Genomic DNA, 144,179 nt, shown 5'->3' with positions numbered 1-144,179 from the left:
TTCACCTCTGAGGTATGTATGAATGAAAGAATTAATGGATAAAGGCCCTTAGAGGACTATTTTTAAAGAAAATTCAGAAAGAAAGGTAATAATTTTGGTGTAGAAGTATCTCACAATTTTGCTATTTTTAATTTCCAATTTTCTTAAGTAGGACTTGATTCTAATCTTTGTAAAATCTACAGAGTATACTAAAAAATACATTCTTTAATTTGGAAAAGGAATTATATATTTTCAAGTAATTCAAAGAAACTACTAATATTATAACAAAAGAGATATAATCTTTAGGTTTATGAGATTTCTGTTCCTGTACTTCCCAAGAACAATTTCTTTATACTAAACTTTTAGGAAAATTTTGTATATGAGTATTAATGTTGATTATAGAAAGTAGGAAAATTTATGAAGAAAGATAAAAATAGTGACCATAAACAAATGTGAAAAACAACCATTTATCACTTTAAACACACATAAGTCACTGTCACTTTTATTAAGAATCATTTTTTTTCATAAATCTTGCTTGGATACTTCAACAGTTGATTTCAATTATTATTCTTTCTAAATTTATATTATCTGTTTTTTAATACTTCTTGGAATAGGCATACTGTAAGTATTGAAAATAAGCCCTGATATGTAGTTCTTATCAATTTTCTTGATGACCACTGTCCACACTGTCCACTCTGGGACTGAGTCATCTGGTAAAAATCAATATATAAGTCAATATATAAATTTGGAATTTACACCGATTTTTATTTTTTATTTTTATTTATTATTATTACTACTATTATTTTGAGACAACGTCTTGCTCTGTTACCCAGGCTGGAGTGCAGTGGTGCAATCTTGGCTCACTGTAAGCTCCGGGTTCACGCCATTCTTCTGCCCCAGCCTCCTGAGTAGCTGGGATTACAGGGGCCCACCACCATGCCCGGCTAATTTTTTTGTATTTTTAGTGGAGATGGAGTTTCACCGTGTTAGCCAGATGGTCTCGATCTCTGACCTTGTGATCCACCAGCCTCGGCCTCCCAGAGTGCTGGGATTACAGGCGTGAGCTACCGAGACTGGCCGCCTATTTTCATTATGTAAATACTCTCATTTCTGAGTGTAAGCTTCCAACAGTTCTTGTATATTTAGCAATCTAACCCTAGGTATGATATGAATGACCTCCAGCTCACCACTGTTTGAATGATGTTTAAAGTGAAGGTACAGAAGCTATTTAAAAGGTCACAGAAGTAATCTAGGCAAGAGATAAAGAGACTAAATTAAGGTACTGGAAATAGGAAAGACTATTTCCGAGTAGAAGAGATGGAAGGGAGCTCCTGAGGGAAAGAATCCTTCCATATGTCTTTATATCCCTCATATGGATGTTGGACTCCTGTGTTCTGATGACTTGTTCTGTCAAGCAGAGGGTAAATTGCCCTAAACATAGTGGATTTTTAAAAAGCAATCATCCAAATAAAAGACATCCTGGAAGAGGAAATGAAGGATTGAGTTGCGGCTCTTTATCACATGGTAGAACAATTCACTAGTCTCTTAGTGCTGGACTCAGAAGATTCTATGACATGAATGAGGGCATATTCTCTAAGTTGATGGCCTTGGAAAAGCAAAACAAAACACATTCATAGGTACAATCATGTGCCACTTCACAATAGGGTATTATCTGAGAAATATGTTGTTAGGTGCTTTTGTCATTATATGAAAATCCTAGAGTACACTTACACAAACCTATATGGTATAGCCTACTACACACCTAGCCTATATGGTGTAGCCTATTGCTTCTAAGCTACAAACCTGTACATCATGTTACTGTACTGAATAGTGTAGGCAGTTGTAACACAATGATAAGTGTGTATCTAAGCTGTCTAAACATAGAAGAGATACAGAAAAAATACAGTATAAAGGATAAAAAAGGATACACATATATAGGGCACTTACCATAAATGGAGCTTGCAGGACCAAAAGTTGCTCTGGGTGAGTCAGTGAGTGAGTGGTGAGCAAATGTGAAGGCCTAGGACATAACTGTACACTGCTGTAGACTTTATAAGCACTGTGCACTTAGGCTACACTAAATTTATAGAAAAACCTTTTTCTTTCTTCAGTAATAAATTAACCTTAGCATACTGTCATTTTTTTACTTTATAAACTTAAATTTTTTGACCTTTTGACTTTTTGTAGTAACACTTAGCTTAAAACACACATTGTGCAGCCGTAAAAAAATACTTTCTTTTTTTACATCCTCATTCTACAAGGTTTTTCTATTTTTTTTTTAACTTTTTAAACTGTCTATTTATTGTGCACATTAGCCCAGGCCTACAGAGGGTCAGGATCATCAAGACATCCAAGACATCAGCAGATCACAGAAATTTTTCAGCTCCACTACAATCATATGGGCCTATAATTGTATATGCAGTCCCTTGTTGACTGAAATGTCATTATGAGGCACATGATTGTATTTTTTTGATTTACATACTAAATATATGAGTTCATGTGTCAGTGCACTAATATATCATGTCTATTGTAGAGCACACAAAATTATTTTCAAAGGAAGATGTAGAAATAGGTATGAAGAAGTTCTGATACTTTTTTCCCACCCGGCAGATCACTGTTTTTTATCACTTGAGTGTTATGCACTGCTCTTTAAAGATTCCTGCTCTCAGGAGCACCCTAAGGGTAGAATAGGAACTGGCAGTCTCCCATGGCCAGGACACTGCCTTCTGGAGGCACTTATGGAGATGGACTGGAGTCTGGGGTCTTGGAAAGTAGACATATCTGATGGGCCAGTTTTACATTAAATTCTGTAGTCTCATTGCATCTGATACCCTCAAGTTTTTTATTAAATACTACAGCCTGGTTTTTAGCGTTGTTCCATAGTAGGAAAAGTTTGAGCATAGGAAAAGTTCTGTGCCCAAAATTGCATCCAAGAATTCAAAGGGCAAACAGAAGCAGAGGCTATTTTTCATATACTTATCCGTTCATTTGACATACATTTACTGAGCACTTAATGTGCCAAGACCTGTTCTGAGAGTTGAAAAGTAGCCTGGAGTAAAGCATACAAAAATGGCTGCCTTCTCAGAGCTTATATTATTGTGGCAGGACCAGCATTCCAGGAAACGGGAGCAACAAGGTCAGGGTCCCTGAGACAGGAACATGCCTAGTGTGCTGGGAAATAAAGAAATCACTGTGATTGAAGCTATTTGAGCTTGGGTAAGAAGAACTTGAGGTCAGAAAAGTAAAAGTGGAGGCAGGGCATATGGGATTGGGGTCACAGATTGCATAGGGCCATGTGGATCAGTATAAGAAATTTAGCTCTTACTGTTAGGAATTTGAGAAACGATTGGAGAGTTTTTTGCAAATAATTAACTTCATCTGACAGTATGTTAACTGGATAATTCAGGTGGCTAGGTTGAGAATAGACCAGGGCAAGGGAAGTGTACGAAGGCAGAAGCATGAAGATCAGTCAGGATTCTAGTGTAAAATATTAAAGCAAGGTAATGCAAATGGGAGAGATGATATTAGTCTGGGATACATTGACAGGAGTGGTCAAATTCTGTTTATATTTTGGAAATAGTGCAGTTAGGGTTTGCTAACTGATTAGATGTGGCCTTCGAGAAAGAGAAAAGTCAAGGATGGCATCAAAGCTTTTGCCTTGATCAACTGGAAGAATAGGATTACTCGATCTCAAGTAGGAAAGACAGTAAGAGTGGAATGTCAGGAGACCAGTTTAGACCTGTTGCGAGTGAGATGTTTTTTGAGTCTACAATAGAAACAACCAAATTCAGGTATTGAATAGGCAAGTGGATATACCAGTTGGGAGTTCAGGAGAGGGACCAGACTGGAACTCTCAATTTGAGTGTCAGTACCATATAGATGCCATTTGAAGCCATAAGACTGTGATAACCCAGAAGGGAATATGGATAAAATTAAAAAAAAAAATTCTGAATGTATTTTGTAGCTACAGTTGACAGGATTTGCTGGCTGTCTAAATGTAGGTATAAAAGATAAAATTTGAGAATGTCTCCAAGGATTTGTAAAGAATAAAAAAAAGCTGTTGGTGGATTGATTCTGGGGCTCTCCAATAATTGAAGATAAAGAGGAACCAACAAATTGGATTGAGAAAAAATATTTAAAGAGGTAGGAATCAAACCAGGCAAGTGTGATATCTTGGAAGCCAAAAAAAAAAAAAAAAAAAAAAAAGTGTTTCAAGGAGTTAGCAATGGTCAGCTGTGTCAAATGCTGCTGTATTTACATGAAAACTCAGAAATGACCATTAGCTTTCATGTGATAGACATCATAGTCAATCTGGCTTAAAAGTAGTGTCAATTGGAGTGATGGGAGCAAAAAGATGATGATGGGAACTGCTTTAAGTGAGAACAGAAGGAGAAAAATTGTAGCAGAGATTATAACATTTTAGACAATCCTACTGAGGAATTTTGCCACAAAAGAGAGCAATTGTGGTGATGATTTCAGGGGTAGATGTGGTCAATCTTCCTGTTTGTTTTTTTTTAGGATGAGACAAATACTAGCATGTGTTTAAGCTAATAAGAATTGGTTAACAGAGAGGGAAACTTTAAAAATACATATTGAAAGCAGGGAAGAAGGGTTTAGTGCATAATGTTTTTGGATAGGCTAGAGAGGATGGGGTCTAGAACATGCAAGAATGGTGCTGACCTTTGCTAAGAACATAAACATATCATCTATATGAACAAGAGAGAGGTAAAGGGTTTTTTGTTTGTTTTGTTTTGTTTTGTTTTTGCAGGTAAGTGGGTAGATATCTTGGGAGCAGGTACAGTTTCTCTTTTGACTGGATCTTTTTCTCAATGGATCAGGAAAAAGGGCCATGAACCAAGGAGGTGTGAAGAGAGAGGAAGAATAACATACAATTTGAGGTGGATTTTCCTGAACTGGAAATGAAAGATGATGGCAGGACTGTTTTTTCCTTCGGTCACATTTCAGTGGCTTAGGGCAGACCAAACAGTTTAGATTTAATGAGGGTTTTGGTTTAGGCACAGATAGGTAAGAAAGGGAATGGGGGAAAACTTATTGAAGGTATCTGCATGGGAGTGATTATGATGATTGACTGTGGAATTTAGTTAAGTAGTGAAGTGAGGACACAGGGTGTGGTGGTCCAGGCCAGCGAAAGGATATGAGACTCATGGACTGTAGGCGCAGTGAGTTAGATTTTCAAAGGACTTTTGGAGTTTTATGACCAGACAAAATGAGCTGGAATATGAGAAGTGGTGTTAAAAAGTGTGTATGAAATTGAGGTTATTGAGGAATTGCAGTTATTATGAAGACAATTTGTAGCATGTGGCCAGGGAGGTGAGAGGCTGGGAGTAGGTTGGAGGGAAGATCACTGGAAGAGATCCATCCCCATCCCCATCCTCATTCCCATCCTCATCCCCATCCCCATCCCCATCCTCATCCCCATCACAAGGAAGGTAAATATTAGTTTGCAAGAGTTCAAGCCCTTAGATCTACTTTTGAAGGAGAAGAGGCTATTTGTAAGAAAGTTGGTAAGTTTCTATTCCAAGATAGGAAGACTGCAGGTGTGGCTGTCAGGCCCAAGTCCTAGGTGAGAAAGCAGGTCTGCGAGCCCCTGGGACCGGACCATAACGACCTTAACAGCCATAACGACCATAACTGCCATAACGGCCGGCTGCGCAAGGCCCTTCCAGCATTTCCACTTTCGTCAGGTACTGGAGAGAGCCGCTGGCTGGGTGCTAGGGCAGAGTGGCAGGGCGGACGGGTAGGAGGCCAAGGAACATCCTGGTCTGACGGAAAGACTGCAGCCTGCACCGCCATGAATAAGCTTTTCAGCTTCTGGAAGAGGAAGAATGAGACCCGCAGCCGTACCTCCTCAGACCCGTCCATAGGCCAGGGCTACAACCTTCGAGAAAAGGATTTAAAGAAACTTCACAGAGCTGCTTCAGTCGGGGATTTGAAGAAGCTGAAGGAATATCTTCAGCTCAAGAAATACGATGTAAACATGCAGGACAAAAAATACAGGTGACCAGACTGAAGAGCCAGCGGGGGAGGACGGGTTGGAGCCTGGGCCCTTCAACCAGAAATAAGACAAGTAGGGGCTGTTTGACCCTGATTGTCACTCAGGGTTTCCCAAAGAAGAAAGATTGTCTGGTGATTATTGGCAGAGGGTCCCACTCCAACTTTCGGCTATTTATTTATTTTTAAATGTTGTGCCGGGTGCGGTCGCTCATGCCTGTAATCCCAGCACTTTGGGAGGCCGAGGCGGGAGGGTCACCAGAGGTGAGGAGTTCGAGACCAGCCTGGCCAACATGGCGAAAACCCGTCTCTAACCAAAAATACAAAAAATAGTGGGGCATGGTGGCGGGTGCCTGTAATCCCAGCTACTCCGGGAGGCTGAGGTAGGAGAATCACTTGAACCCGAAAGGTGGAGGTTGCAGTGAGCCGAGATCGGACCACTGCATCATTCCAACCTGAGTGACACAGCAAGGCTTGTCTCAAAAAAAAAAAAAAAAAAAGAATGCTTACTTGAATATTTTCTGCCCTTCCTGAATCCATCCCCTCCTCTCACCGGCTTGGTTTCCACTGGCAGTCCATCTTTTCCCCACCTTGTTGTTTTGCTTCTTGGTAATTGATTGTCCCCAGGCACTAAGATGCACAATTTTGCTAATTGGAGAATAGTAAAACAGTAGAGACGACCCCCTAGAACATTGGTTAGTCAGATTTTAACACTTGGAAACATCAAAACAAGTAACTTTTTAATTTTTTGAAAAAGAAGCTTGCTGAGTTTATTGATGCTTAGCAAACTTATTTGGACAGAGGATGATTTTTTTCTCCATTGCTACCCATTACTCATCACCAATTTTCTTAAATCTGATTTCATTTTCTCACCAAATATGTGCTGCAAATATGTGTAACAACTGTATAAACGTGTCAGATTCTGGGATAATATGATAAGCCGTACTATTCATTAACCACACTCATTACCATTGAACTTGTCAAATCACAAAGGTCCCTTGCAGCCCCCTGGGGCCTTGATGCAACACAATCAGCTATATGAACTCTGTTAAACCACTGTCCTTACTTTAGTTGCAATTTAAAAGAGACTTTGAGAGTCTCCAAACTCAGAATTGCTGTTGAGCTGGGGTTGACAAAGAGAGGGACTCCACAGATAGCTTCACACCCAAGTTAGCTTTATAACAACTACAGTTTTAGACTCTATCTTGGCATACTTGAGAGCACAATGGCTGCTTCCAAACAGGCATTTGAACTCGCTGTTTAATCAAATTCTCCTTAAATCTAAAGTGAGTTTCTGATAGAGAGCATATACACTTAACCCTTGAACCACATTGGGATTGGGGTGGGGAGCCAACTCCCTGTGAAGTAAAAATTTGCTAATAACTTTTGACTCCCCCAGAACTTAGCTATAAATAGCCTACTGTGGATTGGAAGTGTTACCAACAGCATGAACAGTTGATTAACATATATTTTGTATGTAATATGTATTACCCATTGTATTCTTACAATAAAAGCAAAAGAAAAGAAAAAGTTATTAGGAAAATTATAAGGAAGAGAAAATATATTTACTATTAAGTTGAAGTGGATCATCATAAAGTTGTTCATCCTGTTTTCTTCACATTAAGTAGATGGAGGGGGAGGAAGAGGAGGGGTTGATCATAGTATCTCTGGTATTTTATGGTAGTTAATGATAAAATAGACTGGTATCTACATATATTTTATGCATTCATGGCATATGTAACCTTTTCTTAATTTTTTAGTATTTTTAGGCTACTTGTTTCATCTGGAAGTTTTTTCAAATTGTTGCAAATTTCCAAAATTTTTCTAATATAGCTACTGAAAAAAATCTGTGTATAAGTGAAATTACACAGTTAAAACACCTGCTGTTCAAGGGTCAACTGTAGTTGCACCTTGTGTTTTATCTATTCAGCCACTCTTTGATTACAGAGCTTAATCTATTTACATTTCATGTATTTATAGATAGGGAAAGTTTTACTATTGCTATTTTGTTAGCTTTCATGTTACTCTTATAGTTCCTTTGTCTTTTTCTTTCTTCCTGTCTTCCTTTGTATTTTCTTGATTTTGTGCTTTGATATTGATGTGCTTTGGTTCCTTTCTCTCTCTTTTTTTGTGTAACTTCTACAGATTTTTTGTGGTTACTTTGGGACTTACATAAAATAGCTCATAGTAGTTTAAGTTGCTAACAATTGAAGTCCAATAGCATGTAAAAATTCTAAATTTTATCTCTTCCACAAACTTTGTTGTCATAATTAACATGTATTCATATAGTTTATGAGGAAGCTGGGGTGCTGGCAAGCCACCCCCTTTGCTCCCTTGGGTAAAGCTGGGAGCTAGTGAGTCTCTTTCTGATCATATGGCACTGTGTTGGAGGCAGGATCTTCAGCAAGAGGGTGTTCTGAATCTGTCTATAAGTTCTACTACCTCTGGTTTTGTATTCTCCCAGGGTGCAGGAGACTTTCAATTAGTTTCTGATTTTTCACAAAGGGAGTTTGTCCTTATGCTGTTGCTGAATTGGTGTGTTTGTTGTGGGGAAGGGTACTTCAGGGTTTCCTACTCTGTCATATTGCTGACATCCCTCTGGTTAATCTTTTTAATGTGGATCACTTATGAAAAATTTCCTCAATTACCTAATATCTTCAAACCCATTAACAACCACTTGATGCAAAAATTAATACATATTAAGAAAAAAAGTTATGTGTTTGGCATTAGTAACAGTAAATATGTACTCTCTGTGGCTGCCTTAAAATATTTTTGGGAGTTTCAAGTCAAAGGGTATGAAAAGCATCATTTTTCATCACAATAGGCTAAGTGAAAACTATATGGTTAGAAAAAATATTTGTATTTAGCTTACTGGTAGTATTATGTCTTTTTTTTTGTGTGTGTGACAAAAACAGTGTTGTCCAATCTTCTAGATGGCTTTTATCTTACACCACTCCACTGAATGACTTTATAAGGTAATCGATAACTTCAACATGACTTCATTCAGGGGTCACTTTTCAGTCTTACCTTGCTGGCATGTCAGCAAAGTATTTTATTTGCCATATCAGCGGTATTTGAATTAATGTCTTTCAGAACACTGGGGCCATCTGGCATTTCTCCTAATTCTGTGGACACTTCTTTTGAGACTCCTTTGCTGGTTTCTCTTCATCTTCCTGACTTGTAAACACTTAAGGAGTTCCACCAGAAATTATTTCTCTCTGTATTTTGATCTTCACTCTCCTGGTGAAGAGAGATTAGCTTTAAGTATATATATTCCAGTGCCTTCCAACTTTTAATCTCCAGCCAACAAGACCTCTTGCCTGCCTATATTTATACTTGGATATCTAATATTCACTGGTGTGCTAATAAATGTTTAATAACAGGCCCTTAATGGGTAGGGGAGGGAAAGAGGGAAAACCCTGATTCATAGGGTTTGTAAATAGTGGCCAATTTTAAGCTACCAGTGTGATATCAACTGGCTTGCAAAATTCCTGAAAATTTAACAGTTAGCTTGCAAGAACCACGAGCTCCATCCCATCACTACTTAGCTTTCTCAAACTGAGGTCTCAAACATTCCCAAACTAAGATCCTGTTATTTCATTTCTGACCTGCCTTTTCTTTTTCTATAAATGCCAAATGTTATCTTTCAATTGCTTTAGGCTGAAATTCTAGAATATTTTTGATTCCTCTAATTCCTTCACATCCTTCATTTGATTAAACAGGAAATCTTGTTGGCTCCTTCTTCAAAATATATCTAACATCCAAGCATTTCTTACCACCTTTATAAGTACTACCATAGTCAAAGCCACCATTATGTCTTAACTAGAATTACTACAGTGCCCACTTAACTACACTTTTCCCTTTTCAGCTTATTCTCAGTACAACAGTCACAATGATCCTGTGTAATGTATGTCAAATGATATTACTCCTTGTTTTCATAACTTAGAATGACTTCCCATCTTATTAGGGGTAAAAGCCAGATCCATCCAGTGTCTCATACAACCCTATATGATCTTCATCCTCACCCTGTTACTTCTCTGATCTTACCTCCTGCAACTCTTCCTTTCATTCATTTACCTCCAGCTACACTGGTCTTCTTACTGTTCCACAGAAATGCAAGACATGCATTTAGGGTTTTTGAACTTGCTGGTCCCTTTGCCTTGGGTGCTTTTCCCTCAGATAGTCGTATGACTTGCTCTTTCACTTCCTTTAGGTGTTATTCAATTGGTACCTTACTAGTGAGGCCTTCCCTGGCTACTCTTTACCTACAATTGTACCCTTTCTCCTCACTGACATTTCCTATCCTTCTTCCCTGCTTTTCTCTTTAGAACTTAATATTGTCTGATATACTTTTCATCTTTTCAATTGTTTGTTGTTTACCTCTTCTACTAACATGTATGATTTATAAAAGCAAGTATTTGCACATACTTTGTTTGCTGATATATCCTCATCAGCTAGAACCCTGCCTAGCTGTAGTAAGTGCTCAATATTTTTAAAATACGTGAATGAAAGGATGAATACATACATGCACATATAAATAGGATAACTTAAAGATACTATTCAGCAATAAATGCAATGAATTATGGATATATGCAAAAAATATGGGTGAATCTTGAAAGTGTCATGCTGACTGAAAGAAACCAGACACAAATGACTCTATTTACATGAAATTCTAGAAAAGGTAAAGCATTGTAGCATACAGGAAACAATGAAAAAAAGAAAACTACAGTCCAATATTCCTGATGAACATAGACACAAAAATACTAGCAAACCAAATCCAGCAGTACATCAAAAAGATAATTCAACACAATCAAGTGGGTTTTACTCCAGGTATACAAGGATGGTTCAACATATGCAAATCAATAAATGTGATTCACCACATAAACAATTAAAAGCAAAAACCAGATGATCATCTCAATAGTTGCAGGAAAAGCATTGATAAAATCCAACATCCCTTCATGATAAAAACCCTCAACAAACTAGGCATCGAAGAAATATACCTCAAAATAATAAGGACCATCTATGACAAACACACAGCCAACATCATACTGAATGTGGAAAAGTTGAAAGCATTCCTCCTAAGAACTGGAATAAGGCAAAGATGTCTGCTCTCACCACTCCTATCCAACGTAGTACTGGAAGTCCTAGCCAGAAAAATCAGGCAAAAGAAAGAAAAGGCATCCAAAATTGTCAAAGAGGATATGAAATTATCTCTATCACATGGACACAAATGTGGAAATAATGGACACTAGGGTCTCCAAATGGGGGAATGTTAGGATGGTCATGAGAGTTGAAAAACTACCTATAAGATACTATGTTCACTATTTGGGTAATGAGTTCAGCAGAAGCGCAGCATTATGCAAGATACCCATGTAACAAACCTACATATGTACACCCCGAATCTAAAAAAAAAGGATAGTGACATAATGCAAATTAATAGTTACCAGTGGTTTTAGATATAGGGGCAGGTGAAAGAATTGACTGCAGAGAATTGACTGTAAATTGACTAGTCAAAATTCATAAAATTGTATACTTTAATTTTATTATAAATTACACCTCAATAAAGCTGAATGAAAAAATCTCAAACTGTATATTTCTGTTTGAACATTTGGGTGTGTGTGTGTAAAGAGAGAGATACCGAAAATGAGAAAGATAAAATCTTAAAGAACATATACTTAAATTGCTATTTCTGAAAGAGATGAAATGTGGGGAGAGGAAAGTAGATAGAGTGAGATGGTCATTGGGAACTATTCGTTTTGTTTGAATTTTTAATGAGGTAAATTACAATGTTTTATCAAATGTTTCACAGACTCATTTTGGAAGCATTGTGCTTAAGGTCTCTGAAACATACGTGCATATTAATGGCCTAATGAAGTAGTATTTTTATATATGTTTTCTAGTAAAAATAATGATACTGAAAACTGGAATTTCTGGTTAAAAAAAAAAAAAAAAGGGACAGGGGAAATAGCATAAGCAGATCGTTCAGGAAGCCATAGTGGCCTAGTAGGAAAAACATTGTTCTGAGAGTCAAGATCTGAGTTTGAGGCCTTCTCTACATCTGTATAATGCAGAGATACCTTCAGTCTCATCTTTCAAACTAGAGCTACTACTCGATTAGTGTTTTTTAAACAAAGATCTTCAAAGCTCTGTTACAGGCATCTTATTAAATCAGAATAGCTCCCTGTTAATGTGCTCTGCATAGTTAGCTTCTATTTTTGTTTTTATTTCAAGAGCACTGTGCCTAATAAGTTTGAAAATGAATTGGAGATGTTTAATATCTCTCCTGCTATAAAATCACTTTTATGGTTTTTAATAAAAAAGCCCTTCAGATCACCTTCATAAATTGGTGAGTGGAGGCCCAATTCTAAATTAATACCTTCAACCTTACTACTCAAACCTAGATTACATCGAAAGTGCCCAGTCTAGAGTTGAAAATAAATGACCTAGGGTGAGTTAGCTTCCTTGGTTACTTCTCCTTCACTCACCCTGAACTCTTAAGTTATCAAGAGTCCAAGAATATTACTTAAAAAGGACATTCTCATGATGAGACTCAATTGAAGGCTACAGCTATGCTCTGACCCTGTACTCTGTCTAGCAGATAACACTTTTCACTTCAGCTTTCAAAGTAATCATTCAGCCTTGACACTCATCTGAGTCATGCCTTTTGCTGAAGTTCAATTTGAGATTTCTGGTATCTGATCATTCATCACCTGTCCACAGTCTATGCTGACAATTTTTCCATTGATATAAAAGAGAGTGGGAGTCTGGGAGAAAACAGAACTTGAATGAAACAAAATGACACCAGTTAGCCTGAAAACCTAGTAACCAATACTAAGCTTCACAGGAATTTAGATTTCTGGTTAGATTAAGTACCATGAGTTAAAAAGTAACAATATAAACTAAACTCTTAAATTTGGAGTATAATGTATTGATGAAAGTTAAGGATTTTTGACAAATGGAATAATATTGATTTAAAAATGTTTCTCCAAGATATCTGTAAATATACTTTTTGCATTCAACTATTTCAAAAAATAGAATGGCCTTTGTTTTTGACATTAAGTGGAAAAGCATTCCTATTGGCCTTGAGGCATTTACATTATATGTGTAAACATATAGAGAAGTGGCCATGACAATTTTTTTTTTTTTTGCTGCTTGCTCCAATTGTGAGCTCTAAAATTTTACACTTAAATCTAAAATTTAAAATAAAATCAATGTAAATGTTAAATCTGTATGTTTAAAAATTTTTTTTTTAAACTAAGATAACTGCTTTAAAAGGATGTCAAATATTCTAAGTAAAAATCTTCTTTACAAGACTGACAGTTTGAGCGAATATTGTCAACTTTTTAGTATTTTGTGCATGCTCAAGCTAGATTAGTTCTTGTTTTCAGATTTTGTATAAATGACCCCAGGCTGCATTGTTCAATACCTCCTTTGAAGGTGGAATCTTTCAAGGCTATTTTATTTTATTGAATTTATGGCTGATTTCCTAAGTTCTTGGAGTTTAATATGGGCCATGAAATTTTTTTGTAGATTTGTTACTGAAGGTTTTAGATTCAGTTGGTAGAAGAGTGAGGTATACAGCAGGATGCAGCAGCTATTTTTGGAGGACCTATTGGGAATCCATTTACTTTCTCTTAGTAAGAACAGTCTCTCTCTCTCTCTCTCTCTCTCTTTCTCTCTCTCTCTCTGTGTGTGTATGTAATTTTATGTATTTATTTTAAATTAGGTAAAAAATAAAACTGGAGTTGGAGGGAGAGGCAGATCTAACAATTGGGTGGAAACCACCAAAGTTCCTTGGAACTAAATTCTCAAGATAGGTGTAATGGCAGATGAAGGGGACACATCAAAATGTTTGCCAGGATTTGCTATCTACTGCAAAGACTTATCTTTGGTGGGCTTAAAGCTATTTAGCCCTGTGTTGTGTTGGGATTGAGGGCTCTGAAAACTCCTATTACATAAGGAATTTCATCCTTAAACCAAATTGTAAATGTGAGCAGAAAGGTTAATCAATGCTTCATTGTATCAGGATTACTGAGAAATTAGTCATCAGAAATGCTTGGTAAGGATGGAATCACAGTAAAGTAAGGTGGATAGTTTTGAGGGAAACATAATTTAGACCATGGTGTTTGATGAATCACTTTTGTCCTACAACAAAGTTCTTCTTTGTTTGTTCCTTAAATTCAGATTATCTTTTCCATGAAGTATGTTAATTATGGATAACTTCTGGTTTTATTCTGTTATGTTAGCTGACTGTCCTCTTCCTGACTGTGCTCTCTCTTTAGCTAAATAACAATATAATTGGTTAAAATTTGGCTTTTTATATTGTAGTTATATTACAGTCCTGCCTTCCAGAGATTACATTCAGGTAAACTTAATTAGATTTTTAGCTTTCTCCAATTTTTTTGAACTGTTTTTATATTTTCTTGGTTTACTGCCAGAGATGGTGAGTTATTGTGAATAGGTTTTGTTAGTTTATCTTTTTGAAAATTGCCTTATTTTTAAGTAGTTATCTTATTTTTGAGGTTCATCTTTTTGCTACTCCTGTGTGTCAATAGTGGGTCTATTTAGGTACCCATAGAGTACTTCTGAGGAGCTAGAGTGAAACAAGGAAAATATATTTAAGCTTCTTGTTTTAAATGGATTATTTATATGTGGCCTTGGTATTATAAAATTATCTAAAAACAAGGCTATAATGATATCACCTTAGAAGACGATAAATGTTTATTGAGGGCCAGTCCAGGCTAAAAATTGCAAAATTTAAATGGCTCTAATTAGTCTTCTGTCAAAGTTCATGAATGTGTGTCTGGTTTCTGGCAGGCTACCTAGAATACGGTTCTTTAGAAGTGGAAATTAGTGTAATAACTTAAAATAGGGTTAAGATCTACAACTTAGAGAGTCCTTAGGCATTCACCTTTTACTTCTCAGATACAAATGCCAACTTTAATCACTGAGTAAATAAAGAAAAACACACAATTAGAGATAGCATGTCATTGATTAATACACTTTCCTCCTGTTACCTATTAGATGCATCTCAGGTTTTAAATATAATTTCTAAATTTTATTGTGATACCTAACTTTATTATCTTTTCCAAGCCCAGACATCATTTTGGTACTTTTTAAAAAATCTATTTTTCATCTAATTAGTTACATTTTCCTTGAAGTGAAATCAGTTAAATATTTAATCTTCAACACACTTGCATAGCCCTGAAAGTTCAATAAAAGGTAATTGTAATTAATGTACATTTGTTTAAATAGAAATATGTGCATGCAGCAAGTAGTTTACCAATGTACAATCTGGCTTGTTTTTGAGTAAAATAAGTAACTTCTCAAACGGAGACTTATCTCTAACTTTGTGTTTTGTTTTATTGACATAGAACACCTTTGCACCTGGCCTGTGCGAATGGACATAGAGATGTTGTACTTTTCCTAATTGAGCAACAATGCAAAATAAATATCCGGGATAGTGAAAACAAATCCCCATTGATTAAGGTATGCCATAATTTTTCTTTTTCAATTGGAATGTGTTTGAGTTCTCCTAGTTAACTTTTGTTGATTTTTCATGTTTTAAAACATAGTATCAAACATTAATTTATCATATCCCAAATAGTAAATTTGTTACTCATCTACTCTTGTTGCATTAACAGGCGGTACAGTGTCAAAATGAGGATTGTGCTACTATTCTTCTAAACTGTGGTGCAGACCCAAATCTGAGGGATATTCGTTATAATACTGCTCTTCACTATGCTGTTTGTGGTCAGAGTTTCTCATTAGTTGAACAACTGCTTGATTACGAAGCTGATCTTGAAGCGAAAAATAAGGTAGTTTTCTATTAAAGAAAAAAATTCTATATTTTAGAAAGCAACTGAAGAGTATATTTCAGATAATTCATCTATGTTGAAATATATGTTGTATAAAGAATGAATTTTCCAAACTGAAATTGGGGAGAATGAGAAGAGATTATCAAAAACTGATAAAATTTTTCTTCTCTTAAAGTCTTTTTTTATTTTATTGCAGATTGTAATCCTGACCTCCAAAGAAACACTATATTTAACAATTATAATTGTTTAACAGGCCATAACAAATGAGGAATATTTAATTCTCTTATAACTGGGTATTGATAAAAACATAAAACCCACCTTTTTTCTATTTTATTGATATACTCATGAATAATAATAATAGGGTTGAAATAGCAAATCACATAATATTAAAATTAATCTAACTCTTCCATTAAGGCATTATGAATAACCGATGAATTTTTTTAAAAAGCATATTGATACTTTACTGATATTTTGTCTACATGACATCCAAAATAAGTGCCAGCCTTGGAGGTTTAAATGAAACCCAGTGGAAATCTGAATATGACAATATTATGAAGTGTGAATTGATGGTATGCAATACTTACATTAAATGCTAGGTGCTCATCACTTACTTATTCTAGGCTGCTCTTACCTACAATTTGAAATAAGCCTAAAATAGCAACTTTAATTTTTTGTCTGGCTCAACCCTGATTTGTTTTATTGGTCTTTGAAATCACATTTTTTTATGTACTAAAATCTTTTAAGGGTTACAGTGTATATTCAGAAGTTTTTATACACACGTATTTTAAGTTGAACTTAAATCTAAAGAGCATGAAAATTTGCTACAATATTTTAATCATTTTGAAATAATTTTTTCAGGATGGTTATACTCCACTGTTGGTTGCCGTTATTAACAATAATCCAAAAATGGTAAAATTTCTTCTGGAGAAAGGGGCTGATGTGAATGCTTCAGATAATTATCAAAGGTATAATTAATAAATAAGATAGCACATAACTAGAGCTATGTAATAGCATTGTGTGTGTGTGTGTGTATGTGTGTGTGTGTGTATGTCCACAAAACACAGGTATATGATAATGAGAAAATATAGAACCATAAGACCCATAGGATGTATGCTCACATGCTTTTGGACAGATTATCTGAACTTTCAGGATTTGTTTTTCCCATTGTAAAATCAAACAGTTGGACCAACTACTAATTGGTTATTATTGTTGTTATTTATTTATCATTTATTATTAGAATTTAACATTAGACTCTTACATAGATGACCAACTGTTGTAGTTAAATGGGATCAGGGGACCCAAAGTCCTAAGACACATTCCTTCATGGAATTTTGAGACATGTTTTTGAAAACACTACGCTTCCAGGAAGAAGAGATTGAAAATGACTGAGCTAGCTGCTTCCTAGGTACTGTTCATGTTTAGACTCCATGATATGATCTGTGACTGGCACACTTTTTTGAGCAGATCTGCTGTACTTTTTACATTCTTGCCTTGACTCTTTCTGATAGAGGTCCTACATTTGAGTAGTAAATTGAGAAGACTGACTTTTTTAAATGAGGCATGTTTAAGATCTTTAAATGGGCATTCGTTTCTATTTCTTGCTCCAGAACAGCCCTTATTCTTGCTGTCAGTGATGAACCAACACGTTTAGTAAAGCTTCTTCTTCAGCAAGGTGTGGAATTATCTTGCCAAGATATTTGTGGATTCACAGCTGAGGAATATGCTTATTTCAATGGTTTTACTATGTAAGTGATACTGCATGTCTTTTAACAACTGTGTGGGGTTTGATTATAAGGATTAAAGCCTAAACCCCAAAGTACAAGCCTGGAATAGGCTCAAAAGTAGGGGTAACCACATACAAATCTGTGCAGGGATTCTTGATTTTCTCTGTTTGTGAGTTCAATCAATATAAGGGCTACAGATGGGCTGAATATGCAAATAAACTACCAGAGGCACGAGCAGTGGAAGTTTGCCAGGACAGGGATTTAGACACTTGTAACATAGCCATTAAAAAACAAAAGGTGATAGAGTTGGACAAAAGATGATTCATTCACAAAAAGCCTTTCATTGCCTTAGATATTAATGTATGGATTTTATTCATGTTTTGAATATTATTGTTAACATTTCATTAGCCAACTTTAGTTTGATAAGTGTTCAGAATTCTAAAGTACACTCTATTTACACCCAAAAGAAAAACTATTTTCATGTATGAATACGAAGTTCAGATTTTTAATAGTTAATGAGAAAATTAGATATGATGTAGAGAAATTTAATTTATAGCTAATGAATTTAACTTATAGATAATTTATAGCTAACTTAATTTATAGCTTAATGAAGTTAAATAGCATACAAGGTATTTTCTCTATAATTTTATTTTAAGAGCAATTTAAAATTATAAGTAGGTATTTTTTTCAGTTTTTATTCTTCTTCTTTCACTGCTTTATTCACATTTTAGGAATACTTGTTAATCATTAATTCCATATGAAAAGCATAGGTGGGAAGGAAGAAAAATAATCACATATAGATAAAGATGTTTAGTCTTAATTTAACTTTAGACACAAAAGAATTTTTATTCTATTAAATGTATGAACCATGATTGAATAAATATAGTATTTTCATCTTTGTAATATGGAACATGTGTACTTTGTTTTACTTTGGTTTAAGCAGATCATATGCATAAAAACTTAAATGAAATAAACACGTAAATTATTGGTGAATATCCAAACTACAAAAGGATTCTTCACTCTATAAAAGGGATCCCTAATGTTTCTTTTATGTACAAATTTTTTTCCATCACTTAAAAAGCTTAGGTATATGAAACTGCAAGACACATGTATCTGTTTAGTAATGTATCTATTGGTCAAAAACAGGACTTGTATATTAAAATTTATTTACATCTATGTAAGCAAGTCTTATGAAGGCATTATTGGATAGTTTGATGAGAAGGAAATCTTACAATCTTCCTTTATCTACCCCAAATGGTTTTAGAACAGAAAATTCTTTTTGTAGATTTCTCCATCATTAATTTAAAAATAAAAACATATTGACCATGAAGTTTTTGTCCTCTTAATCGATTTACTTTTTCAATGTTGAAAATTCTAAGAGAATCACATATTTTTTTCTTTTTTTTCAAAGAGGTGAAAGGGAAGAGCAGCAACTTCCTAATAATTAAGCAATTACCTCTAGGATGTGGAAATGATCAGCATTTAATAAAAATTGCAAGTGACTCTTCAAAACTACAGTCTAATTCCCCTTGTTCTTTTGCAGTATTTGCCTCTCTTTTGCAGTGGGAACTAAGCTTTCTCTAATTGTGACTTTTGTTGCTCAAGTAGCTGTTGCCTATCTAACGTACTCAAGCATGTGCTGCTTCGTAGCATCATTTGTTGACTCTCTATGTAGAATCTACATAGATTCTATGGCTTAGTAAAGTGGAAGCATAGATAATATTCCTTATATAGTTTTAAAAAATTAGTGAAACACTTTCAAATGAAGGAATTATATTTAAGTATTTTTTTATGGTTAGCCATAACCCATGCATTTCTTCATTTCTCACATTAAAATTCAGAAGCCATATGGCTTTTTTCTGTCATGGAGAAAAAGTATATTCATCACTGGATGTGTTTCAGTCCCTGACTGAGTTAATTGTCTTCACTTTGTTAATTTACTATTAAACCTGAGTGCTGTGAGCTGAATTTCCCCCTAAAATTCACACATGAAAGCCCATGGCCTAGTACCTGTGAACGTGACCATTTTTGGAGATAGAGCCTTTAAAGGGGTGATTAAGTTAAAGTGAGGACATTAGGGTGGGTCCTAATTTAATATCTAACCTGGGTCCTTATGAAAACGGGAGGTTAGAACATGCAGAGAGACACTGGGGTGCTTGTGCTCAGAGGGATGATGTATATGAAAAAGCCAGTCATCTAAAGGGCAGTCTCCTCAAGCAGGGGTCCCTAACCCCTGGGCCATGGACCAGACCTGTTAGGAACCGGGTAGCACAACAGGAGGTGAGCCGCAGGCCAGGAAGCAATGCCACCTGAGCTCTGCCTCCCATCAGATCAGCAGAGGCATTGGGTTCTTATAGGAGCGCGAACCCTCTTGTGAACCGCTTTGCATGGCATCTAGTTTGTGATCTCCTTATGAGAATCTAACTAATGCTTGATGATCTCAGGTGGAACAGTTTCATCCTGAAACACCCCTGTCCCTCAACTTCTGTGAAAAAATTGTCTTCCCCAACGCTGTTCCCTGGTGCCCTGGGATCACTAATCTAAAGAACAGTTATCTAAAAGGCAAATAAATGCCTGGGACAGATTTTCCCTTAAGGACCTCAGAGAAAGCCTACCCCACTGGCACCTCAATAAATGTGCAGCCAATAGAACCATGAGAAAATTAGTTTCTGTTTAACCCACCCCATTTGTGGTGTTTTGTTATGGCACCCCTAGCAAATGAATACACCAAGTATAAATTAAAGCCATTTTTACTACCTTGATAGTGGCTTTTAAAAAAATCGTATTTGTGATAGCAGGAAGAAAAGAGGTGCCAGAGAATGGGAGTACATGAAATAAAAGTGGTGTCTGTTGACAGAGTTGGCTCAAGAGGAAGCTTGTCCTCAAGTGTGTTACATTCTTGGGACGGCATTGGCTGGTGTCTAAGGTTTTGATTTGATACTTATATGTTAGGAATTAAATTTCTATGCATGTTGGCATTCACACATAATTTCCTTTATGGATAGATATCCACAATTCACTGCAAGTCATGGAAAGAAGAAACATGTTAAATAGACGCCTTATTCTTGGCACTACATGTGACTAAAGGAAGGTAAGAAGATTGCTAACTGGATTAGGGTTTTTTTCCTTGCTTTTCATTTGTTAATTTTTTAGGAAAGGAAACAACTTTCTTAAGTAACATTTAATTTTAAAATGAAATTTTGTATTATTTTGAAATGTCAAATATTTTTAAGAACTATTCTAAATAATATTTGTGTTTAAAATATTCCGACATTGTGTTGGCTGAAAATGTAAAGATGTAATGTAAAAATATGCTTAACGATTAAGATCATTTTTTAACCCATTGTCTCATGTCTAGCTATAAAAAACAAAATTTTTGCACATATATAGACATTTTAATAGATGAAAAGCTATCATTAAAATTTTAATTTTATTGTAAAAATACATTAAATAAGCAGTGTTGATAGTAGTTGATATAAGATATACCAAATAATTATATAAAATTTAAAACAAAACAATATTTGTAAAGAATTTACTATGCATCAACTAAAATAAAATTTTGTTATTCATTTTCAAGAATGTATACAGTTATTTAGGTCTGTAAAAAATAGTTTTTATTGACAAGTATGTTTTACACTGACTTGTTTTATTGGATGAGAGAAACTTTTAGAACTCTCCTCTGTATTCACTAGCAGACTCCTGCACTACAATTCACCCCCAGTGTAAAATGGAAGAAAATAAAAAGGACATAGAAGGAGTGTGTAGGCAATAGGAGATCATATAAATTCACAATTATTCAAGCCCTCTCCATCCTCCATCCCCACAAATCTATAGTGATAATGCTTATAACAATGTTTGGTCCTATCAATTCCAGGTGAATAAACTTAAGGGAGAATTTCTCTGAATTATCTTTTTGTTTGTTTGTTTTGTTTTGTTTTGTTTTTGAGATGGAGTCTCACTCTGTCACCCAGGCCAGAGTGCAGTGATGCAATCTCAACTCACTGCAATTTCTGCCTCCCGGGTTCAAGCAATTTTCCTGCCTCAGCCTCCCAAGTAGTTGGGATTACAGGCATCTACCACCATGCCCAACTAATTTTTGTATTTTTAGTAGAGATGGGGTTTCACCATGTTTGCCAGGCTGGTCTCGAACTCCTGACCTCAGATGATCTGCCAACCTCGGTCTCCCAAAGTGCTGGAATTACAAGCGTGAGCCACTGTGCCTGGCCCTCTGAATTACTCTTAATGTACACTCTTATTTCCTCTTCTCCTGCATCTCTCTCTCTCTTTTAAATGTCTCTGCAGCTCTAAGAAGTGAAGAATTTCTGTGATTTACACTTCGTTTCTTAAGGGAACTAAAGCAGTAGAAACTACAGAAAAATCATTGCTGCATTTTGAGTGCCTCTTGAGGGTAGACATTTAAAACCAGGCTCAATCATTTTATTTTGGCAAGCTTTGTTTACAGTTCATAGTGAAATGTTAATCTTAATGTTTTAAAGCATAGATTTGTGTCAAGAAAATTACCAAAAGATGTTGCAAAAATGGTGAATGTAAAAAGTTATATTTATGTCAAATTCAAAAGGGACAACTTAATCATTTAAAAAATTACTATTAGATATAGAAATTCTAAATTATAATTGTGTCATAGCTGAGGCATATAATTTAAGAAGTACATGTAGAAATGGAAATATGTAGACATAAGTAAAGACATTATAAATATCATTTGTTTCCTAGATATGGAACCCATTTCTACAATTTCTTTGCTGCTTCCTTGAATTGGAAAAATATATTTTGAAAGAACCATTAAGTGAACTATTTTAACATTTTTGCTGACTACCCAGTTGAAGAAAAGTTTGTTAAATGGATGGGATTTTTTTTTTTTTTTCACATTAGAAGACATGAAGAAATTTTAAAAGATAAACATCTATATTGTGAACCATCAGCCAAAAAGATATAATTTGTGTTCAACATATAGGCAGAAAAAAATTTGTGTCAAAATATTGAATGGAATAATAATGAGTAAACTGTATTAGGCATGCATTAAAATATTTAAATAAAATAAAAATACATTTCAGCTACAAAATGAAGGAAAACATTATAAATAATCCCGTATAAATCAAAATTATCTTTTATTTACAAGTATTTTCACTGGTAAAGCCTTTTTGATTTTTTAGAAACACTGCAGTACTATAATATATATTCAGAAAACTTGGGTATTACAGAAAAGAAAAAAAGAAAATGCATCACTCAAAGTCTCATTACGCAAACAAAACACTTGTTAAATTTTTGGCATATTTTGTAGTATTTTAAAATTTGCTTAGATTTTTTTTTTTTCCTCAAAGAGAATTTCCAATTTTACATTTTTCTTCTTGAAAAAACAATACATTGTTCAGTTTTCACTGTGCTCTTTGCTATAGCTTGAACACATCAAGTGTGGTCTGGCTTCAGAACAGTTCCCAATAAGACCCTTTTTCCTTTAGCTATTGCCTAGGACAACTCCTCATGGGACCTCAGTCGCTGCTCTGTCATTCTGTCACTTACAATGCACCACTCTCTACTCTTCTTGTATCTTGGAATTAAAGCTCCATGAGGGCTTGAACTTTTTGTTCCCTACTACTTGTAAAACCCCTGGTATATAGTAGATATTCAATTTGCTAAATAATAAGTGATACTTGTCGGGCCCTGTTCCAGTAACCTTATGTATCTTACCTCATGATCTTTGCATAGTCTTGTTGAGGTAGGAAGTATTTATATCCTCATTTTAAGATGAGAACATTGAGGTGCAACATGGTTCAATGACTTGCTTGAGGTTACTGAGCTAGAACACTGGGAGCTGGTGTATAAACCCATGCTCTCTGGATTTGAATCTAGCCAGTCCCATGCTAGAATTCATACCGTAAACCAATATGCCATGTCACTTCTCTCATGAATGAATGTATGTCATCCTTGTAGGCTCTATTTTTAATGGCTCAGAAGGAAGATTTTCTTTTAATTTGAAACTTGTTTAAATCACTCTTTTATTTAAGTATGTTTGTTTCACTTTCTTCTAGTGCTAGGTGATGTTGAAGAGCTAAAATGGAGGGGAAAAAACCCCAGACAATCCTGACTTCAAGTCAAAGAACATTTAATTTCTGCTATGGTTGCAATCAGTGATTCTTAACTGGGAGCAATTTTGACCCCAGGGGATATTTGGCAATGTCTGCTGAGATTTTTGGTTGTCAAGACTGAAAATCAATACTGCTAAATATCCTATCATGCATGGGACAGTCCCCACAACAAATAATTGTCTGGCCCCAAATGTCAACAGTTTCAAGGCTGAGAACTCTGACCTAGATTCTATATTATATGCTGGGGACCAAAGATGAAAAAGATGTTTTTATATACTCTGTCTTAAATGAACTCACAAATGTTTAGTTTCCCCCCGCCCAGTCTTTTTAGTAGGTAAGTAAATGAGAGTTAGAACAGGTGTAATGTACCTTCGTCATTAGCAGAAAAGGAGGGAGTGGTAACTAACTAGCGTAGGGAGGGTCAGGGGTGATTTCAGCTAAAAAGGAACTTTTTGGCTGGGATCATAGAATAAGTAGGGTTTCTCTAGGTCTCCAAAACTTACTCAACCATAATAAAAAGTTCGTAATAGAGGCAGAAGCAAAACACCCAAGAATCAGAGGAGAGAAGAAGTCACCACAAGGTTAACATTGGCGGGGTAGATGAGATTTTAACCAGGTTCTGAAGGGTAGGTGGAATTTTGACATAGTACATCTAATAAAAAATTAGGCTTGGCACGTTGGCTCACACCTGTAATCCTAACACTTTACGTGGCTGTGGTGGGAGGATCATTTAAGCCCAGAAGTTTGAGACCAGCTTGGGCAACATAATGACATCCCATCTCTACAAAAAATGTAAAAACTCGTCAAGCATGGTGGCACATGCTGGTAGTCTCACCTACTCAGGAGACTCCTGCTGAAGTGGGAGGATTGCTTGAGCCTAGGAGGTCGAGGCCTCAGTGAGCTGTGATTTTGCCACTATACTCCAGCTTGACCTTGTCACAAAAAGAAAAAAAAGTAGATTAGGTGGAATGAAGAACTTTGTGTATCTTATAATCGAATTTGTGTTGACTACTCTTTGGGGAAAATGTGTACTCTAAAATGGTATGTTGTAGTGCAGATGCAGTGCACAGATATTTGATCTGATTTTGCCAGCTCTGCTTCTCCATTACTGTTACCTCTCTAGGAACATTTTTGTGAATTCTCTCAAGTATTTCAATTCTTAGAATATTGTCAAATTATGAATTACTTTTTAGTGTGTCTGGTAATATCTAAAACAGAGAACATTTACTTTTCCTTTAAGAAGTTTAACAACAGAAAACTATTTAATACATACCCAACTTTAGGTAAACATGTACACTTCCTCTAAGCAACCATATAAGTAGACTACTTTTCTCACTCATGTGGACAGCTGGGAGGAATACATTTCTTCCATGAATGATCTCTTCCCCTAACCAACTTAGAGTTACGGCATAAAGTGGTGCAGATTTAGAGCACCCTTGTGGAGGGAGTGATACTGACTAAACCATGTGCTTTGACACAAGCCTCTGTCAAAGAAAGGTCACATTTTTTTAAGTTTTCAAAGGTAAGTGGAAGTGACAGGTTGCCTTTTTTTTTTTTTTTTTCCTATCAAAGCCCATCACCCTCTTGCACTTTTGCCATCCTCTCCAAGGAGAGCATGTTTAGATAGCAGCTACTTCTCCAGCCTTGGTCTCCCAATGAGACACAGATGGGTCATGTCTGAATTAAGCCCAGCTGATAAGAGGAACCCTGCCGGACTCAGCAGAACCACAGCCAATACTCAAAAGTAAGAAATAACGTTTGGAGTTTAAACCACTGATACTGTGAGATTGTTTATTGTCCCCAGCGAAAAGAAGACTGATAACAGAAATCATGGAGTCAGCTTGTCAGATCAACAGTGTGCATCTCGACCCATGTTCATTCTCTAGAAATCAAGCCTCTCCCCACAAAAGATTCTTTTACCAGCTGCAAGGAAAACTATTTCATGTGCTACATAGGTGATGCTTTCATTCTGCAGTCTTTACTGAGATTTATCATACTTTTACATAATCACTTTTTGCCTTAAAAGAAATACCTGACATTTCTTTCCTAAGGAGTTCTATGAGTTTGCTATTGTTGCTTTAACAAACTACCACAAATGCAGTGATTTGAAACAACGCAAAATGATTATCTTACAGTTTTGGAGGTCAGAAGTAAAAAGTGGATCTAGCGGGGTAACCACAAGATGTTGGCAGGATGAGCTCCTTTCTGGAGGCTCTGGGGGAGAGTTTGTTTCCTTGCCTTTTCTAGCATCTAGATGCTGCCCACAATTCTTAGCTCCTGATCCCCAGCAATTATATCACTCTGACCTCTGCTTCTGTCCTCAAATCTGCTTCTCTGACTTTCCTGCCTCCTCCTTTCACTTATAAAGATGCTTGTGATTACATTCAGTCCACTTGGAAAATCCATGATAGCCTGCCTCCCATCTTGAAACTCTTAATCTAATCACATCTTTACATCTTTTTTGCCTTTTAAAATAACACATCCCCAGGTTTTGGGTGTTAGAATATGGATATCTTTGACAGGCCATTATTCTGCTACCCACAGGTGCAGTGGAGTGGATTGGAGATTACTTACTGATTTTATTTTAAATTTTGAAACAATCTCAAATTTAGAGAAAAATTGTCTTCTCGGTACAATTTTTTTCTGAACCATTGTGTGAGTAGCTGACCTTATGTTGTATCACCCCTAAGCCTTTTGTGTGTATTTTCCTCAAATAAGAGCATTCTTCTGCATAATCACAATATAACTATCTAAATTGGGGAATGATTAATATTGATACAGTACTAACATATACTTCTCAGATTTCATTCATATTTTCCCAAATGATCCAATAATGTTCTTTATAGCAAAATAATCAAATATTGCCTCTATCTTATCTCTTGATTCTCCTTCACTTTCCAATAAATCTTTGGTCTTTCATTCATTTTTATGGCCTTGACACTTTAGGAATTATAAGCCAGTTGTTTGATAGGATGTTCTGATTTTGAGTTTGGTAATTCTTTATGATTGGGTCCATGTTATGGGTGTTTGGTAAAATTATCCCAGAAGCGTTGTTGCATCCTCTCTTGTGCCACACCATTTCAATTTGCAGTTTACTTTGATCACTGGATTAAGGTGGTATTGTCAGCCAGCCTTCTGCAATGTAAAGCTGCTCTTTTTTTTTTTTTTTTTCTATTTGTAATAATGTGTATCTTGTGGGGAGGTATTTTGAAACAATGTAAAGATCCTGATCCTCATTACACTTTCCATTTGTTTACATGAATTTGAATTCATAGTTTCCTATTTCAATGGATTGTGTAACTTACTTGATGCTCAAATTTTCTCAGAGTTGCATGTCTAATTTTTTTTTTTTTTTTTTTTTTTTTTTTTTGGTGAAAGACTGGACATTCTAGAGAATATATTTAGCAATTCTGGTTTCTGTTTTATTTTTCTGAGGGATTTTTTTTAAGCCTAGTATACATTAGTTATTTTTCCTGATCCTCTCCCTCCAATTATCCGCCATCTGATAGGACCCAGTGCGTGTTGTTCCCCTCTATGTGTCCATGTGTTCTCATAATTTAGCTCTTGCTTATGACTGAGGGCATGCAGTATTTGGTTTTCTGTTCCTGGGTTAGTTTGCTAAAGATTATGGCCTCCAGCTCCATCCATGTCCCTGCAAAGGACATGATCTTATTCTTTTTTATGGCTACATAGTATTCCATGGTGTGTGTGTGTGTGTGTATATATATATATATATCACATTTTCTTTATCCAGTCTATCATTGATGGGCATTTGGATTGATTCCATGTCTTTGCTATTGTGAATAGCACTGCAATGCACATATGCATGCATGTGTCTTTATAGTAGAATGATTTATATTCCTTTATGTATATACCCAGCAGTGGGATTGTGGGGTTGAATAGTATTTCTGTCTTTAGGTCTTTGAGGAGTCACCACACTGTCTCCCACAGTCATTGAACTAATTTATACTCTTAACAGCAGTGTGAAAGCATTCCTTTTTCTCCACAACCTTGTCAGCATCTGTTATTTTTTGACTTTTTAATAATAGTCATTCTGACTGGTGTGAGATGGTATCTCACTGTGGTTTTGATTGAGCTTTTTTCATGTGATTGTTGGCTGCATGTATGTCTTCTTTTGAGAAGTGTCTATTCATGTCCTTTGCCTACTTTTTAATGTGTTTTTTTCCTCTCGTAAAGTTGTTTAAATTCTTCATAAATGCTAGATATTAGATTTTTGTCAGATGCATGGTTTGCAAAAATTTTCTCCCATTCTGTAAATCGTCTGTTTACTCTGTTGATAGTTTTTTTTTTTTTTTTGGGGGGGGGGGGCGTGTGCTGTGCAGAAGTCTTTAATTAGATCCCATTTATCAGTTTTTGCTTTTGTTGCAATTACTTCTGGCATCTTCATCATGAAATTTTTTGTCCATGCATATGTCCTAAATGGTATTGCCTAGGTTTTCTTCTAGGGTTTTTATAGTTTTGGGTTTTGCATTTAAGTCTTTAATCCATCTTGAGTTGATTTTTGTATATGATGTAAGGAAGGGGTCCAGTTTCAATTTTCTGCATATAGCTAGCCAGTTATCCTAGCACCATTCATTAAATAGGGAATCTTTTCCTCATTGCTTTTTGTCAGGTTTGTCAAAGATTAGATAGTTGTAGGCATGTGGTATTATTTCTGGGTTTTATTTCTGGTATTATTATTATTTCTGGTATTATTCTGTGGTATTATTTCCGTATTCAATGGAACTATTCTGTTCCATTGTTCAATGTGTCTGTTTTTGTACCAGTACCATGCTGTTTCAGTTATTAGTATAGTTTAAAGTTGGATAGTATGATGCCTCCAGCTTCATTCTTTTTGCCTACGATTGCTGTGGCTATTTGGGCTCTTTTTGATTCCATATAAATTTTAAAATAGTTTTTTCCAATTCTGTGAAGAATGCCAATGGTAGTTTAATGAGAATAGCATTGAATCTATAAATTACTTTGGGCAGTATGACCATGTTCATGATATTGATTCTTCCTATCCATGAGCATGGAATGTGTTTTCCATTTGTTTGTGTCATCCCTGATTTCTCTGAGCAGTGATTTGTAGTTCTCTTTGTAGAGGTCGTTCACTTCCGTTGTTAGCTATATTCCCAGGTATTTTATTTTCTTGGGGGCAATTGTGAATGGGAGTTCATTCACGATTTGGCTCTCAGATTGTTGAATTGTTTAAATGTTAGACCATGCCAATGTATTTTTAATGTGGACTTAAGTAAAACTGACACTAAAAAAGAGACTGTGTCTTCTAAAATGCCTAAAATTCTAAAATGTTGTTGAGAAGAGACTTAGGGGCTCAAAAATCTGGCTGAGATTTTACTCTCCCATCCTCACATATGTGAAATATTTTGAAACATAGACATTTTACAGAATGAAAACAAAACAATGTTCACTCTAACTTGGTACCTTAATCAGCGGTATTATAGGGCTATGCTGCTATAAAAATAAACAGATTAAATGGAAACCAGTGGATCCATATGATGATATATAAAATGCACAATAATCCTTTTTGTGAGGAGACTATAACCATTTCTAACAAAAAACAGCTGTCGGTTCTATTCGTTTGAAAGTTACATATGCATCATTCATTGTAGCAGACAGTATGTGGGAGAAGTGGACACAGAGGTCAGAGGATCTCTTATATCCTGAGTCAAATATTTTCCCCACATTAGTGTATCTAATCAGTAAGCACATCAACTCTTGCTGAAAAACATGCCTAAGAAGGAAGCAACACTGCGTGCCTCAGAACTCACTATATTTTTGAACATGATAACTTTTAACATTTTGATATAACATTTCAAAAATAATTCTAAGGACATTTTTGTGGAAGCATCCAGTTTTGGAAAGATAAACCCTTTTGTATTGGACAACTCAAGACTACTGTAAATCAGCAACTGTACTATTAAAAGTATATCACTGTTAGTGGACCTGGCCGTTCCACATCTTGGCATATATTCTAAGAAAATGACTAGAAAATAAGGCAAATATTTATATACACTGATGTACATCACAGATTTATTTAAATATTAGCAAAAGTTTGGAAGTCATTTTTGTTCAATCATAGAGATGCCTTGGACTTCTAAGGTGAGATGATCTTCTCCTAATGCTAAATATGAAAAATAAGTTTCTTGCCCTCCTGCTTACTGGCCAGTAGCCTATCTTGATGATTCTGCTGATTCTTTGCTGTTCTTTACTGTATTTGTTTTGCCATTTTCTTTTGATGCATTAGAAAATATAAACTCTGGATCAATTTATATACTTACGAAGGGAATAAATTGACTTACCCATCAACCTTGGCTGTGCCTCTCTTCTCATCTGGCAGCACTGGGTATTAGCAATCTTCAGAGTCTACCCGTTGGATACTAGTAGTAGGGGAATATCTTCATATTTATTAGCCATTTGATTTCCTTTTGGGATAATAGTATAAAACGCCTGACCTATCCTTTCCTGTTTTTTTCTTAATTACCTTCATTAATACTTAAAATATGAAGACTACAAATACACATTCATATGCATTTATTGCATATGACATACTTTGTAGTTGATTTAACTTTGGTTCAACAGATTTTTTCAGTGATTTCTTACAGCAATCAGCTCCACCCCCAATGATATATTTATTCTTCACTGAACTACTACATATTTGAATAGGTCCTCTTCATATGATTAATATTTCTCTTCTAGACATAGTTATTATTAATAAGTGATTACAGTCTTTTACAATCTAGACTGTTTTACTCACAGAGTTGCTTATGGCACATGCTTATCTTATTTATACCTATTTCACTGAAAAATAACTGTGCACCTTGTATTTAATCCCTATAGTTAAGAAAGATTTCCTTTATATAACTTTTCATTTCTTGTCTTTTTTCTCTTTTTGGCCATGTTTTTGATTTCATAAGCAATGATAAGGTAATAGGAATATCAAAGGATTTTATTCTGAATAAGATTAAGATTCCAGGTGCTTTTAGAATATTTTATTTGGCATTTGCTTCATTTGTTAAAAACCCTGCCTTTTCTTTATAACAGAATCTATAATTCTATAAAGTATTTGTTCTATTGTGTATTTCCCTGTGTAACTATTTGCCATCTAGTGGACAATCTAAATGCTGCTCAGTTTTGCAAAATAAAGTTTCCAATTTGATCTTTTCACAATGTCTTGTAGGGAGAAAACCTTTTTTCCACGTTTTCAAGTTTTAAGCTATTTTAGTACACAGAGATTTATAAATCAGTTCTGATTTGTATATAAAAGAATTGTTATTTTGAAGGAATTTGTATCCTCTCCCATATCTACTACATTTCTTAGCACCTAGTAGGCACCTATTGAAATTAAATATTTTATTGAATAGAATATTTGTTGAATGAATGAATAAAATGTTTAGTGAACTATACATGTCTTTCAGTGGTTGCAGCATTTACAATTTTTATACTTCATTATTTCTATTTAGTAGAGTTAGCAAAAAGAATGGCTAGAAGTCAGAGGACTTGTTCATATATTACCAAAGAATGTCTATGTTACATGACCAATTTATGCATCTAGACTACATGTGAATGAATGTTGACTGATTTGCTACTTTCGCATTTTTTCATAGTCAGGGTTTTCATAATTCATGGGCCTAGTGAGTGAAGCTATGCTGCTTTTACTAGGAACTATTTCCTTTGGGATTTCGCTGGCGTATTCAACTAGCAGGGAACTTCAAGTGGAAGTTCAAGGCAGTGGACACCTGATTGCCTTGAACAATTAAGGCAATTGAAGGTGCTGGAGAGTAAGGTTAATCAATGCATGTTTTAGAAGTCTGTATTCACAAAGGAAAGTCAAGTGTTCCATTCAACAAATACTGAGTTTCTGTTACATGTCGGTCATGTATTATGCATGACAGTACTAAGATAAACATCTTATGGTCTATAAGATTTTTTAGCTAATTGGAGAGATAACACATTGAAAATCTCTTAACTTCTTCTTTGAGAACTTATGCTTTAGCTTTTTTGGTTCCCCAAGCCTTGTGTGATAGGCAGAATTGTAAAATGTGCCCCTGTGACCTATGCCCTTATATATTCTTCTTTTGAGTGTGTTTGGAAAGTGTGAATATGATCAAGTGTCACTCCTGTAATTATGTTACCTTAAATGGCAAAAGGGAGATTAACCTGTTTGGGCCTGACCTAATCACATAGGCCCTTTAAATCTAGGTCCAGAGTTCAGACACGGAAGTCAGAGATGCAAGTGTAAGAAAGGTCTGAGGTGAGGGAAACTCTCCTGCTGTCTTTGAGTATGAAGGGGGCCATGTGGCAAGATCTGAGAGTAGTTTCTAGGAACTGAGAGCATCCCATGAGCCGTAGCTAGCAAGAAAATGGGGACCTCAACCCTGCAGATACAAATTATTGATTTTTTTCTGTACCTATATGAGCTTGGAAGAGAACTCTGAGGAATAGCTGAGAAAGCAGCTTGTGGACACCTTGATTTGAGAACCTGCGCAGACAGCCCACCACCCTGTGCCAGGACTCTGACATATAAAACTTTGAGTTTATCAATGCTTTATAGCTTTCAGTAAGCCTTTCACCTCCCTAGCTAAGTTTATTCTTTTGGGTGTTATTATAAATTGAATTAGGCCGGGCGCGGTGGCTCAAGCCTGTAATCCCAGCACTTTGGGAGGCCGAGACGGGTGGATCACAAGGTCAGGAGATCGAGACCATCCTGGCTAATCTGGTGAAACCCCGTCTCTACTAAAAAATACAAAAAAACTAGCCGGGCGAGGTGGCGGGCGCCTGTAGTCCCAGCTACTCGGGAGGCTGAGGCAGGAGAATGGCGTGAACCCGGGAGGCGGAGCTTGCAGTGAGCTGAGATCCGGCCACTGCACTCCAGCCTGGGCGACAGAGTGAGACTCCGTCTCAAAAAAAAAAAAAAAAAAAAAAAAAAATATATATATATATATATAAATTGAATTGTTTTCCTAATTTATTTTTCAGGTAGCTGGTTGTTGGTATATAGAAGTGTAGTTGCTTGTTTTATATTGATTTCATATCCCGCAACTTCATGGAATTTGTTTATTAATTCAGAGTTTCTTTGCAGTCTTTAGAGCTTTCTATTTAAAAGATTATGTCATCTGCAAACAGACAATTTTACTTTCTCCTTTCTGATTTGGATGCCTCTTCTTTCTTATTGTATAATTTCTCTGTCAAGGACTTGAGTACTTGATTGAATAGAAGTGCTGAAAGTGGGAATCCTTTCCTTGATCCTGATCTTACAGGAATAGCTTTCAGTTTTTCACCAGTGAGAATGATGTGAGCTACAGGCTTTTCAAATACAGCCTTTATTATATTTAGGTAATTTCCTTATATTTCTAGTTAGTTGAGAGTTTTCATCATGAAATGGTGTTGAATTTCATCAAAAGCTTTTTTCTGTATATATTATGAGGGTCATGGGAGTTTTGCCCTTAGTTCTGTTAATGGGCATGGTCATACTGATTGATTTTTGGATATGGAACCACGCTTGCATCCTAGAGATAAATCCCGCTTGATATGATATACGATCTTTTAATGTGCTGCTGAATTAAGTTTACTAGTATTTTGTAGAGAATTTTTGCATCTTTGTTAATCGGGCTTGTTGACCTGTAGTTTTTTTTCTTGTGTTGTTTGTCTTTGATATCAGGGAATGCTGGCTTAATGAGTTTGCAAGTGCTCCTTTTTCTTCATTTTGGGGAAGAATTTGAGAAAAGTTGACATTAACTCTTGTTTAAATGTTTGGTAGAATTCACTAGGGAAGCCATCTGGCTCTGGGCTTTTCTTTGTTGAGATGCTTTTGATTACTGATCCAATCTACACATTAAAATAGGTCTGCCTTTATCTTTGAAATAACCTCAATTGTCAACAAGAAGTGTATCTGGAGAGTTTGTATTCCTTTTTTGTTTGTTTAATGTTGATTATGTCCCTGATAATTCAGGCATAAATAAAAACGTAAAGTAAAAAATTATATGTATAAAAATCTATGTAGTCGATGTAACTAAAATATTTGAGGAATTAATGCTGGATTTTGAGAAGAATGTATACATAATGGAGATTCTAGAGAAAATGCAACTGAGCCACCCACAACAAGTGTAAATTTTCTTCTTAGAAGCACATGAAATTAAAAGACTACAGTGATTACCTATTGTTTACAAGTATGATACTGTAAGTATTCTTTCCTGCTTTCTAGAGATTGACCATTCAGAGACAATAAGGAAGGGGAACATGTGTTTTATGAATCATTCTTGTTTATTTTTATGTTTCTTAAAAGTAAGAAGCTTCTCCTTTCTATTTAAGTAAGATAAATTTAAGATGTGATAGAATGTCATGATGGATTTCTGATTTCTGCTTCAGGTTTAGATATATGTACCCAACCCTTCTTTTAGTCACATACACACACACTTGCTAGAAGGATCATCCCACTTCATTCAAAAGACTTGGCTGTACACTGAAGGCCTTCATAGCCAAGTGAACCACACCTACTCTGGGACTCAAAACTATTGGGATTGTTGAAGAATCCAAATGCCAGCAGAAGCCTTGAAGCCTTAAGGGAAATGTTGATCTTCTGATGCCCTGGAATATTTCTATTATTATAATTAAATAAAGTATGATCTTAAGGAAGACAAAGTATAAGAATAGGAACTTGGAAGGTGGGAGTTCAGGAGGCCACTGGAATTTTATCAGTTAATTGCTCCAATATATAATGGGATATCAAGATTTCCTAAGAAAAAAAGCTTGTGTAATACACTAGAAAAGGAAAATAGCAACACTTTCCTTTGGCCTCTCTCTTAATAGTGATTCTATCTATACATTAAAGGGCCTGAATTGTTATGGTAATAGAAGGCATAGAATTATAAGGAAATTGCAGCTGGTATATAGTATGTATACACAATTACTTTTCAAATTTTGTGAATATTTCCTCATTTGAGTCAGGCATAGAAACTCCCTAAAGTGCTGATAGATACTATAAGATTAAAAAAAAATACATTGTGATATTCTATTAACTAAATCTGTCTCAGTCTTGTTTACATTGTTCCCAAATCTCAGACGCTACAAGTGAAAGAGCCTTTTAACAGTAAATCTGTCAATGATTACATATAAAAACATACCAAACCTCACAAAATTGACCAATCTATATTAAATACCTGTGAGAAGATAAAAGGCATGATTGTCATGCTATGAATTCTACAGACAGTTAACAATCTTTGAAAAACTGTGAATGCAACAATAAATTATCTGGTACCTTATCGGTCCCATAAGGTAAAAGCTGCTATAGGAAGTTATATTATGAACATGCAATTCTCTATCAGTATTCAGTTAATAGTGTGTTAGTGTCCAAATAGTTCATAGAAAAAGATACATGCTTTATGTCAGATTTTCCAGTTTTACAACTTGTGGTGGGAGTGGTGTCTAGCATCACCAAATTGTTACACCTCGGTACGATGGAAGTAAAAACTTTGTGTTGTGTAATGAAAATGAGTGCTTGCCTAGAGGGTCAGGAAACATTTCCAACTTAGTTCCATCACAGAGAAATATGAATGGGAATAAATCTTCCAATCTTTTGGGCCTAGGTTTATTCATTCATTAAGAATAATAGAACTTAGTTCGACTAAAACCAGCATGAAAGTAAATAAAAAAAGAATAATAGAACTTAGGACTTAAAATATTTAAGGTATCACCTCTAAATTTTTTTGACTGTAAATAAAACATGTGAGTTTTTCAATGATTACCTTATGGATAAGGTAGATGTAGATGTTGGAACATACTCTCCATCACTGGAGGGAGTGATCCTAGGGAAACTACAGCAAAATTACAAAGTGGATATTTTCTCTTTGCTTTCATTTCCTATTCTTCCTAAATGCTTGAGGTCTTTGTGATGTCATTTGCCTAGTGTGTCAAATTATGCTACAGTGCTCTAGGATTTAAGCATTTCCTAACTTCTATTAATTAAATTGTTTTTCCTCTTCACTAGAGCCCTGTTTTTGTTTAGGTGAAATTGACTGGTAGTGACTTACAGTCAATATATTTATCCTACTAATATTTTTAGTAACTAATATAAATTACTTACTTCAGAGGGCTGTAAAGAATGATATTCCATAGTGATTAAGATAAAGTTTTGTAGACAGATACCATCTATTCAAATGTAGCTACATTTAGGTATATATCTACTCTGTCTTCCCAGGTTCCATGACAGAGTCTAGGGTTATAGTATTATTTAGAGTTGTTTCTAACCAGGCTGGTAGAAAGAAGTTAGTATAGAATCCCTGGTTAACTTTTGCTGTCTTCCTATAGAAAGACATAAACATAGCTGACAAATATGTGTGATAGTGTGAATAGGTGATGGTGGGGATAGAGGAGAATGGAAGAGAGAAAAATAATGAAGGTATTTTGTTTTAAAAGGCTACCAGTGATTATGGCGTGACAGATTTTCCCTGTTTTGCTACCCTGCCCCTGGATTTTGAGAATTGTTAACTCAGAGTTTACTTGAGAAAGGAGTATGCATTTTATCTAATTTAGACAAGAGAGGAAGAGAACAAATGAAAAAAGAAAAATAAAAACAGGTTCTTATAGAAGTAAAAAGTATATTACTGTATTCTTGTATAAAATTCTTGCTTTGATATTGGACTGGAAAGATTAAATAACTATGTTGACCTTTTAAATATTTATTAGGCTAAAATATACTTAACTTTTACTTTAGTATCTTTATGGGTGTTTCTAATGCCATGGATTATTGAAACCCACACATAATTACAAAATTTTATTTTAAATGATATTCTTGACAGCTATCCTTTTTATTCATTTCCTATATTATCTGAAAAGTATTCAATTTAATTGGTTGGAGGTTTATATTATCTACCTATTGGCACAGGATCAAAAACTAGGCAAATGTAGGTTGCAGGTGTGACAATTGATGACCTAGACTTGAAAATTTGAGTTTTCATCCACATACAAGTCTAACCGTAGTAGACTGAAGTATGTTTCAGAAATATCTTGCCATGTCCTTGATGTGAAGCTTGGTATGATCACTTGCTCTGACCAGGATTTTGGCAGTGTAGACAACATAGAGCAGAGCTTCAGTCAACCAGTAGTGGACGTCTAGCATGGACATAAATAAATCGTTGTTGTTTTAAGCCACTGAAGTTTATTTAGCCATAGCAAAATACAGTCTATCTTGACATATACACTATCCTGAGCTTTGTATGTGTAATATCAAAAGTATGTATCAGAAGAATAAATGTATTTGTTCTTCCTTAATTTTAGAGGTATGGTCAGTGAGAAAATAAAGCTTAATATCACCAAAGGAATCTGTTTCTATCACTTCGAAGCAACTTGTTTGACATTTAAAGAAATATTTTAAAAAACAGGCAGGAAGTACAATGATTCTTTATGTTCTCACATAGAGTGGCTAATTAGAAATATTAAAAATACTGGCATATTTTCTTTAGAGAAGTAAAACAAATGCATCACCTTTGAGAATATCATATTTATGTACATTTTCTATGGTAAATTAATTACTTCAAATGTATTTGTGTATCAGAAATGACAGGAATATCAAAACTATTTATGAGTAGCTGTAATTAAGAACACTTGACTTTTGTGAAAATTTAGAGATCGAAAATATTTTTTCAAGTTGGTTTATATGTGTAGCAGAAGGCAGCCTAAGAAAAAAGAAAGTTAACTTAAAGAGTAACCAAGGAAGAAATTACAACAGAGTTCTTTTTAGAAACTATGCAATCCAGAAGACAATAGAGGGCATCATCTTAATAATACAGATTAAAAGAAAAAAAGTAAACCCTAGAATTATATACCCAGTGAAAATATCTCTAAAAAAGGAAGGTGAAAGTCTTTTTTACACAGCAAAAAGCAGAAGTAATTCCTTTCCAGCAGACATGAAATGTCAAAAGAAGTTCTTTGGACAGAGGAGTATGGAAAGAGATGGAAAGTTAGATAAGAACAAAGAAAGGATTGTAGAGGCCAGGTGCAGTGGCTCATGTCTGTAATCCCGGCACTTTGGGAGGTGGAGGCAGGTGAATCACCTGAGATCGGGAGTTCGAGAGCAGCCTGACCAACATGGAGAAACCTCGTCTCTACTATAAATACAAAATTAGCCGGGCGATGTAGTCCATGCCTGTAATCCCAGCTACTTGGGAGGCTGAGGCAGAAGAATCGCTTGTACACAGATTGGGAGGTTGCGGTGAGCCAAGATCGTGCCATTGCACTCCAGCCTGGGCAACAAGAGTGAAACTCTTTCTAAAAAGAAAAAAAAAAAAAAAAAAAAAAAAGAAAAGATTGTAGAAATGGGAAATATGAGAGTAAATAAGTTTACCTTTTAAAAATTTATAACATAGGTAAATATAGAGATGTAACGTATAAAAATAAAGGACAATGCAGGAAAGAAAATATATGGAAGTATATTGTTTGAAGATTCTTATGCTACATGTGAAGAAACATATAAACTAAATGGACTTCTACATACTAAAGAAATGTAGATAAATATTTTTCACAAAGACAACTCCAGATTCAGATGGCTTCATTTAGTCAACATGGTAATATAATTTCTAGACAGCATAATAAAGGCATGAAAAGAAAATAAAAGGCATAAAGATTGTGAAGAAAAAATAAAATTGTTCTGATTTGTAGATGACATAATTGGCTACATATAAAATTCAAAGGAACTTAAACCAACAAACAAAAACCAACTACTAGAAGTAATGAGTTCGTCAAAGTCACAAGATAAACATACAAAATTAATTATATTTCTGTATACTAGCAATGAACATGTGGGCATCAAAACTAAAAATACTTTTTCATAAAGGAAACACTTCTATGACATACTTGTAAATGAAAACATTACAGGATTTCTATGCTGAAAACTACAAAATGCTGATGAAAGAAATACAAGATCTCAATAAATGGAGAGACTTAATACGTTTGTAGATTGGAAGACTCAGCATGGTGAAGATGACAATTCTTTTCAAGTAGATATGTAGGTTTAATGCAATCTCATCAATATCCCAGCAAGATATTTTGTAGGTACAGATAAGATTATTCTAAAATTTGTATGGAAAGGCAAAAAGAACTAGAATAGCTAAAACAATTTTGAAAAAAGAATAAAGTGGAAGGAATCATTCTACCTGATTCAAAGACATTATATGGCTATAGTAAGAAAGTCTGTGTGGTAGTATTCTTGGAGGGATAGACACATAAATTAATGAAACAGAAGAGAAAACCCAGAAATAGACCTACGCAAATATGCTTGAATTTTGATGAAGATAGAAAAGCAATTCAACAGAGGATAGACGACAAACAGAGCTGGAGCTATCATACATCCATAGGCCAAAAAATGAACTTTGACCTAAGTCTCACTTTGTATGCAAATAAACTAGAAATGGATCATGGAATTAAATATAAAGCATAAAAGTATAAAACTTTTAGAAAAAAATCAGAGAGAAAATCTTTAGGCTTGGGCTAAACAAAGAGCTCTTAAACCTGACACCAGAGACATAGTCCAGTAAAGAAAAATTCAGTGAGTTACATTGCATTGAAATTGGAAATTTTTGCTATGTGAAAGACCTAGTTGTAGAGAATAAAAATTCAAGCTACAATCTATTATAGGAGAAAATATTTGCAAATTACATATCTGATAAAAGACTAGTATATGAATTATATTGAGAATACTCAAAAGTTATTAGTAAAAAACAATCAATTAGAAAAAGGACAAAATCAATGAAAAGACACTTCACCAAGGACGATATATAGATGGTAAATAAGCAAATGAAAAGATGTTCCACATCATTAGCCATTAGGGAAATGGAAATTAAACTGTAACGAGATACCACTATATACTTGTCACAATGGCTAAAATAAAAAACAGTGTCAATGTGAAATGCTGGTGAAGATGCAGGGAAACTCTACCACTCATTCATTGTTGCTAGAAATGTAAAGTGGTACAGAAACTCTGAAAAATAATTTAGCAGTTGATTAAAATACCAAACATGCAACTATTATACAACCCAGTACTTGCACTCCTGGGCATTTATACCAAATAAAAACTTATGTTTACACAAAAACCTGTACACCAATGTTCATAGCAGCTTTATTTGTAATATCCACAATCTGCAAACAACCTAAATGTCCTTAAAGGGGAGGAGCAGTATTGTATGATATGGATGTGCCACAGTTTGTTTAACTGTGATCCTTTCCTAAGTTTGTTTAACTGTGGTACATTCATATCATACAATACTACTCCACCCCTTTATGGAAATCTAGGTTGTCAGATGACCTAGATGGATGTGGTACATCAATATCATACAATACTACTTAGCAATAAAGCGGAACAAACTATTGGTACATACCATGACCTGTGTAAATTGCCAGAGACTTACGCTTAATGAAAAGAGCAAGGCCCAAAGGTTCTTATGTTGTATGATTCCATTTATAGAACATTCTTGAAATGACAAAATTATAGAAATGGAGAACAGATTAGTGGTTGCAAAGGGTTAAGGAAGTAGTGCAGGGCAGGAAGGAGGTAGGGATGGCTATAAAAAGGCAACATATGGGATCCTTGTGATGACAAAAATGTTCTATATCTTGACTATGTCAATGACGATATTTTAGTCATTTTGCATGGGTGAAACCAGGATAAAGAGTAAATGGGATTTCTCTATTTTTTTGTAACTGAATATGAATTAACAATAATTTAATATAAAAAATTTTAATTAAAAATTATATATATATGAAAAAAGTTACTAGGCTAAAACATGCTCCTCTGAAGATATGGGTACTTAAGGATAGTTTACTTCTTCCAACCTAAGATAAATTTAGGGACACTTTACTTTACATATTTATGGCCTTGAAAACTAACTCTTCTATATTTTTGGAGAGCCCAGACTGTTTTGTGGGTACAATATTCATATTTTTCCAGAGACATGTAAGTTAGCAAAAATAGAACTCAAAAAAAGATGTATTTATTTTTCCAAACAATAGGTGGCATCTGAGTTTCACAAATTGATAATTCATGCTTGTATCAGAAAATGCAGTTTTATTTTTCAAATTAATTTAAAATTTAGTTTACATAGTACTCATTATGGTTTATATTTATAAGTATTGATTAATTAAAAAATACTTTTTTTTCTAAAATTAACACTAGGAATTTTGCTAGCTTTGAGGGAAAATATGAAAATAAGCCATAGATTTCATAATGTAATATTTTTTGAATATGTTGTAATTTATACATTGTATAACAATACACTTTTACTCTCAAATCTGTACTGGAAATTTTAACTAAAATTTAGTGAATTCTAATGCATGTCGAATGTTAATTTTTCTAATTTTCTTTCACATTATTCAACTGTGTAGAAAAATCTAAGTATGCAGCATATGAATGATATATAACTTCATTTTCTAACAAAACTTACATTATTTGGAAATACCAACCTTCTTGACTCTCAATTTTGACTACTGTTTTATACCTCAGGCACCAAATGTTTTCTTGCTTCCCTCCCTTTCACAGTTTGGAACTTATTCTTGGGGACTGTTCTAAGCCTGAGGAACCAACAACCCAAGGTGATGTGTCTGGAATCGGTGAATTCTTGGTTTTGCTGACTTCAAGAATGAAGCCATGGACCCACGGTGAGTGTTACCGTATTACAGTTCTTAAAGGTGGCATGTCTGGAGTTGTTCGTTCTTCCCAGTGGGTTCATGGTCTCGCTGGCTTCAGGAGTGAAGCTGCAGACATTTGTGGTGAGTGTTCCAACTCATAAAGGTGGAACAGACCTGAAGAGTGAGGAGCAGCAAGATTTATTGTAAAGGGCGAAAGAACAAAGCGTCTACAGTATGGAAAGGGACCCAGACGTGTTGCCACTGCTGGTCAGGGCAGATTGCTTTTTATTCCCTTATCTGACCCCACCCACATCCTGCTGATTGGTCCATTTTATAAAGAGCTGATTGGTCCATTTTGACAGAGTGCTGTTTGGTGTGTTTACAATCCTTTAGCTAGACACAGAGTGCTAGAAAAGTTCTCCAACTCCCCACTAGATTAGCTACATACAGAGTAGATTAGCTAGATACAGGGCACTGATTGGTGCATTTACAAACCTTGAGCTAGACACAGGGTGACTAAAGCTTGACATAAAGGTTCTCCAAGTCCCCACTAGACTCAGGAGCCCAGCTGGCTTCACCTAGTGGATCCTGCGCCAGGGCTGCGGGCAGAGCTGCCTGCCAGTCAAGCACAGTGCCTGCACTTCTCAGCCCTTGGGTGGTCCATGCAACCAGGCGCCACAGAGCAGAGGGGGCCATCCGTCAGGGAGGCTCGGAGGCCACCTGGGTGTGGGTGAGGTGCTCGTGCATGGTTGGCTGCAGGTCCCGAGCCCTGCCCCCGTGGGGAGGCAGCTGGGGCCCCGTGAGAATTCGAGCACAGTGCCTGCAAGTCAGTACTGCTGGGGGACTGGGCTCACCCTCCGCAGCTGCTGGCCCAGGCGCTAAGCCCCTCACTGCCCGGGGCCAGTGGCACAGGCCAGCCAGCTGCTCCCAGTGCGGGGCCGCCCAGCCCACGCCCACCCAGAACTCGTGCTGGCCAGCGAGTGCCGCGGGCAGCCCCAGTTCCCGCCTGCGCCTCTCCCTCCACACCTTCCCGCAAGCCGAGGGAGCTGGCTGCGGCCTTGGCCAGCCCAGAGAGGGGCTCCCACAGTGCAGCGGTGGACTGAAGGGCTCCTGAAGCACGGCCAGAGTGGGTACCGAGGCCAAGGAGGCACCGAGAGTGAGGGAGGGCTGCGAGGGCTACTAGCACACTGTCACCTCTCAGTGAGACTAATCATTTCCTGTTGTTTTCAGGTATTCAGTACCTCTATACCAGTTTTAAAAAAAGAAAAGTGTGGAGGCTTTTGTGTTATTTCTCCTAGCTGTAAGACTCTAAACTCTGAGATGCATTCAAAGCTGTTGAGTTTATTCTTTCCTAAGAACCACTAGATTATACTGGCTCTGAATACCTTTATATTTTGTTCTCATCCTTTTATGGTGGCTGCCAGCACACAACCCTACGGCGAAAACCATCTGCCAGCTTTGCCATAACTACCTGGGTGTGGCTCTCAGGCTTCAGCTCCCTAGCTCAATAGGATAAAAGCCTGAACTCTGAAAAAATGAGTGATAGAAACAATGCCAGGTTTTCACTTTAAAAAATGGATTTGGGTTCATCCCCTGCCATTTTTGAACTCAGAAACTATGGTTAAGTTTTCGAACCTATCTGAGGCTCACTTTTATCGATGACATAATCTGTTGTGAGAATTAATTTAGGTTAAATATTACATTTGTAAGCCATTCTGCAATGGGGCCTTATTTATTTTTTGTTGTTCATTTGAAAATAAAAATTTTAAAGTGAAATCAATATGTAAATTCAAGCTATTGTTAATAGAGTAATAAATATAAATTTTGAGTAATACCTAGCTGGCATAGCTGGCAGTTGTAAGCTACAGGAAACTTTTAAAAACAGAATTTTTTTTTTTTACTTCGAAAATTAGTGTTCAGCATAGACAGAGTAGAAATTTCCTTCCTTCCTTCCTCCCTCCCTCCCTCCCTCCCTCCTTCCCTCCCTCTCTCTCTCCCTCCCTCCTTCTCCTCTTCCTCCCCTCCCCTTCCCTCTCTCCCTCCCTCCCTCCCTCTCTCTCTTTCTCTCTCTCTCTCTTTCTTTCTTTCTTTCTTTCTTTCTTTCTTTCTTTCTTTCTTTCTCTCTCTCTCTCTCTCTCTCTCTCTCTCTTTCTTTCTTTCTTTCTTTCTTTCTTTTCTCTTTCTCAGAGTCTCACTCTGTTGCTCTGGTTGGAGTGCAGTGGCACGTGGTTAGGTTGGAGTGCAGTGGCACAGTCTTGGCTCACTGCAACCTCTGCATCCCGGGTTCAAGTGATTCTCCTGCCTCAGCCACCTGAGTAGATGGGATTACAGGCGTGTGCCACCACTCCCAGCTAACTTTTGTATTTTTAGTAGAGATGGTGTTTCGCCATGTTGATCAGGCTGGTCTTAAACTCCTGACCTCAGGTGATCCGCCTGCCTTGGTCTCCCCAAAGTGCTGAGATTACAGATGTGAGCCACCGTGCCTGGCTGAAGTGTTCTTTATTGTAAAGGTATTACCTGTTTGACCAAAATATTAACTATAAAATCTTCAAAGTGGGAGTTTGGAAAACCAGAAGCAGTCATGAAGAAGGTTTATTTTCACTAGACAGAAAGTAAAGACAGACTTCAGGAGAGATGAGCAATGTTGGAAGGGTTTTGGTACTCTGTGAAGTGTGTGTGTGTATGTGTGTGCGTGCGTGTGTGTGTTGTGTTGTTGCTATTAATACTAAGTCAAGAATGTGAATGTGTGGTTGAAAACCTAAACTAAACATCGTCTTACAGCAATGTTCTATCATATCATAGTCATATACTGTCAAATATTTAATAACTTTATGAGAGTATATCTCATCTCTGTAAGGACAGCTTTTTGAATGGTAATGCTTTATATTTTCATGTCCCTAAGAGTGTCTAGTACTGATAATCAGATTAATATGTAATCTGACTACATAGTAGATGCCCAATGAATAATGACTTCAGTTAGCCTTTCCAGCTCTAAAAATAAAATCTTAAACTTTACATCTAGATTACAAAATGGTTGTTTTTTTTTTTTTTTTTTTTTTTTTGAGATGGAGTCTCGCTCTGTCACCCAGGCTGGAGTGCACTAGCGCTAACTCAGCTCACTGCAAGCTCCGCCTCCTGGGTTCACGCCATTCTCCTACTTCAGCTTCCCGAGTAGCTGAGACTACAGGTGCCTGCCACTACACCTGGCTAACTTTTTGTATTTTTAGTAGAGACAGGGTTTCACCGTGTTGGTCAGGATGGTCTCGACTCCTGACCTCATGATCCACCCGCCTCTGCCTCCCAAAGTGTTGGGATTACAAACGTGAACCACTGCACCCAACCATAGAATGGTTTTTATTAACTCTGCAGTACACATCAATGCATATATTTTATTTTAGCTTTTCCTATTAGCCTCTTAAAGGATTTACTGTAGTCAAATCCTTTTAATAAAGAGTTACTTATTTTACATAAATGTAGTGCATTGTAATAGAGAATAGGGAGGACACTAGCTATATTTCCACTTGATGACTGGTATCTTTTAAATATATTTGTGTATGCCAAGTCTAGGTAGTGAGGAAAATGTTTTGTGTAAGATTTGCATCTAATTAACACATAAGGGAAAAAATTCCTATATTAATGGAAGTAACATCATAATTTATTCAAACAGTCTTTCAGAATTTACTATGAATTTGACTTATGTAGGGAATATGGGTAAATGTTAGGTGCCTTAATCATGCCTCAACAACTTTTTTTCCTTTTACCTCTAAGTTCATACTGCCAATGAATTATCAAAGCATTTACAAGTGATTTGATAATATATCCAGATTTTGTTTATGTAAGTAAGCTATACTAAATTATTTTAAATTTGAATTCCATACAAAAGGTGTTCAGCAACTCTTCTGGTGCACTAAAATTTTAACTAAACTCTTCACCGGGAAGAACATGGTTGGAAATTACATAGTACATAAGTTCCTTGTACTGTGGTATTTTTCTTAGTTGATTTACTTTTGCAATCATTATATTTATTATTAACTAGCCAAATCAAATTAAACCTGCTGTATTTAGAGGAAGCATGGTCTTTGTGTTCTGTGCTGAAACATTTTATCCAAAAACTGACCATCAGCAAATTTCATCAATATTGAGTTCCACTGTCCAGTGTGAAGCAGAACCTTCCCCCACTGCACATACACTCATGGGTAGAGGACTGAAAGAGGAGGGCAATAACATGGTCTGTTGCTTTTTATTTATGAAAACATGGTTCTCATTTTGTCTGCTCTGGATAGGAATAAAGTAGCACATTGCAAACACTTTTACTGTTCACTTATCTGTGGAAAATGGTTTCCATGAACAAATTTAAATAAGGGAGAAATATGCTTAGATTTTTTTTTTTGTATAGAACAAATGCTGCCCTCATATAATATTTCTTTTTGCTTGGCACCACTGCTGAGATCAGCATAACTTGTCAGTGCTGTAAACTGTCTAATAAATTTCCAGTCCTAATATATATTAAAAATAACACAGTGGTCTGACAGACACATCATCAGTAGAAATGATTGTTCATGCGGAATGATCTAGTGCTGAGATTAGTTTAATTTTATTGGTGTTAGTGAATGTTTTATATTGTAGAAAGTCATAAGAGATCTTGTTATTCATGTCCCCTATTAATCTTGATAATATGGAAGCTAATCCTTTTAACTACTGAATTGTAGCTACTGTAATATATTTGGTGATGGCTGGCGGTGAGTTGCCTCCCTGACTGGTCCTCTTCTTATAGGTGCTGTTTGTGGAGAATTTCACCTACTATTGCAGCTTGAAGAAACTAAGTTATTACATGAATAGAGTGGTTAAAACACATGTAAATATGTGTAACATATAGAATATTCATTATAACAATCAGAGTCCCAGAAAGAAACTATAAAACTTAGATAACATGAGACATTAAGGAAGACATAATTTAGAGAGTTACGTCAGATTAAGGAAACCAGCAAGGAGGTTGAATAATTTAGAGACTAGCAATATTGAGATGCCATTAGTAGTCCAGTGACAGCTGGAGTCCTTGGACAAGGGGTGCAGGACAGGAACTGCTGTAACCAAGGGATAAAAGCACTGTCAGAAAACACATCTTAGATAGAGAGTGAGGAATACACAGACATCGTTCTCCCCTTACCCTCTGATCACTGCCACCTCCTACTGGCTGAATACAAATGGGAGCCAGTTGGCAAGATGCAGTCTGTAGGGTTCACAATCTTGAAGAATAGAGAGAGGGTACAGAGAAAGGCTAAAAATGAATCTGGGGCATGGTAAGTGGACAATATGTGAATAACCAGCAAACTCTAACAACAATAAACTTTATTAAGATAGCCTCTGTGATGGTTATTTCTACTATGAATTTTTCTACTTTAGGCACCAGTTAGAGCCTTATTTGTAAGGCATGGACATTTAACAATACTTGGAGAGGTTCTTTAAAGCAGAACTTACAGTGATGTGGTTCAGTGGCTTCTGGTGTGAAAATTCATAGTGGGGACTAGATGCTTCTAGTTGGGCTTGAGTGATGCCTCAAACTCAAATATCCATTTGCATTTCCTTGTGTACACGGAGGTCATGAAGCCCAGGAAAATGTCTTTGACCTCTGTTCCCCAACAGAGTTCAATATAATGATTAAAGAGACTGCTCCAACAAATGGTAGTTTGCAAAGATAAAGGGAAAATGGAGTCTGTCAATCCAGCAGCGGAGCCTGAGTTAGCAGAGAAGCACAGGTTACAACTATATGACTGATTCTCAGCAATTCTACTGCTTCTCATCCTATTGCCTGGGAAATTTTTGCTGAGACAGTGTTGTAGTGTTGTTGGTGGTGTTGGAACCAGAGGAAGCAGTCTGCCACACAGATGACTTTCTGTCTTCCTTATGAGGAAGGTATACTAACATCTTCTGTGTACATGACTCAGCGCCCTGTTGTGTCAGCCTGAGAAGCCTAAAAAGTAAAGTGAAGCGGGGAAGGTTTATTGCTGTCTCTGTCACCACAGTTTTAATGTGTAGGTTGTTATGTATATTACCACTCTTATCAATTGTTTTATTGTTGATATTTAATGTATTAAAGGGGCTTTGTAATTTGACTCATTTTCTGCCTCTAGGACAGAGTTTCTCAACTGCAACATTATTGGCACTTCAGGATGGATAATTCTTTGTTTTGGGAAACTATCCTGTGCATTGTAGGATGCCTAGCAACATTCTTATTCTCTACCCACTATATGCCATGAGCATCTTTCCCCTAGTCATGCCAACCAAAAATGTCTCTGGATTGTGCCAAATGTTTGCTTGGGGCACAACATCACCTCTGGTTGAGAACCACCTTTCTGGAAGAACTTAATATGATAACTCATAGTAAAATTTCTTTTTTGATACATTCTTAATATGTGCAACACATATTAAAAGTTTCATATTCTCAATTTTCTTTTTCTTGTTCGTGTGAGGAGCCATTCAGCATTATAAAAATGTATTGGTGATGTTTTGTATTACAGCAATTTCTCTTAGCTCTGCAGATACAAATGTTGGGAGAGGCTATCTTAAGAGGGCAAGCTTCACATTAAGCAAAAATGCTAAAAATGTAGCTTACTTGTAGATATATTCTATTTGAATATGTTCATATATGAATGTTCTATTACATGTGAGAACAGAAATTCAAATGAATTAGAGGAGCTTAGCTTAAAGAATGAGGCTGGAGAAATGGAAAAGTTGCCTTAGTTTTTCAGCACACATACACACAAAATATAATATTGTAGTAAAATTTAAAATGTCAGCATTTTGAAGTAGTTTGTTTTAGATACAGGGAAATGAGATTTTCTCAAAAGGTAATATTTTAAAAGATGTGTCCAAACAGAAATTTCCTGTGTTTAAAGATAATAAACTTTATATCCAACACATTTAATTTGCTAATAAAAACTATTCATTCTTAAGAAATTTCTAAAAGGCATACAATAAAAGAGTACTTCGCTATTTCCCAAAAGGCTTAATTCCAAAAACAAGCAAACTCAAATTTAAACCTTTTTTACAACTGTGTTAAGTACATCAATTACATTACTTTTTGCTATAAAACCTCTTCTGATAGAAAGCAGCAAAAATTACGTCCGTATTCTGCATGCCAAATCTTCACAGTGTTTCCCAGCTGCGTTGGTGTTCCAAGCCAGGCTCTTTCTCTTTAGAGTCAGTGTAATGAGCTATAATTGATGGTAGCCATGATGATGATGAAGCCTGAAGTGAGTATTTCTCATGTAAGCTCATTCAAAGGAGTTTTGAGCAATCATTTCTGTGTCAGAGACAAGTTTTTATAGTGAATGAAAAAAAACTATATATATAGAGATATCTATATATCTATATCTATATATCTATATATCTATATCTATATCTATATCTATATCTATATCTATATCTATATCTATACATATCTTTCATTTTGGACCTGATAGCATTTTTTTTTTCCTTTTACCAGCCAATAAATCTTAGAGTTTTTTTTTCTTGTTGTGGGGATTTTAAAAGTGGATTCATTTTCCAGAGCTTAAGCTTCCTCCATTCTATCAATGATGTTTTCCTCAAAGTGACTTTGATAGCTTAAGTAGCCTTGAGAAGAAAGTTTATAGATCAAGTATAAGATTAATAGGTATACTTACTTCATTCTTTTAGGGCAGCTGCAATTTCACTGTAGATTTTTAAAGCAGTATGCAGCATTTCATATCATTAGGAAGTGGAATGGGTATATAACATTAAACTCAATGTCCTGGTAAGTAGTGCTTATATTTGAATACTTAAAGCATGCATATCATTAACTAGAGTTTAATATTTATGTTAAGGTAATATTTATATACAATGAAATGCGCAAATCTTAAGAAAACAAATGTAGATACCCTATATAAAAAATGTAAGAAATTCACTTAGGACTCACTAACGTATCCAAACATGAAATCCTGGAGTTGAAAGAGATTATTAGAAGTCCACAAGGTCAAATATTCTAACTCACGACAAAAATATTTCCCATGGGCCTGGCGTTCCCTGGAATGGCTTTTTATAAGAAACACTTAGGAATGATGGGGAATCTGTATTTATCAAAGGGCTAGTATTCTCTCCTAGGTAAGTATCTTTACAACTCTGTTGCTCAAGTGTTAATATCTTAATTTTATAGAATAAAAAACCATAGCTGAGGAAGGCAAAGTAACTTGCATATAAAATTATAGATGGAAGGTAGTTGAGTTGGCATTTAAACCTAATTTCTTCTAAATTTATGACCAAATCCCCATCACCTTTAAAATGTCACACTGAAACATTGTAAAATCACATAAAAATCACATTTTCTGTGTGTCTTTATCTCATTATTTTTGAAAAAAATTTTCAAACATTAAGAAAATTGGAAAGAATATATGTATACCCTCTACCTAGGCATTTCTATTCTATATATTTCATTATCACATAGTTACCCATCTATCCAGCCCTGTATCCACCCATCAGTCCTTTCTATTAATGCATTTCAAAGTAAGTTACAAACATCAGTATTTCCTCTCAAATACTTTCTTTCAAATATTTAAGAGCACATGTTAACTAGACTTTCATATTTACATTTATATATTTTAAGGTGAGTTTATGTAAAATGAAATGTCCAAATCTTAAGTATACTATGAGATGAGTACTCACAAATGCATGACAAACTATGTAACTCAAAACCCTGTCAAGATACAGAACATTGCTTAGAAGGATTATTTCATTTGCTTTCCCATTCAATCCTCCTCCTCCACCAAAATTCTTTTTTTTTTTTTTTTTTTTTTTTTTCTGGCTGGAGTAGTTTTGCCTTTTCTAGGATTTTATATAAATTGAATCGTGGTATTTACTCTTTTGGGTAAAGCTACTTTCACGCAACATAATGCTTTGAGATTCATCAATGTTGTTGTATATGTTAATACTTATTTTCTTTGTCTTGTTGAATAGTATTTCACTATAGAATCTACCACATTTTATCTATTCTCCTATTAAGACCTGAGAAGTTTCTAGTTTTCAGGTGTAGTGAATAAACTGCTATGAACATGTCTGTTCAAGCCTGTTTTGTTTTTTAAATAAGAAACTGTGTGTTTTTACCTTTTTATACTCCTGCCAACCATATATGAAAATTTCAATTGCTCCACATCCTCACCATCAGTTAGTATTGTCTATATTTTTAATTTTAGCCATTCTTGTGTTTTTTTCGTGTAGAGGTTTGTTCTTGTAGAGGCTTCCAATGGGGGTTCTACTTGTATTTCCCTGATAACTAATGGTAGTGATCACTTTTTCATGTGCGTTTTGGCCATTTATATGTTTTCTTTTGTGAGCTATTTATATATTTTATCTTTTTATGTATTTACTTTCATTATTGTGTTATGAGAATTCTTTATGCGTCCTATATATTAACACTTTGTCATATTTTCATTTTGCAAATAAATTCTTCTAATCTGGATTTTAACTATTTATTTATTTATTTATTCATTTATTTATTTACTTTGCTTCAACTTTTATTTTAAGTTCCAGGGTACAGGCCCTGGATGTGCTGGTTTGTTACCTAGGTAAACATGTGCCATGATGATTTGCTGCACAGATCAACCCATCACCTAGGTATTAAGCCCAGCCTCCATTAGATATTTTTCCTGATGTTCTCCCTTCCCCTGTAGCCCCCAACAGGCCCCAGTGTGTGTTGTTTCCTACCATGTGTCCATGTATTCTCATTGTTCAGCTCCCACTTATGAGAACATTCAGTGTTTGGTTTTCCATTCCTGTGCTGGTTTGCTGAGGATAATGACCTCCAGCTCCACCCATGTCCCTGCAAAGGACATTATCTCATTCCTTTTTATGAATGCATAGTATTGATGGTGTTTACATACCACATTTTCTTTATCTGGTCTATCACTAATGGGCATTTGGGTTGATTTCATGTCTTTGCTATTGTGAAGAGTGCTGCAATGAACATACACATACATGTATCTTTATAATAGAATGATTTATGTTGCTTTGGGTATATACCCAGTAATGGGATTGCTGGGTCAAATATATTTCTGCTTCTAGATCTTTGATGAATCGCCACTCCGTCTTCCACAATGGTTGAACTAATTTATATCCCCACCAACAGTGCAAAAGTGTACATTTTTCTCCACGACCTTGCCAGTATTTGTTGTTTCTTGATTTTTTACTAATCACCATTCTGACTGGTATGAGATGGTATCTCATTGTGGTTTTGATTTACATTTCTCTGATTATCAGTGATGTTGAGCTTTTTTCCATATGATTTTTGGCCATGTGAATGTCTTCTCTTGAGAAGTGTCTGTTCATGTCCTTTGCCCACTTTTTAATGCTTTTTTTTTCTTGTAAATTTATTTAAATTCATTGTAGACTCTGGATATTAGACTTTTTTCAGATGGGTAGATTGCAAAAGTTTTCTTCCATTTTGCAAGTTGTCTGTTCACTCTGATGATAACTTCTTTTGAGATGCAGAAACTCTTTAGTTTAATTAGATACCATTTGTCAATTTTAGCTTTTGTTGCAATTGTTTTTGGTGTTTTTGTCATGAAATCTTTGCCTGTGCCTATGTCCTGAATGGTATTGCCTACGTTTTCTTCCAGGGTTTTTATAATTTTGGGTTTTACATTTAAGTCTTTAATCCATTTTGAGTTAATTTTTGTATAAAGTGTAAGGAAGGGGTCCAGTTTCAGTTTTCTGCATATGGCTAGCCAGTTTTCCCAACACAATTTATTAAATAGGAAATCCTTTTCCCATTGCTTGTTTTTGTCAGGTTTGTCGAAGATCACATGGTTGTAGCTGTGTGCTCTTATTTTTGGGTTCTCTATTCTGTTCCATTGGTCAATGTGTTTTTGTACTGATACCATGCTGGTTTGGTTACTGTAGCTTTGAAGTATAATGTAAAGTCAGGTAGTGTGATGCCTGCAGCTTTGTTCTTTTTATTATTATTATTATTATTATACTTTATGTTCTAGGGTACATTTGTACAATGTGCAGGTTTGTTACATATGTATACATGTGCCATGTTGGTGCACTGCACCCATTAACTCGTCATTTACATTAGGTATATCTCTTAATGCTGTCCCTTCCCCTCCCCGACCCCACAACAGGCCCGGGTGTGTGATGTTCCCCTTCCTGTGTCCAAGTGTTCTCATTGTTCAATACTCACCTATGAGTGAGAACATGCAGCATCTGGTTTTCTGTTCTTGAGAAAGTTTGCTGAGAATGATGGTTTCCAGCTGAATCCATGTCCCTACAAAGTACATGAACTCATCCTTTTTTATGGCTGCATAGTATTCTATGGTGTATATGTGCCACATTTTCTTAATCCAGTCTGTCATTGATTGACATTTGGGTTGGTTCCAAGTCTTTGCTATTGTGAATAGTGCTACAATAAACATACGTGTGCATGTGTCTTTATAGCAGCATGATTTATAATCCTTTGGGTATATACCCAGTAATGGGATGGCTGGGTTAAATGATATTTCTAGTTCTAGATCCTTGACAAATTGCCACACTGTCTTCCGCAATGGTTGAACTAGTTTACAGTCCCACCAGGAAGATTGAGTGTTTTACTGAGGAACACTCAGTAAAAGTGTTCCTATTTCTCCACATCCTCTCCAGCACCTGTTGTTTCCTGACTTTTTAATGATCGCCATTCTAACTGGTGTGAGATGGTATCTCATTGTGGTTTTGATTTGCATTTCTCTGATGGCGAGTGATGATGAGCATTTTTTCATGTGTCTGTTGGCTGCATAAATGTCTTCTTTTGAGAAGAGTCTGTTCATATCCTTTGCACACTTTTTGATGGAGTTGTTTTTTCTTGTAAATTTGTTTGAGTTTTTTGTAGGTTCTGGATATTAGCCCTTTGTCAGATGGTAGATTGCAAAAGTTTTCTCCCATTCTGTAGGTTGCCTGTTCACTCTGATGGTAGTTTCTTTTGCTATGCAGAGCTCTTTAGTTTAATTAGATCCCATTTGTCAATTTTGGCTTTTGTTGTCTATGCTTTTGGTGTTTTAGACATGAAGTCCTTGCCCATGCCTATGTCCTGAATGGTATTGCCTAGGTTTTCTCTGGGATTTTAATGGTTTTAGGTCTAACATTTAAATCTCTAATCCATCTTGAATTAATTTTTGTGTAAGGTGTAAGGAAGGGATCCAGTTTCAGCTTTCTTCTTATGGCTAGCCAGTTTTCCCAGCACCATTTATTAAATAGGGAATCCTTTCCCCATTTCTTGTTTTTGTCAGGTTTGTTAAAGAGTAGATGGTTGTAGATGTGTGGTATTATTTCTGAGGGCTCTGTTCTGTTCCATTGGTCTATATCTCTGTTTTGGTACCAGTACCATGCTGTTTTGGTTACTGTACCCTTGTAGTATAGTTTGAAGTCAGATAGCGTGATGCCTCCAGCTTTGTTCTTTTGGCTTAGGACTGTCTTGGCAATGCAGGGTCTTTTTTGGTTCCATATGAACTTTAGAGTAGTTTTTTCCAATTCTGTGAAGAAAGTCATTGGTAGCTTAATGGGGATGGCATTGAATCTATAAATTACCTTGGGCAGTATGGCCATTTTCACAATATTGATTCTTCCTATCCATGAGCTTGGAATGTTCTTCCATTTGTTTATGTCCTCTTTTATTTCACTGAGCAGTGTTTTGTAGTTCTCCTTGAAGAGGTCCTTCACCTCCCTTGTAAGTTGGATTCCTAGGTATTTTATTCTCTTTGAAGCAATTGTGAATGGGAGTTTACTCATGATTTGGCTCTCTGTTTGTCTGTTATTGGTGTATAAGAATGCTAGTGATTTTTGCACATTGATTTTGTATCCTGAGACTTTGGTGAAGTTGCTTATCAGCTTAAGGAGATTTTGGCCTGAGACAATGGGGTTTTCTAAATATCCAATCATGTTATCTGCAAACAGGGACAATTTGACTTCCTCCTTTCCTAATTGAATACCCTTTATTTCTTTCTCTTGCCTGATTGCTCTGGCAGAAAGCACCCATCTTCTGTGTCGCTCACACTGTGAGTTGGAGGCTGGAGCTGTTCCTATTCCAGCTTTGTTCTTTTTGCTTAGGATTCTCTTGGCTATATGAACCCTTCGTTGGTTCTATATACATTTTTAAATACTTTTTTTTTTTCTAATTCAGAAGAATGTCAATGGTAGTTTAATGGTAATAGCATTGAATGTGTAAATTACTTTGGGTTGTATGGCCATTTTCATGATATTGATTCTTCCTGTCCATGAGCATGGAATGTTTTTCTATTTGGTTGTATCTTCTTTGAATTTTTTGAGCAGTGGTTTCTAGTTCTTCTTGAAATGGTCTGTCACTTTTTTGTTAGCTCTATTACTAGGTATTTTATTATCAGTTGTGAATGGGAGTTCGTTCATGATATGTCTCTCTGCTTATCTGTTGCTAGTGTATAGGAATACTAGCAATTTTTGTACTTTGATCTTGTATCCTAAAACTTTGCTGAAGCTGCTTATCAGCTTAAGTAGCTTTTGGGCTGAGGCATAGTAGCCTTGAATAATCTTTTATATTTCTGTGGTGTCAGTTGTAATATCTCCCATTTCATTTGTAATTGAGCTTATTTAGATTTTCTCTCTTCTTTTCTTGGTTAATCATGCCATTGGTCTATTGATTTTTGTTTCATTTGTCTTTTGTATTTTCTTTTTGGTTTCAGTTTTATTTAGTTCTGCTCCGATATTGGTTATTTCCTTTCTTCTGCTAGGTTTCAATTTGGTTTGTTCTTGTTTCTCTAGTTCCTTGAGTTACGACATTATATTGTCTATTTGTGCTCTCTCAGACTTTTTGATATGGGTATTTGTGGCTATGAACTTTCCTCTTAGCACCGCCTTTGCTGTATCACAGAGGTTTAGATAGGTTGTTCACTATTGTTCAGTTCAAAGAATTTTTTAATTTCCATCTTGATTTCATTGTTAACCAAATGATCATTCAGAAGCAGGTTATTTAATTTCCATATATTTGCATGATTTTGAAGATTCCTTTTGGAATTGATTTCCAGTTTTATTTCAATGTGGTCTGAGAGAGTACTTGATATAATTTCAGTTTTCTTAAATGTATTGAGACTTGTTTTGTGGCCTATCATATGGTCTATCTTGGAGAATATTCCATGTGCTAATGAATAGAATATATATTCTGCAGTTGTGGGGTAGAATGTTCTGTAAACATCTGTTAAGTTCATTTGTTCCAGGATATAGTTTAAATCCATTGTTTCTTTGTTGAATTTCTGTCTTGATGACCTGCCTACTGCTGTCAGTGGACTATCGAAGTCTCCCACTGGTACTCTGTTGGTATGTCATTTCTTAGGTTTGGTAGTAATTTTTTATAAATTTGGGAGCTCCAGTGTTAGGTGCATATATACTAAAAATTAGAATACCTTCCTATGGACAGGCCCTTTTTCATTGTATAATGTCCCTCTTTGTCTTTGCTGTTGCTTTAAAATTTGTTTTGTCTGATACAAGAATAGCCGTTCCTCCTGTCCTTTGGTGTCCATTTGCATGGAATGTCTTTTTCTGCCCCTGTGCCTGAAATTTATGTGAGTCCTTATGTGTTAGGTGAGTCTCTTGAAGGCAGTAGATAGTTTTTTTGGTGAATTCTTATCCATTCTGCAATTCTATCTTTTAAGTGCAGCATTTAGGTCATTTACATTCAATGTTAGTATTGAAATGTGAGGTACTACTTCATTCATGGTGATTATTTTTTGCCTGTGTATCTTTTTTTTTTTAAATTGTATTTTTGTTTTATAGGTCCTGTGAGATTTGTGCTTTAAACAGGTTCTGTTCTGATGTGTTTCCAGGATTTGTTTCAAGATTTAGAGCTCCTTTTAGCAGTTCTTGTAGTGGAGGCTTAGTAGTGTCGAATTCTGTCAACATTTGTTTGTCTGAAATAAACTGTATCTTTCCTTCATATATTATGTTTAGTTTCACAGGATACAATATTTATGATTTTTTGATTTTCAGATTTCTGCTGAGAAATCTGCTGCTAACCTGATAGGTTTTACTTTGTAGGTTTTTTACTGGTGCTTTTGTCTCACAGCTCTTAAGATTCTTTTCTTTGTCTTAACTTTAGATAACCTGATGATAATGTGCCTAGGCAATGATCTTTTTGCAATGAGTTTCCCAGGTGTTCTTTGTGTTTCTTATATTTGGATTCTAGGTCTCTAGCAGGGTTGGGGAAGTTTTCCTCGATTATTCTCCCAAATACATTTTCCAAACTTAGATTTCTCTTCTTCCTCAGGAATGCCAATTATTCTTAGGTTTGGTCATTTAATGTAATCCCAGACTTCTTGGAAGCTTTGTTCATATTTTCTTATTCTTTTTTCTTTGTCTTTGTTGGATTGGGTTAATTTGAAGACCTAGTCTTCGAGCTCTGAATTTTTTTTTTTTTTTTTTTTTGAGACAGAGTCTGGCTCTGTCACCCAGGCTGGAGTGCAGTGGCCGGATCTCAGCTCACTGCAAGCTCCGCCTCCCAGGTTCATGCCATTCTCCTGCCTCAGCCTCCCGAATAGCTGGGACTACAGACGCCCGCCACCTCGCCCGGCTAGTTTTTTGTATTTTTTAGTAGAGACAGGGTTTCACCGTGTTAGCCAGGATGGTCTCGATCTCCTGACCTCGTGATCCGCCCGTCTCAGCCTCCCAAAGTGCTGGGATTACAGGCTTGAGCCACCGCACCCAGCCGAATTTCTTTCTTCTACTTGTTCAATTCTATTGCTGAGACTTTCCAGAGTATTTTGCATTTCTATAAGTGTGTCCAGTGTTTCCTCAAGTTTTGATTGTTTTTTATTTATCTTATCTATTTCATTGAATATTTCTCCCTTCGCTTCTGGTATCTTTTTGAATTTCCTTGCATTGACTTTGGCTTTCTCTGGTGCCTTACTGATTAGCTTAATATTTAACTTCCTGAATTCTTTTTCAGGCAAATTAGAGATTTCTTCTTGGTTTAGATCAATTGCTGGTGAGCTAGTGTGATTTTATGGGGGTGCTAAAGAGCCTTGTTTTGTCATATTACCAGAGTTGGTTTCCTGGTTCTTTCTCATTTGGGTAGGCTCTGTCAGAGGGAAAGTCTAGGAGTGAAGGCTGTTGTTCAGATTCTTTTGTCCCATGGGGTGTTCCCTTGATATAGTACTTTCCCCTTTTTCCTAACGGACGTGGCTTCCTGAGAGCTGAGCTGTAGTGACTGTTGTCTCTCTTCTGGATCTAGCTACTCAGCAAGTCTACCAGGCTATGGGCTAGTACTGGGGGTTGTCTGCACAGAGTCCTATGATGTGAACCATCTATGAGTCTCTCAGCCATGGATACCACACAGTATTTGGGGTGTGTCCTGGGTCCTGCAGGAGCAGTCTGCTTCCATCAGAGTGTTTGTGGGTCCTCTCAGGTTTCCTGATTTATTCCTGCAGTTGTTCTGGAGCTAAAATTCACTATGCAAGCCTCCACATACTGCTCTGTATGTCCAAGTTGTAGCTGCAACCTAGTCCTCCCCCTTAAATTTTTTTACAGCCTTTGATTTATAGTCTATTTTATTTGATTAGGTATAGCTATTCTTTTTTTTTTTTTTTTCTCGTTTCCAGTTGCATGGAATGTCTTTTTTCATCCCTGAACTTTTAATCTATGTGTCTTTACAGGTGAAGTGAGTTTCCTGAAGGCAGCATATAGTTGGGTTTATTTATTCATTCAGCTACTCTGTGCCTTTTAATTGGAGAATTGAGACCGGTTACATTTAGTGTTATTATTAAGAAATAACTTATTATTTTCATTTTGTGGTTTGTTTTCTCATTGTTTTGAAGTAATTATCTCTGGTAGTATTTTGTTTTTTATTTGTTGGTTTTTATTTTTTGGGAATCTGCTATAGGTTTTTGTACTTTGGTTACCATGAGGGTTGCAAAATACATATCATAGATGTAACAATTTTACAGAGGGGATGACTTATCTTAGATCACAAATAAAAGAATAGAAATAAATATAAGAAAAACACACAAAAAATTCTACACTTTAACTCTACTCCCCAACATTTTGACTTTTAGTTGTCTCAATTTAATATTTTTATATTACCTATTTCTTAATGAGTTGCTGTGGCTATAATAGTTTTTGATAGATTTGTCTTTGGTACTTCATATTAGAGTTATGCATGTATTGCAAACCACAAACTTATTAATAGGTCATTCTGGATTTGTCCATATACTTAATTTTGCTAGTGGATTTTTTACCTTGAAATGTTTTCTTTGGCACTTTTATGTTATTATTATTATTATTTTTTAGATTGAAGAGCTCCCTTTAGTATTTTTTGCAAGATGGATCTGGTGTTGGTGAATTTTCTCAGCTTTTATTTGTCTGAGGAAGACTTTATCTTTCATTCGAATTTGAATGACATTTTCTCTAAATACACTATTCTTGGGTTACAGTTTTGTTCTTTGAGCACTTTGAAAATGTTGTATCACTCCCTCCCGGCCTGTATGATTTCTGTTGAGAAGTGTGTTGTCAGTTGAATTTGAACTCTTTTGTAAATTATTTGCTTATCTCTCATTGCTATTAGTATCTTCTCTTTGTCCTTGACCTTTGAGAGTTTGATTATTATATTCCTTGGGGTAGTTTTATTTGGGTTAAATCTGTTTGGTTTCCTCAGACTTTCCTGTACTTGGATATTTATATATTTCTCAACTTTTGGAAACCATGTTTTAAAAGATTCAGTTATTTCTTTTAATAAGATTTCCATCTCTTGCTTTTGCTTTGTCCCCCTTGAACACCAGTAATTCAAGAGTGAACCCTGCTGGCTAGCTGCATGCAATGCTCTATAATCCTCAATTCTCTCTCTCAACTCTTACCTCTATGAAGTGTGGTAATAGAGATTCCTTGTCTATGTTTAATAAAATTTCTTTATAATTTCTAAGATTTTGATTCATCTCTATCCTGATTATACCCTTGCATTTTTCTAAATTTCACAAGGTTTTCTTTATGTAAACAAGTTTTGGTCAGGCATGGCAGCTCATACCTGTAATCCCAGCACTTTGGGAGGCTGAGGCATGTGGATTGCTTGAGCTCAGGAATTCAAAATCAGGCAGGCAACATGGAGAAACCTCATCTCTACAAAAAATACAAAAATTAGCTAGATATAGTGGCATGTGCCTGTAATCCCAGCTACTCTGGAGACAGAGGTGGGAGGAATGCTTGAGCCCAGGAGGTTGAGACTGCAGTGAGACATGATGATTGCACCACTGCACTCCAGCCTGGATGACAGAGTGAGACCTGTTCTCCCAGCCCCCACAAAAAATACAACCATATTATTTTGTTGAATGTTTCTGATTTTAGAAAGCCCTTTTTTGGGGAGTGAGTACTAGGAAATGTTACAGTATTTACTGCTCTATTCTACCTTATATTCCTGGTAGTCTGGTCTGGGAAAAAAGCCCCCTACTTCCTATTCTCAAGACCTTCAAAAATATTGATTAAGAGCATGTTATTTGGAGTGGAGCACAATTTATACTATTCCTTGCAATTTAATTTATCAATTGAAGTTTACACATGTGGATACTTTTCTATTTATTTTTAGGTTAGAAATATCAATGTTTCCTTCAAACTTCCTTATAGAAATAATGAACTTCATCATTAAGAGATTAATTACTTCAGTATGGGAATATAATTTTATAACCAGAATATATTAAACGTGTTTGTACCTAAAAGGGCATTAGTAATCTTTTCATCAGTGAGACAACCAGAGTTGTAACTTAACAAGCATTTCTTTGGCACATGAGATCAATTTAAACAGCCTTGATCTCTTTAGTACAAGTTGTCTGTACCAGTAGAAATGAAAAAAAGCATAATAATTATTTTGCTTATAATCTTCTATTGATTACAGCCTATTTTTCTTAATTTAAAATGTGTTAATAACTCACAGAAATATATGGTGAAATATTTCTCATTTAGAAGGTGTCTGAAACTATTTCTGTACATATTGACTGTCCATTAGAATGTAGCTTCTGTCTAATCTTTTCTCACCTTGGAGGGCTAAGAGTGACTGCCTCATATTTTGTCATGTTAAGTACTGTCCAGTTAAATCATGCTTCTTCTTCCCAAATTACCAAGCTATGTGTTAGCATCCCTAAGATATGATAACCATTCTTCAGTATTGCACACAAGAAATAAATATACGGTATTCCATCATTAGATTATTGGGTTCATATTGCTAAGGGTAAATAATTATCACTTATCCTCTGTGCTACTTTTCAATTAACACCCTCTTCCCTTTTCTGATAAAAAGTTTGGCCATATGGAACTTTACTTCCTGATTCAAAAGAAGGACAGCTAGGAAGAGCCCTTATTTATTCTCCGAATTAGTTGATAATTTAGTGGAGAGAAATAACATAAATAAAAATCATTGAATTTGGGAATATGCACAAGGGGAATAACAATGAAGTCAGATGAAACAAGCTGAATAAGAGAAGTTAGTATAAGATACAAAGCCATGAATCTGTTGATGGTAGGCCAAAGACTTAAAAAAAGAATGATTTATGTGGATACCATCCTAAGTTGGTCAAATAGTAATATTGTTTCTAATGTGAATTTTATGTAATCATAATTATGAGCATTTGTTTTCAATTGGAATGACTTTTGGTAATTAAGCATAATTGCAATTGCAAGGATATTTTATTTAATTAAAAATGCACAAATTGTTTAGTTCAGGGGTCTCCAACCCCCAGGCCCAGACTTTTACTGGTCTGTGGCCTGTTAGGAACCTGGCCACACAGCAGGAGGTGTGACAGGCAAGACAGCGTTAAGGCCTGAGCTCTGCCTCCTGTCAGAGCAGCAGCGACATTAGATTCTCATAGGAGCACGAACCCTATTGTGAACTGTGCATGCATGTGAGGGATCTAGGTGAGAGCTCCTTATAAGAATCTAATGATCTGAGGTGAATAGTTTCATCCATTTCCCCCGCAACTCCCACCTCCTCTGTGGAAAAATTGCCTTCCCCAGAACCTGGTACCAAAAAGGTTGGGTACTGCTGGTTTAGCTGGTAACAGAGCATTGCATCCTCTCTTGGTATTTCCTACCATGCAGACACAATGAAGATTGCCTAATGCCTGTGAGTAAAATCAAAGTTAATTTCCTTTTAACTTTTATTGTTTGATTCTTTTAAAAAATGTATATACAGTAATATTCACTGCTTTTGGCATAGAGTTCTTCAAGTTTTAATGTATGTATAGATTTTTGTTACCATTATCTCACCTGGATACAGAACAACTGCAACATGCCAAAGAACTCCCTCATATTGACGCTTTTAACCAGACCCTCTCCCCTACTCTGAACTACTACTGGCAAAGACTGATTTATTCTCTGTTCCAATCTTTTTGTTTGCTTGTTTGTATTCTTCTAGAATATCATATTATGGAATCATATGGTATGTAACCTTTTGAAATTTATTTCTTTTATGCAGGAAAACGCCTTTGAGGTTCAGGCTATGTTCTAGAATTCATTCATTTTTATTGTTGAGTAGAATCCCTTTGCATAGGTGTACCCATTTACTCATTAACCCACTAAAGCATATTTGGGGTATTTCCAGTTGGGGGCAATTATAAATACTGCTGATTTAAACATTCATCTATATGTAGAAATTAAAAACATTTGTTCTGGAAAGAACAGTTAAAAGAATGCAAGGATAAGTTGCAGACTAGGAAAAATACTTGCAAATTACCATGTATCCAGAATATAGAAAGTTGATTCTTGAATTGTAGTAGAAAATGTTTGCCTGAAATAGGAAAGAGAATGTTAGGGAAACCGAATGGTAATTTTCTGAAGCCAGACAGGATTACATTTTGTTTTGAAATGAAACAATAATTAAAACACTATAACATGGCTAGAACAATAATGCAAAATAATATGGAAGCTGAAAAGATGCCTAAATATGGGCCAGCTAGATTATATTCATGAAAAAATAGGAGTAAGATATTTGATGTAACATTTTAACAGGGGAGGAAAGAGGTCATTACCTTTATAAGGCTACTGCACACATTTCAAATACAAGAGCATCTGAGCATGAGCCCTGGCATTTGGAGAGCTTTAGATGTGGAAAACCAGGTCACAGAAGTGATCAACCAAAATGCCATTATTTATGAAATATATGGAAAAGAGGGAGACATGATTTCCTGGTTGTCTTAAGGCTGAACATATTAATAGAGACCAGAGAAGGGAATGGGAATTTGAAAAAAAAATTAAATCATAAATCACTTTGAACTCATATGGGTAGTTGATGTTAAAGGATTTGGGAAACAAGTATAAAATAATCTGTAGAGACGGCAGTGAATGAGAAGACATTTATGAAAGTGGTGGAAAAAAGGACAACTAGGTGGTAAAAAAGAAAAATGCACAAGTGGCAGATTGTGGCTGTGAGTGTTTCGAGAGATGGCAATACCATTTCTGAGTGCTGTCCCAAGGACAAAGATATATACCATACTTAAAGGATAGCAGCAACTGCACAGATAGAAATAAAGAAACTACATGGCTTTCAGAAGGAACTGTCTTTGAGAAATTTAATGCTGGTTATCACATTTATTTTCCAGATGTTTTCTGAAATTAAACTGTGTTCAGCCCCTGCAGTTTTTACTCTGATATTCTTTTGGAAACCACAATGTGAAGCAGACACTTCTAAAGACAAGAGCATTCCTCCTTGTGGAATTGTGTTATAATTAGTGATATCAAATAATTGGGCATGAAAAACAATATATTATAAAATAAAAAATAATGAGAGATGATAGACAATGAAATGTAATAAACAACTATCGTATTCTATTATGTGACTTAGTGCTTTGTAAACTCCAGAGATCATTTCAACAGTAAAATATGTCCTATATGCTAGGACTCAAAGGAAACATCTGCAATATTCTGTTGCAGATAATCTGAAGTTACAGGTCACTTAACTTAAAAAATATGAGTAAGAGGCTAATTTTTATCTTCTTACCTGTATGTCCATATCCCTATAATTTTATATACATATGTATATATACACATATATATTTAAAACAGCAAGTAAAAAAGAAAAAGACCTTGAGTTAAAAGCTGTTTGGATAAAAAGGAGACTGATGGAAAAAAACATTTGTAGTTTGGAAAACTTCAGGTAGACTTGTGTTCGAATCTATACTTTATCACTTGGGCAAGTAACATTACCTGACAGAGACTATTTTTCATCTGTAAAATCGGGGTAAAAATATCTATTTCCTAACTTGTTTGGGGAAATTCAATAAAATATAGTGTACAGATTTTAGCAGAATGCTTTACACTCAGAAGTTTCTTGGAAAATTGCAGACGATATTCTCCCTCTTTGATTTGTGCAGTATCACTTTTGCTAAACAATTGAATCCCCACTTCTTGATCTTACAAACTAAATGTTCTAACATTATACTTTAATTCATTGAACCTTATTGTAATTGATATCTCATAGTTTTGAACTTAAATTGGAGTCTTTGGTAGATGTGTTTCCTCAAACTAGTCATCTTCCACAAATTATGCGACACTCTTTTGCAGGGGAAATACCCACTAAAGACCTCCCACCCCCACCCCACTGTAAAGAGACACAAAAGATTTGGAACCAGCAAAGGGCTTTAGTGTCCAGCAAACATGTTATGGTCACTCATACCTCTGAGGCTTTAGTGTTTGTGTTGAGTTCACTGGGAAAGCCTCCCCTTTCTTCTTTTATGGAGTGCCTCACAAAAATTTAGAGGCACTTCATCACAGGGTCCTGCAAGTACAGGGTCACATTTCTTTTTTGTTCTTCAGATTCAACAGTCTTTATCAATCTGTTTTCAGGGCTCACTAATTCTTGCCTCTGTTATCAATATTCTGCTCTTAATTCCATCCAGTGAATTGCTTATTTCATATGTGTGTTATCAATTCTAAAAGATCCATTTGGTTCTTTCTTACATTTTCTGTTTTTCTCCTGACGTTTTCTACCTTTTTAAAAATTATGATTCTAGTTTCCTTTAGGACACTAAGCATACTTGTAATAACTGCTTTAAAATCCTTGTCTGCTAATATCAACATGGTTTATCCTGAATACTGTCTGTTGATTAGGGCTGGAACTTGCATGAGGCAAACAAGACACCTGGAACACAAATTTTAAGGATATCCTTACTCAGGTGCTGACCCACACTTGCAGGACCCTGTAAGTAAGTGCCTCTAAATTTTGTGTTCTAGCTTGCTCAACCCTAATCCAGGCACCTGCTGTAAAGAGTCTCATTTTCTTATTTCTCCATATATTGAGAAATTTTGGCATATATTCAAGGTATTTTGAATGTGGTATCACAGATTCTCTAGTTTTACTACGTTCTTCTAAAGGCTGTTATTTTTTTCAAAGCGAGCAATTTACTTGGATGTACTCAAACTGTAAACTTTGTATTTTTGGCATCAGTTCAAAGTTCAAATCTCAGGTTAGTTCTCTTTATCTGGCCTGCTCTGAGTTTGTCCTACTCATGTATGGTTAAGATTCAGCAAGAGATTTCAGTAGTGAAACACTTTACTCCGACTTTCAGCTCACTCTCTTGCTTTCTCTTTTCTTGGGTTATCACTCACTTTATACCAGCTTTTTTGCTTTGTTTTCTTTTTCTCCAAACTCTGTCTTCTGGCTCTTTGGGTCAAAAAGAATATGCATTCATGGCCAGCTGCCAATGGTTGCTTATCTTTAGTCTAACAGTTACAGCAATAGAAAATTCACCCTGTGAACTTCCTTCTTCTATGTGCTGACTCTCTGTGAATATTCGCTGTGCAGTGCCTTCAAGTAGTCCCCTCTCTGATGTTTATAGCTATCTGCAGGAAGGCTGATCAAACAGAAGCTTATTAAGAAACAGAAATGCTACACCAGCGGTTCCTGAAAGGGATATTTTCTCTAAATTGATGAAGGAAACAAGTAGAAGATTTGACAAAATTAGTATCTTCCCTTTATCTCATTGCTTTAGAGTTCATAACACTTCATTACTTGAGATATGCCACAACTTGGCAAGAAGAGCAAAGGTAGGTAGGAAAGGAGTGTAGTTAAGGTTGGAGAAGGTTTTTAATCTTATATTATAGCTTCCTGTAGAATAGTCAGGAATCTGAATCATTGCATTCAAGCATGAATTGCAATCTGTGTTCAGGATTGGCTGGTAGTCTCATAGTGGGACTGATTCAAGGCTGTATGGTGGTAAGAAGCATCTTAGGAAAAGATAGTGGCTATAGTTGCTATATGATGATGTTTCAAGCCTGGAATTTACCTGAGTTATAATAAGATTATAGCTAGCAGAGGCTGGGCGTGGTGGCTCACAGCTGTAATCCCAGTACTTTGGGAGACTGAGGTGGGCAGATCACGAGATCAGGAGATCGAGACCTTCCTGGCTAATACAGTGAAACCCCGTCTCTACTAAAAATACAAAAATATCAGCCAGGCGTGGTGGTGGGCGCCTGTAGTCCCAGATATTTGGGAGGCTGAGGCAGGAGAATGGCATGAACCTGGGAGGCGGAGCTTGCAGTGAGTGGAGATTGCACCACTGCACTCCAGCCTGGGCGACACAGTGAGACTCCGTCTCAAAAAAAAAAAAAAAAAAAAAAAAAAACCCAAAAAAGGTTAGAGCTAGCAGAGGTTTAAATCGAAGCCTGTGGAGCTGACAGGAAGGAGTTAAGTATTAGTCAAATGGACTGGGGTTCAGACAGTCCACCAGAGTTTGTTGTTTGCTTTGTTTTACAGGGGAAATTGGAGTATAGTCAAATTTGTTAAGGCAAAATTATCATAAGAAAAACGGTGAAAAAAATCACACTGGTATTAAGGAGAAAACTAAGGCTGCTGAGATACATACCATATATTGGATAATTTTTATATAGTAACTTATTTTAACTTTTTGAATAAAATTGTTTGGGGGTTGTCCCTAAGCACACCAGTCTTGGAGCAAGAAAATAAGTTTTAAATTTCATCAAGAAAATGAATCTTTCTTAGATTTTGCTGCACCTTGTGAAGGAGCATCAGTTTAAGGCCCTGGGTAGACCTAAATTTATTGATTGTTGGTCTTAAATCCCCACAGCTGGATGGAGCTTGAATGGCAGATTGCACATTTCCTAAGCTCAGTGTTCCTAGTTGTGTCATAGATTCACTATGTGTGCATTTTTCACCTGGGCCTGCCTCTTCGTTGCCCTGTGGAGCTGGTGGGAGCACAGCAAGCAGCATGAGCAAATATAAAGCATGAGCAAATATAAAGCTCATGCTGCTTGCTGTGCCGTAAGTAATAAACTATTTACATCCACTTGGATTCATGGCTGTTTGGGGGCATTCTGTGGGACTGATGTTGGCAAGCCTGCCACAGGAACAGAGATAGGCAAGTCTCCTAACATGATCCTAGTTGGGCAGAACTATTCTTCAACCATAGATGAGAGGGGCTGGTGCTGAGATTCAGGGCTCTTTTGAGATCTGCTGTGGGTCTAAGTTTGTATACTTGGTGTATACAATTTTTATGTATCGATTGAAAAAAAGAATCCTTTTGGAGTGGTTATCTGCTTACTGGCCAAATTTATGGAAGTATTGCAAGCCAGCCTAGCAGAAGTCCTTGTGCTGCTGCTTAGGAATTGCTTGACTGCTTGACAGGCCAAAGGAAAACTGCAAAATATCACTGTTATGCCCTGTTCTGTCTCCTCTAAGTCTATTGTTGTATTAAGAGTTCTTTGACAAATCATGGGAAATTGCATAGTGTAAATGTTCCAAGAAGTGCTCAAATATAAAGAAATTGTTAATTGTCACTTGTTGTCCTATTTAGACAACTAGGTTGATTAATTATTCCTAAGTTTGGCATACTTATAAATGAATATTTTTCTGTTCTTGGTCATCTCCTACCTCATTGCCAAAGAAAATTGGTTTTTGTTATTTAAAGCATATTCTTAAAGTAGATATAGATTTCCCAGATCTGAGCTTCACATATTTAGAGAGGAAAATATATTGTCATACATTTGACAACTTTTCTAATTTCATATGATTTGTTATGATGTCCTACATTTTATTTGATGAGGGAACATGGAAGTAATGAAACTGCCATATTGACATATCCCCAAAGAAGACTATTTAGGAAACTGAAAAAAATTCTCATGTTTCTAGAAATCATGCTCTCTGGTTGAAATAACTCAATTTCTGATGAAGGATTTAAAATGAGTTGGATTTGTCTTTGAAGGGTTAGAAAAGATATGGAGCACACTTATTGATTTTCCTAACAGAGCTTTAATAGGGACAGAAAATAGTTTCAAATTAATTCCCTTGCTAAAGATTTTAATGCAGATAAAATATAGTATGAAAATTACTATGTAGACAGAAATAACAAAATTAGTATTCAAATTCAAACAAAGGTTCATGTAAAGTAAATCATACCAAGTAATTCAGTTTCTTTGAATGTAAGAGAACAATGATGGCTTGCTTTATTGTGAGTATTTTGCCAGTGTTCAATGGAAAAAGCTATATAGATTCGATATGGTTTGGCTGTGTCCCCACCCAAATCTCATCTTGAACTGTAGCTCCCATAATTCCCACATGTTATAGGAGGTACCTGGTGGGAGGTAATTGAAAGACAGAGGCAGATCTTTCCCATGCTGTTCTTGTGATAGTGAATATGTCTCTTGAGAGTTGATGGTTTTGTAAGGGGGTTTTCCCCTGGACATGCTGTCTTCCCTGCTGCCATGTAAGACATGACTTTGCTCCTCATTTGCCTTCCACCATGTTTGTGAGGCCTCCCAAGCCATATGGAACTGTGAGTCAATTAAACCTTTTTCCTTCAATAAATTACCCAGTCTTAGGTATGTCTTTATTAGCAGCGTGAGAACAGACTAAAACAGTGTTAAAATTTAAAATAAAAAATAGCACATGAGGTAGATACAGACAACTAATAATGGAATATAATTATATGTGCATTGGATAAGAAGGAAGACTACATAGAGATTCATTATAAAATAATATACATTAGAAAAAATAGAAATAAGGAAAATCATTATTCATGGTGAATAGCTGCCAAAATAACATGAACGTAAAGAGTATCTGTCAAAGTCAAGTGTTACCAGCTTGTAGAGCCTTCTCTATATTATTTGATAGGTAAGTGATGTAACTCTACCAATTGAAGTAAATATAAGTTGTACTAAATTTCTTTAGGGAAGAGAGTGAGCAATTATCTTCATATTTGAAGAAAAACTTCAGTTCAAGTGGATTAATGGTAATTTTGTTTATCTCTGCATGTTTAATATACTGGAGAGTTCATGAGGCAGCTAGGTAGCTGAAAAGACTAGGATAATAACACAACAAAGTCTGTATTGGATACATACCTCACACGTATTTCTATTCTACATTACCTTAGCATTTTAGCCTCTTGATCCTTCTTGTCAGTATAAAAAAAGTGTTTCTTTTTGAAAACTTTAGCTGCTGTCTTTTTAATTTGAACCCAAGTAAGCATTCGACTCACTGTATGCCTATTTGGAGATCTCAAAGTCTTCAGTAGCTTTATTACTTATTCCTCAGGAACAAGGCAGTTTATATTATTAATGAGAACATTTTCCCTTCTACAGCCAATATGTTTATTTTATAAATACATGCATGCCCTAAAATATTTCGGAGTAAATATTCAATTATTTAAATTTTACGCATGAAGGTCTTTAATGCCCTTCTTAGCCCCATTAAGCAGGCTACTCTTAAAGGCCATGATTTCTCTGAGGATTGACACAACCAGACTTAAGAATTGCCCAATCTAGGTTTTTCCATGGAAAATAGGCTTTCTTAACAATGTTATAGAGATTCTAAAGTAAATATTTTTATATATTTAATAATAACGACCTCATGGCTACATTCCTTATAAATAGTGACCAACATGTTGTAACAGAAGCTTTCTTAATTTAGTAAATAAATTAGAGTCATCCAAATCTTTCTCCACCAATTTTCCTAGGGGCATAATTTCAGGAACCCTTATTTCTCTTTAAAAAAGATAAAGCAGACATCTCTTATATCAAGAACATATTATATCTGTATTTAAAATGTATAGGCTGGACACAGTGGTACACACCTGTAATCTCTGCATTTTGGGAGTCCGTAGCAGGAGGATTACTTCAAACCAAGAGTTCAAGACTAGCCTGGGAAACATGTAGAGACCTTGTGTTTACAAAAATAAAAATAAAAATTAGCTGGTGTGGTGGCATATGCCTGTAGTCCCAGCTACTCAAGATATGGAGGTGGGAGGATTGCTTGAGCTCAGAAGTTTGTGGTTACAGTGAGCTATTATCATGCCACTGCATTCCAGCCTGGGTGACTGAGTGAGACCCTGTTTCTAAATATAAATAAATAAGTAAATAAAATACATAGCCAATTCATCACCAAAAATTTGATTCATGCCATCATATATCCATCAAGAAATAATTCTGATTAAATTTAGAAGCAAAAAAGAATGAGGCAGAAGGGAGGAAGCAAGAACTTAAAAAATATTTTTTCAACTAAATTTCATGGTATTACAGTAGGAAGAGAGAGTTGGAGGTAGACATTCAGTTTCCACACCATTCTAGGACCCTTCGCAGGAGGTATTCTGTGCCCAATGGAAACAGGGTATTGGCAGGCTAGACAACCTGAGATTGGTTAGAAACAAGAAACGGGTGGGGCTGTCAATTGTCAGTGAAAGGATCTTGGTGTTGGCTCTGCACTTCAGCCAATGGAAGTTCCCCACCAGAGAAGCCAGCCAATAGCATTGTTCGCAGGAAGCACAATCAACAGGTCTTCCAGGCTTGAGTTCCCCATCAGCTTCTTCACCCAGCCTCAGTGCCCTCCTTGAGCCTTCCCCAGACCAGGAAGCAGAAACATGTCAGTGATTATCCACAGAAGAAGCATCTGGCTCTCCCCAGGCTTAGCAGCCAAACAGTGAGCTAGCCACATCACAGTGTACTCCTTAAACCTTCCCCAGGTCAGAAGTCAAGGGCAGGCTGATGATTATCTACAGAGGGGGCATCTGGCCCCATCTAAGCCTTGCAGCTGAGCAGTGACTCAGGCAAGCTCCAGTGCTCTCCTTAAGCCCTCCCTAGGCTGGGAGACAAGAGTAGGTCAGCAAATATCTGTGAAAGGAGACATTTGATTTTGCCCAATTCAAGTGGCCAAGCAGTGACCCCACTCAGCCTCAGTACTCTGCTTGTCCTCACTAGGCTGGGAGGCAAGCCCATTTTCATAAATAACTGTGGAACATAGCCTCTGGCCCTGCTCACCCTGAATGATTGAGCCACGACTCCAGAGGCCTCACCCAGCCTCTGAGCCCATCAAATGGCTCTGCCTGACTATAGAATCTAGCCAGGGAAGACATTCTGCATACTACATCATCAGAGGCAATTGGAGAACCTATCCAGCCCCTTTGCCTGACTCCAGAGTCTAGTCAGTGGTCTCACTGGACTTCAGGGCACAACCAACAGTTCCACTTGATCCCAGAGCATAAGTAGCAGCCCAGCACAACCAGAGAGCCTGACAGTAAGGTCTGCCTAGCCAAGGTTACTACCAGCTGGCATACCCAGAATCCCAGGCTAGACTAGATAGTGAAGGTTTATCACTGCCATGGAAGCTACCTGCAAAGGCCAAAATGTGTGAGTGTTTCCTCAAATGCACAGGCAACAACACAGAGACAAAAAGATTATTTAGAAATGCAGAAAAAATGACAAAACCCAAAGCAACTAATTAAGTTCCAATAATGGACCCTGAAGAAAAGACCTATTCAATAACTGACAAGAATTTAGAATAATCCTCTAAAAGAAATTTAGGAGAGAAAAAGAAAATATGAATAGAAAATTAAATAGAATTTGGAGAACAATTCCTAAACAATATGAGAAATTTGACAAGTAGATAGAAAGAATTTTAAAAAATAGAAATCCTAGAGATAAAGAATACAACACCAGACTAAAAGTCTCAACAGAGATCTTCAATAGCATATTTGAATAAGCAGAAGAAATAATCAGTGAATTCATGGATAGGACATTTGAAATTATCCATTCAGAGAAAAAGAAGAAAAAAGAATGAGAGAGTAAAGAAAGCCTACAGGAATTATGGGATACCATAAAGAGACCTCCTTTCATAAAATAAGAGTTCTGAAAGAGAAGAGAGAGAGAGAAAAACACCTAGAAAACATAATTAAGGAAATAATGGTTGAAAACTTCCTAAATTTTGGGAAAGATGACAATATCCAGAAATAGGAAGTGCAGAGATTTCCAGCTGACTGCATTCAAAGAGGAGTGCACATCATAATCATATTAACAAAAATCAAAGGAAAAGAAAAAAATACTGAAAGCAGCAAGAGATAAGAAGCATTACATTCAAGGGGATCCCATTATGGCTACCAGCAGATTTCTCAGCAGGACCTACAAAGCAAGAGAGAGTGAGATAATATATTTAAAATGTAGAAGTAAGTATGCCAGCCAAGCAAAAATACTTTCCCCAGCCAAGATGTTCTTTAGAAATGAGGGAGAAATAATCATTTTCTTAGACAAACAAAAGCTATGAGAGTTCATCCTCACTAGGCTTGCTGTACAGGTATTGCTAAACAGAGTTCTGTAAGCATAAACAAGAGGCTCCTAATTAATAACATAAAACGTATGAAAGTAAAAGCATCAATAGTATAATAATATGTAGTAATATTTACAATACTCTAGTACCATAAAGGTAGTGTGTACAGCATTTTTATCTAAACTATGAGGGTTAAAGGACAAAATAATTGTATCTGTAATTAATTGCTTAGGGATACAAATTACAAAAAAAGGTAAAAAGGTAAGGGGATGGAATGAAAGTGTAGTGTTTCTGTTTGTGAGTAAAGTTAAGTTATTATTAGCTTAAAATAGCCTGTTTTTAATCATAAAATATTTATGTAAGCCTCATGGTAATCACAAAGCAAAAACTTATAGTAGTTGCACAAAATATAAAAAAACCCCACAGGATTCAAAGCATACCACAACAGAAAGCCGTTAAACCACAAAGGAAAACCACAAAGGAAGACAGAAGAGAAGAAGAAAGAAACCAAGACTCTACAAAACAACCAGAACACCAATTACTAAATGGCAGTTGCAGGTCCTTACTTATTAACACTTTCATTAAATGTTCATGGATAAATTCTCCAATCAAACAACAGAGTGGCTTAATGAATAAAAATGCACTATCCAACCATGTGCTGCCTACAGGAGACTCATCTTATCAGCAGGGACACACATAGACTGGAAGTGAAGGGACAGAAAAAGGAATTTCACACAAATGGAAACTAAAAGAGAGTAGGGGTAGCCATACCTATGTCAGACAAAATTGACTTAAATAATATAAAAAAAGGCAAAGTAGGTTATTATATAATGATAAATTGATCAATTTATTAAGGGGATATAGTAATTGTATATGCTAATCAAACATAATTGTATATGTTAATCATATACAATTACTATAAAAAAAACTACTTATAAAAACCATCAGGTCTTGTGAGAACTCACTACCACAAGAATAGCATGTTCATTATCAATCAACATTAGAACACCTAAATACATATAGCAGTTATTAAGTAATTTAAAGGGTGAGTAAAGTGCAATACAGTAACAGTAAGGGACCTCACTACCCCATTTTCAACTATGGACAATTCATTTAGAGAGAAAATCCATAAGACAACATTGAAATTGAATTAAACTTTAAATCAAATGTATCTAACAGACATATACAAAACATTCCATTGATCAGCCACAAATGGTATATTCCTCTCAAGTGTACATAGAACATTCTGCAAGATAGAGCATATTTTAGGCCACAAAAAGTCTTAAAAAATTTATGAAGATTGGAATCATATCACATATCTTTTCTTATCACAGTGGCCTCAAATTAGAAATCAGTAACCAGAGAAATCTTTGAACATTTTGAAATATATGAAAATAAAACAACATGTTCTTGAACAACCAACGGATGAGAGAAGAAATAAAAAGGGAAATTTAAAAAATTACCTTGAGATGAATGGAAATGAAAATCCAGCATAACAAAACCTAAGAGATGGAGCAAAAGCAGTCTAAAGAGAAAAATTTGGACTTTGGCTTATATCAAAAAAGCTCATCTCAAAAATGTCTACATCAAAAAAGAAGAGATATTTCTAATATAGAATCTAATATTATACCTCAAGGAACTAAAAAAAGAACAAACTAAGCCTATAGTTATTAGAGGAAAGGAAATAACAAAGATTACAGCATAAATAACTAAAATTGATATGGTTTGCCTGTGTCTCCACCTGAATCTCATCTTGAATTGCAATCCCCATAATCCCCACATGTTGTGGGAGGGACCCATTGAGAGGTAATTGAATCATGGGGGCAGTTTCCCCCATGCTGTTCTTGTGATAGTGAGTGAGTTCTCACAAGATCTGATGGTTTTATAAGTGTCTGGCATTTTCCCTGCTTGTACTCATTCTCTCTTCTGTTGCCTTGTGAAGAGGTGCATTCTGCCATGATTATAAGTTTCCTGAGGCCTCACCAGCCGTGTGAAACTGTGAGTCAGTTAAACCTCTTTTGCTTATACATTACCCTGTCTTGGGTATTTCTTCATAGCAGTGTGAGTACAGACTAATACAGTAAATTGGTATTGAGGGAGTGGGGAACTGCTATGAAGATACCTGAAAATGACTGGGAATGGCAGCTTATGCCTGTAATCCCAGCACTTCAGGAGGCCGAGGTGGGAAGATCACAAGGTCAGGAATTTGAGACCAGCCTGGCTAACATGGTGAAATACCATCTCTACCGAAAATACAAAAAACTTAGCTGAGCGCAGTGGCATGAGCCTGTAATCCCAGCTACTCAGGAGGCTGAGGAAGGGGAATCACTGGACCTGGGAGGCAGAGGTTGCAACGATCCAAGATCCAGCCACTGCACCCCAACCTGGGTGAAAAAGCAAGACTCTGTCTTGAAAAAAAAAAAAAAAGATACCCAAAAATGTGGAGGCAACTTTGGAACTGGGTAAGAGGCAGAGGTTGGAACTTCTTGGAGACTTGGAGGGCTCAGAAGACAGGAAGATGTGGGAAAGTTTGGAACTTCCTAGAGACTTGTTGAATGGCTTTGACTAAAATGCTAATAGAGATATGGATAATGAAGTCCAGGTTGAAGTGGTCTCAGACTGAGATGAGAAACTTGTTGGGAACTGGAGTAAAGGTTACTCCTGCTATGCTTTAACAAAGAGACTGGTGGCATTTTTGCCCCTGCACTAGAGATCTGTGGAACATTGAACTTGACAGAGATGACTTGGAGTACCTGGCAGAAGAAATTTCTAAGCAGCAAAGCATTCAAGAGAAAGCAGAGCATAATAGAGTGGAAAATTTGCAGCCTGACGATGAGATAGAAAAGAAAAACCCATTTTCTGGGGAAAAATTCAAGCCTGCTGCAGAAATTTGCATAAGTAATGGGGATCCAAATGTTAATTACCAAGAAAATAGGGAAAAAGTCTCCAGGGCATGTCAGAGACTTCATGGAAGCCCCTCCTATCACAGGCCTGGAGGCCTAGGAGAGGAAAAATGGTTCAGTGGGCCAGGCCCAGGGTCCCCCTGCTCTGTGTAGCCTCGGGACATGGTGCCCTGCTTTCCTAGCTGCTTCAGCTCTAACAGTAGCTAAAAGGGTCCAAGGTACAGCTCAAGCTGTTGCTTCAGAGGGTGCAAGCCCTAAGCCTTGGCAGATTCCATGTATTGTTGTTCCTGTGTTGCTCAGAAGACAAGAATTGAGATTTGGGAGCCTCTGCCTAAATTTCAGAGGATGTATGGTTATATGTGGATATCCAGGCAGAATTCTGCTATGGGGTGGAGCCCTCAGGGAAAACCTCTGTAGTGCAGTTAGGAAGGGAACTGTTGGGTTGGAGCCCCCACACAGACTTCCCCACTGGAATACTGCCTAGCGGAGCTATGAGAAGAGGGCCACTTGTCCTCCAGACCCCAGAATAGTATATCCACCAACAGCTTGTACCATGCATCTGGAAAAGCTGCAGACACTCAACACTAGCTCGTGAAAGCAGCTGGGATGGGGCCTTTTCCCTGAAAAGTGACAGGGGTGGAGCTGCCCAAGACTGTAGGAGCCTACCTCTTGCATCAGCATCACCTGGATGTGAGACATGGTGTCAAAGGAGATCATTTCAGAGCTTTAAGATTTAACTGTCCTGCTGGATTTCAGACTTGTATGGGGCCTGTAGCCCCTTTGTTTTGGCCAATTTCTCCCGTTTGGTATGAGTGTTATTTACCCAATGCCTGCACTCCCATTGTATCTAGGAAGTAACTAACTTGCTTTTGATTTTACAGGATCATAGGCATAAGGGATTTGCCTTATCTCAGATGAGATTTTGGATTTGGACTTTTGGGTTGTTGCTGGAATGAGTTAAGACTTTAGGGGACTGTTGGGAAGACTGGATTGTGTTTTGAAATGTGAGAACATGAGATTTGGGAGGAACTGGGACAAAATGTTATTGTTTGGCTGTGTCCCCACCCAAATCTCATCTTGAATTATAATCGCCATAATCCCCATGTTGGAGGGACTCAGTGAGAGGTAACTGAATCATGGGGGTGGTTCCCCCATGCTGTTCTCATGATAGTGAGTGAGTTCTCATGAGCTGTGATTTTATAAGCATCTCACATTTCCCATGCTTGCACTCATTCCCTCTCCTGCTGCCCTGTGAAGAGATGCTTTCTGCCATGATTGTAAGTTTCCTGAGGCCTCTCCAGCCATGTGGAACTGTGAGTCAATTAAACGTCTTTTCTTTATAAATTACCCAATCTTGGGTATTTCTTTATTTTATATAACAGCATGAGACTGTACTAATATATAAATAAAAACTACAGAAAGAATTAAAAAAAAGTAAGATTTGATTTTTTAAAAGATAACATTGTCAAACCTTTAGCTAGACTAAGAAAACAATGACTCACAAATGAAATGAAAAAGAAGTGAGAAAAAGAGACATGAAAATGTTACAACAGAAATACAAGTGGTCATAAAAGAATATTTTGAACAACTAAATGCCCCCAAATTTGATAACCCAGAGGAAATGGCTAAATTTCTGGACACATACAACCTACCAAGACTGAATCATGAAGGCGTGGAAAATCTGAACAGATCAATAATAAGTGAGGAGATTAAATCAATAATCAAACATTTCCTAACAAAGAAAAGCCCTGGACCTAAAGTCCTCACTGCTAAATTCTACCAACATTAAAAAAACTAACACCAATCCTTCCCAAACTCTTTCAAAAAAGTAAAGTTGAAGGAATACTTCAAAGCTCATTTTGTAAGGCCAGTATTGGTCTGATACCAAAACCAGACCATGACACTACAAGAAAAGAAAATTATAGGCCAATATACCTGATGAATCTGGGTGCAAAAATATACAACAAAATGAATAATTGAGTAGTTGCTTGTCAAGAGTACAATTTTTTTTTAGGCAGGGGTATTAAGCTTTGAGATCTACTGGAGAGCAAGATGACTGTAGTGAATAATCATATATTGTGTATTTCAAAATGGCTGAGTAAATTTCAAATATCTCACCACAAACTATGATAAGTGAGGTGAAGGTTTTATTAATTAGCTTGATTTAGTCATGTTGCATTGCATACATATGTCAAAACATAACATTGTATACCTTAAATGTACACAGTTATGATCAACCAAATAATATTAATAAAAATAATATACTCAATAGAGATTTTATCACTATCTGTTACTGTATTGGCTTTTACTTCCCTGGATAATAACTTTTCTAGGATGAACACATACAGCGTGTTTGGAATTCTGAGGATTTACAAAGTCAATAGCCTGATTCACAAAAAGTATATCTCTAGGTAGAAAATTCACACATTATGAGTGCCTCCTTGTTTTTATGTGATTTGTCTAATTTTATCATCACAATAGCTCTAAAATGGTTATTGTTTTCATACCCAAAAGAGAACAAAACATAGAGAAGTGAAGGTACTTTTAGCAAGCTAGTGGCAGAGACTGGATTCAAGGTCATACATTCTGATTTTAAATACAGTGCTCTTTTTATGATTTCAAAGTATTCCAAAATAAATTGGGGGAAATAAATTGCTGTGGTTGTTGCAAGCTACTCATCTTCAGAGGAACAGTGATTAAATACTTCTGGAACAAGAGTGTGTCTTCTTTAATTTTCTTTGAGAGAATAAAACTATACGGAAAAATTTTCTTCCACAGCCAAATGAATATTTTATATGAGAAATTGTTTTCAGGTTGTGCACTGTGAATCAAGGACAAATAGGGCCAAATGAGGCTCCTGAGAACAAAATGAAAGAGAATGCAGTAAAATATGACAAGGTAAAATGCCAGACCTTCAGATGACCGTGGACTGTGTCATCAGCCAGGAAGGTGAGAGGTTGAGCTATTCTAGCTAATTGTATTATAAAGTAAGCATCTTTTCCTAACCACAACGGTCACCCTGACATACCCGACTAGAGTGCCGCATCTTGGGGGATACTTGCTATGTGGAAATGACAGATTTGCACTTTTTTTCCTCTATAAGTTTGCAGCAGAATCAGATCCAGATATCTCAGTGAATTCAGAGGGAATATGGTTTTCTATCAAGTGAATTTTGTGACATAATCCCACAACATATCTCAGAAATGAATAAAAATCACTGTAGATGCACCTACATGTCTCTGAGCTTATGAAAAAATAGGACTTTTGGGGCCTTTGGGTGGTGTAAAAATTACACATATGAAGTTCCTTGAGTTCTCTAGTTCAGGGACCTTCCTCTTACTTGCCCAGTCAACAGGGGCAGTCTGTGTCAGGCAGGATCTCACTCGAACCCTCTCTGCTTACATAGGTTTATGGCTCTAAGGGATCTGTCAATTCCCTTCTGGAAAGTGACTGAAAAGCTGTTGAAAGCTGTATCACTTTCAATCTTTTCAATGGCTTTTAGGTCAATGCTAATAAATTTTGAATCTATAGTTCGTAATTTTTAGTTCAACCACATAATTATTCTTATTTTGTTTATCATGTTAAAGCCTTAGCATAAAATGCTACTCTCATCATTCTAGACCCTTAAGAAAAATCACCAGTCAGCTTTAATTAATTATATTTCTTTTTAAAATATTATAAGAAGAATCTTGTTTTTGGGAAGTACTAAACAAGCCCCAAATCTTTTCTTCGATATTTTAAAGACGTATGCAGGAGGGTAAAATGCAAGCAATGGAGTTATATGTTTAAACCTATTTCTTGGCTGGGCACGGTCGCTCATGCCTGTAAACCTGTTGCTTTGAGCCCAGGAGTTAGAGACCAACATGGCAAGAACTTATCTCTACAAAGTGAAACGAGCAAACAAAAAATTAAATTGAATGTTTTGGCACTTGCCTGTGGTCCCAGCTACTTGGGAGGCTGAGGTGGGAAAAACCACTGAGTCCAGAAGGTCAACATTGCAGTGAACTGTGTTGTGCCACTGCCCTACAGCCTGGGTGATAACAGTGAGACACTTTCTTAAAAAAATCAATAAGTACATAAAAAGTAAACTTATTTCTTACTCTAATTCTGTACTACTCTATGGATAATTTTATTTGTTACAAATTATGCTATAGGTAGAGATCAGGGAAAACATACAGGAAGCATGGTGAAGTGAAAAATGTAGCACAGTAGATTTAGATAATTCTAGACGCATTTCTTTTTCTTCTTGACTATGTAACATTGAATAAGCCCTTTAATCTGTGTCTCTTCTGTAAATGAGGATAATATTGTTTGCCTCCAACACATTATTGACTGGTTCAGTTATATTTCCCATGTTTTCAAAAACAATATGTTGGGGACGTTTTGCACTCATATAACTCCTTGTGTTGATCATTGCCAGGTAATTGGATGATTTATATTATTAGTGAGAGGTATTTTAGTTAGAGTTGAAAATATGCTCAATATGTCAGGGTATTTTTTTGTGATCCTCCACAATAAAAGTTGACTAGCCTTGGTGAAGACTGGAACAGAGCTTTTCAACCTCATCCTGGAAGGAACTCTCCAGGGTATTGTGTTCCATGCGGAAAAACTCACCTCGGGAGGTTCTTTAGTCCAATTGAAGAGTGCATATGGCTAGGCAGTGAGTGTGTTTTTAGGCTACTGTCTGGGGATAGCCAAGACAGAATTGAAGATATTTTACTTGGAGAATGAATGAATTAGGGACTTGCTATCTGTGATTATTTGCAAGAAGGTAATGTGTGGCAAGGTTTGGACTAGTTTTGTGAAGCTCTGGAGGACAGGAGTAGGATGGATATCATAAAATAATTTCTAACAGTTATACCTGATTTCAAAATGGATTGAGGTTATAAATATCTCAACAGTATATGTGTTTAGTCAGATTCTAGACAGACACTTTGGAGAGTTTTAATAACGAATTAACTTAGGCTGGGCATAGTGGCTCGCGCTTGAAATTCCAGCAATTTGGGAGGCTGAGGCAGGCAGATCAGGGCCAGCCTAGGCAACATGGAAAACCCTGTCTCTACAAAAAATACAAAAATTAGCAGGGCGTGGTGGCACATGTCTGTAGTCCCAGCTACTTAGGAGGCTGAGGTGGGAGGATTGATTGAGCCCAGGCAGTCTAGGCTGCATTGAGCTGTGATCATACCATTGCACTCCAGCCGGGTTGACAATAAGACCCTGTCTCAAAACCAAAACCAAAACCAAAACAAAAGAATTGGCTTAAATTATATCTTAACAGCCAAGGTCATTTTACATAAATATTTTATAAATTTATCATCTTCATTACCATTTTTATTGGTAGATTAATAAATCATTGCAATAAAATATTTTAAATTTTTGTCTATTTCTTTATAAGTATATTTAGAGAAAACATCAGCTGCAAATCAACTACATTCATATCACTATATTGTTCTAATTCATCACATTTCTTCAGGCCCATATTCTTGAGATAAGTATGACTTACTGATAAGTGAACTTACATTTTTTACTTTACTTTTCCATGGTTTCTGTGAGTTAGAAGAACATTATTTCATCTTTGATATTATCTTATTTTGAAATCATTTGAAGAATAAGGAATTGGAGGTATCTTAAATGTTTTCCAGGCTGATAATTTATGATGTTCTTATTCCCCCTTCTAACATTTTTGACTAGTGGCTATTACCACTTCCAAAGGTAGGAACTCCCTAGTTCTTAAGATATCTCTGGCATCTTTAAATAGGTCTTAGTTTTAAAATACCCTTTCTTTATGTTGTTCTGAATTCTTTCTTCCCATCACTTGTGTCATTTCTGCCCACTGGCACCACCAGTATGAAGCTAACCCTTTCTCCCATAAATGAATCTTCGTACATTTAAAGATGGTCACCCTGCTGCCTCACTTGGAGTCATGTTCTTTTGGGATTCCTGCTGCAAAATGTGTGTCATTGTCACTTTGGCAACTTTCCTCTGAGTGATCTGGCTTTATACATCCACTCCAAGGTATTCTATTTAGAACTGATCATAAACTGAATATAGCTGTGGTCTGGCTATAGAGAGCAGAACAGCACTGTCTCCTCCCTTGTTCTGTTGTTTGTATTTCTATTAATGCAGCCTAAACTATTAATGGCTTTTTGTAGTAGCTGGAACTTGTACCTGACTCCTTCATTCAAGCAATATTTATTGAATGCCTGCTATGTATTAGAGTCTCTTCTATGCAAATTAAATCATGAGCCAAAGAAAAGTACTTACATATTAGGGAACTGTATATAATGAAAACCCTTTACTCTTTTCATAAGGTCTGTTGTTAAATCATAGTCTCCAACTTGAAATAATGCATTAATATGTATTCAAGTGTAGGATTTTACATTTTTCTAATTAAATTTTATCTTGAAAATATATGGCATATTATTTTAACATTCAGAGATTTTATGGAATCATGATCCCATTCTCTAATGCATTTACAGTGACTTGGCTATGTGAACAAAAGTAATAAAGTTTATAATGTTATTCTAAGTAGGGATTAAAACATTAAATGGGGAAAGACTGAAGACTGAGGCTATGTGACATGTGACTAGAAAACTCCGGAATGACACATAGCACATTGTTCAGTACCTTTGGGTATGAATACTTAACTGTATATTTGTCCACTTGATTGTTCCTGCGTATTACTTATATCTCAGCCTTTTTTTGTATGTGTGATAATGCCAGAAAAGGCTTTGTCAAATGCCTCGCTGAGACTTGTTTGCCAAATTTTGAGATAACTTCGTGTGAAGCATGATCAATCTTCTGTGCTTTTTGCAGCTCAGAGTTTGTGGATAAAAAGAAAAAAGGAGAGGAAATGGCCTTGTTTCTTGTCTTTAGAGCTGAACATAAGCAGATCTGACTATAATGGTTGACTTCTCCACAGAACAAGGCCAGACATCCCTATTGTTCAAGGTACTAACAGGCTCAGTTTTAATGCAGCTACAGCTGGTATCTAATATCAAATTTGGTGGGTGGACCACAGTGAATGAGCTGAAAGTCAAGCAGTGGTCAGTTCTTGGGAACCAGGGGAATGGGCAGTGGGCTCTCTGATTCTCTTATGGCTCTCTAACCTGGGAGGAGGGATAGTGTCAATGAAGAATATAAGTTGGGCTTGTGTTCTCTAGGTTGATATTTAAGTCAGGAATATGGTCTTATAGGGGAGCCACAGAAGGTAACTACTCAAAACTAAGGAGTTATGCCACCTGGAGAAGCATAATATTATAGTGTTGCCCAAATCAGGGAGAAAATGAGGAATTTAAATTGGAGGGTTTCTCTTCAGTGAGGTCAAGAGGGTTGATATAAGGAGACTCAGGACATAATGTGACTTGGATCTTTGAATCCAAAGCTTCAAGGTGTAGGGCTAAGGATTCCAGTTTGATTCAACAATCCTTAAGGCCAAGAAAAACGAACAATGACAAGCATCCTAGGTCCAGTGGGGAAGACTTGAATGTAAACATAATTTTATAATATGATATAAATGCTATAAATAATATGTAGAGAACACCTTATGCTATTTATATAAGATTAGGAATCAAGAGGAGAGATGACACTGATGTCAAAAGGTGATGATTGGATAATAGCTTTTTGGTAGATGGAGACAGGGAAAAAATTTGGAGGAAGCAAGATGGATCATTTTGGCTGAACAGAAAAATTTATTTAGCATCAACCATATGCAAGGCACTATACTGGGTCATGGAGAAACAATAATGAATGAGACTATGTCCCTTTTCTTAGAGAGCTTATTATCAAGCGAAACAGGAATCTTGGTATGTTACAGCCAGGATGAATGATGCGTGGGAAAAATGTGGAGTCAGGCTATGCAGGAAAATAGTGTGCACTTCTGAAAAGTCTGGGTTTTCAACTGTAGATAATAGAGAGCCATCAGAGGATTTTAAGTAGGAATGCAATGGGGGCAAAGTTTGTATTGTAAAACAAACAAACAAACAAAAAACTGCTGACAGCGTGGAAGAAAAAGTGGAGGACAAAGAGACTTGAAGCATTTTAAAATTTATGTCCTAAATATTTTTATTCTCAACAACTTGAGATTTACAAGTGATCTGGGAGAAAGAGTAGACGTACAAATGAGCTAGTCTTGGATTTATTTGTAAGGTTCATAAACATGATTCATAGGAAATAAAAACTCAAACTTACTAGCTTAAAAAAAAAAATCTTCTCTCACACAGTTTCTGAGGGGCAGGAACCTGGGAGGGGTTTAGTTGTTGTGATCTGGCTCAGGATCTTTCATGAGGTTTCAGGCAAAATGTTGGCCAGGCCTTCAGTCAGCTGAATGCTTGTCTGGGACTTGAGAATCTGGTTGGAGGCCTCAGTTCTTCATTGGTAGAGAAAGAATGAATTAGTTGGCTTGGGCTATGACAACAAGGTACCATAGACTGACTGGTTTACGAAACAGAAATGTATTTCCTGACAGTTTTGGAGTCTCAGATTGAGGTGCCAGTCCATTAGATTCCCGGTGAGGCCTCTTCCTGGTTTGTAGACCTGCTTGCTATGTCCTCATGGCCTTTCTTGGTTTGTGAGTGTGAGGGGACATAGCAAGCAAGCTCTCTGATGTCTCTTCTTTTAAGGTCACTAATCCTGTTGGATCAGAGCACTAAGCATATGACTTCATTTAACTTTAATTACTTCCTTAAGAGGCCCCATTTCCAAATACAGGCACATTAGTGGTTAGGACTTGAACATATGCATTTGGGGGAGACACAAACATTCAGTCCATAACTGAAAGGGGAGAGAGAAAGAGAGAAAGGGAGAGACAGAACAGAACCACACTGTCTTAAATAAGTGTAAACAAATAAGCATGGCTTTATTCTGATAACACATGATTTAAACAAAAATCAACAGCCAGCTGAATTCTGCCTGTGGAGTGTAGTTTATCAAACTCGTCGGCATGTATCCCAGTTTTTTGGCTTGCTAGTCTAGTGCTCTATCAAAGAGTGAATTAAAGTAAAATCTACACAATTTATTCTAAGTGACTACAGGCTGGGGCTTGATGATTTTGTATTCCTTTTGAAAACGTTTACACACCCTGCTTTCAATGATCTAGGCTAGCATTTTGCATGTCATCGATTTTGAGCTCATGGCTCTGCAGAATCCATCTTTGACTCTGGACAACTGAAAGAACATTTTCCCAGATTTACTCTTTGGGTATTTGTATGTTTTTAAGACTTGGTGTCAACAATATGACATTTCGATGATAAATTCTTTTAGCACTCTGAATTATGGTGTACCTCTCCCTGGGAATTTGAAATCATTTAGATGAGCTGGATTCTCTCTTCTAGTCACCTTGCTCATCATAGACCTCAAGCCTTTCTTTTCGATATTCTACTCGTCTCTCTTTCAAGTTGCATGCAAAGATGGGGTAGAAAACCCATGTTTTCTTTTTCTCATGCATTAGTATATCCTGTAGCACAAACAGAGCCCAGGCCACACATCTTCCACCAGTTACTATCCTTTCCTCTGCCCTTTAGCATAGTCCAACTTGTTTTGAGAGGCATTTTTATACCCTGGCTGCACTTCGCCATCTTCTTCTCAAGCCTGGGGAGGGAAATAGAAATACAAATTCAGGAAGCCCGGAGAACAAATAGTTTGACTCCGAACAAAGAGTCAAAGAGAACAAAGAGATTCATAATGTTACACATTATAATTAAACTGTCAAAAGTTAAAGACTAACAGACATACATAGAGCACTCCATCCAGCAGCAACACAACACACATTCTTCTCAAGCACAGTGTTCTCCACTATAGCTCATATGTTAGACCAAAAAACAAATCTTAACAAATTTAAGAAAATTGAAATAATATCAAATATCTTTTTCTTTATTTTTTAACATACTTCTACTTGGATTTCTTTCACATCTATCAACTAGAGTAGTAAACATTAACTAAAACTGCTCCCATTAATAAAAACCAAGTACATTTTTAACGAATATTTATTTGGATGATTGCCTGTCCAAAGTCTTACTACCCTAGGCCTAGACCTGTCTTCAATAAACACCTCACTTAAACCATAATCCTGATCTAATTTCTCTCCTTGGTTCTCCCTTTCTGTTATTGTGGACAGGGGAATGTCAGCATCTTATATTCATAAGTAGAATATTTTTATGGGATAGATAATAAAAACATGACTCAGAAATAGTTCCACAGTTGGAACCAAATCTTTTTTCTACCACAGACCCAAGAATAACTCTTTGTACTGGCCTTTCCCCTTAGATGAAAGTTGAGTATTAAAAAATTAAATGTCTTGTTTTATATATAGAAGTTATATATAACTAGGAACAACATATCATTTTATTTGAATATTAAATTTAAAAATATATTAAAATTTAAAATACTGCCACTTTTGTCTGTTAAAAAAGAGGCAAAAAATGCTAGTTCAGTTTGCAAAATTCTGAGAAAGAGGTGGTGAACATTTTGAAATGCATTTTTATAAACAGCTGCTCTGCCTATTGTGATTAGATAAAGAAGCTATTTATTCTGCTTTGGTGATATTTCAGATCTTGCAAGCACCTCACAATAAAAACTGTGGTAGCCAATTTACCAAATGGCCAGTTTGCCAGATGACCTTATTTCTTTTAGGTATATTAATTTTGGTTAACCAGTTTTTATTTAGTCTTTATGATTGCAAATGTTAAAACTTCTACACATCAAGTGGTACATTGAAATTATATTTACTAGCATAATAGAAATATTTAATAGAAAATCTTTTATTTACATATTTTATTGATGTCATTTATTTATTTTAGGTGCAAATGCAGAATTCATTTTTAAAATAGATATTGCTACTTTTTTCTGCTACTGTAAAATTACATTTTATAATTTATCATCTTGATTTGAAAATTGAGATGTGTTATAAAACATTTTAATGCCTGTATTTTTAGAAGATGGTGTATAGGCCGAACACAGTGGCTCACACTTCTAATCTGAGCCTTTTGGGAGGCCAAGACAGGAGGATTCCTCGAGCCCTAGGAGTTTGAGACCAGCCTGGCCAACATAATGGAACCCCATCTCAAAAAAAAAAAAAATCTGGGCATGATATTGTGTGTCTGTATTCCCAACTACTTAGGAGGCTGAGGTGGGAGGACCACTTTAGCCTGGGAGGTCAATGCTGCAGTGAGCTTTGATCACCCCATTGCACTCCAGCCTGGGTCACAGCATTAGACTCTTTCTCAAAAAAAAAAAAAAAAAAAAGAAAAGATAGTGAATACTTTATATAAATTTAAAATTTGCTTTTGAAATATGAGTCCTGGAATGTTAGAGAAATACAACTGATTATTATAAAATTAGTTAGAGAACTCAGAAAACATGTTATCATTGATGTAACTTAAGCATATGAGGATATGTATATATGTGCCATACTGGTGTGCTACACCCGTTAACTTGTCATTTACAGTAGGTATATCTCCTAATGCTATCCCTCTCCACTACCCCCACCCCACGACAGGCCCTGGTGTGTGATGTTCCCCACCCTGTGTCCAAATGTTCTCATTGTTCAATTCCCACTTATGAGTGAGAACATGCAGTGTTTGGTTTTCTGTCCTTGCAATAGTTTGCTTAGAATGATGGTTTCCAGCTTCATCCATGTACCTGCAAATGACATGAACTCATCCTTTTTATGGCTGCATAGTATTCCATGGTATATATGTGTCACATTTTCTTTATCCAGTCCATCATTAGTGGGCATTTGGGTTGGTTCTAAGTGTTTGCTATTGTGAACAGCGCTGCGATAAACACATGTGTGCATGTGTCTTTATAGTAGCATGATTTATAATCCTTTGGGTATATACCCAGTAATAGGATTGCTGGGTCAAATGGTATTTCTAGTTCTAGATCCTTGAGGAATCGCCACACTGTCTTCCATAATGGCTGATCTAATTTACAATCCCACCAACACAGTAAAAGCACTCCTATTTCTCAACATCCTCTCCAGCACCTGTTGTTTCCTGACTTTTTAATGATCACCATTCTAACTGGTGTGAGATGGTATCTCATTGTGATTTTGATTTGCATTTCTCTGATGACCAGTGATGATGAGCATTTTTTCACGTGTCTGTTGGCTACATAAATGTCTTCTTTTGAGAAGTGTCTGTTCGTATCCTTTGCCCACTTTTTGATGGGGTTGTTTGATTTTTTTTCTTGTAAATTTGTTTAAATTCTTTGTAGATTCTGGATATTAGCCCTTTGTCGGATGGGTAGATTGTAAAAATTTTCTCCCATTCTGTAGGTTGCCTGTTTACTCTGACGATAGTTTCCTTTGCTGTGCAGAAGCTCTTTAGTTTAATTAGATCCCATTTGTCTATTTTGGCTTTTGTTGCCATTGCTTTTGGTGTTTTAGTCATGAAGTCCTTGCCCATGCCTATGTCCTGAATGGTATTGCCTAGGTTTTCTTCTAGGGTTTTTATGGTTTTAGGTCTAACATTTAAATCTTTAATCCATCTTGAATTAATTTTAGTATAAGGTGTAAGGAAAGGATCCAGTTTCAGCTTTCTACTTATGGCTAGCCAGTTTTCCCAGCACCGTTTATTAAATAGGGAATCCTTTCCCTATTTCTTGTTTTTGTCAGGTTTGTCAAAGATCAGATGAATGCCAAAAGCAAACAAATGTTAGTTCTGTTAACAGAGATCTACATGCCAAATGGTTGGATCCTGTCACCCTCAAATAAGATAGGTTAAGTGCAATATAATTTCTCTGGGGACTTTGGAGGTATTAGGCTATTGGTGATACAAACCTTTGCTCCTCCATTCAGCTAAAACTGGGTTCTTGTCGCACAATCAGGAAAGATTAGCCATGTGGACACCTTGAAGATTGAGTAGAGAGGAATTTATTGGGTGAAAAGGAAAAAAGGAACAAAATACTGTCAGTAGAATGAGAGGGGATCCTGCAGGCAGGCTGGCATCTCACAGACTGAATTCCAAGCCACCACACTTGAGCTGAAGAGGCCAGGCTCCTCCCCACTGCACAAGGTATGAACTTCCCTTAGCTCTACCCCATTCTCCCAGTGTGCTGGTCGGTTGAGGATGGTCCACGGACCCTCCTTTTTATCTGCTTCTTGCATCTATCATTTGGATAGAAGGTTATTTATTATGATTCTCTCTGTAAATCTGCTCTCAATGAACAGAAAAAAAAATCTAGGTGATAAGATAATAACGGGGTGGAGAGAGAAAGATGTCAAGAATAAACAGATCCCAAATAAGGATTATATGAAAACATGCTATAATAGGGACCAGACGAGAAGACCATTAGCTACATAAACGAAGCGTAACCTGACTCCTGCCAATTTCTATTAAAAGTTTGTTTAATGTCTCTTTAGAAGATCCAGGCTTATGTAGAAATGAGCTCTAGGTCAATAAGCCAAAAGTCAATTCACCAAGTGACCAGTCGGCCAAATGACCTTGTTTCTTTTAACTATATTAATTTTAGTTAACCGGTTTTCATTTTGTCATCATGGTAGGTTTTAAAGTAATGATCAATTTGCTTCTCCCCCATTTTACTAAATAATGTACTTTTTGTTTCTACTGCTGCTGCTGACCAAGGGCCAGAGGGAGGGAAAGACTGACAGGCATAAGGACATGTTTTTGATTATAAAAAATTCTTAACAATACATTCTTCATGAATATATTCTATATATGAATATATTCTTCATGAATATATTCATTTAAATTTGTATATATATAAACAGAGTTTATCTTTAGGGGACTAGATTGTTATGAATATATTTTTCTTAAGAATAGGAATATATAACTGGCCTTATAAATATTTTAGAATGTTAGGAATTTCAAGTTTAATTTTGATTTTATTCTTGAATCTAATCTATCTTTCCTTTCTGTCTTCATACCTCAAGTCCTCTTCTTTCTTCTCCCCCATTGCTAGCTCTTGAGCATGGTGTCATTAAGACAAAATAAGAACCAGTTAATATAGTTAGAAGAAATAAATAAATTAGGTAAATTAGTGAGTTATCTGACCTCTGTGGGGATGCAAACTTGGTGTGGTTGAGGGAAGGTTAATTTTTAATATTTTCTAAAGGAAATATAAGGATGATACTTTGCTTATAAAAAGAGCAGGATAAATTCTGTCACATAGCTATTAGCACAGGTACTTGGAATGAACATTTTACAACTGTTTTGGATCATTCCTATAATGGCTGCACCTTTGTTAAGATTTATGATTTTAATGCAAGATTGATTTAGAGTCTACGTGACTTACTATGCAAGATTTGTAGTCCTGCATTGGATTTGTCACTTCACTCTTCATCAGATGTAGGGTAGAAAAGGTCTTATATGTGCTGAGTTAAAAGAGAAGAAAAGGTAAATAAATTATATGAAGATATTTATATTTGATGTATGTCATAGGTATCCTGACAATGCTATTAAATAAGCAAATGCTGCTGAATTTAAGGAAGAGGGAAATTGTCTTTTAGTTTAGTTATCTTATTTGAGAGATTTAAATAAGCCCACAGTAAAAAGCATACACAGAATGCAATGCGTTTCCCAATACTTTAATAGAAAGTCTGGTAAGGGCTTCCTGCCTGTCTGGTGATTCACTGTACAACACTGTGCTGTGAGTGGATCAGTTATGTCCTTTTCCAGTTACCCTGTTGTGCTGTATGAATGCAATTCTTTTCTATGTGTGCTGCAATGTAAGCAAGGTGGAAAGTACTGGCTAGACAACACTAATATTAAAAACAATTTTTATTTTAAGCTTTAGGAATTGTGTGATTGCCACTTTACACAGATGGCCTCTGGGAAAAGACTAACAACAGCAAGAAAAGTCAATGAACCTTTCTTTGTTCTTTGCCTTGTTAAAGAATTGACTAAAAAATTGCTCCTAATCAACAGTTTTTAAATTCAGTCAACTTCACAGGGAAAGCAAGTGACTGAACACTATTAGGGAATGACTCCTCCACTCCAATACCGTCAAATTAGATGTAATGAGTAGGCGACCGGAATACCATGTACAAATGCTGTTATCCTGAGGAACTCATTTGATTACTGAATCAGGGATTTAAAGGGTGACTTCCATAATAATTAAACCAGAAATAATATAGTCCTAGAAAGATAAGTAGGTGACAGTCTCTTGCTTTGATTTCTAGATCTCCATTATCTGAAAATTCATCTGAAAGGCAGTAGGCAAGAGTTGAAACAACAGGGTGTCATTTCATTAGAAAAAAAAGATATATCAAAACTGAAAATATTCATAGAACCTTACTAACATGGATAATTGATACAACATTGATCTGAATGAATGAAAACACTGAATTGCAAAATTTATGTAAAGGAAGGAAAGTTAGTTCATTCTAAATTTATAGTTATACAAATAAGCTTAATAAAATATGTTCTTAGTGAATGTCCTTTATATCAGGTGGAAATAATTAATTCATGATTGGTTAGCTTCCTAGGACTTCTGTAATGAAGTACCACAAACTGTGTGGCTTAAAACAACAGAAATTTATTCTCTCATGGTTCTAGAGATTAGAATTCTGAAATCAAGAGCTGGCAGGTTGGTTCCTTCTGAAGACCTTGAGAGAGAATCTGTTTCATGACTCTCAGCTGCTGGTGTTTGCCAGCAATCTTCGGTGTTCTGTCTTCTAGATGTATCAGTCTAATCTCTGCTTCTATTTTCACATGACATTTTCTCCATGTGTCTCCCTGTGTCCAAATTTCTCTCTTCTGTATATGGACATGACTCATTGGCTTAGGGCCCAACCTAGTCCAGTATGACCTCATCTTAAATAATTACATCTGTGAAGACCCTATTTACAAATAAGGTCACATTCTGAGGTTCTGAATGGATCTGAATTTTGGGGAATACTATTCAACCCAGTATAATTAATACAGTAAACCACCAGCCCAGACAATCAGCTACACCCACCCCCCACACTAATGAGTTGTTTGCATATGCAAATACATCTGCAATGCTTCGAATTGTTTTTAAAGAAACAAAATTTGTCCTGTAATTCCAGCACTTTGGGAGACCAAGGTGGGTGGGTGACTTGAGTCCAGCAGTTCAAGACTAACCTGGGCAACATGGTGAAACCTCGTCTCTACAAAAAATACAAAAGTTAGCTGGACATGGTGGTGTGTTCCTATAGTTACAGCTACTCAGGAGGCAGAGATGAGAGGATTGATTAAGCCTGAGAGGTTGAGGCTGCAGTGAGCTATGACTTTGCCACTGCACTCCAGCATCAGTGACAGAGGGAGACCCAGTCTCAAAACAAACAAAAGAAACAAAATTTGCTATATCTATATTTTTATTATCAGTTTCTTTGTGACTCTTTAATATTGATATGATAAACATAAACTTAGCTCATTTCTTCTTTTAATTACCAGATATTCTAAATGTATTAAATTAGAACAAATGGTTTTATCATAATTATACTTGGAATTCATTACTATAACCATAATCAACAGAATAACCCCCATTTTCTTGGAGGACATTAATGTGACAAAGAAGGGAATGCAGTGAAAGTATATTATCTAAAGTGACTTTTTTCCAATTAAATGGCTCATGAATCTAATTTGTTCATATCAATATGTAATGGCTGCTGGAGAAATAAACCATAAACTATGTCTGAATGGTATCATGCTGGATTACCCTGCTACCTCCCTGTCCTCTAATTTTCTTGTGCTGACTTTATTTTAAAATCCAAAAAGAGTATAGTGACATCCATACTACCTACCTGGAGGAGCCCACTGGTGTTCTCCCTCATGTTTGCCAATTCCTGGGTAATGGGGAGAAGAGGTTACTTTCTGTATTAGTGCATTCCCACACTGCTAATGAAGATATAACCCAAGACTGGATAATTTATAAAGGAAAGAAGCTTAATTGACTCACATTTCAGCATGGCTGGGAGACCTCAGGAAAGTTACAATCATGATGGAAGCAAGGCACCTTCCTCATAAGGTGGCAGGAAGAAGTGCCAAGTGAAGGGGGAAGAGCCCCTTATAAAACCATCAGATCTTGTGAGAACTCACTCACTATCATGAGAAAAGGATGGGGGACACCACCGCCTTGATTCCGTTACCTCCACCTCATCTCTCCCTTGACACGTGGGAATTATGGGAATTCCAATTCAAGATGAGATTTGGGTAGGGACACAAAGCCTAACCATATCATTCTGCTCTGGCGCCTTCAAAATCTCATGTCCCTTGCACATTTTAAAATCAGCCATGCCTCCCAACAGTCCCCCAAAGTCTTAACTCATTCCAGCATTAACCCAAAAGTCCAAGTCCAAAGTCTTATGTGAGACAAGGCAAGTCTCTTCTGCCTACGATCCTGTAAAATCAAAAGCAAGTTAGTTACTTCCTAGATACAATGGTGGTACAGGTGTTTGGTAAATACACCCATTCCAAATGGGTGAAATTGTCCAAAACAAAGGGGCTACAGACCCCATGCAAGTCTGAAATCCAGCAGGACAGTCAAATCTTAAAGCTCTGAAGTGATCTCTTTTGACTCCATGTCTCACATCCAGGTCATGCTGATGCAAAAGGTGGGCTCCCATGGCCTTGGGCAGCTCCACCTCCATGGCTTTGCAGGGTATGACCCCTTTCCTGGCTGCTTTCATGAGCTGGCATTGAGTGTCTGCATCTTTTCCAGGCACACAGTGCAAGCTGTTGGTGGATCTACCATTCTGGGGTCTAGAGGATGGTACCGTCTTCTCGCAGCTCCACTAGGCAGTGCACCAGTGTGGATTCTGCGTGGGGGCTTTGACCTCACATTTCCTTCTGTACCGTCCTAGCAGAGGTTCTTCATGAGGGCTCCATCCCTGCAGAAAACTTTGCCTCAGTATTCAGGCATTTCCTTACATCCTCTGAAATCTAGCTGAAGTTCCCAAATCTTAATTATTGACTTCTGTGTACCTCCACATTCAACACCATGTGGAAATGTCAAGTGTTAGGGTTTGCACCCTCTGAAACCTGACCTATATATTGGCCCCTTTTAGCCACAGCTGGGATGCATGACGCCAAGTCCCAAAACTGCACAAAGCAGCAAGGCCCTGGTCACGGCCCGTGAAACTCTTTTTTCCTCCTGAACCTCTGGTCCTGTGATGGGAGGGCCTGCCATGAAGTTTTCTGACATGCCCTGGAGACATTTTTCCAATTGTCTTGGAGATTAACATTTGACTCCTCATTACTTATGCAAATTTCTGCAGCTGACTTGAATTTCTCCTCAGAAAATAGGGTTTTCTTTTCTATTGCATTGTCTGGCTGCAAATTTTCTAAACTTTTATGCTCTGCTTCCCCTTTAAATGTAAGTTCCAATTCAAAATCATCTTTTTGTTAATACATAAAACTGAATGATTTTAAGAGCACCTGAGTCACATCTTGAATGCTTTGTTGCTTAGAAATTTCTTCTGCCATGTACCCTAAATCATCTCCGTTGAGTTCAAAACTGCACAGATCTTTAGGGCGGGGGCAAAATGACCCTTTGTTAATTCCTGGATAATGGGGAGAAGAGGTTACCTTTGCTAAAGCATAGCAAGAATCACTTTTATTCCAGTTCCCAACAAGTTGTTTATCTCCACTGAGATCACTTCAGCCTGAACTGTATTGTCCATATCACTATCAGCATTTTGGTCAAAGCCATTCAACGAGTCTCTAGGAAGTTCCAAACTTTCCTACGTCTTCTTGTCTTCTGAGTCCTCCAAGACTCTAGGAAGTACAAACCTCTGCCTGTTACCCATTTCAAAGTCACTTCCACATTTTCTATATCTTTACAGCAGCACAAACCCTAATCATATCACCTTCCATCTATTTCAGTCAATGCCAGTTCTCTTGTCTTAGCTGTTACTCTGAGAATTTGCTGCTGCTGTCTTTTTTTCTTGCTTGGCTTCATCTCATGCTGGACTACATCTCTCTTCCTTCACTTTTCTATAGTTCCACTACATGATTGTTGCATCTGGCAATCTTTCATTGAAGTTTTGGTGACTGCAGAGAGCCTGGAAAAAAACTAAAATATTAATCACTGTTCAACTAAAATATTGTCACTGTTCTTAGAAACTTCCTGCTATCAGTTAATGCATGGCTTTCTCACTTGCCATGTCCCTCTGGATGCCCACATCCTCCCATCATATTGTGGGACCTTGTTTTGTTTTCCTATGATCCCATTTATCTTGTGTTATTCTCAAAAATGTCACATTTTTCTTTCTTAGTTATATAGAACATTTTAGGTTTTGCTTTGTTTTATCCTCTCTTTCCAAACCACAATCTGGGAAGTATTAGAGGTATAAATAAAGTAGTTATCTTTCAAGTTCAAAGAGGTCCATCAAGATGTTTTTTGCTAGACAAAAATAGATAAAGCATCACCTCATATTAGTATTTACATTTTCCTAAAATCCCTTAAAGCCACTATAGTAACTGAACCTTGAACTTATCTTCAGACTCTACTGTACATTTTGCTGACAACAATGCCTTTTTGACAACCTAAGAACTGTTCTAAGTGTTCTCCTGAGCATTTACCCTAAGGGAGTGTTCTGAGCTGTCTCCTTGTACTTTATGATCTGCATGAGTGAAGGAAGAAAATTTATGTTAAAGACTCAGAATAAAATGGAGCTCTAATGTTAACACAAGGCATTTGGAAGGCAGAGATAAGCTATGTACAGGACCACACGAGACTTACAAAGAGTTGGTTTTGAATGTTTTGAAGTTTATGGCTTATGAGCAACTCTCTTTAATTGTCCTGCCTTCTTACTTGAGGAACAATTTATGCAGAATCTGTATGCAGTAGAAAAAATCAATGTCTGGTAAAAAAAAAAAAATAAGAATTTTTTGCCCATTGTAATTGTGAGGTGTCATTGTTCACATTTTACAATTAAATAAACAAGAATGCTAAGTAATGAAATGACTCTCATCCATATATCTTATGAGTGGCACAGTTGAAAACTAAGGTCAGTCAACTCTGGTTTCTGATTCACTCTTTTTATCTCTAGGAAAGTTCATTCTCTCAAGAATGGAGAAAACATAAGGGGCTATTTTTATTACAGCAAATAATTACATAGTATGTTCGTAGCCAACCCATTGAAACTAAGTAGTAAAGAATGAAAGTCTTCTTCCGTCACAGATGGGTTGTGTCATGTGGATCAGTTAACTGGCGGCTGAACTTTCTCTGTATTTATGTATCTTCTGTTGTCCAAATCCTGGCAAACTGTACATTATTAACTAACTCCTTACTCTTGTTTCTGAAGTGTTTAGAAGCTATCGTTTCTTGTCAGCTAAATGTAAAATAGTCGTATTAGTTTAGGTTGAAATAACTTGTCATGAATTGAGATTAATGATACTTCTTAGTTTTGTATCATCTTGCCAAAACTATAGGGAGTAACAGTTAAACAAAGCAAGAGAATAACTTGCAACCGAAACAGGAAATGAGTATGAGTTGTCTATTGCCAAATAAAAGTGTCTACAGTAATTATGACCTCCAGTCTCTCTTGCACCATAAACTGTTGCAAAATATTGTCTCCTAGATTCAGTGTAGTGAGAGAAAGTCTCCTCATAGTTGTAATGTAAGAACACTTAAATGGGATAACATATGTAAAGCACCTTGAACAGTTTCTGCCATTTAGTAGGGGAACAATAAACTTGAATTTTCTTTTACCATTGCTTATAAGGTTTTTACATAGGTAGTGAAAAAAAGTTTTTCATGAGGGTTGCAGAAAAAATAATAATGCTTATGCAAATTTGAATAAATTTTCAGGGTATTTTCAGCCTTTTTAGTGAGCATTTTTTGCTACATTAGTCGGTTTTACTGTGTTTTTATATTACTCAGCTGACAGTAAGTTATCTATTGAGTTGGCATTTTTTCTTTTTTAGATACAGACATGGGTAAAATGTTAAATTTGTTATGAATTTACTTAAGAGAACCATGGACAAGAACTTTCTGAAGAGGCTGGGGCAGGAAATCGAAAGGCCAAGCTGTCTGAATGTTCTGCCTCTGGTGCTGCCAGTTGAGTTAAACAATCATCTCTAAATAAGCATTACTCTTGTTAGTGTGTCTGACATTTTCTTCACCTTCCCATCTGCTTGAAATTGCTAGTAGAGTTGCTCCATGTACTCCTGTTCTTGGGGAGTTTATAAGATGTTTGATCACTTCCCCTGATTTCCTTTCTGCTCATCTTCCTGGTAATAACCCAGTTCTTTCTGCTGACTTTCACTTGTTGCATTTGCTGGGGATTGGCTTGCTTTGTTTGTGATTCAGATTTACTCTGAAGCCATTGTCAGGGCCAAAAGATAATTTCCCTTTTGCCCTTCGAAGGTTTGCTGAAAATCACTGACAAGAGGCAGATTAATAGGAGAAAAGGCATATACATTTATTTTGATCATAGTTTTACGTGACACAGGAGCCTGCAGAATAAGGACCCAAAGATACAGGGGAAATTGTCCATTTTTATATTTAGGTTTAACAAAGTATAGACAGCTGTGTAGAAATATGATTGAGCAAAAATGCTAATAGACTGTTTGGGGAAACCCAGCCAGAGTCTTCTTGGCCTCCCTGAGCATGTGTTTCTTCCATCTGGGTGTGAGGCAGACCCTCTCTGGAATGGGGTTCTTGTAACTAGAGTAAAACAAGGCAGATCAGATAATTTTTCTGCGGTCAGTTTGTATACCTAAAGGTGGAAGGAAAGTTAGAATAATATTTTTAGCTTTCATAGCTGGCTTTGTGGAAAAGGGATCTGTGTCCTATGACCCCCCTTGGGAAGAGGATTCTAGTTTCTATGGCTAGGCTTGGGGGATCATGGGACTGAGAGGAGGACAGGGGAAGGTCAGAGAAAATTTTGCTTTGAGGCCTTCATTTTGGGGCATTGTCTTCTGAGTCACAACAACATACTTAGTGGTTTCTAGGCTCTGAAATCTGGGTTTCCCCATTTTAAATTTCCATGTAGTCTTGTGGTCTTAACAGGCTGGTGCATTTGGTGAGTATTCAGTGGTTGTAGATGCAATTTCCTGACACTTCAGGTCATTGATTCCTACTGTTTTTCTTTATCTTTTATTTCTTATTTTCTATTTTTATTATACTTTAAGTTCTGGGATACATGTGCAGGACGTGCAAGTTTGTTACATACGTATCCATGTGCCATGGTGGTTGCTGCACACATCAACCCGTCATATACATTCAGTATTTCTCTTAATGCTATCCCTCCCCTTGCCCTCCAACCCCCAACAGGTCCTGGTGTGTGATGTTTTCCCCTCCCTGTGCCCATATGTTCTCATTGTTCAACTCCCACTTATGAGTGAGAACATGCGGTGTTTGGTTTTCCGTTCCTGTGTTAGTTTGCTGAGAATGATGGTTTCCAGCTTCATCTATGTCCCTGCAAAGGACATGAACTCATCCTTTTTTATGGCTGCATAGTATTCCATGGTGTATATGTGCCACATTTTCTTTATCCCGTCTATCATTGATTGGCATTTGGGTTGGTTCTAAGTCTTTGCTATTGTCAACAGCGCTGTGATAAACACACATGTGCATGTGTCTTTATATCAGCATGATTTATAATCCTTTGGGTATATACCTAGTAATGAGATTGCTGGGTCAAATGGTATTTCTAGTTCTAGATCCTTGAGGAATCGCCACACTGTCTTCCACAGTGGTTGAACTAATTTACACTCCCACTAACAGTGTAAAAGCATTCCTATTTCTCCACATCCTCTCCAGCATCTACTGTTTCTTGACTTTTTAATGATCACTATTCTAACTGGCATGAGATAGTATCTCATTGTGGTTTTGGTTTGCATTTCTCTGATGATCAGTGATGATGAGCTGTTTTTCATGTTTGTTGGCCACGTAAATCTCTTCTTTGGAGAAGTGTCTGTTCATATCTTCTGCCACTTTTTGATGGGGTTGTTTTTTTCTTGTAAATTTGTTTAAGTTCCTTGTAGATTCTGGATATTAGCCCTTTGTAAGGTGGGTAGATTGCAAAAGTTTTCTCCCATTCTCTAGGTTTCCTGTTCACTCTGATGATAGTTTCTTTTGCTGTGCAGAAGCTCTTTAGTTTAATTAGATCCCATTTGTCAATTCTGGGTTTTGTTGACATTGCTTTTGGTGTTTTAGTTATGAAGTCTTTGCCCATGCCTATGTCCTGAATGGTATTGCCTAGGTTTTCTTCTAGGTTTTTTATGGTTTTAGGTCTTACATTGAAATCTTTAATCTATCTTGAGTTAATTTTTGTATAAGGTATAAGGAAGGGGTTTAGTTTGTTTTCTGCATATGGCTAGCCAGATTTCCCAACACCATTTATTAAATAGGGAATCCTTTCCCATTGCTTGTTTTTGTCAGGTTTGTCAAAGATCAGATGGTTGTGGATGCGTGGTGTTTTATTTTGAGGCCTCTGTTCTGTTCCATTGGTCTATATATCTGTTTTGGAACCAGTAACAAGCTGTTTTGGTTACTGTAGGCTTGTAGTGTAGTTTGAAGTCCAGTAGCATGATGTCTCCAGCTTGGTTTTTTTCCTTAGGATTGTCTTGGCTACATGGGCTCTTTTTTGGTTTCATATGAAATTTAAAGTAGTTTTTTCTAATTCTGTGAAGAAAGTCAATGGTAGCTTGATGGGAATAGCATTGAATCTATAAATTACCTTGGGCAGTATGGCCATTTTCACGATACTGATTCTTCCTATCCATAAGAATGGAATGTTTTTTCCATTTGTTTATGTCATCTCTTATTTCCTTGAGCAGTGGTTTGTAGTTCTCCTTGAAGAGGTCCTCAACATCCCTTGTAAGTTGTATTCCTAGGTATTTTATTCTCTTTGTAGCAATTGTGAATGGGATTTCACTCATGATTGGCTCTCTGTTTGTTTTTGGTGTATAGGAATGTGTGTGATTTTTGCACATTGATTTTGTATCCTGAGACTTGCTGAAGTTGCTTATCAGCTTAAGGAGATTTCGGGCTGAGATGACGGGGTTTTCTTCTTCTTCTTTTTTTTTTTTTTTTTGAGATGGAGTCTTGCTCTGTTGCCCAGGCTGGAGTGCAGCGGTGCAGTCTCGGCTCACTGCAAGCTCCTCCTCTTGGGTTCATGCCATTCTCCTGTCTCAGCCTCCGGAGTAGCTGGGACTACTGGCACCCGCTACTGTGCCTGGCTAATTTTTTGTATTTTTAGTAGAGATGGGGTTTCACCGTTTAGCCAGGATGGTGTCAATCTCCTGACCTCATGATCTGCCCATGTCGGCCTCCCAGAGTGCTGGGATTACAGGCGTGAGCCACAGCGTCAAGCCGCGATGGGGTTTTCTAAATATACAATCATGACATCTGCAAACAGAGACAGTTTGACTTCCTGTCTTCCTATTTGAATACCCTTTATTTCTTTCTCTTGCCTGACTGCCCTGGCCAGAACTACTATGTTGAAAAGGAATGGTGAGAGATGGCAGCCTTCTCTTGTGCCATTTTTCAAAGGGAATGCTTCCAGTTTTTGCCCATTTAGTATGATATTGGCTCTGGGTTTTGCATAAAGAGCTCTTATTGTTTTGAGATACATTCCATCAATGCCTAATTTATTGAGAGTTTTTAGCATGAAGGGCTGTTGAATTTTGTCGAAGGCTTTTTCTGCATCTCTTGAGGTAATCATGTGGTTTTTGTCATTGATTCTGTTTATGTGATGCATTATATTTATTGATTTACATACGTTGAACCAGCCTTGCATCCCAGGAATGAAGCCTACTTGATCCTGGTGTATAAGACTTTTGATGTGCTGCTGGATTCGGTTTGCCAGTATTTTTATTGAGGATTTTCGCATTGATGTTCATCCAGGATATTGTCCTGAAATTTTCCTTTTTTGTTGTGTCTCTGCCAGGTTTTGGTATCAGGATGATGCCGGCCTCATAAATGTCTCAGAGATTCTGGTACATTGTGTCTTTGTTCTCACTGGTTTCAAAGAACATCTTTGTTTCTGCCTGCTTTTCATTATTTAGCCAGTAGTCATTCAGGAGTAGGTTGTTCAGTTTCCATGTAGTTGTGTGGTTTTGAGTGAGTTTCTTAATCCTGAGTTCTAATTTGATTGTAGTATGGTCTGAGAGACTGTTTGTTACGATTTCTGTTCTTTTGCATTTGCTGAGGAGTGTTTTACTTCCAATTATGTGATCAATTTTAGAATAAGTGTGATGTGGTGCTGAGAAGAATGTATATTCTGTTGATTTGGGGTGGAGAGTTCTGGAGATGTCTATTAGGTCTGCTCAGTCCAGACTTGAGTTCAAGTCCTGAATATCCTTGTTAATTTTCTATCTCATTGATCTGTCTAATATTGACAGTGGGGTGTTGAAGTCTCCCATTACTATTGTGTGGGAGTCTAAGTCTCTTTGTAGGTCTCTAAGAACTTGCTTTATGAATCTGGGTGCTCCTGTACTGGGTGCAGATATATTTAGGATAGCTAGCTTTTCTTGTTTCATTGATCCCTTTACCATTATGTAATGTCCTTCTTTGTCTCTTTCGATCTCTGTTGGTTTAAAGTCTGTTTTATCAGAGACTAGGATTGCAACCCCTGCTTTTTTGTGCTTTCCATTTGTTTGGTAATTATTCCTCTGTCCCTTTATTTTGAACCCATGTGTGTCTTTGCACATAAGATGGGTCTCCTGAATACAGCACACTGATGGATCTTGACTCTTTATCCAATTTGCCAGTCTGTGTCTTCCCATTCTCTCTGTCACTTTCAGGTACACCAATCAAATGTAGGTTTGATTTCTTCACATAGTCCCATATTTCTTGGAGGCTTTGTTCATTCCTTTTCATTCTTTTTTCCCTAATCTTGTCTTCATGCTTTATTTCATTAAATTTATCTTCGATCTCTGATATCCTTTCTTCTGCTTGATAGAATCAGCTATTGATACTTGTTCATGAAGTTCTCGTGCTATGTTTTTCAGCTCCATCAGGTCATTTGTGTTCTTCTCTAAACTGGTTATTCTGGTTAGCACTTCCCATAACCTTTTATCAAGGTTCTTAGCTTCCTTGCCTTATGTTAGAATTTACTCCTTTAGCTTGGAGGAGTTTGTTATTACCCACCTTCTGAAGCCTACTTCTGTTAATTCGTCAAACTCATTCTCTGTCCAGTTTTGTTCCCTTGCTGGCGAGGAGTTGTGATCCTTTGGAGGAGAAGAGGCATTCTGGTTTTTGGAATTTTCAGCTTTTTTTTTGCTGGTTTTTCCTCATCTTCATGGATTTATCTACCTTTGGTCTTTGATGTTGGTGACCTTCGGATGTGGTTTTAGCATGGTCGTCCTTTTTGTTGATGTTGATGCTATTGCTTTCTGTTTGTTAGTTTTCCTTCTAATAGGCCCCTTTTCTGCAGGTCTGCTGGTGTTTGCTCGAGGTCAACTCCAGACCCTATTTGCCTGGGTATCACCAGCGGAGGCTGCAGAACAGCAAAAATTGCTGCCTGCTCCTTCCTCTGGAAGCTTCGTCCCAGCAGGGCACCCGCCAGTTGCCAGCTGCAACTCTCCTGTATGAGGTGTCTGTCAACCCCCACTGGGTGGTGTCTCCCCATCAGGAGGCACAGGGGTCAGGAACCCACTTGAGCAGGCAGTCTGTCTCTTAGCAGAGCTCAAGCACTGTGCCAGGAGATCTGCTTCTCTCTTCAGAGTCAGCAGGCAGGAACATTTAAGTCTGCTGAAGCTGTGCTCACACCTGTGCCCTCCCCCAGGTGCTCTTTCCCAGGGAAATGGGAGTTTTATCTATAAGCCTCTGACTGGGGCTGCTGCCTTTTTTCCAGAGATGCCCTGCCCAGAGAGGAGGAGATTCCTATTGTTTTTCTACTGCTGCTTCTAGGTTTTGACAGGTTGTATTTCAGTAAAGAGTAATAAACACACAGAAAGAAGACAGGAATATTTTACCCAGTGCTTCACTGAAATCAGATTCAGTATATTTATCAATAATTATTCACTGAGGCTATTCTGTCCTTGATTTGGAGCTAGTGAACATGTTGTAGGTGTGACATAGAGTAATAATATAAATAAAAAATAAAAATCATAACCCATCAATTGGATGTTTTATTACAGAAACCTGATATATCTAGGGAATTATTAACATGTGGATACTTTGGTGTCAAGCATTAAACATAACCTGTTTTGTTAACCATGTGAAAACGTTAAAGTAGCACACATTTTATTTGGCATGTTATCATCCAGTGACAAAAAATATTAAAGAATCTTAGTGGAAGGAGTTATATATATAAAACAGGAATAATAATTTAAGAAAAACAATATAGATAGATATACATTAGAAAATATCTCTATCTTAGTCCACTTGAGCTACTATATAAGAAAATACCTTAGACTATGTAATTTATAAGGAACAGAAAATTACTGCTCACACTTCTAGAGGCAGGAAAGTCCAAGATCAAGGTTTCAGCAGATTTTGTGTCTGATGAGGGTTTGCTGCCTGCCTCGTAAGATGGTGCCTTCTAACTATGACTTCACATGGTGGAAGGGGCAAGGGAGATCCCTTGAGCCTCTTTTATTGGGGTACCAAAATTTATGAGAGTGGAGCCCTCATAACTTAATCTCATCCCAAATGCCCCACCTCTTAATTCTATTGCATTGGGTTTTAGGTTGCATCCTATGAATTTGTGGAAACACCAACATTCGGACCATAGAACTATCTAAAATAATGCAATTGTGGTAATCACCTTTTTGGCCAAAATACACTTTTAAAGTAATGAGAAACCAGTCAGTCCTTAGGTCAAATTATATTTCTAAAAGTTAATAGCTTAGATGGTTTTTATTGTGTCATATAAAAAAGTTAAACAATTATATTTAGTTACTTAAGGCTGATGCTTTAAAAAACAAGACTATGTGAAAGGAATCCATTCTTGAGAATGCATTCTTGTGTTGCTAATGAAAACTTTGCTGTCATAAATAAAAGGAAACAAATATATGTATAAAAGAGAGCTTTTCTTCACAAGTTTTATTTGACCTTTAATAGAGTCCGGAGATGCTATTAACATGTAAGTAGTTTTAGAATTTCAAAAATAAAGGGATTCTCTCTGACTGCAGCATTTTTGTATTTTTAATTCCAAGGCCTCTGTTATGGTGTTCACATACTGATTAAATAATTAGTTTTTTCATTTTTCTGCCAATCTTGTAAGCAACAACTTGAATGATCAAACAGATGGTAAATATAAATATTTAATATGCAGAATTTTATGTAATCATTTGTATTAATATTTATCTAGCACTTTAATTTTCCAGCTTCCTTTTGTGTTAGTCATTTCCCCAGCATCCTAATGCCCGTGAGTTTGGGAGTTTTGTTACTTGCTGAGGAGGCAGGCACCAGCATTGAGAAAATGGACTGGGGTGTTGGGCATCTGAATTTTCTTCTTTTCTCTGTGGTCTGGAAATATGATAAAATACATATCTATATCTTTTGCTTATTTGAAAGAATTATCTAATCCCTATGCTAGATTTATGTTATATTGATTGGGGGGTGGGGGAGGAAATGTATGATATTTAGACTAATGGCATATCACTTAAGGGCTGGGCTATTTGAAGGAGAAGTGTGAAAGTTTAACATATCCTTAGCACTTACATTGTGTTAGGCTATACAATCCAAAGTTAACAACACTGTCTTCTGCTGTTGGTCCTATTCAGCTCTCATCTCATCCTTCTGTGACTGGAAAGGGGTCTGGATGCAGACCCTAAGGGAGGGTTCTTGGATCTTGCATAATAAATAATTCAGGGTGAGTCCATAGAGTAAAGTGAAAGCAAGTTTATTAGAAAAGTAAAGGAATAAAAGAATGGCTATTCCATAGACACAGCCTCTGGTTGCCCATTTTTATGGTTATTTCTTTATTATATGGTAAATAATGGGTGGATTATTCATTCCTCCCCTTTTTAGATCATACAGGGTAACTTCCTGGCATTGCCATGACATTTATAAACTGTCATGGTGCTGGTGGGAGTGTATTAGTGAGGATGACCAGAGCTCACTCTGGTTACCATCTTGGTTCTAGTGGGTTTTAGGCAGCTTCTTTACTACAACCTGTTTTATCAGCAAGGTCTTTATGACCTGTATCTTGTGCCATCATCCTGCAACTTAGAATGTCTTAACCATCTGGGAATGCAACCAGTAGTTTTAGCCTTATTTTACCCAGCACCTATTGAAGATGGAGTTGCTCTGGTTCAAAACCTCTGACACTTCCAGTCTTGCCTACTTAAAACTGTTCCCCATGCTGCTCAAACATAGTTACTGAGCAGATCTCTCTTAATGCAAATATATTATTTACTCCCCTATTAGAAATTTTGTTATAGGCTCTCTGTAGCCTACAAGAAAAAGGTAAAACATCCAACCCACCCCTGATCCATCTAGGCCCCCAACCTCACTCAACTCACCAGCTAACTCATAGTTCACGCTGTATTAATGAGACAGATACCTCAGACTACTTCATACCTCCACACTCTTGCTCCCTGTTCCTACTTCCCGGAATACCCTCTTCCCAGAAAACCTTTCCCATACCCCAGTTGATTCTAAGTACCCTTGTGAAGAAAACCAGAATATTTTACCCCAAAATATACTTCTTTGGCATGTTTTAAGATGGCTATTCAGAGGGACCGCAAAACATAAACATAGCCCTGAAAAGCTGCCTGTTTTGTGGGAAATTTGCATCTGTAGAGGAAATCTATGTTAGTGAAATGAAGTAAACAACAGATGAAAACAGGTTTTCTCTGAGGTCCCCCTTGGATCTAGGAAAGGTTAACTCACAGAAAAAAGAGACTCAAAGTCTCACACTTTTAAAGGTCTGACAGAGAAGCCTTTACCAAAAGCTACCATCTATTCTTTTTGAGGGCAGCTCTGAGATTACCTGAAATATTTTCATGTGCATAACAAGATAGGCTTTGCTTAACACACTTTCTTTCCTTTACTCTCCCATAACCTGTGATACCACCTTTCCCTGTCCGCAGGACCTCCAAGCCTCTATTCTTTCTGTAACCTGAGGGTATAACGAAAGCTTCAGTTATTTGACCCCTCCTTTGAGCCTCATACCTTGTAGTATGACTTCCATGTCCATAAGCCCATTAATAAATTTGTAAACCTTTCCCTTTCATTAATCTGTCTTTCGTTACAGAGGTATCCCAGCTAAGAACTTATGAGAACTGAGAAAAGGAACTGGATATTTTTTTTTCTCCCCTTCCATTGCCCTAGGCTTCCATAGACATCTTACTCATTGGCAGAACAACAGCATGTTTGATAGTCCAGGCCTCAGGCTGGGTTTGATCATATAGTCTGTCCTTTATTTGCTGGATATCCTTAACTTCCTCAACCTCCCATTCCTTATCAGCAAAATAAGGTATTTATATTAATGGTACTTGTCTCATAGAGGAGTCAGTGAGTGAATACTTGTAAATTGCTTTGACATTGTGCCTTGCACATTGTAAACATGTAATAAATGTTTCAATTACAATGATACCATTTTCCATTATCAGTAATTATGATGGCTATAGCATCTTTTGCATTATGATTTCAACATTGTCTTTTCCATGAGTTTGTTTTCCAACTAGATTATCTCCTCTTATAAGGCAGTATTCATTCCATATTTATCTCTGAATCCTCAGAGCTGTGCATTGAGCCTCATTCATAATAGGAAGTCAATAGATGTTATATGCTTACAAGATTGCCAGCTTATCGTCTAAATTAATATTAAAGCATCACACTCTGGACTTTGTAGGATGGCTAAGAAAAGTGTTTCTTCATAGGCTAGAGGTTCAGATTATATGTTCGTTACAAAACTGTCAGGTTTGTATGTCCTCTGTGCAGAAACATATCAATATCCTGAGACAGTGGAGATTGCAGCAGAGAAAGAGTATAATAACTGCAAGGCTACCAAGCAATGAGATGGGAGGAATCCTCAAGCCTCAAATCTGTCTCCTTAAGGGGTGCTGCTCAAGGATCTTTAAGAGGATTGTGGAAGGTGAGGGGCTGGAAAGTTGGGGTTGTTGATTGGTTGAGGTAAGGGGGATAAAATCATCAGAATGTGGATATTGCATTCTTCCGTGAGTCAGTTTATTGCTGGACCCTTCAGACAAGCAGCTTTTATTAATATGCAAAATATAAAGGGAAAAATTTAAAGAGAAATTTTATTATTTTATTTGTTTTAGATTTTACCTATAAAACAAACAAACAAAAAACACAATATATTGTGACAAGGGGTACATAATAAACAGCTACTAGCTATAAGAAAGTGGGCCAAAGAGCAAGCTGGATTAATAATTACTGCTGATTTTGCTATAAGCCCAGCTAGATTTTATTGTTTTTCTTAATTGATTTTATACAATTTTCTTGGGGATAGTTCTGTGTTCATGTACATTTCTAGTACTTTCAGTGTAGTCTCTGTTGAGTGTTCCTGGGGTTTGTTTCTGACAGCCATTTTCTGTTTTCTCCATAGGTACCAGGCTCTTGGAGCCTTACATTCTTCAGTATTAGAAGGTACTAGAATATTTAATTCCTGTTTTTGAATTTATAATTAAATAGTAAAACTGTTTTACTGTGTGCAGATATTGATGATGTTATTTATGTATTTGGTTTATGTTTTTGTTTACTTATTTATTTATTTATTTTGAGGCAGAGTCTCACCCAGGCTGAGTGCGGAGGTACAATCGTGGATCGCTGCAGCCTCAACTTTCTAGGTTAAATAAATCCTCCCACCTCAGCCTCCCAAGTAGCTGGGACTACAGGTGTGCACCACGACATCTGGGTAAGTTTTAATTTCTCGTAAAGACAGAGTCTTGCCATGTTGCCCAGACTGGTCGCAAACTCCTGGACTCAAGTGATCTCCCTGCCTTGGCCTTCCAGAATGTTAGGATTATAGGTGTAAGCCAGAACACCCAGCCTATGCCTTTGTTGAAACTCTGAAAGCAGAATGGAGGTAGTAGCTTTAAGTGAATCAAAAGAAATGATTTTTTCTTTTTTTTTCTTTTTGCAGATCTCAAAGTTTGTAATTTTTTTCTTATCCAAGTGCGATATTGTTAAATAGATGGTATTTTTGAATATACCTTTTAGTAAGTTATCTTTAATATTTCTGGTTCCTTAGCAAGATGAGAGGTCTTCAATGACAAATAATTTTCTTTTAATCTTGGTAGGACTTGTCAGTTCTGTTGGCATAAACATAGGGTTTTAAATTGAAAACCAAGGTTGTTTATTAGATATAGATAGAGATTTACTATAAAATTCCATTATCCAAGACTTCTAAAAGATTGATGTATCTTTGGTTATTATTAATACTCCCATATCTCCTCTTACAGTTTTCTTTTTTTATTGCTTAATGCTTTACTTTTCTTACTTTTCTCTGGAAAAGCATTCAGTATGTAGTATTATAATGTATAACCTTGTGAGCATATTTATAGCATCTCATTTTTTAATATTGTGATGAATGATTAATCATAAAGGGTTCACCTTTTTTATCCTATGCAATAACTAATGTATCCATGATTTAATACTTTGAAGGTTTTTAGAGGGAGGTTTATTTGAAAGTGGAAATGTTTATTTTTTAAAAATCCTTATTCTAAGATTTAAAAAATTATTTGCTCATGCATACGAGCCCTCTCTTCTGTTTAAGACTCAAGAAGACTTCCAAAAGAAGTGTAAGTGTTGAGGAGTTTTTCCTCTACTCATCTTGGGTTCATTGACTACCATATACTTGCCTTCTCACAGCTGCTGTCCCTAAAACCTGGAAGCACTTTTCTGAAAATTAGACAGAAAAAGGCAAATTAACACGACAAAAACAAACAAAAAGCTAATAAGAAGCTTATTAGCGGGCATTATGCAACTGGGGGTACTCAGTGGATGAGTAACCCAAAGAGGGGGTTAGGACTTGGGGAATATGAAGTGTCTTGAGGAAGGAAAAATACATTTGTAGTGGAATTACAAGGGAAAGAAAAGTGCTTCCAGTTTTTAGGGACAGCAGCTGTGAGAAGGCAAGTATATGATAGAAACCAATGAAAGAATGTTATTTTAGCAAGGTTTGCTACATAGATTCCAGTGGTGCTTTCTCTAGTCTGATGAGTTTAGAACTGTCTCCAGTGATTAAGAATACTCTTGCTTTTTCTGATAGAGAGGGGAGGACAGACAGATTTTCTTTGTATCTACTCCTCAATTGCTCTCAACTTAAAGTAATGCTGAGAGAATGTGTCCATATTGAATAGTTTCAATAAATGGCATGTATTTTTAATACTCACACAGAAACACACACACACGTTTGTGTGTGTTTGCATGTGCACACAGGTGTAAAACAAACAAATCAACCCCAATACTTTGAAGTCAAGAGGAGGATCCACAAAGAATTCAAATAACTTATTGAAATTGCAGGAGAAGGTGAGAAATGTCTTCCCTCTCCACATCGTCGCCACATAATTATAGTTAATGCTGCGGTACTAAAACTCAGCAAGGGGTTAGAGCAAGAACTTTGGAATTAGGCTGCTGAGAGTTCCAATCCTCTTTCTTGCCATTTCCTGAGTGTCATCTTGGGCAAATTATTTCAATTTTTTTTATCAGTGTACTTACCATATTGATGCAGGATATTTTCGGTGCCACTTCACCAGCTGGAGACCTCTGTGGCCCGCGATATCCCTATCCAAGCCCTGTGCAGCCCTTGACTTGCTGCTGGTGGTACCCCGCCCGCTTGGCTCTGCAGGCTGTGCTGGCTTGTGCCCTGGCCTGGATCCCATGCTTAGCCTGCAGCTGGGCTGGGTGTTTCCCAGCCCGCCTCTGTTACAGTTCGTTCAGTCCCACTGCCCCACTCTGGCCTGTGGCTCCAGGGCTGCTCCAGCACCACCACTGCTTCCTGTCACATGGGGCAGCTACCCCGTGCCAGCGGAGGGCAGAGGGTCACAGTGTTACAGACTTTTTTGTACTCATGTTTGGTGGGTTCCAAGTTCTTGTCCTGCCTCCAAAAGGAATGAGGTTACACTGACAGCTGAAGGGTGAGAAGGGTGAAGTGTTTTATTGAGCAATGGAACAGCTGTCAGTGGAGAGGGGACTCGAAGCAGTAGTCCTGCACCTGAAGATGGTTAGTCCTCCCCACCCAAAGTCAGGCAGTCCCTCTCTCAGTGTGGCTGGATCTGGGGCGTTTATAGGCTCAGAATGGGTGAGTGCTTGGTGATTGGTTTGTGAGTATACAAAAAAAAAAATCAAAAACGAAAACAAAAAAAATGCACCAAAAACGAAAACAAAAAAAAACGCACCACTCAAACATGGGCATGATAATGTTAAAAAACCAATTAGGGAAGGAAAGGTGTATGCAAAATAGGTGAAGTGTAGGGATCAATCAGAGGAAAGCATGCCAAATGGGAAGAGAGGTTCTCAATCCAGTCCATAGATTTATCTGAGACTTGTAGCTTGGCTACAGGCTTTAAACTGTCCTTGATAGTTTAAAGCCTGAGAATTTCGTACACAATGTAATGAAAAATATTCTACAGGCTTTAAACTGTCTGAGATCTTGCCACTGCACTCCAGCCTGGGTGACAGAGCGAGACTCCGCCTCTAAATAAATAAGTAAATAAATAAATAAATAAATAATCCATCTGTAATCCCAGCACTTTGGGAGGCTGAGGTGGGCAGATCATGAGGTCAGGAGATCGAGACCATCCTGGCTAACATCGCGAAACCCCATCTGTACTAAAAATACAAAAAAAATTAGCCGGGCGTGGTGGCAGGTGCCTGTAGTCCCAGCTACTCGGGTGGCTGAGGCAGGAGAATGGCGTGAACCTGGGAGACAGAGTTTGCAGTGAGCCGAGATCTCGCCACTGCACCCCAGCCTGGGCAACAGAGCGAGACTCTGCCTCTAAATAAATAAATTTATTTATTTATTTAAATCTCCTGCTTAAGCTAAATAACAGAAAACATCATATAAATTATTTTTTATTATAAACGTTTTGACATCACAAGCTTAGAGTAGAAATTCTTTTTCTATTCATCATTTGCATTCCTTTTCTAGTATGAACACTTTATATTTTTCATTACATTTGTGTAAGAAATTCTCAGACTATTCACTCCTAGCAGGATATAACCTAACAAGAAAAATGTCATGAATCAAATGCATGATGACAAAAGGTGTGATTTCATTGGGGACCTGCCCCATCTGCCTAGGGATTTTTCTGTCTCCTGCTACTATCAATATTAGATCATTGTAAGTAATGTTTCAGAAGTTGTTAGTATATGGAGTCCCTGAAATTAGGTGCAAGATTTAAGAATTCTGGGAAAGATCTTATTTTAATCAACTCTATCTCACTTAAATGGATTAACTTTTAAAAGGCAGGAGAAAGGTTTATTGAATGCTCTGGAGAGAATGACTTGCACTAATCCTTTGTTTCATTCAACACAATTCTCATCCTTTATTAAAAGCAGAATAGCCTCATGGTCTGCTTGTCCTCCAGATAGGAGTGGCTTGTATATGATTGGTATTTCTTGAGATCATGAATATAGGGCTTCCTCCTCCTCTAGGGCTAAACATTAGAAGACCAAATGGTGGCCGGGTGCGGTGGCTCACATCTGTAATCCCAGCACTTTGGGAGGCTGAGGTGGGCAGATCACGAGGTCAGGAGATCGAGACCATCCTGGCTAACATGGTGAAACCCTGTCTGTACTAAAAATACAAAAAAAATTAGCCGGGCATAGTGGCAGGTGCCTGTAGTCCCAGCTACTCGGGAGGCTGAGACAGGAGAATGGCGTGAACCTGGGAGATAGAGTTTGCAGTGAGCCGAGATCTCGCCACTGCACTCCAGCCTGGGCAACAGAGTGAGACTCCGTCTCTAAATAAATAAATAAATAAGACCAAATGGCTTGGCTTGTATGGGCTTAGAGTTTCATCTAAATAGGAGGAGTGTCCTAACAGCTCTAGTCTCAATTCATGACCAGGCTCCCATTTAGGCTCCTTGCTCCCTTGGTATTACGAATCTGAGAGAGAATGCATCTCCCTCAAAGTTATGTGAGAAGTGAAACCTTTTACTGAATAATTGTTTTCTTAAAGAAGAAGGGGTCTATTATTGGCTTGACTGTTTTATCTTACTTATGCAGTCTAGACTTAGTAATATTCTTAACTGACACTTTTTTTTTGGTGGAGCAGTATGGATTTATCTTTACTTTCCTCTATTGTATCAAAAGCTAACCTCTAAATGTAAAGATATTAAGTTGATTCAGTTTCTTTTTTTTTCCAAGGACAGATGTCACAATATTATTTTGGAAATTCTCTGTATAGATTGTGAGAAAGCCTATAAAAATGTTTACCACGTAACAATTCAATCAATACTATTTCTGCGTTCCTCATGACAAGTGTTCTTAATTCATAGTAAATTTCTCTCGATTTCAAGGTCTAAGGTAAAGACCATGTCGTCGGAGAAAAAAACATGTTATAGTCAAACTATCACTATTAAAACAATTTGTTGGACCAGCTGAAAATTTTTATTAATTCACCTTTATAAGTATGTATTAAATCATTGTATTTTTGTCTTAATATACTTGAGGTAAAGATGGTTGATTTCCTCCATAACCTTATTTAAGAAACAGATGGGTTCTATTATTAGTGGATTGTAATAATAAGAAAAAAACCCACTGATTGCTTTGAAAACTAAAAATCAATCCTTAATGTTGAACTAAAAATTAATAAAATGTGATATTCATTAGAAAATGTTTTTTACTTTGAAACTACAAAGAGTCTATGTAAATTTATTCTTACACACGTGGAATACTGAAAAAGCAAACAAAACTTATGACTATATTCAGGAGCTTTCACTTGTGATTAATAACAAAACAGCATTTTAATAAATAAAATATTTATATATTAAGGTAAAATAGACTTGAATATATAGAGAATCCAGCTTCACTGGCACTAGTGTTATATTTTGAAGTAATATTGAAGATAAAATATTTATGTTTAAGCCAAATAACAGAAAACATCATATAAATTATTTTTTATTATAAACATTTTGACATCACAAGCTTAGAGTAGAAATTCTTTTTCTATTCATCATTTCCATTCCTTTCCTAGTATGAACACTTTATATTTTTCATTACGTTTGTGTAAGAAATTCTCAGACTATTCACTCCTAGCAGATACAACCTAACAAGAAAAATGTCATGAATCAAATGCATAATGACCTCAGGCTGCAGCTTGTCTTGTGTTACTGTCTTCTGAGGGAGAACAAATCCAAGCATCTTAACTAGATTTATAGACTTCTGTTGACTCACCACAGGGATGTTTTAGAAGGTCTCAGAGTATGGTGGTTTTGTGATAATCAGCTAAAGAAGTTATGGCCTGTCACAATTTGTGCTTTAAATAAACTCCAATTTGTTGTGTGTATGTCAAGAGCAATGTTTTAATACTTGATAACAGTATGAAATGGTGTAGGTACACTCACCACTTCTCTAATCTCTAGATTGGAGCATCATCTCTTTTCTAGTTTCTAGAACCGTTGGATAAACACGTCAAGAATCTCTGGTGCTTAAACCTCAAATGTTGTGGTGCATGCAAAGAATTGGACACTTGAGCCGCTTACGGTCTTCTTGAGGAAAGGTGCTAGATTATTTTGGTGACTAGAAACAGACCCAGGTTATCTTGAATAGTAGAATAGTAAAACCGTGGTTATATTGCACATGAGAATGAGGACAAGAGTATTGTATAGAAATAAACCAGAGATCGTAGACACTAGAAAGTAGTTGAGGCTCCAAGAAAATCTAAGAAGCTTTAGCGTTCCTCAGTATGAGAGCTTCCATTTCCTACACTGAGGAATATACTGTTCCTCATTTCTGCTTCTACCACAATCATTTGCTTCACTCTCTATTATAAAAACATCTCTTATCGATTTCAGTTTTGGTTTAATTTTAACATACGCATAATCATATTTTTACTTGTGGCCCACTATGATACTGATATTTCATAACCTCCCTTTCTGTGCATATTTTCAGCTCCTATTATCAGCTCTTTAAGTTCTTCTATAGCTCATGCTTAGATTACCAAGAGAGAGAATCTGAATTACCATATAATCTAGGAATTTGACTTCTGAGTATATATGCAAAAAAACTGAAATAGAAATGTCGAAGACATCTCCATGTTCATTTCTGCATTATTCACAATAGACAAGATATGGAAGAAATGTTAGTATCCATCAATGGATGAATGAATAAAGATGTTGTGGTAGATACACACAATGGGATACTATGCAACTTTAAAAAAGAAGGAAAGACTGTCATTTGCAACAACTTGGATGGAGCTGTAGGACACTCTCCTTAGTAATATTCTTAGTAAAATAAACTACACGTAGAAGAAATATTGTATTTTGTCACCTACATGTATGATACAGTCTTTCTGTTCCTTAGCTCAGCTAGGTCCAAGTTATTTTCTCATGAATAGGAAGAATTAGGCACATGGACACTGAAGAGTGAGTGCAGTAGAATTTATTAAGTTAAAGGAAAACTCTCAGCAGAGAGGGGATGCAGGGGTGGTTCCCCTACCCGAAGGCAGGAAGGCTTTTCCGGTGTGGCTGGGGACTCTTTCCGGTGTGGCTGGGGACTTAGAATGGGGAATGTGTGCTTACTGGATTGTGAGTATGCAAAAAAGATTAAAGTGAAGACACTACTCAAAGGTGGGCATGGCAGTGTAGAAAACCAATTAGGAAAGAGTAGGTGTACATAAAATAGTGAAGGGTCGGAAACAATCAGAGGAAAGCATGCCAAACAGGAAGAAAACTTCTCAATCTGGTCTTAGGATTTAACTTGTAGCTGGGCTTTCAGGCTTTAAACTGTCTTCAGTTTGGAGGTGGGGTTTCACTGGGGACCCACCCCATCTGTGTAGGCATTTGGCTGCCTCCTGTCTCTCTCATGTGGAATCTAAAAAGTCACTCATAGAATCAGAGAATAAAGTGGAGGTATGAATCAGGGAGGGGTGAGGATGGCAGGATGTAGATTGAAGAGTACAAACTTTCAGTTAAACTGGAGGAATACATTTTACTAATCGATTGCCCTGCATGTTAACTGAAAGTTAATAAGAATGTATTGTATGTTTCAAAATGGCTAAAAGAATAGATTTTTAACATTCTCACCATAAAAAAAAGTTGATTAGGTGATGGATATGTCAGTATGACTGAATGTTCTACAAAGTACACATAGATCAAAACATCACATTGTACTCCATAAGCATACACAATTATTATTTGTCAATTAAAACTAATTTTATAAAAAGACAAACAAGAAATCAAGGATTATAACTTACAGCTCTGAAAAAAAACAGTCAAAAATTGAAGAAACTACTAACAAAATGCTAAGCATAGTGGATTAACAAATGCAAATCTGAAGCCATTTTTCTTAAATTTCAGAGTTCTAAGGACGAATAGAAGACCCTATTGATTTTCTAGAAGGCCCAATTAGGCCACTACCAAACAAATACATATTGGAATGGGATCAGACTTGTCATTAGCAACACTAGATGCTGAAGACAACTGAAGAAGTCTTTCAGAGTTTAGAGGGAAAATAATTTTTAACTTAAAATTTTAAGCCTAGCAAAACTGCAATCAAATGTGAATAAAGAACACAATTATACTCAAACATCTAAGTATTTGGAATACTTACACACCATACAGTCCTCCCCTTTTTTCTTTAAGTTACTGAGTATGAACTCTAGCAAACACTAGTATAAATAAAAAAAAACCACAATCAGTTTTCCACCTGGGGATACAGAGAGATGAAAAAAGTGTTCCTACTATCTTTTTAATCATCACCACCATCGTCTTCCAGTGGACAAACAGTGAGTTCATGACTTTAGAGTGCCGAGATTACAGAGAAACCAACTGCCTGACAATTTAAAGAGACACTCCTGAGGTCAGGGATGGAAAATTCACGAGCATTGGTTTACTGAAAAAGATATAGCCAGATATAGAAAAGAAGAGTTTAACTAGAAAGAGTGGTAAAATGCTGGGGGCTAAACAAGGCTGTACTAATGAGAGAGGACATTTCATCCTGTTGCATGTTCTTTTTCACTCCATGAATCCTGCTGGGACTTAAAGCAAAGATTTGGGGAACTTTAAAAAGTCTCCCTTATGGTGAAAATCTGGGTGGGGAAGAGTAGACACTGTGGAAGGGGCACTAAACTCTATCAGAGCACTTTTCTTCAAACTCTGTAGGACAGTAGGCTTAATCTATGGGGACAGGGAAAATAAAACAGTTTTGCTGTTAAGACACTGGTGAAAACAGATTGCAATTGGGGAAGAGAACTAGAAAAACCTGTCTCTAGTGAAGGGGCAGGGAAATACTTAAATTACCAACAGGGCAAACATATTGAAGTAAGGGACATTGCATCTGGATAAAATAAGTTTAATCTTAACAAAGAAGACTACCTTGAACTCCTTACCACCAGACTAAGAAGTGCTAAGTAGCAATTAGTTTGCATGACACACTCTGAGGTGAGCAGAGAGGGATGACCAATAGCTGAAAGTGAGCCAGACATTGAAAAACAAAACCAAACATATCGCACACTGCTTTTTAAAAGATATTTCTGGAAAAATTTAAACACTGTGTGCAATGAGGGTAACCATTGCAGAAACAAACCTCAAACAGTCCATCTCCTAATTTGATTACCTACAGCTCCGGCATTAAAGGCTTAGCAGAGGAAAAAAATGTGCCCAGTTTCAGGGATAAAATGTTGGTTGCCTCAGTCTCTATTGTCATGCACAAGATACCTGAAAAATTTGCAAAGCATATGAAAAGACAAGAAAAAAAATGCATCAGAAGAAAGAAAACGACTGTAAGAACTGAACTCAGATGTGATACAGATATTTGGATTATTTTAAAGAAAATTTAAAATAACTATAATTAATATATTAAACACTGTAATGATGGTGTTGTATCAATTATCAGGTGGTTAATTTCAGTGGAGAAATGAAAATTATGAGAAATAATATAATAGAAATGCTAGAAATGAAAAACAGTAAGGAGATGAAGAATGTCTTTTAAAGGTTCATTAGGAGAATCAAGACAGAAAAAGAAAGAATCAGTGAAGCTGAAATTAGGCCTATAAAAAGTTATTTAAACACAAACACAAAATGTGGAAACAAGCAAAAAAACTAAACCCAAAACTCCAAACAGCTTTCCAGTAAGTTTGGATGGTATCAAATGGCCTACTATATACACGATTAGAATTTCAGAAGGAAAAGGGAGAAAGAGAACAAGAAAAAAATTTATATATTTGAAGAACAACTGGCTGGGTTAAAAAAAAAAGCTATTAATGATAAGCATCAAATGATACATCAAAAAGATTAGATTGTAGACAGAGAAATCTTCACCAAAATATTATCAAAGAGAATCCAGCAATATAAAAAAGAGATACAACCAAGGGCAGTTCATCCAATAGATGCACGACTGGTTCTGTATTTTAAAATCTAAGCAGGCAATTCACCATATTAACTGTCTAAAGAAAAAAAATGGAATGATCATTTCATATATAATGTATGACAGATGCAGGAAAAGTATTTGACAAAATTCAACATCCATTTATAACAGAAGAAACTGTGTAAATCAGGAAGTGTCCTTAACCTTGAAATAGGCATTAAAAAACCTGTTAGTTAATATTATGCTTAGTGGTGAAAGATTAGATGCTTTCTCCCTAAGATTGCTCCTATTCAGCATAATGGAAGTCCTAGTCAATTTAATTAACATAAGAAAAACACATAAGACTTGCAGACTGCACAGAAAGAAAGAAAGACAGAAAGCAAGAAAGATGTTTTCTATTTCAGGCAACACCTTTGCCTAAGTAGAAAATATTAAGGAATGTACAAATAATTAACACAACGGGTAGGGGAGTTTGGTAAACTCACAGGACATGAAATCAATATGCAAAAATCAACTGTATTTCTAAACACTGGCAAGAAATAATTGAAATTTAAAAATAAAAATAATACCATTTACATTAGCACCAAACTAAATAAAATACTTGGTATAAATAAGGCATTTAAATAATATGTATACTATAAACTACAAATCGCAGATGAAGGAAATCAAGACCAAAGTAAAAGGTTGAATAAAACATGATCATGTATTAGGAAAGTGAATAATGTTAATATGTCATTTCTCTTCAATTTGATCTGTAGATTCAGTGCAGTCCCAACCAAAATCCCAGATGGTTTTCTGTTTATATATATTGACAAACTGATTCTAAAATTTATGTGGAAAGGAAAGGAAGCTGGAATAACAGGAACAATTTTGAAAAAGAATAATAAAATTAGAAGATTCAAAGTACTCAATTATAAAACATACTAAAAGGTTACAGGTATAAGACAATGTAGGCTGGGTGCAGTGGCTTATACCTATCATTCCAGATCTTTGGGAGGTGAAGGCAGGAGGATAGCTCAAGAGTTTGAGAACAGCCTGGGCCTCATAGTGAGACCTCATCTCTACAAAAATATTAAAAAATTAGCTGGAAGTAACTGAGGTGCGAGGATTGAGCCCAAGGGATTGAGGTTACAGTGAGATGTGACCCTACCTGGATGACAGAGCAAGACCCAGACTAAAAAGAACAGTGTAGTAATAGCAAAAGAGACACATGGATTAATGGAACAAAAGAGCAAGTTGAGAAATACATGCATACAAATATAGTTCACTGGCTTTTGACAAAGAAGCAAAAACAGAGGAATTGTATGTCTACATGTAAACACATGAACTTCAAGATGTTCCTTACAATTTTCATAAAAACTAACTCATAATGGATCCTAGACCTAAATGTAAAACATAAAACTATAACACTTTCCCAAGAAAACTTACATGAAATTCTGAGTTTGGTTGAGTGCGGCAAGAATTTAGATAAAACATTAAAAGCACTATCTACAAAACATTAGAAGCACTATCTACAAAATAAAATTTGAAGTATTGCACTTTACCAAAATTGAAAACTTTGCTCTGTGGAAGACAATGTTAAAAGAATGAAAGATGAGTCATTGACTCAGACTGAATATTTTCAAGTTACATATCTGTTAAAATACTTGTATCTTAACAATATAATACATTTAAAACTCAATAATATGAAAGCAAACAATTTTTAAAATGAGCTGCCTGGGCGCGGTGGCTCACCCCTGTAATCCCAGCACTTTGGGAGGCCGAGGAGGGCAGATCACGAGGTGAGGAGATGAAGACCATCCTGGCTAACACGGTGAAACCCTGTCTCTACTAAAAATACAAAAAATTAGCCAGGCATGGTGTCAGGCACCTGTATTCCCAGCTCCTCGGGAGGCTGAGGCAGGGGAATCTCTTGAACCTGGGAGGTGGAGGTTGCAGTGAGCCGAGATAGCACCACTGCACTCCAGTCTGGGTGACAGAGTGAGACTCTGTCTCAAAATAAATAAATAAATAAAATAAAAGATAAAGGTCTGAACAAGCACTTTACCAAGGAGGATATCTGGTTGTGAAATATACATATTAAAAGATGCTCAACATCATTAGTCATTTAGTAAGTGCCTATTAAAACTGCAATGAGATAGTGCTACAGAGCAGTTAGAATGGCTAAAGCAAAATTGTATACAAACTGACAATACCAATTATTGATGAGGTTGTAGCATGACTCTGTCATATTTGCTGGTTGGAATAGAAAATTATACAGCTACTCTGGCAAACAGTTTGGCAGTTTCTTATAGAGGTATATAAATAGTAAATACACATTCAACATATGACCCAGTAATTTAACCTGTTTCCTCATGTAAGATGTGAAATCATGTTAACATTAAAATTTATACATGCACTGTTAATGGTAATGTAAATTAGTATAGCTACTGTGGAGAAAAGTTTAGAGGTTCCTCAAAAAATTAAAAACAGAACTACCTTACAATCTAGCCATCCCATTCCTAGGTATATGTACAAAAGAACGGAAAGCAGTATATCAGGAAGATATTTGCACTTGCATGTTTATTGCATCACTATTCACAATAGCCAAGATTTGGAAGCAACCAAACTGTTCGTCAACAGTTGAGTGGATAAAGAAAATGTGGTACATATACACAGTGTAGTAATATGCAGCCATAAAATGAAGATCTTGTCATCTGCAACAATATGGATAGAACTGGAGGTTATTATGTTAAGTGAAATAAACCAGGCACAGAAAGACAAACTTCACATGGTATCACTTATTTGTGGAAGTTAAAAATTACAATAATTGAACTCATGGAGATAGAGTAGAAAGATGGTGACCAGAGGCTGGGAAGGGTAGTGGGGAGCTGGTAGCAGGGCAGATGGGAGGTGGGGAGGGTTAATGGGTACAAAAACATAGTTAGAAAGAATGAGTAAGACCTAATATTTCCTAGCACAACAGGGTGACTATAGTAAAAAATAATTTAATTGTACATTTAGAATAACTAAAAGAGTATAAATAAACGGTTTGTAATACATAGGATACATGCTTATGGTGATGGATAGCACATTTTTTATGATGTGATTATTATGTATTGCATGCCTGTATCAAAATATCTCATTTAACCCATATATGTATGTGTATATATACACCTATCATATATCTACAAAAATTAAAAAAAATTATAGATGAATTTCTATAGCAGATTTATTAATAATCACTAAAATCTGGAAACAACCCAGATGTCTTAATAGGAATATGGATGAACAAACTGTGGTGCATCCATATAAAAAAATTCTGAGCAATATCAAGATATGAGCCATTTATTCACACAACAGGAGGGATAGATAAATATTAATTGCATTTTACTAAGTGAAAGAAATCAGTCCTAAATGCTAATATTGTATGACTTTAATTTATATGACAATATAAATGGAAAAAGGTAATACCAAAGAGATTACAAACTGATTAATGGTTGCCAGGTTTGGTGAGTGAAAGGGTTTAGCTACAAAGGGATATTTGGAGATAGTGTTTTGGGTGGTGGAATTGTTCTGTTTTGTACTGGGATAGTAGATGCATGCATCTATGCATTTGCCAAAATTCATAAGATTATATAATACAAACTTCCGTTTTATGCCCATTAAATATAACCAGGATGTGTGTGGGGGAAGGAAGAGGGGGATGAAATGGAATGCTGTTAGGGACAAAGGAATCTAACAGTATTGCAAGTGAACACCATAACCCCACTGAAAGGAGTGAGGAAAAGAGGAGCTGATCTACATCACTTTGGAAAATCATGTTTTGATACATCCTATAATGCTGAAATCAAAATGATCTGTTTATAAACATTGTACTTTAGTTGATTATATTGTTTCTTACATGGATGTTGTTTAGCATATATTGAACTGGTACGTAAATAAACAGTCATCCCTCAGTATCCATGGGGGACTGATTCCAGGACTTCTGGTTACCAAAATCCATGGATGTGCAAGTTCCTGATACAAAATGGTATTTGCATATAACTGATGCGTATCTTTCTGTATACTTAAATAATCTTTAGATTACTTATAACTAACACGATGTAAGTGTTATGTAAAGAGTTGTTTAGGAAATAAGGACAAGAAAAAAAGTGTATATATGTTTAGTACAGACACAATTAAAAAATATTTCAGTCCACTCTTGGTTGCTATCATGGATTTTGAAGTCTTACCATATCTATGTCAACATATTGAAGGTGGTGAGAGCTAATTTTCTCATTGTCAGATGAAGAAGTTAAAAACAAGCAAAGGGGAATGTCCAAATGAACTATGTAATACTGGATTGGAATCGCATTTAACAGTATTAATTCAAGGTTTTAAAAAATATATATATTTTAATATACATAGATACAAAATAAATATAGGGTGTGTGTGTGTGTGTCTACATGGGCTAATATACATTTATGCATTTCTTATTCATCTTCTGAGAGTAATACTGTAGCAGCAATGGCTATACCTAGTTCTTGGATCTTTTTAGATTGCATTCTCTGATAAAATGAGCCAGGACTCTTTAGAAAAGTGGTTGATTTCACAGCTGGAAACGGAAGATACATATGAACCTGGAGCATCTTGTGGTGCCAGAAAGTAAAACACTGCCCCCACAAAGAAAAGAAAAAAAATGAGGCATTTCAAAGAACACAAAAGCCAACCTGAAAGAGCTCATAATTGGCCGGGTGCGGCGACTCACGCCTGTAATCCCAGCTCTTTGGGAGGCCGAGGCGGGCGGATCACGAGGTCAGGAGATCGAGACCATCCTGGCTAACATAGTGAAACCCCGTCTCTACTAAAAATACAAAAAGCCGGGCGTAGTGACAGGCACCTGTAGTCCCAGCTACTCGGGAGGCTGAGGCGGGAGAATGGCGTGAACCTAGGAGGGGGAGCTTGCAGTAAGCTGAGATCGCACCACTGCATTCCAGCCTGGGAGACAGAGTGCGACCCCGTTTTAAAAAAAAGAAAAAAAAAAAAAAAAAAGTCATAAATGTCAAAGCTGGAACAATTTAGGAAAAATGAATAATGATAATATTAGATGAATGCCCCAAGAATAAAATAAATATCCAGAGGTTCATAGTTTTATTATTTTATCCATAATAAAATGGTAAATGGGTGAGAAGAGAAATTTTTCCTCACAGAAAATTTCTGATGAATAAATATGGGTAGAAAGAACAAAATAGCAAATCATCATATAAATACTACAGTAATAATTGTTCCAAATAAGATAAGCTGATGAATGCTAAGTTGGTGGGCAAAATTTAAGGGGAAATAGGATATTCGGATAATCTCAAAGTGACTCTACCATATATCATTTAGCAAGGGAGGAAAGAAGTAACCATAGTGAAGAAACACAATGACACCACCTTAAATGACCAAGTTTAATGTCACTAATAATATATATCATATACTTTCTGAAATTGTGCACTAAGAAGAGTATATCAGCTCTATGATATTTATCCACCAGATTTGTAAGCTCATTCTAATCCTGATTATATCTGTGTCTGTATCTCTATTTGTGTATATGTGATTTAGAGAAGGGTTGCAAATATAGTGCAGAGTTCCCCTATATCCTTTGCCTAGAATCCCCTAATGTTAGCATTTACATAATCACTATGCAATGATCAAAATTTTTGATCATATAAATACATGATTATATATGCATGATGAGGCACACACATGAATATATATGACAAAACCCAAATTGAGGAACTGTTTACAAAATACCTGACAGGTTTTAAAGCAGTCAAAGTTATAAAATACAAGGAAAGCCTTAGGAGCTGTAATAGGTTAAAAGAGAACTATGGAAGCTGAAAGCAATGCTGGATACTGGATACTGGAACAGAAAAAGAATATTAGTGGGAAAACTGGTGAAATCTAAATAAATTCTGCAATTTAGTAAATTCTATTCGTGATGGTTAATTTTTTAAAAAAAATTCAATAACTGTATGGGTACAGGAATCTTTGCTTCTGATATTTTAAAGCATCCATCACCCGAGTAGTATTATGCAGTTGTGATGGTTAATTTTATCAACTTGACTGGGCTAAGGAATGTTCAGATAACTGGTAAAAACATTTCTGGATATGACTCTAAGGTTGTTTCTGGAAGAGATTAGCATTTGATTCAGTAGACCAAGTAAAGATCCACCGTCATCGAATGTGTGCAATCATCTCTCAAACCATTGACGGTCCAAATAAAACACAAAGGCAGAGAGGAAGAGTGAATCTTCTCTTTTTTTGAGCTGGGATATCCATCTTCTCCTGCCCATGGACAGCTGAACTGGTCCTTATGCCTTTGAACCCTGAGACCTACGCCAGCAGATTGATCAGATCTACTGCCTCGGACTGAGCATTACACCATTGCCTCCCCTGGTTCTCAGGATTTTGAATTTCGACTGAATTATGCCACTGGCATTTCTGGTTCTCCAGCTTGCAGATGACGTTTTGTAAGTCTTGTCAGCATCCAGAATCACGTGAGCCAATTCCCATAAGTCCCTTCTTACATAACTCTACATATCCTATTGGTTCTGCTTCTCTGGAGAACCCTGAGTAATACAGTATTGTATCAATGTCAGTTTTTAAATTTTTATCATTGCATGGGATTATGTAAAATGCTAACATTAGAGGATTCTAGGTGAAGGTTATACGGGAACTCTGCACTATATTTGCAACTCTTTTCTAAGTCTAAAATATTTAAATATAAAAATCGAATTGCATGTAAAATTGCATGTCAATTATACCTTAAAAGAATTGTCAAAAATTTTAAAACTTGAAAAGGACTATAAGCTCTCTGGGAAATAACTAGATGAGTTAATATAAGTACCAGGAAACTCAGACCCAATTAGGAGATCAGAAGATTTGGGTAGAGAGTTCTCCAGGGATAAAAGGAGATTTAATAGAATATAGAGTGATTGAGAGCTTAGAAAAAAAAAATCAGAGTTGATAAAGACATAAGACAAGGATAATCCATTTAAACTTCATGCTAAAACTTTCTCTTTTGTGGAGCACAGGAGTCATAGTCTTGGATCTATGTAGTAGGAAATATAATTTTAGCACTTTTCTTTGATAGGGAGAAAATTTAGGTACTTATCAATCTCCACCTGACTGACCCTTGCTGGCGACATCAGCTTATCAAATGAGAAGTCAAGGGGTTGTGGTTTTCAGAATAAGAAATGTCGGTTTACATATCTTGTTTGAATTTGCATACTTGATTAATCAGAGCAGTGACAAAACAATATTAGCAGAAGGTGTAGATGAAAGAGTGTGGGGAAGAGCATCCTTATTTATCATATTAGAAACTCAATAGCCAATAAATAAAAGTCAATTACACAATAAAATTTAGATACAAAACTCTTTAAGAAAGACAAGTTAGCCATCTAAAGAACTAGAAAAGATAAAGAAAAGTTTGAAAAAAATGATGGAGAATGTGAATTGGATTATTAAGGAAAGGGGAAGTTTGAGACAGTGACTTGTAGTTCTTTCTATGATCTTTCCATGACCTTTACCCACATGTTTCCATGTTATTATATTTTTTGAACTGTTCTGTCAATATAGTTATAACCTATTAGAGCCATTAAAACAGACGTGTGTGTGTGTATTCTCTTTTCTTTCATATATATCTATAGGTATATATATACGTATATGTATCAATGTACATATATACACACATATATATGAAATGGAATAATATACATTCAGTATTATAAGTTATCAAATATAAAGCTAATTCACCAGTAATTATTTCTAGCAATAGATTCAGAGATTCAAGTGACAGCTGTATTCAAGTTAATTATTTAAGAAATGACTTTTTTCCCCCAGACTTAAAGCAACACATTGGTAGCATATTTTCTTAAATTGAAAATCACCCATCTTCCATGTCTAGTGCTTAATTGAACACAACTAAACAAGTTCATTTAATTGAAAGTCCCTTGAAAATCACTTGTTTTATTGAACCCTCTTAAGTTTATAATTGAAAAATAATGCAGATGAGTGATTCTTTTAGAAGTAGTTTCTAGTGAACAAATGGGATTATTTGACATTGAAGCTGAGAGTATGATACTTTTGGTATACTATGCACTCATATCAACAATCTTGGGCCAATATTGAATAGATTGAATGTTTTGAAAAAATAATTTACATTCTGGTATTGAATAATTGATTAAGAAAGACTTTTACATACTTTTTATCCTAAATAGTTTCGGGTCAAATACTGTTCACATTTTCTTGGTCACTCAGCAAATGACATTTTTAGGAAAGAAGTCAATGATGTTCAGAACTGAATTTGGATGCTACTTGACAGGATTTCACTATGGACAGAAGATCTTGACAAATATTTTAGTTAGCAGTAAGAAAGAAGAATTTGGAACTAAAAATACCCTCATCTAAGTTCTTAAAGTAATATGGCTACCAATGATGGAACATTAAATGGATCTGCATAATTTACTGATTGTGAGCCAATCTCTGAAGCCCAGCTGCTGCTGTCTCTGATATATATTCAGAGAGACTCTTGCCCAGCTGTCTACAGGTTGGAAACTTTTTTGGCTCTCCCTCAGGCTGTCCACTAGATTTCTGGTGGGATCACTGTATTTCCTTGCCCTGAAGATCACTGCTTGGGTGATGGAACTTCAGCAACATCTCTCAGTAAAGGTCTAGTAAATCTCCCTCTGGCTTCACTCATTGTGACTTTGGGTCAGAGACCTTTCCTTTCCACCAGACTTCCATCTGGAAAGAGGAATGGGCAACCATGAGCATGGGCTGGAAGCATTTGTAGATGTATTTGACTCCTTTCCATTATCCACACACTCTGGCCTCACTTTTCCGTTTCTGTTCTTTCCAAGAGGAGTGATAGCTGGAGCCAGACTTGTTCAAATCCCAACTCCATTGCTTACTAGCTATGGGATCTATAGAGAAGTGTTTGTCCTTTGCAGGGGTTAGTTTCTTTATCTGTAAGCTGTGAATAATAATTGTATTTCTTCATTAAGGTTCTTGTCATGAGTAAATGAGATTTTACATGTAATGTGCTTGGTTAGTATGGTGTTTGGTATATAGCTGGCATTTTGTGAATGCTAATTATTATTATTTTACTTTTTCTTTTTTCTTTCTACTGCCAAAAATACTTAGTGGGATGTAATGTGAGGGAAATAGACATGCAGATCTAAGAGGACATATTGACAATATAGGCCTGAAAAATGTGTCCAAAATAAAGCTCTGGGATTAAATAGGTTGCTGGCCTATTCTAAAATTGAAATAACAAAATGCTATCCTTCTGTGTCTTACCTCTATACTAAAATACATGTTTCTAGATATGTACTTACAAAATATTCATTATAATGTGGATTATAATTTTTATAGTTATCTAGCAAAATGTGTGAGGAGAAGGTAATCATATTACCTTGTACTTGAAAATAAAAGCAGAGGGTTCTCAATTCTGTTTTGCTTCCTGAGCCAAAATTCTCTTCTATATTTCTTGAGGAAGTCTTTCTCTATAAACTTCAGTCCCTTATCTGCCATTGATCTGGAATAAACTGCTAACTAGTATTCAAATAGTTAAATTGTTTTCTGAAATCTATGACGATTTTGTTGAAGCACTATTTGGTAGTGTTATTTTTTTCCTTCCAAGTCATTTTTGTCAAAATGTGCTTCAATATTCTCTTTGATTGCAACTAAAATGCTGTCACAGTGTTCCTAAGATGCTGTCAATGTAATTTTGTAGTAAATAACATTATAATGTCAATGTATGACCAAGAAGGTGATACAATGTCAAGGATACACTCAGCATGGCTGTATCATCAATTCAATGGAAAATGCATATTTATTCAGACCTTAAGATGTCAGAATTGAATCTTGCCCAAGTGTTACATTTCTGAGAAAAAAAAAAAAAAAAAAAAAAAAAGAAATCACGCCAGAGAAAACTTTATTAAAATTCTACTAAATAAAGGAAATTTCAGGTTGTAGCAGTCAAGGTGCCTTCAGATTATAAAATGCTATCATATCTCCCATGACAACTGTGGAGGACTCCTCCAACCCAAATTACAATGCTTGATGTTCTGGGACCTAAGGAATTTTATGGAAGCAATTCAAGGATTCTCCCACCATGATTTACTGATAGTACTAGAGAACTTCTAATTTCATGAAGAAGGTGAGGTAGTTACAGATGCTCTAATTCCAGGTTCTGCTCACTGTGATGACCTTCTTCTTCCAACCTGCACTTCTATTTAGGTACTGGAAGGATGGAATTGAGATTTTGGACCTAACATAGGCCTCTCTATGTGGAGAAAAGGAGTGCCTGTGTGCTCCTCTGGTATACATTTAGTTGATTTCTGGATTTCTTTTATTATAAATTCATTCCTTTGGGTTAAGCTTTTAAAATGTCATTTCTACTGGGGAGAGTAACACATCAAACTTCCATCAAGTAGATTGAAGTGCTCTTCAAACTATGGTCAATGGATGCCATACATCTGAATTCCCTGAGTTGTTGGTAGAAAAACAAGATTCTTTTCTGACTCTTTCTCAGATGCCCAGAGTCAGAATATCTGGAGATAATAGTTATTTCCTGCCTATGAGAGTGTCCTGAGAAGGCCCAGCCACCAAAAGGCATACCTTTTCTCTGGGCTAAGAAACACCTAGCCATTAATCATCCTGGCTCCAAGTCTGGTACTTATTTTTTTTTCTCTCTGCTTGGTGTATACAGTACTGTCTCTCTATCTTGAGCAGTGTTTGCTACTCAGTATTTTTCAAAGATCCTTTGAAAGGGCATTAAGGAGATAAAGATCTTTGTTGCTTCTTTGCACCAGTTCATTTAATTTCTTGCCCAGGCAGACAGAGAAGCATCCTTACAGCTTCCACATATTGTGTATTTCATTTCTTATGAATAAGTAAGGTAACTATATAATTTATTTTTTCAACTGGGCTACTCTCAAGAAAGAAAGGGGGTGCTACTAATTATTATGCTGGGCTGTTGGAGAAAATTAAGACTCTCTCAGACAAGTCTAGACATATGGTCATCTTAATTTTACTTGCTTAAAACAGTAATAATAATCAAACTTTAACAATGTATTGTAAGTTACCAATCACAGCCTTTTATCAGTTTTTTTGATGGACTGTTAATGTAATGCCTTTTTAGGAGGGCAATTATAATTTTCCTGGTGTTATCATTTCATCCTTCATCTTCCTCCTACTCACAGCTCACTTCCTTAAGCCTATGGTTTTCTTTGTGAGGTCCTTGGGCAGAAGCATTAACAGTATCTGGGAACTTGTTGGAAATGAATATTCTTGGCTCCATCTGTGATGTGCTAATTCAGAAATTTGGGAATATAGACAAGTAATTAGTGCCTCCAAGTGATTTTGATGCACACTAAAGTTTGTGAACTACTACCTAAAGCTAGGACTTCTAGAATTCTTTTCCTTCTGTCCAATTCTCCCCTCACCTAAAGGTCAATCTCTTTTCCTTTTGCGTAATTGAACTTGTGATATTATTCTGTTTTTCTTCTCTCTTCTTTTTAATTTTTGTGCATATAGAGTAGGTGTATGCATTTGCAGGGCATATGAGATGTTTTGATACAGGCATGAAATGTGAAATAATCACATTTTGGAAAATGGGGGATCCATCCCCATAAGCATTTATCCCTCATGTTACAAACAACCTAATTACACTCCTTTAGTTATTTAAAAAATGTACAATTAAGTTATTATTGACTATAGTCACCCTGTTGTGCTATCAAATAGTGGTCTTATTCATTCTTTCTATTTGTTTTTGTACTCATAAACCCACATCCCCCAGAGTCCCTTACTACCTTTCCCAGCCTGTGTTAACCATCCTTCTACTGTCTATGTCCATAAGTTCAATTGTTCTAATTTTTAGATCCCACAAATAAGTGAGAATATGCAATGTTTGTCTTTCTGTGCCTGGATTATTTCGCTCAACATAATGATCTCCAGTTCCATCTATGTTGTTGCAAATGACAGGATCTCATTCTTTTTTATGACTGAACGATAAACCATTGTGTATATGTACAACATTTTCTTTATCCATTTATCTGATGATGGACACTTAGGTTGCTTCCAAATCTTGGCTGTTATGAACAGTGCTGCAACAAATATGGGAGTGCAGATATCTTTTCAATATACTGCTTTCCTTTCTTTTGGGTATTGATACAGTTTGGCTGTGCCTCCGCCCAAATCTCAGCTTGAATTGTCTCTCCCAGAATTCCTATGTGTTGTGGGAGGGATCCAGGGGGAGATAATTGAATCATGGAAGCAGGTCTTTCCCATGCTGTTCTCCTGATGGTGAATAAATCTCCTGAGATCTGAAGGGTTTCCACTTTTGCTTCTTCCTCATTTTCTCTTGCCGCTGCCATGTACGAAGTGCCTTTCACCTCCCACCATGATTCTGAGGCCTCTCCAGCCATGTGGAAATGTAAGTCCAATTAAACCTCTTTTTCTTCCCAGTCTCATGTATGCCTTTGTCAGCAGCATGAAAATGGACTAGTACAGTAAATTGGTACCAGTAGAGTGGGGCATTGCTGAAAAGATACCTGAAAATGTGGAAGTAACTTTGGAACTGGGTAGCAGGCAGAGGTTGGAACAGTTTGGAGGGCTCAGAAGAAGACTGGAAAATGTGGGAAGTTTGGAACTTCCTTGAGACTTGTTGAATGGCTTTGACAAAAATGCTGATAGTGGTATTAACAATAAGGTCCAGGCTGAGGTGGGTCTCAGATGGAGATGAGAAACTTTTTGGGAACTGGAGCAAAGGTGACTCCTGTTATGTTTAGCAAAGAGACTGGTGGCATTTTGCCCCTGCCCTAGAGATTTGTGTAACTTTGAACTTGAGAGAGATGATTTAGGTTATCTGGTGGGAAAGATTCCTAAGCAGCAAAGCATTCAAGAGGTGACTTGGGTGCTGTTAAAAGCATTTAGTTTTAAAAGGGAAACAGAGCATGAAAGTTTGGAAAATTTGCAGTCTGACAATGTGATAGAAAATAAAAACCCATTTTCTGGAGAGAAATTCAAGCTGGCTGCAGAAATTTGCATAAGTAGCAGGGAGCCTAATGTTAATCCCCAAGACCGTGGGGAAAATGTCTCCAGGCCATGTCAGAGACCTTCACAACAGTCCCTCCTATCATAAGCCTAGAAGCCCAGGAGGAAAAAGTGGTTTCATGGGTTGGGCTCAGGGTCCTTGTGCTGTGTGCAGCCTAGGAACCCTGTGTTCCACCACTCCAGCCATGGCTGAAAGGGGCCAATGTATAGCTTGGGCTGTGGCTTCAGAAGGTGGAAGCCCCAAGCCTTTGCAGCTTCCATGTGGTGTTGAGCCTGTGGGTGCACAGAAGTCGAGAATTGAGGTTTGGGAACCTCCTCCTAGATTTCAGAAGATGTATGGAAATGCCTGGATGCCCAGGCAGAAGTTTGCCAAGGGTGCAGGGTCCTCATGAAGAACCTCTGCTAGGGCAGTGAGAAAGGGAAATGTGGGGTTGGAGTCTTCACACAGAGTCCCTCCTGGGGCACTGCCTAGTGGAGCTGTGAGAAGAGGGTCACCATCCTCCAGACCCCAGAATGGTAGATCCACCGACAGCTTGCACCATGCACCTGGAAAAGCCACAGACACTCAATGCCAGCCTGTGAAAGTAGCTGGGAGGGAGACTGTACCCTGCAAAGCCACAGGGGTGGAGCTGCCCAAGACCATAGGAACCCACTTTTTGCATCAGCATGACCTGGATATGAGACATGGAATCAAAGGAGGTCATTTTGGAGCTTTAAAATTTGACCGCTGTGCTGGATTTTGGACTTGTGTGGGCCCTGTAACCCTTTTGTTTTGGCCAATTTCTCCCATTTGGAACAGTTGTATTTACCCAATACCTGTACCCCCATTGTATCTAGGAAGTAAATAGCTTGCTTTTGATTTTCTAGGCTCATAGGCGGAAGGCACTTGCCTTGTCTCAGATGAGATTTCAGACAGTGGGCTTTTGGGTTACTGCTGAAATGAGTTAAGACTTTGGGGGACTGTTGGGAAGGCATGATTTGTTTTGAAATTTGAGGACATGAGATTTGGAGGGGGCAGGGGTGGAATGATACGGTTTGGCTGTGTCCCCACGTGAATCTCAAGTTGAATTGTATCTCCCAGAATTCCCATGTGTTGTGGGAGGGATTCAGGGGGAGGTAATTGAATCATGAGGGCTGGTCATTCCCATGGTATTCTCATGATAGTGAATAAGTCTCACAAGATCTGATGAGTTTATCAGGGGTTTCTACTTTTGCTTTTTCCTCATTTTTTTCTTGCTGCCACCACGTAAGAAGTGCCTTTCACCTCCTACCATGTTTCTGAGGCCTCCCCAGTCATGTGAAACTGTAAGTCCAATTAAACCTCTTTTTCTTCCCAGTCTCAGGTATGTCTTTGTCAGCAGTGTGAAAGCAGAATAATACCCAGCAGTGGGATTGCTACATCAAATGGTAGCTCTATTTTTAGTGTTTTGAGGAACATTCAAATTGTTCTCTATAGTGGTTGTACTAATTTACATTTCCACCAACTGTGTATGAGGGTTCCTTTACCTCCACTTTCTTACCAATATTTGTTATTGTCTTTTGGATATAAGCCGTTTTAACTGGGGTGAGATGGTAGCTCATTGTAGTTTTTATTTGCATTTCTCTGATGATCAGTGATGGTGAGCACCTTTTCATATGCCTATTTGCCACTTATATGTCTTTTTTGAGAAATGTCTATTCAAATTTTTGCCAATGTTTTAATCAGATTATTAGATTTTTTTCATATAGAGTTGTTTGAGCTCCTTATATATTCTGGTTATTATCCTTTGTCAGATGGGTAGTTTGCAAATATTTTCTCCCATTCTGTGGATTTTCTCTTCGCTTTATTGTTTTCTTTGCTCTGCAGATACTCTTTAGCTTGATGTGATCCTATTTGTCCATTGTTGCTTTGGTTGCCTGTGCTTATGGGGTATTGATCAAGATGCTTTTGCACAGACCAATGTCCTGGAGATTTTCTCCAAAGTTTTCCTCTTGTAGTTTCATAGTTTAAGTTCTTAGATTTATGTCTGTGATCCATTTTGATTTGATTTTTGTATATGTTGAGATATAGTGTACTAATTTCATTCTTCTGCAAATGGATATTGATATGGTTTGACTATGTCGCCACCTAAATCTCATCTTGAATTGTAGTTCCTATAATCCCCATGTGCTATGGAAGGGGCCTGGTGGGAGGTAATTTAATCATGGGGGAGTTACCCTCATGCTGTTCTTGTGATAGTGAGTGAGTTCTCATGAGATCTGATGGTTTTATAAGGGACTTTTTCCCCTTTTGCTCTGCACTTCTCCTTCCTGCCGCCATGTGAAGAAGGATGTGTTTGCTTCCCTTTCTGCCATTCTGCCATGGTCATAAGTTTCCTGAGGCCTCCCTAGCCATGTGAAACTGTGAGTCAATTAAACCTCTTTTCTTTATAAATTACCCAGTCTTGAATATGTCTTTATTAGCAGTGTGAGCGTGGACTTATACAGGTATCCAGTTTTCCCAGCACCATTTAATGAAGAGATTGTCTTTTCCTCCATGTATGTTTTTTAAACCAATATCAAAAATGAGTTCGCCGTAATTGTGTGAATTTGTTTCTGGGTTTTCTATTCTGTACCATTGGTCTATGTGTCTGTTTTTATGACAGTGCCATGCTGTTTTGGTTACTACAGCCCTGGAGTATAATTTGTAGTTAGGTAATGCAATTTCTCCAGTTTTGTTCTTTTTGCTCAAGATGGTTTTGGCTACTCTGGGTCTTCTATGGTTCTATAATTCTGTTTTTCTTTTACTTAGGTTAGTGACGTTGATGGATGGGATGATGTAAGGCCTACTTTTTAAATTAAATCTGTTTTTATTCACTTATTGAATTATTTTTGAACATCTAGTATGTGGTAGGCATTGAAGATATGAATGACAATCAGACTTAGATCCTGCTTTCTTAGAGCTGTGGGCTGTTAGAGAGGCAGAAATGTAAACTAACAATTGCAAGAAGGTGATTGCTGTGGAACCAAATATCCTTTACAGGGAAATCTCATAAAATTCTCATATAAGTTTGCCTATTTCTCTCTGGAACAGGAAGCTGAAAAACCTTCTTGTCTCTGATTTCCCCATCCAGTTCCTTTTATGAGTCTGTTTCATCTCTATTTATTGCTGAGTCTGCTCCTTCCTCCTCCCTTATCACCATACTCTGATTCCTTCACTTGCACAGGATCCTTCATTACTACCTCTTAACACCAGGGCCTACTACTGCATCTGTGCCTTTTCTTTGAATCTCAGCTGACATTGTTGATGCATGTGTGTGTGGGGGGGTGGGTATGGGGGGGAGGGGGGAGAGAGAGAGAAGAAAAGAAAGAAAGAGAGAGTGAAAGAATGGATCTGATCTACTCAAATTACTTTTTTTTTTCCTTTCTGGAGTAACCTGCAAGTTATTAGTCACTGGCCAACCTATGGTTTGTTTTTGCTTGAACCATCATGGTTTAAACTTGACTGGAAAGTTGGATATGACAAACTACTTACTAATTTTGCTTAATCTGTTAAAAAATTTCTGCTTAGTGGAGACTGTTGCTTGATCTATTATGCCAGAAATATGTTCTTTGTAGAAATTAGTTTCAGGATTATTTGTATGTGCATTTTCTTCATGGTGATGCAAAATGATTTTCTTAAGTGATTATTATCTTTATGTATTTCACAAAAAATTCTTTTGATAAAGAAACCCACTTTATCTAAATTTTAAATTCCTTTGAAAGAGAAATTGCCAAATTTCTGTTTTGTAGATCTGTTTGGATTTTTCATAGGTTTTGCTAACATTAATTGTATGTAGCAATTCACATCAAATAATTGCATATTGCAACTGCAATTGCAAATAACTAGATATTAAAAGTTCAAAATTAATTTTCTTTTATGCCAATGACCATACTTTGCTCCTTGAAGATCTTCCGTTATTTCAGTCAACTTTCTTTTCTTTTCTTTCTTTCTTTCTTTCTCTCTCTCTTTCTTTCTTTCTTTCTTTCTTTCTTTCTTTCTTTCTTTCTTTCTTTCTTTCTTTCTTTCTTTCTTTTCTTTCTTTCTTTCTTTGTTTTTCTTTCTTTCTTTCTCTTTCTTTCTCTTTCTTTCTTTCTTTCTTTCTTTCTTTCTTTCTTTCTTTCTTTCTTTCTTTCTTTCTCTTTCTTTCTCTCTCTTTCTCTCTGTCTGTCTCTCTTTCTCTTTCTCTCTCTCTCTCTCTCTCTCTCTCTTTCTCTCTTTCCCTTTCATCTCACTGTTGTTGGCCTGGGCTGGAGTACAGTGGTGCTATCTCGGCTCTCTACAACCTCCACCTGCCAAGTTTCAGCAATTCTCCGACCTCAGCCTCCCCAGTAGCTCAGATTACAGGTGCCTGCCACCACGCTCAGCTAATTTTTGTATTTTTAGTAGAGATGGGGTTTCACCATTTTGGCCAGGCTGTGCTCGAACTCCTAACCTCAGGTGACCCACCCACCTCAGCCTCCCAAAGTGCTGGGATTACAGGTGTGAGCCACCATGCCCAGCCCTACTCAACTTTTACAATTTACTTTGCACTGTGTCTAAATTAAATCTAATTTTTTTTTTTTTGAGATGGAGGCTCAGCCTGTCGCCCAGGCTGGAGTGCAATGGCTTGATCTTGGCTCACTGCAACAATTCTCCTGACTCAGCCTCCAGAGTATCTGGGATTACAGGCGACTGCCACCACGCCCAGCTAATTTTTGTATTTTAGTAGAGACGGAGTTTCACCAGGTTGGCCAGGCTAGTCTTGAACTCCTGACCTCATGATCTGCTGGCCTTGGCCTCCCAAAGTGCTGGGATTACAGGTGTGAGCCACTGCACCCAGCCAAATCTAATTTTTTAAGCAAAATTTAGTTGACATTCTTTTTGTATATCTGCAAGTTGTTGTGAGGTCAAATTTGATATTCACTAAAGATTTTTTTCATCTTCAAATAGATCTATAAAATATTGTATTCTGTCTTTGAGTTGCTCCAATGAATATCAGAGCTCTAGCTACTGTTAAGATAATTTCATCTAGTAACCAATTCAGACTAATTTTGTCTTAAATTTGGAATCATTCTTTTTGTGCCATGAATCCTTCCAGATTTAAGGCCAAATTATTATTTTATATCTTTCCCTTTACCATCAAAAGGAAAGGTATACATTTTTGAAATTAACCCATTACCAAAATGGCTAAAATTCAAAAGACTCATAATTATTGACAAGGATGTGGAGCATTTGGAAGGCTCATTCAATGCCCATCAAGACTAAAACATACAGATCCATGCATGTTCCTTTAGACTTACATAGATACAACTTAAATAGTAATATGAATTATTTAAATTGCAAAATATTTTCCAGCTGTCATGTACAAATGCTGCAAATATTGCCGTAATTCATGAATATCTCTAGAAACACAATTATTTCCTGACAATGAGATAACCCAAACAATTTTCCGAAACAAAATGAGAAGCAAGAAAATGGACACTTGGCACTATTAGAAAATACCCCATGCGAGAATTCATTTCATTCATGCTTGTTGTGAGGAAGGATTTGATGTTAACAAATTTGTCTTTCCTCTTTCCTAAATGTTTCAACACTCAAATCTTCTCAACAATTCTAATCACCTGTGTTAGCAATAGCACAATTCTTAAACCTTTATGGTGGTTGAACTCAGTTGTCTTTTGTTTTGAAGATACATGGTCAAGTGATAAGGAGAATAATTTTCCTGAGAATTGAACAGTGTTTGCCATGGCAGCAGAGTTATTGGCTTTTCTGAATCAGCCTGAGTCCTGTCCTGGAACCTGAGTGACTAAGAATTATAGATAATAACTGTCCAATTTTCATTCTAGTATGAGAAGAGTTTTTATCAAATAATTTAAATGGCAGCTAAAATCCAATTATAAAAAAATTCATGATAATATCCAGAAACTTTCTTTATATGTATGTTTTATTGTACTGTAGATTTTGTTGAGCTTGCTTAAGAGAAATTGTCTGCAATCTGGGGCTATCAGTATTTAGGAAACAAAACCAAAAACCTAGGTAAAGTACCAAAGAGCATACAGAATTGAAGTTGCCGCGTAGTTGTTGCTCAAAATGTTTTATATTTGTTTAAATTTGAAACTGCAATTTTTGTGTAGTAGCACTTCTAATTTTGGTCTATGTTGAATTAGCTCACTGTTCTGCCATGTTGAGGCAAACAGATAATGATCCCAGAGTTTGAAGAATATAAAAGCCAAACACAAAAACAAATTATCTATAGCATCCATAAATGCTGGATTCTTAGCCCTTTTGAAAGTACAATCCATGGGATCATTTTTCAAATAGATTAGAACTTTTAGTAGGTAAAAATTACTAAATTGTTTGCAAAATTATTTTTTTCAATATGCAGATATTTATCTATAAGGAAATGTGCCAAAGATTAGAGATCACACCGCAGTTGGTGAAAATGTTTCTCATCAAAATTATTTAAAGATCTTCTGGCATAAATATGGTCTGATATTCTTACTGTTGGGGCAGAGATCAGACTACATTTGTAGTCCTTCCTGGGTGATGAAGAGCTGATAGAATTGGCCAGAGTTTCTTTACTCTGCTGGGAAAGTTTGTTTTGGCAGTGTTGATGGACACCGTGGATTGTAGGTTTCCTAAAGGATAAAATGAGCCTGGGCTTGATTTTTAGAAAGCAGATTGAAAAAACCCACCGTGGTGCAGTCTCCACTTTCAAATTTGATTAGCTGTGGGATAATTACTATTTCAACTTCTTACAGTATTAACAGTTACCAGTTTCTATTTTAAGAGGGTTTTTCTGTCAAAATAATACTTCAAACACTGGGAAATTTAGATAGAATGAGTGTATCTACTTGGCTATTAAATACAAAAATAGCCTTAGTTAATGTTATTTAAAATTGCCTCATCACAGTTTCCTCGTTGACAAAGTGTGAATTAAAACAATAGTGCCTTTCCTTATAGGTTTGTATGTGAATCAGGCAAGTCAGAATTGTGCCATACACCTAGCACATATTCAATAAACAATATTATTTATTGAATTATTCAATTTTAAATTGTTTTGGACTTTTCAAGCAATGCTGTGCCATTTTTTTCTTTGTATAATGTCCTTTTAAAATTTTGGAGGGGGCGTTTATGACTTTTCTGGCATACAAAAACTGATTCACAGAAAATAGAGTCTCAGATATGAAGCAAGTCAGGTTGATTAGACTAGAAGGGATGAGATATGATATCCTGATTAGTAGGAAACCAAAAAATGGTTAGTTCTGTTTCAAAATTCATTTGTCTCGCTGATTGGCATGTAGACCTAAAAAAAGGGTCATGAACTGACTTGCTCACTTTTCAACTAATTTACGGATTATAAAAACTTAATGATCACATGCTGTTAAAACTCCATTTAGAAATTAGCAATTGATTATGTGGCACATTGCAATTCTTAAGCTCTCTTCATTAGTAAGGAGTGTAATCTAATCACATTTGCAGAGCTAAAACTATGCCTTTGAATAGACGGATAGTTTGGAACCAGGAGACTTGGTCCTTCCTGATTGTCAGGGTGAAATACTTACCTCTATTCAGCATCTCACAAAGTTCTTTCTTCTGTGATCTCAGAAACTCATCTAGGCCAAGGTGTTAATGGCTTAATTATACTTAACAGGACTGTTTTCGTTTGAAAGGAAAAAAAGCCTATTAACACAACAGTGGAATAAATAGCAGCTCAAGAATTTCAGTAACCTAGAGAATAATTTTTTTTGGAGGTTGGATTATTAAATAGATAACTGCTTATTCGTTCTTTTTCTGTATATATGTACATAAAATGTTTACATATAGATATACATAATATATACACACACATATATATCATGAATATATGCTATGATAAAGTGTGTATTTTTATATATGCATATACCTCCCCAGCCTCCAGCCTCTACATATTTATAGTCTGGTCATTCTGGGATTCAAACACTGAATGTTTGAATGTCTTGGATAATAACTGAAGACTCTCCATACTGGGCAGTTGGAGATGTCATGTGTGGAAATTGTTGAGTTTAAGACTCCTCTGTTTTCCTTTGCCCCACTTTGGGAGTTTAACTGTATGTATGCTCTGTCATTACTCAGCAAATAATGAGGAGGATGTCTATGCAGATGTCTGGAGTTCTTTTTCTACTAGCTCTTTTCTCCCTGGAAGTCTGCTGTGTGTATTTCAGCCAACTCCACCTCCCCAAATCCTATGGTATCTGGCATTTACTGTCATTTTGCTGGGTTGTGTGGCCTCTAGCATCACTTACTGTTGTGTAAGTGATGTTTTTCTAAAAATTAAACTCTGCAAGGAAAGCAAATATGCAGTTATTTTCCTCAGAGAAATAACTTTGTAAACTATACAACTGAGTACAGTCTGAGAATTTATACCAACTTTGTGGAAGAGAAAATTAGTAAAGTTTAGTTAATTATAATAATTTCTTTTTATTGAAAAAAGAATTGATGTATGTCCCAACAGAACCACATCACACACATTTTTTTACTCCAAATTATATACAGGAGTAATTGTGAAGATTAAAGTTATAAAAATGGATTCTGGAAGTCATATTAAAATATCCATAGCCATAAAGTAATATTTCTTATATATGTTATAGTTACACATCTCTCTCCTTTTGTATATCTCATAAAGTTGGCTAAATACATATTTTGTTTAAATCTTTTAAATTAAGCCCACCCAAATGAAGTACTCAGTGGAATATTAGAAGTTTTTCTTTCTTTTTTAAAGTTCAAACACAGAGTTTAAATTGTGTTCTGTGTGATGTTGGTGTTTCTGATGGAGGAGAGTCATTTAGCATTAGAAATTTTGAAGGGTGCCAAGTTTAACTTCGCAATTTTACTTAGGGTAGGACTTCATATATATTTCATCTCAATGCATAAAAACATGAGTTTTGTTGTTGTTGTTGTTGTTGTTGTTTTTCACTTCAATAACTACCTGAGGTGTTTGCCCAAGAAGAGTAAAAGCTTCGATGGGACAGGAGAAAAGCAAAGGATGGCTTTTGATTAAACTATTTTGCATTAAGTAGTAAATGATTGTTTGAGGCAATGATAGATTTGCATATGAAATTATTTACCTTAGTAACTCAGATTAATGCATCTGTCTCTGTCTGTCTCTCTAATCTTTTTTTTTTTGATATCATATCTAGAGCACATCTTTAATCAATTTTAATTACCCATTTTCCTTCTGAATTTAATATATATGGAGATGAAAGTTCTAAATGGTTTTAAACTGTTCAGCTTTCTGGCAACAAAATATGTAAAACAAAGAGCTGATTTAAACAGTAGAAATGTACCTACATTATTAATTATTACCATTATTAACATCTTTATATCAATAATTGAGCTCTTACTACCTATCACTGTCATAGTAAAGTTACAGTGGGGTGTTCATCCTTAAGAGATCTTTAAAGCCCTCTTGGAAACTGATTATTTCTTTCCATTCACAAATGTTGAATGCATTCTAGAAGGAGTTGAAAATTCCTATTAATCAATCTCTAACAATAAAAAAGTTCTGGTACATTGGATATATTATTTGGCTTGTCCAATGTAAAGATTGCATCTATAAATATTGCTAGCTATCTGGATTACTCATGCCCAACTGCACTTTTAATTAGTGTATTGACTTTTTAAATTTTAAAAACATGTTATTATACATTCATGAAATTACATTCTATGCTCATTCAGAATGAAAATGTTCTTGTCATTTTCCCTCTGTCACTTGATGACCAGCATTTAAAATAGGCAGAAAGTATACACAAATTTCAGTGATAATTTATATCAAACAAGAATACTGCTTTTACTTTTATTTCTATCTTAGAATAAAATTTGTTAGAAATAATCATTTGAAGATAGGGGTTCAAAACAGTTTCTAAAAGTAAAATGTGTGTTTATAATAACGCAGTTTATTGGATTTTAATATTCCATTGATCCAATAACTTACTCTGAGCTCCTTTTTTTTCTTACTGGAAAAACAAATTTTCTCCTTAGCATTCACATGTCCATTAAAGAGTAAATTTTAAACTCATATAAAGATAGTAAATATCATGGAAAGTACAGTTACAAATAGCATATGTCACTTAATAGAGTGAGGGGCTGAACTGTGCAAAGCCAATGTCTTTATATTAAAATATGATTTATTAATTTAGAACATGTTTATTGATTTTCTTCACAGTGTATAAGATATACTCTGGTGTATAGGACAATTTATGTAAAAGAAATAAGGTATACATACACATAACTATTAAACAAGATTGGGTTTTCCAAAAACAGATTCAGAGGGCAGGCCATCAGAGTAAGGGGCATGACAGTTCCTTTCTTGCTTTGCAGTGAAGGTAAAATCTGATCTTGACTTGAACAGAATCTGGATGTGGTGATGATAGGAGGTAAACAGGGCATTACTAGCAAAGGAGACAATTTTATCAAAGGTACAGAGCTTGCTATTTATGAGATATTTACTGGAATGTGAGATTTTGATTAGAAGTCAAGCTGAATATAATGAAATAGCAGAAAGAAAAGCTAAAAGACAAGTGGGACAGATCAAAAAAGGATTCGAATAACAGATTTAAAAGTTTGGTTTTTACCCACTAGGTGATGAAGAATGATTTTAATAATACAAATGAATACTGTTGCTTAACACCTACTGAATTATTACTCGATGTCAGGTCCTATTCTGAGTGCTTCACATGTATTAGCTAATTTCTTTCTTTATTATAGCAAATGAATTTATTGTGTATATTTAAGGCATACAATATGATGTTATGGGATATATATGGATAGTAAAAGGTTACGATAGTATAGCAAATCAACATAGCCATCATCTCACATAGTTACTCATTTTTTTGTGTTTTTTGTGACAAGAGCAGCTAAATTTTCATTTAGTATGAATCCCATGTACAGTGTAATTATATTATCTATAGTCCTCATGTTGTACATTGGATCTCTAGACTAGTTTCTCCTACACATCTGCTACTTTGTGTCCACTGAACTGTGTCTCTGCATTTCCTGTCCCACCCCTGGTAACCACTGCTTTGTTCTCCATCTCTGTATACTTGAATGATTTTTGTTGTTGTTGTTGTTGTTTTGTTTGTTTGTTTGTTTTGGATTCTACATATAAGAGAGATCATGCAATTTTTTTCTTTCTGCATGTGGCTTACTTTATTTAGCATAATATCTTTCAGGCTTATTCATGTTGTGGCAATTGACAAGTCTAATTCTCAATTCTTTTTTGAGGCTGAATAATACTCTTGTATACATGCACTGCAGTTTCTTTATCCATTCATCTGTTGACAGACACTTAGGTTGTTTCCATATTGTATTAGTCAATTTTCATGCTGCTGATAAAGACATGCCCAAGACTGGGAAGAAAAAGAGGTTAAATGAACTTACAGTTCCACATGGCTAGGGGGAGCCTCACAGTTATAGTGGAAGGCAAGGAGGAGCAAGTTAATGTCTTACATGGATGGCGACAGGCAAAGAGAGATCTTGTGTAGGGAAACTCCTGTTTTTAAAATTGTCAGATCTCGTGAGACTTATTCACTATCATGAGAACAGCATGGGAAAGACCCACACACATAATTCAATTACCTCCCACCAGGTCCCTCCCACAACACGTAGGATTCAAGATGAGATTTTGGTGGGGACACAGCCAAATCGTATCACGTATCTTGGCTATTTTGAATAATTCTGCAATGAAAATGGGAGTGAAGGTATCTTTGTGAGTCAGAAATTTGATTTCCTTTGAGTATGCACTGAGAAGAGGGATTGCTGGGGCATGTGGTAGTTCCATCTTCAATTTCTTTAGGAACCTCTGTAGTATTTTCTATAATGGCTATACCAATCTACATTCTCACAAACAGTGTACAAAGTTTCTTTTTCTCCACAGTTCGCTCTATAAGTTGATTCTATAATTATCTTTAGTGCATAGATAAGGAAACAGAGGTCCTGAATAGTTTAGAATCTTGTCCTATGTCAAACAACTACTAAACGGTTGAACTCAGTCTTTCTCCGGAGCAACACTGTCCAGTAGAACTTTCTGTGGTGATGGAAATGTTCTGTATCTGTGTTGTCTGTTATGGCAGCCACTAGCCCCATGTGGCTGCTGAGCACTTGCAATGTGACTACTGTGACTAAGGAACTGAATTTTAGAAATGATATTTAATATTGATTAAGTTACATTTAAATAGCCACACCTTGCTTAGTAGTTGGCTTACTGAACAGCAAAGTTCTGGAGTATACTCTCCTTGCCATTACATTTTTGAACAGAGGAGAGAAGCTCTTCCAATGATGCTATATAGCAGCACTTTCCAAAGCATCTTCTTTGGAGCACTGGTGCAGGAGATGATCTCACTTTAAAAAGTTTAAGGTCCAAGTAAGAGAGGGAAAAACTGCATGGTATTTTCTCTTATTGAAAGCTCACATTCACAGTAGGATATTTTAGCTTCTGTAGTAAATATATGGATTTCAACTTTAAAAAAGTCTAGTTTTTCCCTAACTTATTTGGCCAGAGACTTTCATTCACCGAACACAGTGAATTAGTATTTTGCTTAAGATATTTTGAGGCAATGCTGCTCTAGGATGATTAAAATGGCAGTGGGAATTAGGAGGCGTTGCAGTGAGGAGAGACCAAAGTCTTCATAGCCATGCAGCTGATTACTGAATGTGGCTTGGTGAAAATTAATCAGTATTTTAACTGGGCATATGACAGCAAGAATGGAAAGTGGTTTGTGTCTCTGTGTGTTCGTGTGTGTGTGTGTGTGTCTCTTTGTATGTATGGGGTCTGAAGTGGGAGGCATGTATATGAAGTTTAATAGAATTTCAAGTTTTATTAGCTGGGAGGATGGCTTGATGTTATAATCAGGTTGAAGTGTTTGTAGAACAAGTTCACTTAGCAGATATACTAGGTATATATACAGGCATATCTAGTAGAATGTTTGAAAAATGTGATTTGGGTCTAGACCATAGAAGAGGGGATGTGGCTATAGGTGGAGATTTTGGAGTCATCTACCTAGAGGGGCTATTTAAAATGTCCAGGATGAACAAAATTGCTAAGAGGAAGTGGGCAGACAGCAAAGAAGAGGACCAAACATAGAACTTTATATTAAGAGCGTATTTGTCAATTAATGTAGCTTAGGAATTCTATGTGAGTATGTGTTTGTATGTGTACATTCTATTTAAAATATTCTGACATAAGAAATAATAAAGTTCCAACAAAACTTCCAGAACTAACTGTATCTTAATTTTATTATTTAGTAATAAATTTTCATGTCCAATTATCTCTTTTATTAAGAAGTCAATAAATATACACTGAACACTTACTATATATCAGATATTGTTTTAGGTGTTGTGGGTACATCTTTGAACAAAAAGAAAAACCTTTTTATATTCATGAACATTACATTCACTGAAGATTTTCTAGTCCTTTGACTTACTCAGTTTTAGCAATACCTAGCTAGGAATTTAGGCAACAATATTTTATCGAGTATATGTTTGTTATCATTTTTGAAATGTATGTAAATTATTAGTAATTCAATGGGAAAGCAGTAAAAAGCATCTACAACTTTAAATGGAAAAATGATAAAATGCACTTCTGCATAACATCTCTATTGAATTAAAAATATGAAGAAATAGGCTAAATTTGAGCATGTAGGACTGTGGAGCTTATAGCAATAATCTTTTTGATAAAAGTCAGGCAAAATAAATAAATAAATAAATAAATAAATAAATAAAGCCATTAAAACTTTTCCACTGGAAAACATTTCCTTAAACAAGAACAGAAAATGCAGGTCTGGGAATGTCAGACCCTCAGCTCATGATTCTAATAGCTTTCCCTCACATTCTACTTAATCAATTTTATAAATTACATTAGAGAGGTTTTCATGAAGCATGAATCCTTACTTGTTGAATTAGGAAGTTAATATCATAACATGATATAATTTATATATGTCCTTATAAGTTCATTATATATTCTTATTTACTAAATATAAACTATGTTGTAAGTTATATATAGCATATAAATATGTAAATACATGTTATATAATTATAATTAATATTTATATAAATATACGTTATATAAATATATTAAAACTACAACATTTCATGTTATAAGTTGAGGTAAGGTACTAAAAAGTAAAAAGAAAAAAATAATAGCTTGTTATAGAAATATTTAATCTTCATAATTCTTCACTCTGTTTAAGAAACATTACCATTAAAGGAGAAATCTATAAGCTTCTCGTCCCTCTCTTTATCATTTTAGTAAATATGAACTACGTATTAAGTTAAGGGACTTCCTTGAAATTTACACATCTTCGGGATCATTATACTAGCCAGGAGATGGCACTAATGCACTTTGTTCTATCTTCCAGAAAGTAACTCTATAAGCCAAAGGTTACCTCAACAATGCATTATGAAATATTGTGTAAATTAAACATTTTGTTTCATTCTACTTTCTACCCTTCAGTTATTTATGCTGCGTGTTAAGATTAGTGTCTATATTAAAAGCTCAATTTGTTTTAAGTCAGGAGCATAATATATGCTTTAACCAAATGAGCTGTTTCATTTTGCAATTTAATAAATGGTCTAGCCTAAAAAAGAAGAAAAGGAAAAATTTTTAAGTATGGAAAGTTCAGAGGTTAGTAGATTTGTAAATAATAAACTGCATAGATACCAATGGGGATCAAACTCTACCTAATTTAGGTTGGGGATAATGATAATGTGAGAACTGCTGTGGCTATTAATTTCCTTTATCACTTGTAATTCTCATAGTGTTAGTGGATACATTTTTTTTTTCCTTCTGAAGAAATTTGACTTTTCACATCTAGTAAGTATGAACTAAAAGTATCTGAGACGAGTCTCAATCAATTTATGAAGCTTATTTTGCCAAGGTTAAGGATGAATCCATGACACAGCCTCAGGAGGGCCTGATAACATAGGCCCAAGGTGGCTGGGATACAGGTTGCTTTTATACATTGTAAGGAGACATGAGACATCAATCAATATGTGTAAGATGTACATTGGTTCAGTCTGGAAAGGTGGGACAACTCGAAGTGAGGACAAGCGTTGGGGGGGCTTCCAGGTC

At 36.4% G+C, this 144,179-nt stretch overlaps 1 protein-coding gene and 1 long non-coding RNA gene across 2 annotated transcripts; both read left to right on the top strand.

The window, feature by feature from the left end:
* The first annotated feature begins 5,646 nt into the window (after positions 1-5,646).
* ANKRD7 (ankyrin repeat domain 7) lies at positions 5,647-22,613 on the top strand. Its single transcript, XM_009203754.4, is given in 8 exon segments — positions 5,647-5,997; positions 15,366-15,480; positions 15,636-15,809; positions 16,668-16,774; positions 17,417-17,507; positions 17,509-17,554; positions 20,539-20,624; positions 22,265-22,613. Coding segments are annotated over 7 exon segments (819 nt in total). The 5' UTR covers positions 5,647-5,791; the 3' UTR covers positions 20,619-20,624; positions 22,265-22,613.
* An 18,211-nt stretch (positions 22,614-40,824) lies between these two features.
* LOC108585141 lies at positions 40,825-106,144 on the top strand. Its single transcript, XR_001901152.3, has 3 exons — positions 40,825-41,304; positions 105,475-105,628; positions 106,103-106,144. It is a non-coding gene; the product is annotated as an uncharacterized LOC108585141 (long non-coding RNA).
* Positions 106,145-144,179: the final 38,035 nt, after the last annotated feature.

This window comes from Papio anubis, chromosome 4 (assembly GCF_008728515.1).
Source record: "Papio anubis isolate 15944 chromosome 4, Panubis1.0, whole genome shotgun sequence".
Classification (NCBI taxonomy): domain Eukaryota; kingdom Metazoa; phylum Chordata; class Mammalia; order Primates; family Cercopithecidae; genus Papio; species Papio anubis.
This window is presented reverse-complemented; position numbering and strand designations above follow the sequence as displayed.